General features: G+C 43.4%; 2 protein-coding genes across 4 annotated transcripts in view; both read right to left on the bottom strand.

The window, feature by feature from the left end:
* Nucleotides 1-26,475: 26,475 nt before the first annotated feature.
* On the bottom strand, nucleotides 26,476-96,076 carry gfod1 (glucose-fructose oxidoreductase domain containing 1). The gene is made up of 3 exons (XM_084326654.1): nucleotides 95,311-96,076; nucleotides 29,514-29,707; nucleotides 26,476-27,842 (listed from the first exon to the last, which is right to left on the bottom strand). Exons 1-3 carry the CDS (start codon nucleotides 95,561-95,563, stop codon nucleotides 27,108-27,110), a joined length of 1,182 nt encoding a protein of 393 aa, XP_084182780.1. The 5' UTR covers nucleotides 95,564-96,076; the 3' UTR covers nucleotides 26,476-27,107.
* A 40,446-nt stretch (nucleotides 96,077-136,522) lies between these two features.
* The window catches only part of slc12a7b (solute carrier family 12 member 7b), a 132,781-nt gene continuing 125,124 nt past the window's right edge, over nucleotides 136,523-144,179 (bottom strand). For all 3 annotated transcript variants that reach the window (XM_084326624.1, XM_084326623.1, XM_084326622.1), the window contains 2 exons: nucleotides 142,888-143,021; nucleotides 136,523-139,600 (listed from right to left, as the gene is read on the bottom strand). In XM_084326624.1, the coding sequence (XP_084182750.1) occupies nucleotides 139,509-139,600; nucleotides 142,888-143,021 (226 nt within the window). In that variant the 3' untranslated portion in view covers nucleotides 136,523-139,508. The remainder of the gene's footprint in view (nucleotides 139,601-142,887; nucleotides 143,022-144,179) is intronic.

Consider the following 144,179-nt stretch of genomic DNA (forward strand, 5'->3'; position numbering starts at 1 on the left):
AATAGCGCCGTGCAAGCTAAGTATCCTAGCAGCCTTGAGTCCTGAGCTGTGGTGCGTAAGGACGTCATCACGCAACGTTGGTTGTTAGTGAGTGAGCTGAGCCGAGGTTGAACGGAGCCAAACTTGGAAAATCGATATATCGAAACTTTGCGACCACGTTTCATGTTTATTTCGAGGAAATAATTTATCGCGATATTTATCGTTATCGTTTTAGCGCCCAGCCCTAATCTCATGACAATAAATATGACACTAAAATACTCTCTTCCGCCACAATATATTGAAACGAACTGTATACCCCACACTACTATAAACGTGGCCTCAGAATTCAAAACACACATACTCGGCACGTAAATATATAAAACATCGCCGTGCAAGCTAATTAGCCTAGCAAGCCTGTAGTATCTAAGCGGTGTATTCCATGGCAATGTGCTAAATATGACACTAAAATACTCTTTTCCGCCACAATATATTGAAACGACGTCCACTGTATACCCCCACTACTATAAACGTGGCCTCAGAATTCACGCCACACACATACTCGGCACGTAAATATATAAAACATCGCCGTGCAAGCTAATTAGCCTAGCAAGCCTTGTTGTTGAGTGAGTCCTACCTCCTTCCGGGTTTACTTCGCTCTCGGCAATCTCCTTCACTGATTGGTTGTTAGCTGTTGTGCGTAACCACGTCATCACGTAACGTTGGTTGTTGTTAGTGAGTGTGCTGAGCCGAGGCTGAACGGAGCCAAGCTTGGAAAATCGATATATCGAAACTAGGGATGCACAGATATGAAAATTGGCCGCCGATACCGATAGTTCAACTAACACTATCGGCCGATACCGATATTTGTATATTTGTATATAAGTATTTGTAAAAAAATATATATATATATTTTTTTTTTTTTTTACATTTTTTTTTTTTTTTAATGAAACTACTGTATATTTGTATGTGTATGTTTGTATTTGTAGGCCTCTTTACTTACTTAAAAAAAGGAAACATCAAGAAATATGTTTATGGTATCACTATCTCTCTCCCAGTATCGTCTTGCGGCCTGCAGAGGGATACTATTTTCTCAACCAGAGCTTTCAACCAATGCAATGGAACCATTCTTGCGGCCTGCAGCGGGATACTATTCTCTCAACCAGAGCTTTCAACCAATGCAATGGACCCATTTTGATTGACAGTCGATTCGGCCAATTACGCCACACCGCTACGCCACTCCTGCTGTCCTTACCACCAATCGGCAAGCGTTTATACATTTTTCTACTTCCGGGCATGCCGCCATTGTTCTGTTTGCGAATGCGAGAGCAGAACACACTTAACGTAGCTACGTTAGCTGCCCGGCCCGCCGACCGGCGCTCCACGCATGACCAAATGAGACATAATGATTTTACTGCAACAAATGTTATAATAAAACAAAGCCTTTCTATACATTTGTCTTGTTGAAAACTTTATTAACAGATTGCAGAATGTGTAGTTGGGTACGGAATGAGCAACGGAATGGAACCGAGCTATGAACGGGCTAACGGAGTAATGCCTTGTTTACTGCTATCTTCGGGTAAATAATATGCTTGTTATTGAACGTGTAACTAGGCCTGCCACGATAACACATTTTGCTGGGCGATTAATTGCCCCCGAAAATATCACGATAAGCGATATTATTGCGACCGGTTAGAGAATTTTTTTTTGAGAAATTTATTTCCCAAAACTTTTATTTTGAAGCCCACCGCTCCGTCTTTTCCGGTGTTTTAGACTTTTATTTTGAAGCCCACCGACCGGACCGGAAGTATTGTTGTGATTATCCTAGCTTGCTGATGCTGCTGGTGGACTGGGGCCAGCTAACGTTAGCTTGCTGATGCTACTACTACTTCGACATGCTGCTAATGGGCTGGGGCCAGATAACGTTAGCTTGCTGATGCTGCTGGTAGATCGACATGCTGCTAGTGGACTGGGGCCAGCTAACGTTAGCTTGCTGATGCTACTAGTAGATCGACATGAGCTAATGATAAAACAAATGTTGAGATTGTTGGTGAACAACTAACTTTAGGTTAGTTTTAACGTTAGCTACTAACGTTAAAACGCTAACGTTACACTACGAATAACGCTACTTGGTTAAAAGGAGCAACACTATTGAGAAATGTAGTTAAGCTATGTGGTGTTTCCCCACGGAGCTCCTGTGCTGTGCCCTCTGCTCTGTAGTAAAGCCAGCGGCCCGCCTCCCAACACGGACAGTGACTGACAAGGGGCACTGGTTCCGCCTCATTAAAACAAACGCGCAAATAGCAATTAATCGCGCCCGTCAAAATCATTGCATTAATTTTAATTATCGCGGCAATTAATCAATTTATTGCTTATCGCGGCAGGCCTAGTGTAACACTTCATTTTAACAGCAGATACTTTCTTAAATGCCATCTTCCCGAGAGAGGGTGTTGACGGGGAGTTGTGTTATTAATAGCATTGAACAGCTAACCGAAAGCTAGCGTTAACTATTGTTAAAGGTTTAGCCATAACGTTACCTTGGCTAAAGTTGGGGCTATTCTTAATGCAGCAATAATGACTGCAGACCTGCAAGCAAAGTACAGCAAGTTGACAGGAGTATTCCAACGCAAATCACATTTTCACCAGTAACGTTAGTCTTGCATCTAATAGCTAATAACGTAGCTACGTTAGCTGCCCGGCCCGCCGACCGGCGCTCCACGCATGACCAAATGAGACATAATGATTTTACTGCAACAAATGTTATAATAAAACAAAGCCTTTCTATACATTTGTCTGGTTGAAAACTTTATTAACAGATTGCAGAATGCGTAGTTGGGTACGGAATGAGCAACGGAATGGAACCGAGCTAATGAACGGACTCGGAGTAATGCCTTGCTGCTATGGGTAATAATAATATGCTGATGTTATTGTCCGTGTAACACTAACTATATAACGCTAATGCCACAAAACGAATGCCTTGTTAATCATAAGTAGTTACTTTGATGCAGTAGATTGTGTGTGTGTGTGGGGGACGGCAGGCGTTGTGTGTGTGTGTGTGAGTGAACTTTTTTTTTTTTGCCTTTTGACGCTACACAAATTGATGGGTATTTATCGGCGACTGCTATCGGCACATTTGAGCTTATCGGCCGATAGGCCGATAGCAGTCAACAAGGCACTTATCGGCCGATACCGATACCCGACCGATATATCGGTGCACCCCTAATCGAAACTTTGCGACCACGTTTCATGTTTATTTCGAGGAAATAATTTATCGCGATAGTTATTGTTATCGTTTTATCGCCCAGCCCTAATCTCAATAACGTCGTACAGCGTGGTCTGGCAGAATTAGCATGGCCAGCAAACACGTCGTAAGCCGTTTTTGGCGGTCAATGTGTTAACCAACTTCAAAAGAGTCGCCAATAGGGCTGACATTCGATTTTTTTTTTCGGAATTCGTTTTTTTTTTTTTTTAATGTTGTGGGACTTGTACAGCACTTTGTTCAACTTTGTCAGTGCTGTAAAGTTTAAACCTTTTTAAATCTTAGACAAACAAAACACTTGGCTTGTAAGCCGTCATTTGAGGCTTTATAAAAGCAGCACAATGAACACAAATCTGTCAGTGCCGAGTCCGACCTCATCTTAAGGCGAGACACTGCAGGTGAATAGTCAAATATACTTTTTTTATTGATTTTGAGATCGTTATATTTTGCTTCCTAAACATGTCTTCTATGAAACTAGTGACAATAAAACGTCAATAACACACATTTAGTTGTTTATTTTTAGAGTTGTTCCGATACCGATACTGGTATCGGAAAAGCCGCCGATACTGGCTAAAATGCTGGTATCGGTATCGGCGAGTACCCTCTAATGCTGCGCTCCGATACCATATGACGTAATTTATCAACAACACTGTGGTCTGTTGAGTAAGCATTATAAAACAAACGTGTGCTTAATCGATTAAAGTGTCAATGCCATTTGTCATTTTAACAGCAGATACTTTCTTAAATGTCATCGTCCCGACAGAGCGGTGTTGACGGCGAGCTCATGGGTTCGCTTGGTGGCTGGTGTTATTAGCATTGAACGGCTAACCGAAAGCTAGCTTTAACATTACGTTGGCTAAAGTTGGGGCTATTCATATAATCCAGCAATAATGGCTGCAGACCTGCAAGCAAAGTACAGCAAGTTGGCAAAGGAGTATTCCAAGTTAAATCACAATGTCACCAGTAACGTTACAGTCTTCTATGGTCTTCCCATATACCGGTAGCTCATGCTAGCTAACGGTAACGTCGTCATTGCACAATTGCACGTCGCGGTCGCGTACACAATTAATGACATGTTGCGGACAGCCATATCGGCGACAATGTTTAGCTTTTAGTGCCAAATGATAAGAGTCTGAAGCGGAGTCTCAAAAGAGAATGTTGAATATTTATTGTGCAAAAATCAAAACAGATCCGACTGCTACTGAACGGAGCCTTGTAGACAGACTGAGTAGGGTATATCTGCAGAGCCAGTGGGTAGCGAGTGCAGCAACGTATAATGTCCGTGTGGATCATTGGAGTAGGGTATATCTGCAGTGCTGAAGCCCCATACTCATTGATTAATGATACTAATACAAATCTATACAATCACCTGTTGTTGAATAAATACCATTACTTTCTAGTTATGACAAAAAAACAGTATATATAAAACAGTATTTGTTAAAAAAAAAATTATATTTATAAAATGTTTTATATAATATCGTTTTTTTTTTTTTTTATGTATGCACTGGTATCGGATAAGTATCGGTATCGGCCGATACCCAAAGCTTAGGTATCGGAATCGGATCGGAAAGGAAAAAATGGTATCGGAACATCTCTATTTATTTTACATCATTTTGCCTTATTGCATCCATAAATGTGCACATATTTAATGGGGAAGTGCCTCATTTGCATATATAAACATACATTTCAGAAAACTTGCAATATATTTTTTCTTAGTTTATATGTACATAACAAATTGGGAAAGTTTCATAGTGATATCTATTCAAATGCCTCATTTGCATATTTAAACATACAATTTCAGAAAACTTGTAATACAAAAAAGTCTCGTCTTAATATAAGTAATCAAATGGGGAAGTTTCATTGTGATATCTATTAGTTAATTTTTTTTACCCTATTCACCTGCAGTGTCTCCCCTTAAACAGAATTGCTTGTTGTAATTAACAAAGAGGCAGTTGATTTTGCACAAAAAAAAATATATATATATTTTTTTATTATCGAATTTTATTTTCATATTCGAATCACATGCCTATCGAACGAAGCTTCGAAGTATTTAAGACAGCCCTAGTCGTCGCCAAGCTTAACCAGTTTGTTAGGAGTTTGATTGATTGAAAACTTTATTAACAGATTGCAGAATGGGTACAGTACAGTACTTTCGTCTTGTTTACATCAGGGTCCCCCATTTTCAATTCATCGTAACATATGTGACATACATGACATACCGATAGACAGTACTGTCTGCTACATCTATACATTTATGACATACCAGATTTGCAATTACAGTACTGATTGTGATACAAAAAGAGTCCAGAAAGAAAAGAGTATATACATTAGACGTAGAAACTGTACATTGGACATAACTGTACATAACAATTGTGTGTATCGAGCCGTACTGTATTGTAACCATTCTGCAATCTGTATGGTGGGAGGGACACGTACTCCTGCTCTCCCCCCGTCGCTGACATGACTTGTATTCCAATGTACAGTGTCCCCACACCCCCACCACCTCCAATGTACAGCCCCACCCCACCTACCCAACCTCCAATGTACAGCTTCTATGTCAAATGTATATACACTCTCTGGATTTTTTTAGTATCACAAACAGTACTGTATTTGCAAATCTGGTATGTCATAAATGTATAGATGTAGCAGTACTGTCTGTGTGTGTCATATGATTAATTGAAAATGGGGGACCCTGATGTAAACAAGACGAAAGTCTCTCTGGTCTGCGTCCCCTTAACAATTGTATGTTTTGAGCTGTACTGTAGTGTACCCATTCTGCAATCCGTTAATAAACTTTTCAATAAATCAATCAAAACGCGATTGGCGCTGAAAAAAACGTCAGTGGCCAATGGCAATCAGATCGCGCAAACCGAACGCGGAAGTGCAACTCCGTTAGGGAAATATATACACGCGACCAGTTTATAAAGAATATTTCAAATGTTTATTAGCAACGCCGAGCGTTCAAACCCTAGCGTTTGTCTGTCCGAAACCCTCGCGCAACCGTGAGTACCTTTGGAATTTCTCTGAGATACTTGTACGAGAAGCGTTTTGATAGAGAAAAGCGAGACAGACTTAATTGTAGGGGTTTTACATGGTTGGACAAGGGACTGTGTATTCACTCGGCGCATCACAGTCACGAAACGGGCCGCTAGACAAACACTGCACTGTCGCAAAAAGTCCTGATGCAACACCAGTCTGATGGGACACCACGCCGTTTATGGAAACTTCTCAGATTATGTCTCGGATGGATGGTCTCATCAAGTCAAATCACATGATGTCATGCATGTCATAAATGTAACAGTACTGTATATCTGTATGTCATAAATGTCACTATGAATTGAAAATGGGGGACCCTGATTTAAACAAGACAAGTCGTTCGAGCCGTACTGTATTGTAACCATTTAAGTTCTCATTCATGGCGGGAGGGACACGTACTCCTGCTCTCCCCCCCGTCGCTGACATGACTTGTGCGTTTTTTATAGTCCATCTTTAGGTAAACTTTTATATTCTTTCATTTAGTTTAACAACACGACTATCTCGTTGGTAGAAAAGTGTCCTTCTTTGAGGCCATCTCCAATATCTCCAATCGTCAGCAGCACGTGTAGGACAGTTTGTAACACGGTACAAACATCACCGTTTAGGGCGTCACATAATGACAAGTGAAAACGCGCTCACCTCTCTTGATTTGTTGACACTGGGTGCTCCTGTAACCTCGGATGCTATACATAAAAAACAGGGAAACAACAAGTCCAGGTTTTTCAAATGTATTAGCAGACTGAAATCATGACGTTTCGGTGAAAATGGCTCGCATGAAGGGTAAGTCATAGGGTAAGTGACCACATTTATACAAATCAAACAGGAAGTGACAACATAGGAAGTGACAACATAGGAAGTGACAACACATTCCCACAAGACATCTGCACAACTTACAAGCATGACAATCTGAACTATTATATACAGAGTAGGACTATCTGAAACTACTGAAATATAAACAATCATGACCCATAGCAGCAGTCTTTAAATTATAAATATTTAAATATAATATATATATATGTACACACTGATTTCTGAGAAGGAATTTAAGTTTATGGTGAACCCAGTAAGACCTATTATTTACACTTTGCCCAAAATTCACAAGGATCTATTGACCTATTGCTATTGTGGCATGGTATCGGGTCACTTACAGAACGAAGGTTATCATATAACCCTAGTTATATGAATACTGGCTGAGCGTCTCGCTCTGCCTTTGGGAACTAATCCGTTGCCTATAGTACCTATTGTACTTGCTGAGGGCTTGAAAGCGAGACGCTCAGCCAATATTTATATAACTAGGGTTATAGGATAACCTTCGTTATATTTCATTACTGGCATTCGCGTCTTGCTCTGCCTTTGGGAACTAAAGGCGGAGCAGGGGCGCGTAGCCACTGATAGATGTACCCCCTGAGGTCCCTTACGACCATCAAGGCGGAGAGGAGGGTCATATCCCCACACTCGTCCTAACGAGGAGCGGGAAGATAGGACTCCGATCCACTATGCGTAATAGGGTACAGCTACCCTAGAACACACAACATCAGTGGAACAGTGCGTAATCACACACTCCTGCTAGCCCACCTGGTGGCGGGTTGCAAGAGAAGTCCCAGTGCTCAGGACTGCATGAGAAACAGCTCTGCATGAGATAGACCTTGAGAAAACGGCCCGGGAGGACCAAGAGACCGCAGTGCAAATGTCCTCCACCGAGACCCCTCCAAGCAGGGCAACAGAGGCTGCCACTCCACGGGTGGAGTGTGCTCTGACGCCCACGGGGGTAACCTGTCCAGCCAAGGTGTAACAGAGGGCAATGCCCTCGCACCACTAATGTGACAGGGGTTGTTTAGACACCCTAGTTAGGGCCACCGTAACAAACAAACAGTTGACTGGTAGCCCTGAGGTCCTGTGTGCGTTACCTGCTTATCAAGCGGGCAGAAAAGTGGCAATTTTTTTACTTGAACTTGAGGACTGCATACTTTTTTTGCAAACCAGAACAACATACTTTATCCTTATAGCACATGCATGAGCCTGGTCTCTTTTGAAAGATGACATTCTGAAGTTTCTGATTCCAGAAAAGAAAATCACTTTTAGTGCTAACGTAATAGAGTAACATAGGTCTGAACTTGAGTTGTAGAAAAACGTGTTACTCAAGTTTTTCTGTAGTAGTTAGTAGTCCAGAGGTAGTATTTCCCCAGAAGGTGGTATGGCTTACAAATCCAGACGGAGCCATAGCGCGAAGCCTTATGTAGTTATCCAAATTTCATAAAGATCCATTCAGAAATGAGTGATTAGGAGTGATTTTGGTAAACTGTGTACAAAGAAAAACGCAGTTTTCTCATAGACTTCAATTAATTCGGCTGTTTTTCCTTCCATTTTCGAGATCGGATCTAGATTGACGGAACTACTGCAGCCTGAGTCGGGAGTGGTATTTTGCACAATACCGTGTACTTTGCACAAGCCTCAAATACCGGCATGTAACTCGAGAACCGCTCAATGGATTTTGTCACCTGAAAGGGCTATCCACAGGCAACAAATGGGGCTTTAATTCGGCTTTATTGTATTACAAAATATGCACACCCGAGCCACTAGGGGTCGCCAAAGTGCCGTTGCAAAAAACTTCCCATATGTGGGACGTTGCATGCTAAGAGGTTTTAAGGTATACCGCATGCGCACGAATAGGACACAATAGGTGAAGGCTCCTCTCCACCTCACCTGTGTGAGGGGGAGGGTGAAAAGCCCTTAGCACAATATCCCTGGAGCGATAAGAACTCCAGATATTTTTTGGCACAAAGGCTGGATTGGGCCTCAGACTAACGCTGCTATTATCTCCCTGTATAGACAGACACTCGGACAGAACCGAAAGAGCACATAATTCACTGACGTGTTTAGCGGAGGTGATGGCCACAAGAAACGCCATCTTGAAAGACTTCCGATTCAACGGCGCATGCTCAAGAGGTTCAAACGGGGCACCCAAAAGTCTCACCAGGACTAGTTGGCGGTCCCAGCTTGGGGACAGAGTACGTTTAACAGGCTTGAGACGCTGTGCGCCCAGCAGGAAACGTTTCACGAGAGGGTGGCTGAATAATGGTTTGCCTTCAAAGCCTATGTGACATGAAGATATACCCACGGCATATACTTTTACTGTCGAGGCCGAGACCCTATCAAGGATAGACTGGAGGAAGGACAGAACCGAGTTCAGGGGACATGACACCGGGTCCAGACCCTCAGCCTCACACCACTCTCGAAACATACGCCACTTCCCTGCGTAAACCGTGGTAGTGGACGGAGCGCGCGTTCTGTATGGTGTTAATCACATTAGTGCTAAGACGCATCCTCTCCAAATTCAATCTCTCAGCAGCCAAGCCATCAGAGCCTGCCCCAGGACAGGCGGTTGAAACACAGAGCCGTGTGCTTGAGAGAGGGCCACCAGGAGTTGAATTAGGGCTGGGAACCACAAGGCTGCCTCCGGTCCGGCGCAACCAGGATCAGGGTCCTGCGCTCCTGACGTACCCGCTCCAACAGCTGGTTTATCAGATGTATGGGGGGAAACGCATATAGAATCCCGGGTGGCCACGAGTATGTCGAGAAGGCATCCACTCCCAGAGGAGGGTCTTCCTTCCGACTGACTGAGAACCACACGGGGCACTGACTGTTCGCAAACAGGTCCACGTCGGTGGCCTCCCCGAATCGGTTCCAGATCCGTCTGACTACTGTATGTCTGGGTCGAGTCCCCACTCGTCTGGGTGGGGACCTCCTTGTGACATCAAATCTGCACCCACATTCTCTTTGCCAGGGAATGTAGAGAGCCCTCAGGCTGCGCAGATTGTGGGATGCCCATAGCCAGAGTCTGACAGCCGCCTGGTGGAGACGGGGGGAGCGCACTCCTCCCTGTTTGTTGATATATGCTGCTGTGCTGTCTGTCCTGACCAGAACGTGCCTGCCCATCACATGAGGGCTGAGTGTGAGGACTAGAAGCACTGCCTCCAATTCCAACACATTGATATGTAGGGTAGGCAGAGCAGGCCAACTGCCTCCTACCGTGTTGGCCCGACATGTCCCCCCCCAGCCTGTGAGGGAGGCATCGGAGAAGACTGTCACGTGCGACACGCTGCTTCCCATGGGGACACCGCCAGTAAGGGTCCCCGGCTTCCTCCAGTGGTTGAGGTCCCCTACCACTGATGTGGGGACTTTCAGGCACCTCCACTTGCCTCTCACATGGTCTATTTTCTTTTTTTTTAAACTTTATTTTTTAGCGTTTATCGCTTTTCTGGTCAAGCATGACCGACAGATACAGGGTGAAACGGGATATAGAGCAGGGGAAGACATTCTGGCAAATGACGGCGGGTCCGGGAATCGAATTCGGAGTCCACCAGATCCGTGACGCAGCACGGTTTTCCCCGACGCAGAAATAGCGCCGAGATATGCGGTGAGCTACTGGAGCTCCCCCACAGGGTCTATTTTCATGCGGAAAAACCACCTTTGTATTTTCTTCATAAAGAGGAGACCAAGCGGGACCACGGAGTGGGCAGACGCCATCCTGCCGAGCAGGCGCATTACAGACCACGCCTTAACCGTCCTGCCAGGATGGAACTCCTTGAGCGCACCGAAAATATCCTCCCGACGTCGCTCTGAGAGAGTTGCCCTCATGGACCTTGAGCTTAGAATCAAGCCCAAGTACTCCACCTGCTGGCTGGGAAGAGGAGTACTCTTCTTCCAGTTCACAGCAAAACCGAGACTGGCAAGGTGTTCCACCAGTAGTGGCGAATCCTCCTGGGCCCATTAAAATATAAATATGAAATATGAAATATGAAAAATAAAAAATATTTTTTTTAATATATAGTTTACAATAATAATAATAAAAGAGCGGTCAGGTGGCGTAGCGGAGATTGCGTTCGTCACCAACAACGGAGACGCTGGATTCGCATGTTTGAATCCAGCTCACAGCTCCGGCGTTGTCACCAGCTTGGCTGGCCGTGGTGGGAAAGCTGGCGGGGTGGGTCTGAATTTTCTCCCTCTTCTCCTTCTCCCTCTCTCTAACACTGTCAGACTCACTGAGGCAGGCTGGCAGTCACTCCGTGCTCAGTCACTGCAGCTTCAGTCAGGCAGAATATAGAACGGAGGGCAGAGGGCAGGTGTCTTTTTCAAGCTTCCACCATGTAATTCATGGTTGTGGAGTCCAGAACCAATTATTAGCCAATAAGATTCGAGCTTAATAAAGCGGTTCCCACACCTTAAAACAGGGCCGTTTGACAGCGAAGCACTCTAGCGTCTTCAAATTTGCCACGTTTCCACCGATTGACCAATCAAATCACATTAAAAGCTAAACGTGACGACGTCATCGCCTCGGTGAAACTGCCACTGTGACACCACCCGCCTGGTCTGAGACCTGGCGACCTCCTCCGACCGGCTGAGGACCAGAATGTCGTCCAGGTAAAATAAAATCCTTATTCCCTGACGACGCAGAGGTCCCAGCACGGTCTCCAAGCACTTGGTGAAAGTGCGAGGGGCCAGAGATTAACCGAACGGCATTCTCTGGTATTCGTACGCTGTTCCCTGAAAAAGGAAGCGCAGGAATTTCCTGTGAGGAGGGAAAATCGGGATGTGAAAATACGCATCCTTCAGGTCTATGGAAGAACCAGTCTCCCACTCTGACTGCACGCAGCAGGTGTTTGACGGTCAACATCCTGAACCGTCTCACCGCAATCAATCGATTGAACGAGGACAGGTCCAGTATGGGTCTGATACCCCCGTTTTCTTGGGCACCAGAAAATATCGTAAATATATGGCTATGGATATGGAGTATGACTGTATGAGCACATACTCTAAGCCTTGTTACGATAAAAAAAAAAACTAGATGGCAATTACTGCATTTTACATTCTTGAAACGGGTCAGTTCGGAGTCCCTAAGGGGCCTTTTCGGGGTCGAATCAGCGGCGGGTCGAACCAGAAAAGGGTGTGTCCGTCTGAGTGAGAACACTCCCCCCCGTCCCGTCCCCCGCTGATTCGTCCCCGGGGGCGCTGAACCTGGACCGATGAAATAGGGCCAGTGGGAGCGGGGGGCGTGACACACACAACGTCGTTACTCTAATGCTTTCATGCTTGCTTGAATTTTGGGCAGATAAAACCACACAGCAACAACTGGACAATACCCACAAAAACTATATTTATGGGCAATTTGAGAGCTCAGACCTCAACCAAAAACAAGCATGTGGAGCCTCACAGCTCAGTGGATGAAAACATGAAGCCACGTTACAACGCACAGCACTTCCCTGGCTCGCATTAGGCCTGGCAATTTTGTTTGCCATTGCTATGTCTATACATTGGTTTCTTGTTCGAATGCATTTATTTCTATTAGACCAGTGGTGCCCAACCAGTCGGCCGTGGTCGACCAGTAGATCAATGACATGCAATATAATTGCCACGAGCGATGGGATAATGTTAGCTGCTGAACAGGCTAAGCTAACTAGCGTTAGCCGTTAGCTTAGCGTTTGCCATTGCTATGTCTACTATACTTCTTGTTCGAATACATTTAAGGGAAATACAGTACCATTATAGACTTGGTACTGTAGACATTATAGACATTATAGACATTATAAATTGATATTTATTGATAAAGGATTTGCACTACAACTCGTACACCTACTGTGAATTGTACCTAAATTGCACCTCGTCCCATTTCTCCATTTCTGCCTTGCACTATATAGTATTGTATATTAGTACACTGCACAGTATTGTATATTGTATGGTAACTACGTCTATTCTGCATCGAACATTGTACATATGTCTAAACTGAACACTGTGACCTCTTTTTTTCTACTTCTAATTTTACTATGTTTTTATTTCATACTTATCTTGTCTTGCACAGTCTCTGGAGCGCAACAGTAAGAAGCATTTTGTACAAAAGTATTCTGTACTTCTGTATGACAACTATTAAAGAAACTTGAAACTTGACTGCCAGGATAAAGATAAATGTGTAGGTTGTAAAGCAGCCACAAGGGGGCAGCAGAGGTCCTCAGAATGGCAAGCAGAGAGGTTGATGATGGCTGTTGTAAAGCAACTGAATTTGTATCAGTGCCGACAATCAATGGAAAGTAACTGTATATTTTTACTCAAGTATATTATACTATGTCACTTTTTATTTATGGAACACTGTTATAGGTGCAATCTTTTGGTAGACCATATAAAAACCTTGTAGAATTTGTATAAATGTTTTCCATATGGAGAGATTAACACTTGTTTCCACCGTGTTCCCTGATGGATGGGTGGGTTTTGTGTATGTGTATGTGTATGTGTGTGTGTGTGTGTGTGTGTTCAGACAACTGTATTCCGTGGTTGCCATAGTCACCCCTGACCTGATTTCATTAAACCAAGAGGACAGAGACTAGAGAGAGATAGAGGCTATTGTAATGGTGTCGTCTTGTGTAACGTTGGGGGTTCGCTCTAATGGGTTTGATTGATTGATTGAAAAGTTTATTAACAGATTGCAGAATGGGTACAGTACAGTACAGCTCAATACATACAATTGTTAAGGGGATGCAGACCAGAGAAAGACTTTCGTCTTGTTTACATCAGGGTCCCCCATTTTCAATTCATCATAACATATATGACATACATGACATACAGATAGACAGTACTGCTACATCTATACATTTATGACATATCAGATTTGCAAATACAGTACTGTTTGTGATACAAAAGTGTCTAGAAAAAGAGTGTATATACATTTGACGTAGAAACTGTACATTGGAGGAGGTTGGGTGGGTGGGGTGGGGTTGGGTGGGTGGATGGGGGCTGTACATTGGAGGTGGGGGGGGGGGGGGTTGGGTAGGGGGGACACTGTACACTGTACATTGGAATACTGACAAAGCCATACTTGGTCATTTACTGTGCAACTGGGTTAGGACATTTGTAGGGGCCAGTTTCGAATTGCAGTCTCACGTAGGTGTTTTTTGAGAGTGTTTTTGAAAGTGGGTAGTGATTCACATTCCTTTACAGCTTTGGGTAGGGCGTTCCATATTGATGTGGCATAATTGCTAAACGTGTCTAGGTGAGCGAGCCTCTGGCGTTGTGGGTATATCTATGTTTGTCTCTCTTACAGTAATTATTAACCGGTGTGTGTGTGGTTACTCAAAAGCCATTTTATATCTTCCCGTGTCTCACTTCCAAGTTCCTTGTGAGTTGTTCATCATTCGCTACAGGAGTTGCATGTATCGTGTAAGCCTTAGCGTTCCTCACCAGCACGGGAAGTTAAAGGAACACGGCAACTTTTTGGGAAATTCGCTTATTTGCCATCTACCCTGGAGTTAGACAAGCAGATACATACCCTTTTCTTCTCTGTGCATGCATTAGGCTTAGCGTCATTCACTGGAAGTAGGTGTGCCAGTGTAGCCTAGTTCCCAACAGTCACAAAATACACTCCAAATACAACTCCAAAACGTTCCTGTTTTTTGTTTTCTAAGCAGATACTCTGAACTATTTTTTGCCAAACCACTGCTGCCTAGTAGGCACAGTTATTTCTTCACCTCAAAAGCCCTGTTGTTTTTTGAAAAACTGGGCTTTTGAGGTGATGAAATCATTGCGCCCAGGCAGCAGTGCATTGGCAAAAAGTAGTTCAGAGTATATATTTGCTTAGTATATTTCTTTTACGTGGTAAATACACAGGTCACAACATGTTTACAGGAACGTTTTGGAGTTGTATTTGGAGTGTATTTCGTAACTGTTGGGAACTATTGTGAGAATTATACTTAAGTGAAAGTACCTTTTTATTTTAACTACACATTGCACCAGGTGAGTTAGTTGAAGAGGTGAGCCAATTAGTGAAATCATCAGCCGGTGTTTAGGCAAGGCTGGAATGAAACCAAGCATACACTCGGCCCACAATGGAATGTGTTCTGCCATAGACAATGCTGAAATTAAAGAACAGAGGAAATCTTTTTTGCATTAAAATAATTGAATGCACTTCTCCATCGATTTTGAAAAAACATGTCAAGGTAAACTAATATGGACGGCATTCACATCACAGCATCCAGTTGTAAGGTTGGCCAAACTACAGCCTTGGAAAAAATTAAGGGTTTAGTTCTTTTTAAAATATGTATTAAGCTGTTTCGTCCTCTTCATCACTCGTACTATCCTTTGTGGCCATCTTCTGTAGCTTGTCACTCTGACTGTCTATTCTTCTGATAGCAGCTGTTTAATCAGAGATCCCCGCTTTCTAGTCTTGCACAAGGACCAATCAGCATGGGTATGGGCGGGTTCATTTTCCCGAGTAAAAGTACAAGTATACAAACCTAATAATACTTGAGTAAAGTACAAATCCCCCAAAACAGTACTTAAGTAATGTAACGAAGTACAATTAATCAAGTACTTTACACCCCTGCCATCAAGTCCTCCAACGCCTTCTCCATCACCAGTTGTTTGTAAAAGTGGAGAAATGCGTCTTTCACACCGACACAGTCTCTTTTCTGGGGTTCATTGTAACACGGGGGGATTGATGGACCCGGCCAAGGTTAGCGCAATGTTGGACTGGCCCCGTCCATCCTCCCTGAAGCAATTACAGCGCTTTCTGGGGTTTGCTAATTTCTATAGGCACAATTTTAGCGCCCTAGCTGCCCCTCTGATTACCCTGTCTACATTCGTCTGGTCCTCACAGGCCTTCCTGAACCTCAAACGATGCTTCACCTCCGCCCCTGTCCTAGTCCACCCGGACTCGGAAACACCATTTCTGGTGGAGGTGGACCGGACGCCTCCGATGTAGCGGTGGGGGCGGTGCTCTCCCAGAGGTGCGTACAGGACTGGAAGTTGCACTCCTGCGCCTCTTTCTCACGCCGGCTGTCCTCGGCTGAACGCAACTATGACGTGGGGAATCGTGAGTTACTGGCCATCAAATTAGCGTTGGAGGAGTGGAGGCATTGGCTGGAGGGGGCCGCACAGCCTTTTGTAGTATGGACTGATCACAAGAACCTGGCATATATTCAGGGAGCTAAGTGGCTCAATGCACGTCAGGCCAGGTGGGCACTGTTTTTTAGGTGCTTTCGCTTCTCCATCTCCTTTCGACCGGGCTCCAAAAACACCAAGCCGGACGCCCTCTCCAGGCAGTTCGACCCGACGGACAGAGAGGAAAGACCCCACCCTATTGTCCCGGAGGCCCTCATTGCGGGCCCTGTCTCGTGGGGGATAGATTGGGTGGTGAGGTCGGTGCTTAGGCGAGAGCCTGATCCTGGGGGAGGCCCCCCGGGGAGGCTGTATGTCCCCAAGGCTGCACGCTCACGGCTGCTGCAATGGGCTCATGTGTCATCTCTCACCGGCCACCCCGGGGCTCCCAGGGCCCTGGACTTCATTCGCAGGAGGTTCAGGGGGATACGCGCACCTTTGTGGCAGCCTGTCCTGTGTGTGCGTGCAGCAAGACCTCCCGCCAACCTGCAGCTGGGCTTCTCCGGCCCCTCCCCATCCCCAAACGCCCTTGGTCCCACATCTCCCTGGACTTCATCTCAGGTCTCCCCCCTCCGATGGCTTCACTACCATCCTGGTGGTGGTGGACTGTTTTTCCAAGGCGTCCCACTTTGTTCCCCTTCCCAAGCTCCCTTCGGCCCGGGAGACTGCCGACCTGGTGGTGCAGCACGTATTTCAGCATGCATGGTCTCCCGCAGGACATGGTGTCTGATCGGGGTCCTCAGTTCGCCTCCAGGTTCTGGAAGTATTCGCTGCCAGCCTCTGTCCTCCGGCTTCCACCCACAGTCTAACAGACAGATGGAGCGCGCCAGGACCTGGATAGCGCACAAACTAAGGTATGTAGAAATAAACAGTTTTTCCCCTGTTGGAGTATAAATAGTGCCTGTCAAATGATGACAATACTATTGTCTCCATAGCTATAATATAGAATATACGATGGGTCTGCAAACATCGTGAAAATGGTCAATGGCGCCAGGGAGTAAAGATGGAAAAATAGCGTGGCAGACTGGCAGTCAATGAGTTAACACAGAAATACCACACAAACTATATTTATAATGAAAACAAGAAACCTGCAGACTCACAAAAAAGGAAATTCAGTCTAAAATGAGATAAACATCTTCAGAGTCCATATTCACAAAGTCAGATTAGTCAGACTAAATAAGGACATAAAGACAAGTGTTCCTCGTCACTGATCTAGAGTCAGATTCAGTCTGTTAGTTTGAATGAGGACGTGTTCTTGGGTCACTGACCTCAAATCAGCACTCCCACTCTGGGAAGCTTTGTCATAATGGAAGATCTGGGATACAAAGGGTTAAGCATTTTCAGATTTATTTTAATGTCACATTAAAACATACTGGTACTCTTCTAGATAACATTTATCTATTAGAAAGGTGCAGAATAAAAATATTGCCTACTTCTCATTTCCCCACATGGAATGCACCCGATTGGATAAATTACATGCTGGTGGTCTAGTGCGACATCTAGTGGCCGAATATGATCTATATCACCTTTAAAGGGTTACAAAATCTTCAGGTTGTGTTTAATTGGGCTTCAGATTTACTAACAGGTTTTTAGGATCTCATCTCTGAATGGAAATGGTATGAAACATCAGATTGTTTTGTCGAACCCTGTGAAATCTGTCTTTCACATCTGGAAGACAAGAAGCCCAACCATGACTGGACTAAACCATTTTAGGGGATTAAAGGGTGATCTATATGCCACAGAGTCTTCCTTCCTGATGGCACCTTGTAGATAATCTTCCAAGACTGTACCCTGGTGGCAGCCACGGCTAATATATTGGAGTCCATGTTAGCCAATGGGAGTTGGGGGTATGGCACATGCTCAGATTGCGCTGGTGGAGTGTTAGGGGACCCAATCGAATGGAAATGTGGACAGACTTTACCTGCACAATTACGATTAATTTAAAATGGGGGACCCTGATGTAAACAAGACGAAAGTCTTTCTCTGGTCTGCATCCCCTTAACAATTGTATGTTAATAAAGTTTTCAATCAATCAATCACATCAGCACATGTGTTACACCAACGTTTCAGAGGATATGACGCGATATGACAGCAGTAACATCTCCTCTATTGAGCCTCTTTGGTTGCAACTGAAAGAGTGGGTTTCAACTCTGGTCTCCTACCTCTGTAAGACATAGCCACAGGGAATCTCTCCTGGCTAACAGATATATTTAGGCTTACCAGGTCCCAGCCAGTGATGCTCTCCTACACTGTCACAGAGGAATACATTATGGAATATATCGCTGGTGAAGTCTAACATTGTCTACTTCAGCCATTTCTGTAGTTTTCGTTGTTAGATGTTGTAGTGTTGTAGACAACTGACAGTCTCTACCATGTGCAGAAACTGTTTCAGGATCCTGGAACCAAATTTACCAGGGGATGTTAATCTGTTCTAGCATGGGACCTGACCTGAGTCAGTTAGCTTAACTGGAATCACATTAAAACATATTGTTATCATACTGGTACTCTTATTAAGTAGAGAGACCCAGCCACATTATAACATACTAGTAGCTACTCTGATCAATTAGAGACCCAGTCACATTATAACATACTAGTACTCTTATTAATTAGAGACCCAGTCACATTATAACATACTAGTACTCTGATAAATTAGAGACCCAGTCACATTATAACATACTAGTATTCTTATCAATTAGAGACCCAGCAGACCATAACCCATTTTGGCCCATATAGTTAAAAAAGAAAACCTGTTAAAAAAGAAAACCTGTTAAAAGAAGTTAAAAAGAAAACCTGATTACAAATAGTAAAATGTCAAAAAAAAAAAAACATATATAGACGCTATATATTCAGCATTATATATCATCTATATATTTTAGATAAGGTAATCCAGTTCAAAGTTTCATATTTGTCTTATGTTTATGTGTTACGAGGTACCCCATATCTGACCAGGGGTAAAGTCTATATGCAGTTTTGATAAGGAGCTTATGACAATAGTGCTAACATGGGGAGAATATCTATTACTGGCTTTATCTCAAAGCTAGATAGGTTATCAGTGTTGGACTCAATCTAACAAAAACAGTGAACAGGAATGGTGTTCTTCTAATTTTGTTAGGAATAGCATGTGCCACCTCTGGGGCATTTACAGGTGTGTTACTTTTTACACATTAGCTAATATTCCAATTACGATGTTATAGCATCTTCACATCCTGCTTATGCATATTGCTGTTATTACAACCACAGCCAGGGCCTCTCTCTCTCCTGTCTGGCAGCAGGTCTCCACGCCCTTATATGGGCAGCTTCCTGTCTCTTCATCCCCACGCTGTCTACCTGGGTCAACCTACACACCTGAGACTCATCAGGTCATCACAGAGCCTGGATATGAGGCCTGCGCCCCTGCCACTCCCCGTCCGAGTGTTGCTTCAGTTAGCAGTTAACCTCTGGTATGCGTGCCATTAGCGTTAGCCACGCTTCTATGCCTCTTTTCTTTAAAAAATAAAAATAAAAAAAATAATATTATTATTATTTTATTTTTTTTATTATATTCGACTAAGAGGTTGGCCAGTCGACTACGGCCCCTTTCGACCGATTAGTCGACTAATCGATTAATAGGGGTCAGCCCTAGTAGGATCACATCCCCCCGGTCCCGTACTACTCCCCACCCGTGGACGTCTCCAGCCTGGACACTGCCTGGGGTCACATGGAGTGACCTTCCTCACCCTTGTTACACATTCCAGTAATTCAAGCCTCGTACCCATTAAATACCCTAAACCGCCTCATTCTCCTGTACCTTGTGTTCTGCTCTTGGGTTCAAACCTAGATGCCACCCTAACAGCTGTATGTTCAATAAAGAGAATATTCCAAATATTACCATACAAACTGATCTTACCAGATTGCAAAACACAACAGTGTTTACATACCTAAGTAGGCTGCCTGTAGGCTATGGAGCTGGTCAATTAATCATGTTTCAATTTCAATTATGATTTTGGCTTCCCACGATCATGAAAATCAACATCAAGATAATCGAGATGAAACGATTATTGTGCCACATGCCGTGTTGTTCTCATTTTGTCTTATGTTGTAAATGCAGCACACCCTTCCTTCACAGTGATGCACTCCGACCCTCCCCCAAACAATAGTTTCAGCTCGTGTTGAGAGGGAGGAGGGAGCCATGGCGCGTCTTTGGTAACTTGTAGAAGGTGACAGAAAGGCAGCCTTTGGTCGAGAAGAAAGGTAAAACAAATTGTCGTTGTCATATGATGTTCTCAAATCAATCAGTAGTCATGTTTAAAAATCGTGATTATGATTTTATAATTTAAAATTTTATAATCTAGCAGCCCTCGCTACCTGTATATATCCCAGGTAATCTGGTTTCCCATAATCTCAAAATCCACCCTTTTTCCCCTCATCCTCCAATGACAACAGTTGTGATTGGAGGATCAAGAAAAGAGGACAGGGTTTGAGAGAGATAGGTCAATTGAGATAAGGGATTATGTAGGATATGGTAAATTGGATATCATATTTTATAGTATATTTTTAACATGTCTTTTACATTCTACTAACTGAATCAAACCATAAACAAGGTGGCCTGTTGGGATGTTAGATCCTAATGTGAAAAACTGTGATTTTATATGTCTGCTCATTTTACCCTTGCTATTATTTAACTTATTTGTACTTTTATCTTTACGCCCCACTATCCGCTGGGTGCATACTATAACCTTTATCATGTTTTGTAACAGATTACAGAAGCCTATTGGAACGTGAGGTTCTGATATGGTACCTCATGGTACCAAAGCACCTCAAAGGCACTAAAAACAAGATTACAAACATCACAAAACAAACTGGTCAGACTACTGCTTAACCTCACTCCTAAAACCCACCTCACCCCTGCCCACTTTGACAACCTAGGATGGCTTAGAGTAGAGTAGACAACAGAGTACAGCAACTTGCAATGGGCCTGGTCTACAAGATACACTACACCACTAAGGTACCCATGTACATGTCAAAAGACTTCCCAAAGGTCAGTGAATACCACGACCACAACACCATTGTGCCACATCAATCACTATCCACCTTCAAAACCGCTCTCAAAGAGCACCTATGCAATTAGAAACTGGCCCCTGTAAATGTCCAAACCCAACCCCCTTTAATGTACAGTCCCCCCCCCACCTACCAACCCCCTCCAATGTACAATTCCCCCCCCCACCTACCCAACCTCCTCCAATGTACAGTTTCTTCCCCCTCAAATGTATATACTCTCTTTTTATAAACTCTGTCTATTAATCAGTTTCCAACGCCAGGGTCTATATGACAGGTGTTGTACTCAGTACTGTGTAGATCTGGTATGTCATAAATGTCTGGATGTAACAGTACTGTCTATCTGTATGTCATGTATGTCATATATGTTATGATGAATTGAAAATGGGGGACCCTGATGTAAACAAGACGAAAGTCTTTCTCTGGTCTGCATCCCCTTGTATTGTACCCATTCTGCATTCTGCAATCTGTTAATACAATTTTCAATCAATCAATCATATGATTTGATTAATATATCTGCATTATTTTATCCCACTTTATGCTTTGCTCTTGCTGCTTGTTTTACACTGATGTTATGTCTTATTTCTGCAATCCCCTGTATGAAAGGTGCTATACAAATAAAGTTATTATATTTACAAAATAATGTTTAATACTTAATACATCCTCAAAAACAATTGGATACTTGTGTGCATGTTGTTGGGATTGGGTGCAGCTAGTTACACCACAGTATGCATTGTAATCATAACAGGTCATAATAAAGCACACACACACACACCACTGAATATAGAATACTCTACTCATATAGGATGGTGGAGTTATGCACACATTATAATTGACAAAGAAAGGAAACCACAATGACAATTTATAATGTGTGAACATTTTTCATTTTTTTTTTAATATAGATTATTTATGATGAATCGATGCATGTACAGTACAGAGAGTACAAATAAAGCTTTTTATAAGTTATGTTTTAAAATGGGACAACTTTGTTCAAGAACTCACAGATTGGGAACTAATAAGGAGCTGAATGCTCCAAGGCCTCAATCTACTGTAAACCCATCCAAATACAGATCTGTTCATAAAACAAACAAATAAATACCCTTTTAACACACAACAGTGTATTTCTCAAAACATTTTCCAGTTTCTTGGTTTTCACAAATAAAATACATACATTACTTGTCTATTTATTGTATTATTATAGACAAACCCATAACATGTTTTGTATTGCCATTATGTACAACATCAGTAGTTTTAACATAGATGGTTTTCAGCACAGTTTTACGACTCAAGGGTAAATCAGTAGCTATAAAAAAAACAAAGGAAATCAATGTTTTGGCTTGTAGGTCAATATGCTACAATGTTCCTTCACCAGCACACATTACACTCCTGTTTGGAACGAGAACCATGTAGACTCAGACAATTTTTGTGTGAATAAGCATCATTTGATGTCAAAAATAGTCCTCACTATTAAGGACTGTAATGTGATTGTTTAGACTCTTGGGTAAAAAGTGCTTAAACAACCAAAAGTAGAGGTACTGAGTCTATGAGGGATGAAGCGTGACACTCTTATTCGTTACAAAAATATATATCTATGCATATTGTGTTGTATATTTTTCATTGTTTGTACACACAATCAGTGCAACACACAGTGCTGTATAGAGCCATGGTTGCACGGAACCCACTTCCAGAACAGATTGCCAACTAAAAACGAAGACAAACTTTAAAAGACACACACACACACACACACACACCTAGTTACTTTTATTTTCATTTCATTTGATAAGCATTTTAGTAATAGGAATAATAGCCTATACAAATAGATGGTAAGAGTTTACTGTGTATGTATATCCAGTGCCTATAAATTCAGGTAAAAGATTGTAGTATGTATGTATGTTTCTCACTGCTTGTGCATTTAGTGCATATTAATATATACTGTTTTATGTAATATATATATATATTGTACTATGTATGATTCCATATGAATAAGAATATGGTATGTATAGTAATATATATAGAGAAAGGATATTCTCACTCTATGATTTTAATGCCACTTGGTTGTTTGTAATATAAATCTATTGTCATGTCTATGTTATGTGTTTAACCCCAGAAGAGTAGCTGATGTTCTGCATCAGCTAATGAGGATCCTAATAAAATCATAAATCACTGGTACTTTATGTCAGATGACTAACTTGAATGAATGAATATATATATATAGTAACAAAGGAGTGTCGGGCTTCACTTCACGGAATCGTTCAGACTCGTTCAGACCATTAAATCACTTGGTTATTCCACAAAATTAAACTTGGTTTGAGTCTACAAGGTTCTCAAGTCAAACAAACAATCAAATATATACTGAACTGATATGACCTTTAAAACATATTTCACAAAATGCCTGGGAGTTAAGTTTGTGAATGTTACTGTGTAGCAAATCCGATTGACATTTGAATCACAAATCTCAGGTTTCGCTACATGAATTCGTGATGAGCTTGTCTTGGCCTTCATATTATCTGCTAATCTACACTTGACTTAAATTCTCTCTTTTCTTTACAGTCTTAAAACAACAACAACAAAAACAATTCCCTCTTCAGTGGTTCTGTTCATCCATATGATACTCTCACAATTAAACGGTTTTGCTAAAAACCAGGCATCCCACGTGGGGCGTGAGGTCCAATGAGGTTAAAGGGCCACTTCACCAAAAAACAATGCTGATTTATTTTACACATAATCTCACACACATCCAAAAACTCTAAACAGCTTTGCTTTAATTCAGTTGGACAGTTATTGAGAGTAATGAGTTTGAATATGGCCACCAGTGATGTCGGGGGAACTGAATCCCAGGCTGTGTGTCCAAAAAACTATGTGAAATAATGAAATAAGAAATAAGCAATAAGTTGTCTTATAGGGACTGCTACTTTATCATCTCATTCAACTATAATTAACACAACACAAGGATTCAATGTCCCAGATGACGTCACTGGTGGCCATATTCAAAATCGTCTCTCAATAACTGTCAAACTAAATGAATGTGCGCAAAACTGTTTTCTGAGTTTTTGGATGTGTGTGAGATTATATGCTAAATAAATCTGCATTGTTTTTTGACGAAGTACCCCTTTAAGGTTATAGGGGTCAATACATGAGATGGCTGGATTTTAGGGAGTCCCAACAGTAAAATCCCATTTGCTTCTAAAAGCACAAGGTACAACTGTAGCCATTGAACTTATAACAGGAATGATCCATAGGGTTATCCCTTCATAGACCAAGATTTGGTTCCTACTGTGGTTAGCCATGTTCAGCCTGGCTGGGGCTAGCCATGGTCTAGCATGGTATGGTATGGTTGGGTCTGTGTCTCCATTAGCCATGTTCAGCCTGGCTGGGGCTAGCCATAGTCTAGCATGGTATGGTATGGTTGGGTCTGTGTCTCCATTAGCCATGTTCAGCCTGGCCGGGGCTAGCCATGGTCTAGCATGGTATGGAATGGTTGAGTTTGTGTCTCCATTAGCCATGTTCAGCCTGGCCGGGGCTAGCCATGGTCTAGCATGGTATGGAATGGTTGGGTTTGCGTCTCCATTACGTTCCTTGTAAACTCTCCGAATGCCAGGCAAGTAGGCAGCCTTTCTGAATTCACACCAACTGTGGTACACGAGCTAAACCACGGTGATACAACAGCCCCAGCTGTCCAGTCAGGTCTGGCCCGGTTCTAAAGACCATGGAGATGCTCACTGTGTGCCACACAGGCCACAGCACGGCTAACCCCTGGCTAGTGGGACAATGGGGCAATTATTTGTTGCGTTTGAAGTTGTAGTTTGTTTTTTAATGTTTTTTTTTGTCATGTTCCATCAATTAATGAACATCGCTGGCATCAAAATGTTTTTGGTTGTTGAATAAGACTAAAACCAAAGAGCCATTTAGCATTTCTTCACTCATTTGTAGAACAACAACCACAATGTTTTGCCTTTTTATAGATGCTGATTAAATAGATTACCGGTATTTATACCGGTAGTCAATGAAATTCCAGTCAACTAAGACCTACCATGAGGACAGCCCTATTATTCTATTGCTGATGTATCTAATCTCAACATCTTTCACAGAAACAAACCTGTCCACTCATTTCTATTACATGCTCATCTGTGCCATGATCTCCTGTGTTGGGACTTTAATTGGACTTCAGCCACCCACCACGTTGGCTTGGTAATTGTGAGTGCGTACAGAATGCCTCATCATGTGTGCTGGCTAGCCTGCATAATTACCCATTGTTCCAGTCCACCTCGTCCCAGTGTGCATAAGAAGCTTTAAAGCGTGCCAACACTACCCTGGCAAAACGATGTTAGCTCCACCACAGAGATGGTCCTCTGGATTGAAAAAAAAGTCCACATGGCTAAGCTCTCACTCACAGCAAAGTGCAGGATTGCATTAATATCCACAGACTTAAGGCGCTGCAGCCTCACTATGCACACTAAGCACATCACACAGAAGCCATTGTGTTTGTCACAATACCACACAGCCATCTCGGTCGGCAGATTGCCGGTATTTCAAATCAAACGAGAGGCAGAGCCAACGATTGGTGTTTGTGGCTATGACTCACATCGGTAGAAAATATGTAAAACCATCATGATAATAGTATGATCATTACGCCGGCCATGCATGCGTTCTATGTAGTACACTAAGGGGGCATAAACATTGGTACACAGCCTAGTCTAATTGCATATAGCCATACCACTATATGGACCTCTTGTTAAAATGCAGAGCAGTAAAAGGCATCCATTCCGTTATCATAAGCAGGATGATATACAGTAATTCTTCTAAGATCAGTCTGAATTTATTGCATACATAAACTAGAGCCCCTCTAAAAGCCCCACTAGCCAAACTATTGATTTTTAATCTCTCTGGGTTTCACACACACACACACACAGATGCAGAACAGACTGTAGCAGTCAAAGCACACTCAATCGCAACATTCCCCTTTCCAGGGAAACAAGTAAACGTAGAAAAAGTAGTTCAGGGCATAGCGACAATATAGTGGCACACAGTTCTTTTTTTTGTTTAGTTTAGTTTTTTAGGAGCATTCATCCTTTTTCTTCTGCACCCTCTGTTGGACCACAGTGTGAGGTGCGCAGCATCATCCAGACTCGATCATTAGGGAGAGGAAGAAGAGAAGCACAGAGCAGAGGGTGAACTACTTTTACAGCCAAGCAGGATCTTCATGTACAGTAAGCAGAACCGGTGGGGGGGGGGGGGGGGGGGGGGGGGAATACATCTTTATCCAAGTCAATACCATCCGTTGTAAATTAAAATAATTAGAGGAACATCCTAGAGGAGGGCACTCATAAACGTTGAGCTTGAGAGATCCAGGATGCCTCCTATTGGTCAGCCAGCCAGCCAGCAAATAGCCAATGAAGTACCAGGAAGTGATTTTACTCCCTGACCCGCCTCTGTCAAAAGTAAGTAACTAAGTAAGACCGCCGCATTCGGCTCCATAGTACAAGAAACCTCTCAGTGTTTCTGTGTCGTGAGGCTGAGCGATGTACCTCTCTGGACCGGGACGCCAAGCCTCTCTCTCAGAGGGGAGCAGAAGTGCTGTTCCTCCACCACCCACACGGGGGTGCTGTGACAGTGGTCTTTGCCCTCTCACCACCGGGGCTGGGTATCAGATAAATCATACCGCTCTGTATTATAATGACATGTCAACTGTATCTGTAACACTATTGATACAGATTTATGGGTATTGAAAAATTGAATTTATGGAATTTAATGTATGTATGTGTGTAAAAAAATAATCCCGACGATACCCAGCCCTTTTCACCACCACCCCCCAGTCTAGCGCATGGGGGATCGGCCATCTTGGTGAGGTCAGCGCGCTAGCGGTGAGGTCAGGGGAGCGTGGCTAGCAGTAAAGGGACATCCTGCTGCGACGCATGGCCTCGCTGATCAGGTACGCCGGGCTGACCTCCGGTTCCTCCGTCATCACCACAATGTTCTGCCACTCTCCACACTGGTTGGACTTCTTGATGGTGTCCACCACGCAAAGAGCATAGAGACAGTCCTCGAAGGTGGCAGCCATCGTCAGTGGCCTCCCGTCCCACGTCCTGCGATCATCCTGGTCTTGAAAGGCCTGGCGCACCGCCTGGATCATACGAATCGTTCCGAGGAGATACGGCGTCGGGATGTCGCTGAAGGCCTTCTCCGGCAAAGAGGCCTTCTCCAGAGGCGTGGTGTCTTTGAGAAGCAGCTCCGGTCCGCCGCTCGCCCCCCCCCCGTTCTTCTGCCCGTACAGGTCGGTCCCGGTGACCGTCAGCCGGCCCACCGTCCCGACCACGATCACCTCCTGCCGGAACTCTCCGGGCACGTTGAAGTTAAGCGTGACGGTGCAGCAGGCGCCGCCCTCCAGCACCATCTGAAAGGTGCAGAAGTCGTCGCTGGTGATCTGGCGGATGCCCCGGATGTGGTCCGTCTGTTTGACGAAGGTCTTGAGGAAGCCGTGGACCTTGGCGGCGCGCTGGCCCGTCAGGAAGGTCAGCAGGTCGATGATGTAGCTCCCCACCGAGTGCAGGCCGCCGCCCCCCATCAGGTCGTCGCAGCTCCAGTTGTACTTCTTACCCAGCAGGCTGCCGCTGTGGACCTGTGGAGCAGAACCAAAACGCCTCGTCAATAGAGACACAAAAATGCGCTTTTCCTCTGTGTTAACAAAAACGATGACTAAATATAGTGCGACACTAACGTGACTAAATGATTCATGCAATGTCGTTGACTAAAAACTACGACACAAAATGCCGTTTACAAAATAAAATCTTGCCGAAATCTCTCGAGACAAAATAATTATAACCTTTAGAATAATTCATGTTATTATTATTGCAGCATTTCCGTTTGTGCAGCGCAAGCGCTTTGATTAATTTCCTCACCCCAATTATTTGTTCTTAGCCAGCATTCTAGATAGCAGTAACTGCACACGGCATGGGTTGAATGCCCACTCTTCCCCAAAACAAAACCCCAAGAGGGCATGCAACTCCACCTAATAACGTCAGCATCAATAATAACATAGTGTAGAGCCGAAGAATAGGAGTCAGAGGCGGGGCGTCGAAAGACAGTGCTAAACGTTTATTCGACATCAATTTCAACGTTTACTTGCTACTTGCTTGCTAGCTAACAGGAACTCGTTTGCAGACAGGAAAGTAACAAACATAATTGTCCGTGCGGAACCCTTATACCCAACACATAGTTCTGTGGGTGAATTATGTTGATCCACCACAATAGAACACATTAAATAGCTTACATAAATCTAACCAGCTAGCACTAACGTTAGCTTTTTTTGTTTAGAAAAAGCTCACGCCAACTTATGAGGCTGTAACTGAGTGGCGAGACTAAACAAAAAAGACTAAATCGAAACTAAACAAAAAAGACTAAAACTAAAATGCTCAGACCTGTAGTTGACTAAAACTTGACTAAACGAAAAATAGATAAAGGTGACTAAATATGAAAAAGAGCATTTGAGACATGACTAAGACTAAAACTAAAATAAAAAATAGCTGACGAAATGAACACTGCTAGGCGGCTGCATTTGTAATATTATTTAATAGGAAGTACCATTGAGATATGAGATCTCTTTTGCAAGGGAGACCTGGTCAAGATAACAGCAGCAATAAAATATACAGTACATCACACAGAACATAAAAACATAGAGTATACATAACAACAAAAGTGGATGGCTAAAAGCACTACAGAAGTAATCACCGGGGACCAAAATCACAGAAAGCAATGACACACTTCCTGCAAGGGGCTCTGCAATAAATATTTAAATCCACCAAGCGAGACCAGGGCATTCAGGTGGATGAGCTCCTGCAATTAATTCCATGTCAGAGGTGCAAAGTGGGAGAAGGCTGTCTTTCATAGTTCAGTGACTACTCTTGGAATTGTTAAAAGTAGCCATCTCGTAGACCCGGGCTGGTAGCTACTACAGGCAAATAAAAGCAAGAGGTATAGGGTGTAGAATAACTACTTTCCAAATAATGGATTGTCCAAATGTCGGGTTATAATACGAAAGTGTCCTTTATATAGAAGTTTACCGGTGCACGTTACATTACATTACTCTACTTCCCAAAACGCAATTAATACACAACACTATTGTGTTTTTAACACATTAAATGCTTATATTTTGATCAAAATGAATACATTATGTAAACATGATTATTGTATACATATATTCATTACTGTCCCGCAATTTCAACAAATGTCCCGCAAAATCGACTCACTGTCCTGCATTTGGATCATATGGATTTGGTCACCCTAGTCATACCTGTGCCTCACAGACCAGCAGCTCTCCGACGTAACCCTCCTGCAGCAGCTCCTTCATCCGAACGAAGGCCGGCAGGAAGCGCAGAACGTTACCCATGATGCTCAGCAGCTTGGGGTAGTACTGGGCTGCAGACATCATGCGGAAGGCGTCGAGGGGCGTGGCGGTCCGGTCGCAGATGACGTTCTTGCCAATGCCTGTAGAAGAGAGAGAGAGAGAGAATTATTAGTATTGTTTGAATATTTTGTTGCTGGGGGATCGTCTGTAAAAGAGAAATGTTTCTAATAAAGGCTGCTTTAAAAGTTTCTAGATAAGGCACTTGCGCTTTCCCGGCACTGGTGTTATACTGACATTATACATCAGCCTCCACATGGTGTTGGAGCCATTTAAATGCTATAGTATTTAAATGGTCAGACTGCAGGAGAGTTCAGACGTCAGGGTGTCAGGTTAGACACCGCTACCAGAAGCAGCCCTCAAAACACCCAGACGGGGAAAGAGGTATGAATGAATGAAGGAGGAGGAGAGGAATAAGAGAGATGGGAAGAGAAATCCAAAATACGGTGGCGCCAGATAATTATCATATTTGTACAATCATTTTAAGCTTCTGGGACGATAATTTAACATTTCCCATCTGGCAACACTGACTGGCATAATGTGATTATAATCATATTGTAACTAAGGGATACAGCTATAGCTAAAGGGAGAGAGAGAGAGACAGATTATTTAATTGTTTTGTTTGTTTTAACACTGGCTTTGGCAATGTACACGTATGTTTCCCATGTCAATAAAGCCCCAATTGAAATTAAATTGAATTGAATTGACAGAGAGAGAGAGAGAGAGAGAGAGAGAGAGAGACACAGATAAATCTGTAGTTTAATGATACTGAAGAGGACTGGTCTGACAACAAGCCTGTATTACATTCTCTGCTTCAACTATCTGGTCATTTCCCTAGTTGTCCCAACAGCATGTAATCCCTCACAGCCTCAGGCCAAAGAACCGTAGTAATATCACATGGAGAAACAAAGAGAAAAGGACAGATCCTCACGAGCCGAGCCACATGACCACCTTCCAGCCAGCCAGCCCTGGCACACCCAATGTTCTGCTGACCGCCCCAGTCACACAACAACAGAGGGGGAGTGGGGAAGAAATGGCCCTGAGTGCGCGTGACACACACACACACACACACACACACATGCACACGCACGCACACACACGAAAAGCGACATGCCACCTCGCCAGACAGCCTGAAACCTCCCAGGCTAATCTCCCATAGGTCCACATGGCTGGACCCAGCCAAGCCAAGAAATCAATCCCTCTGACCCAGTTCTGACCAAGTGCCATGGGAAACCCCTGTATCCCCGCCCCAAGACATACTAAACCAAGCCACAACAGAGCCCCCCCTCCTTCCCTACGCCCGCACGCATGCATGCATGCACGCACGCTGTTTTAGTTTTGAAACGACTTTTAGTCAGGGGAGTGCCATGGTTTCTCCATAGAGCCCTGTCTTTTGGCGCAGCAGGTCCGGGGTAACTTAGTCACGTGATTGGTATTGCTGATTGGCTCGAACGCGGTATGTTTGTAAACAGCGAACATGTCTATTAACCCTTTCACTACCACACTACAGAAGGTTAACCTTTCACTGTTAACCTTCTGTAGTGTGGTTGTGAAAGGGTCAATTCTTTGTCGTGTGGCAGTGAAAGGGTTAACCTTCTGTATTGCCGCAGTGAAAGGGTTAACCCTTTGGTAATGAAAGGGTTAAACAACTTGGCACTTGCACTGGAGTTTGGCTGCATGCTGCTAGCTAGCTATCTAGACCACTGCACTTCCACGTTACATTGATCTCATGGGAGAGAGATCGGGGGGATAAAATGAATGAATGTGGATGAGAGCCTTTCAAGTTTCTTTAATAGTTGTCATACAGAAGTACAGAATACTTTTATACAAAATGCTTCTTACTGTTACGCTCCAGAGACTGTGCTAGACAAGATAAGTATGAAATAAAATAAAGTAGCATGTAAAAAGTAAAAATAGAGGTCCCAGTGTTCAGTATAGATATGTACAATGTTCGATGCAGACTAGAAGTAACTGAGTTACCATACAATATACTATGCAATATACTAATATACAATACTATATAGTGCAAAGCAGAAATGGGATGAGGTACAATTTAGGTACAATTTACAGTAAGGTGTACGAGTTGTAGTGCAAATCCTTTACCAATAAATATAAAGTGTGTTTAGGTGATCTAAAGTGTGGAGAGTGGGTGCTGCAGTGTGTTGTTTGTTTAAAGTGAGTGTGTGCGTGTGGATGTGTGTGCTGTGTGCATTTGATGGTTGTTGCATAGTGTTTATTGTTCGTTGAGCAACCTGATGGCCTGGGGATAGAAGCTTCTTCTGAGTCTTTCTGTGCTCGCCTTGAGACTCCGGTATCGCTTGCCTGACCGCAGCAGTTCAAAGAGGCAGTTGTTCGGGTGGCTGGAGTCCTTGATGATTCTCTTAGCCTTACCCCTGCACCGCTTGTTGTAAATATTCTGGAGGGTGGGAAGCCCCCCTCCAATTGTGCGTTCCGCTGAACGTGTCACTCTTTGTAGTCTGCTTCGGTCTTGTGCAGTGCTATTCCCAAACCAGGAGGTGATGTTGCCAGTCAGGATGCTCTCTATTGTACATAAGTAGAAGTTCTTAAGGATCTTCTGACTGACTTGGAACTTCCTTAGGCGCCTGAGGAAGTAGAGGCGTTGTCGTGCCTTCTTCACAACACTGTCAATGTGTGTGGTCCATGTCAAGTCCTCGGATATGTGGGCTCCGAGGTACTTAAAACTGTTCACTCTCTCAACCGGTGCCCCGTCGATGCTGAGGGGGCTGTAGTCCTTGACCCCCGACCTCCTAAAGTCCACAATCATCTCCTTTGTTTTGCTGACGTTCAGGGAGAGTCTGTTCTCCTGGCACCATCCCGCCAGGACCTTGACCTCTTCCAGGTAGGCCCTCTCGTCGTTTGCAGAGATCAGGCCCACCACTACTGTGTCGTCAGCAAATTTGATGATTGTGTTGTTGCTCTGCTGAGCCACACAGTCATGTGTGTACAGGGAGTAGAGGAGGGGACTCAGAACACAGCCCTGTGGGGCCCCTATGTTGAGGGTGATGGATGAGGAGGTGCAGTTGCCTGCTCTCACCACCTGGGGTCCCACTGGCAGAGGTCATAGTTCAAGCCCAGGTCCCTGAGCTTGGCTATGAGTTTGGAGGGGACTATGGTATTGAATGCTGAGCTGTAGTCGATGAATAGCATTCTCACATAGTTCCCCTGCCTCTTGTCCAGGTGTGACGCTGCTGTGTGCAGCACATGGGCTATGGCGTCCTCCGTGGACCTGTTGGGGCGGTATGCAAATTGCAGGGGGTCCAGGTTGATGGGGAGGGAGGAACAGATGTAGCCCTTCACTAGCTTCTCAAAGCACTTCATGGCTATGGAGGTGAGAGCTACAGGGCGGTAGTCGTTGAGGCAAGTGGGCGTAGATTTTTTGGGTACAGGGATGATGGTGGCCTTGACATTAAGTGGTTGTAGCTACGGCTGTGGGGGTGCTGGAGACATGATCCAATAGACTATTATACACCTGAGTCTCCTGAATACGGAGAGACCAGTCCCAAGTCGATCGGCACTTTCTATAGTCACTTTCCCGCACCTACTCCCGAACTCTGCATGCGCAGATTGCCCACGGAGTCTCTCTGGATTGTCCAGAGATCTAGGTTTATCAATCTGCGCATTCCCTACCTATCTAGAGATCCAATGCAGTTCAGACCTTAGAATCATATTTTATTTAGCTGGTCGTCCGCACTAATACACATTGGCAGTATTAGGGGGAGGGAAACTGATGGGTGGGGATCGGGCGTTGTGGACAGCGACTCCTACAGGTCGGTTGGTGCGCCTGCACAGTAGAATCAGGAAGCGATGGGGGTGGGGCCCCTCCAAAGCCCAGACCCCTGACGCTGAAAGATCGAGCCGTGCAGGTGGAAAGATGTGACTGCTGTTACCTCGAGTATCGGAGGGGACTCGTGCTATGTATGACTTAGTCCACATTGCAGACGGCTTGTGGGAGGCATGAAACAGCGTTCAAAGACAGGGGAGGGTTGAATTGGATGATACGAAAATTGGGATGGGAGAAAAATAGAAAATGGGAGAAAAAGTGGATAAAAAAAAAGAATCATATTTTATTCGTATTACCCTGCCTGTACCCCCCTCTCTCATTGCTGCTTTGACGAATGTATAATAAATAATATGTACATAATAATAAAGATCCTGCTTTATTATTATCTGCTTTGAAATATGTAAAGAAAAAAAAAGAAAAGGCATTTTCATCTCACTCTTTCAGGTGTGTGATCTCACATGAGGACTGGCCATTCTAATGATGATTTAACAATATTTAACAATTTTTTTTATTGCTGATAGTTGTTAATGATTATTATCTTTTAGTGTTTTTTGGTTGATAACGAAGATCAACGATACATTTAAGATGATGCACTGGGTTAGGGCAACTTGTAATTTGATTTGTGTGTTGTTTTTTTGTACATGCTAAATGGCTAGAAATAAACTGAATGAATGAATGAATGAATGAATGAATGATTCATTCATTCATTCCACCGTGGCCTTCAGCCTCTCAAGTCAGGCTCGTCAGTGCGACCTTCACAGAGCTCACAACAGCTGCTGTCTTCCCTCAACACTTCCCTCTCTGTCTTCCTGAAAGGTCATAGGTGGTGTCAGCAGGTGGTCAGGTGAGTCAGCTACGGTGCCTTCTTAATAAGGACATGTCATTGTTGTCTGCAAGAACTTAAGAGAAACGTCTAGAACTATTGATGATGTCACCATGGCTGTGGGCCACTGGAAGCTTGAGTGTTAGGATTCGGAGTGTTAGGATTGATTGATTGATTGAATTGATTGATTGAAAATGTTATTAACAGATTGCAGAATGAGTACAATACAGTACGGCTCAATACAGACAATTGTTAAGGGGATGCAGACCAGATAAAGACTTTTGTCTTGTTTACACCAGGGTCCTCCATTTTCAATTCATAATGACATTTATGACATACAGATATACAGTACTGTTACATTTATGACATACAAGATATACAAATATACTTTCAAAGAGAGTGTGAGTGTGTATATGTAGAGTGAGTGTATATATGTAGAGTGAGTGAGTGTGTGTGTGGCTTTTCAGATCAACCATGAACTCCCTCACCTCTCTCTCTCTCTGAAAGGTCAAGTCAGGCTTTAGTCAGTCCAGTCTGTTGAGTCACAGCTACTCAGCAATTAGCCTCTACAGTACCTGAGAGATCGGAGTGTGTATGTGTGTGTGTGCATGTGTCAAGAACACTTTTAAGCTCTGCGTCGAGAGTTTTGCCCGCAAGAGCTTCTCTATGAATAATGCAGTGTGTGAACTTCACGTCAGGTGCCCTAGGGGCTTTCTCACTAACCATTCGGGGTCGAATCAGAGCCCGATCGCACCAGAAAAGGGTGTGTCAGTCCTACTGAGAACGCTCCCCCCCCAGTCCCCGGGGACGCTGATTCGCTCCAAACCTGGACCGCTGAAATAGGTGGTTCCGGGTGCGCGCCAGTGGGGGCGGGGGGCGAGCTTGTACCAAAACACGGGAGAGGCTTGCTGTATCAACTTGCTGTATCAACTTGCTGACACACACAACGTTATTACTGTAATGCTTTCATGCTTGCTTGAATTTTGGGCAGATAAAAACATACAGCAACAACTGGACAATACCCATGGCAATTTGGCGAGTTCATTAACACCACTGCCATCATCAAAAAGGCCCAGCAGCGCCTGTACTTCCTCAGACAACTGAGGAAGTACAGAGTCCAACAACACCTGCTGGTCCAATTTTACACTGCCATAATTCAAAGTATCCTCACCTCATCCATCACAGTCTGGTACGGTTCCACGGACAAACACACTAAACACAAACTCCAACGCATCATCAAGACAGCCTCCAAAATAATTGGCTGTCCCCTCCCCTCTCTGGACTCCATCTACACCTCACGCACAGTCACCCGCTCTGTTAAAATAGTCAACGACCCCTCTCACCCAGCACACCACTTATTCCAGCACATGCCCTCAGGTCGCTACAGGTCCATCCTAACCAGACACACACGTTTCACAAACAGTTTTTTCCCCACAGCAGTCCGAACACTGAACACCCTGGCCCGCCCCCCTTTGCACAAACGGGCAAGCATCTGTCACCGACCGACACTGTTATCGTGACTGTCCTATATGTATTTATGTATATATGTTTTGACGTTTTTGATGGTTGATGTCTGTTTCATGTTTGATATAACCAGTGCTCAACATCTGTACCGAAATCAATTACCACCAACCATCGTTGTGTGGCATTAAAGTATCTTGTATCTTGTATCTTGTTCAGACCTCAACCAAACAAGCATGTTGAGCCTCACCGCTGAAAACATGAAGCCACGTTACAAGCACAATACTTCCCTGGCTCGCATTAGGCCTGGCATTTTTTTTGCCATTGATATGTCTACTATACATTGGTTTCTTGTTCGAATGCATTTATTTCTATTAGACCAGTGGTGCCCAACCAGTCGGCCGTGATCGACCGGTAGATCAATGACATTCAATATAATTGCTGCGAGCAATGGGCTAATGTTAGCTGCTAACTAGTAATAAATAGGCTAAGCTAACCAGCGGTAGCGTTAGCTTAGTGTTAACCCTGGAAAACGCTCAAAGCGGACTCCACGACACCAGTTCCATTCGTGAGAAAAGGGGGGTGGGTTATATTGACAAGGCTTGACAACAGAACCGTTCAAATATAACTTCATATTTATTGGTTATTTGTTTCTTTATATCAGCATCCAGTTTCCACCACCGTATAGACCACTGCAACTCTTCCTGTGTTGACGTTCGATCGTGACATCATCGCCTACGGCAAGCTTACACGCTCAAAGCGCAAACCGTAAACAAAACCCAGTGCGCACCAAGACTGCTGTGTGTACGCAAACTAGAGGGGGGAGAGGGAGGGGGGAAGTTCGCACCCAAGGACGGAACGAGGACGGAGCGGAGCTGATTCGACCCCGAATGGCAGTGAGAAAGCCCCCTTGTTCTTGCTTTCAGTCCTTTCTTTTTCCCCAGCATCGCCCCAGCACCAACACACTCCTTCCAAGACAGTCCCTCTTCTTTTAGTTTCTCGTCAAGTTTTATGAAAATATCCTCGCCTGTACATGTTCCCTCCAGCGCAGTGCACATAAGCATGTCCTCCTCCAGTTTCCCATCAAATGTGTATCTCACAAATACAAGCAGCTGGGCACAGTGTCTGTTGATTTGTGTAGCTGCAAAGCATATTTTCCTTTCTTCACTCTGTCAATGTCCTGGGCTACATCACATCAGTGATGCGCCGGGCAATTGTGCCTTTCGAGAGCGGCACTGATTCTATGTCACAAGCCAGTTTATCCCCATCATGCATATTCCGACTTATAGCTATAGCAGCGGGTTTGATTAGCGTTTCCCAGATTGTGTGTGACTTTTTTTGCCTGTGCAATTAAGTATGCCACCTCATATGATGCCTTCTGCGCTTTAGCAGGGATTGTGTTTAGTTAGCACTTTTGGCCTAGCAACTCTTGCTCCTTTCGGCGAAAAAAATCGACTGGTTTCTCAGCGAGGGAGGAGTGCTTGGTTTTCAAATGCCGTAACATTTTTACAGGCTTTAGGCTTTCATGTGCAAGAATTTCAGCACACACACACGACACATTGAGGATGTTGTACCTCGTTGCATGTGAATCCATACTGCATATATTCGTCTCGATACTTTCGACTCTTGGACGAGGTAGGCTGGTCCAACTTCGGGTGGGTGCTTTTAACGCTACCCGGTCCCACATGGCTAATTTGGCCATCTCCTCCTCCCAACCCGTGTCCCCTTCAGTAGCAGTTGATGGCCTTTCTGACGGTGGAACTGCTTCTCCGCTCTCCTCCGCTGGCTTCTCTGCTTCTGGCCGGTATTAACCCTTTAATCGCCAAGGACGACTTTAGACGTCATTGCTCGCCATGCTTAATCTGCCAATGACGTCGTACAGCGTCTTTGAGATCAATATTTCAAAAATCTGTCATGGCAATCATATTTCACCCATGGAGACTTGAGACTTGCTGTTGATCTCCTCTCAACTCTCCAACGGTTCAAGACCGCCATCTGGTGGCCGATCGGCAAATCGCCAAAACCGGAAGTGAGCGGCCGGAAGTGGTGCTCACCCATATTTCGTCCGGCCACTCGCCATCGCTCGCGGGACTCCAGCTTGATACACTGGATAGCAATCCGTTGCCAATAACTCGATAAACAACATGATTTGGACGTATATAGTATTATACAACCTGGAAATGGATCGCATATATCAACATCCCATAATAGAGATCTTTCTGCTCCACGCTGATCACCCAACGGTCAGAGGAAGCTGCGGTGAGTTTCAGCGTGTTTGATTATTATTTTCGATACAAACTGCTCTGATCAATACATGACCCATACTACATAAATGATTTAACGTGGGCCACGGACTTATAAACCCCCCCCCCCCCGGTCACCAGCAGATGATGAGGCATGACGTTTAGGACCTTGTACAATTGACATTTTTTATCTGACGTCAATCGGTATCAAACTACATTTGATGATCTAATATATGTATTTATGGCTATAACTCACGTTCTGCAGAATGCTGCAGAAAACGATAAAAACATATTTATACTTTAGACCGTATTTTAGTATGAATATGTGAATGAAAAAGTAGAACGTTGCTACATCCTAAACGATAGATACTTGACGTTGAATGGGCCATAGTAATGTCAATTTAGCAATACAATTTAAAAAGTTATAGCCCTGCAAAGAAGGGGAACATCTCCATAGACAAATAGAGCTGGCAGAGGATGGTATAAGGATGGATATAAGCGTGGCAGAGAAAGGGTTAACCATCTTTTAATTTTAGATGCTTTTTCTTTACATTTTAGCTAGCTAGCAACATGCACATTTGCAATGCTCCTGTTAACAGATTTGGCAATGGGGCGACAATAATGTATACAAGAGGCATGGTATTCTATCTTGGCCTTGCTCTGCTGGCAGCGGTTTATTTATCATGTAGTCTCATAATACAGCAGCACATATGATCTCCTCTCTGGGAGGGGCAGAAGTGAGAAGAAGGAACAGTAGGAGGGAACCAAGGTTTATATAGTCCCAACCTGGTGTAGACAGTAGACGCTCCGCCTACAGCACCCTCCAGTGGACACAGATATACATGCAGTCATGAGGGCAGTAGAGAGCAATTACAGTCAGTTACAACCATACATACACCCTCTATATTCAACAGCTCCGTTATTAAAATAACCAGTGTGCGTCGCGCGCGCCGTAGCTATGACGTGCATTATGTAGGACAAAGGAAATCCATAGGCTGAATATTATCAGCATTTTAGGTCTATTATTTTACATTTCAAAAGCATTTCCTTTACCAGTTTAATTAATGTATTTAAAAATATATTTGAATTGTTTTTAATTATAGGCCTATTTCACACATTCTATGAAATCAATACATTCTGGAAATCATCTTGCGACCCCCCCCGCGGCTGCTCGCGACCCCTCTAGGGCGACCCACACTTTGGGAACCACTGATCTAGAGACTAGTGTTAGTGGTGCTGGGTGGGTAATACTGGTGGAGGCCAGTGAATAGACACAGTAGATCTGTCATAGCAAGGGTGCTGCTCAACTCACAGGTACTTCCTGCCTGCTGAGAGACCAGTAATGGAGCAGAAAAAGACTGCAGCTCAGTGCCTCAGCATCAATAATGCAGAGACCCTCCCAACCCAGAGACTTCAAAGAACTTCACTAGAGAGAGAGCGAGAGAAGAGAGAGAACTTCACCGAAACTTGGCTAACACCGGAGGTTCCAGATCACGCGATTCAACCAACGGATCATTTCTTTATCCATAGGAAGGATCGGACACAATCAGAGTCCGGTAAACAACGTGGTGGAGGTATTGCCTTCATGTTTAACAAAAATTGGAGTGATCCAACGAATGTGAAGGAATTATCCAACTACTGCTCCCCAGAACTGGAATATATAACCATCAAGTGTCGTCCTTTCTTCCTCCCGAGGGAGTTAACGGCGATCGTCCTGGTCGGAGTGTATATTCCACCGCAAGCCAACAACAACGCCGCGCTCTCCAGACTCCACGACGAGGTAAATAATATACAAGCGACGAACGTTAACGCCGCCATTTTAGTACTGGGAGATTTCAATAGCGCCAATCTGAGAAAGGTATTGCCTGATTTCTACCAGCATGTGACTTGCAACACCAGAGGCGGTAACATCCTAGATCACTGTTACACGCAATTTAAAGGTGGCTACAAGGCTCATTCTGATAGTGGCTTTGGCAAGTCAGATCACGCATCCATTTTCCTTACACCAAAGTACAGACAAAGAATTAAAAGTACTCCCGTAGTCTCGCGAGAGGTGCAGAAATGGGATGTGACGTCAGAGGACACGATCCGGTCAGTGTTCCACAACACAGACTGGATTGTATTCCGCGACACAGATAACATTAATGCCTACACGGAGACAGTGCTGGACTATGTCTGTACTAGGGTGAAAGAAACAATCCCCACTACCAAAATGAAAGTTTACCCAAATCAAAAACCCTGGGTAGACAAATCCGTCCGTGAAGCTCTGAGAGAGCGCACCAAAGCATACAATGACGGCCTAGTGGCAGGCAACATGAATGACCACAAGGTGGCGCAACACAACGTAAGGAGGACAGTGTCAGAGGCCAAACGGCGCTACAGGGATAAAATTGAACTCCAGTTTGAACAAGCTGACTCTAGAGCTATGTGGCAGGGGCTCAAAACGATGACAGACTACAAAGGCGCCTCCCTCAAACTGAACAATGACATCTCCTTAGCAAACGACCTCAATACCTTCTATGCGAGGTTTGATGCTGGTAATAACAACACCAGCTCACAAGCCTCGGCAATGGGGGGGGGGGGGTCGGCTGCTGATGGAGGCGCAGTGTTCAGGGTAACAGAGCATGAGGTGAGGCGGACCTTTAAAAAAGTGAATATCAGGAAGGCAGCAGGTCCGGACGGCATCCCCGGCCGCGTCCTAAAAGTCTGTGCCGACCAACTGGCCCCAGTATTCACTGACATATTTAACCTGTCCTTAGAACAGGCTGTCATCCCCACCTGCCTGAAGAAGTCCACTATTATCCCTGTACCCAAAAAATCCAAGCCTGCTTGCCTCAACGACTACCGCCCTGTAGCTCTCACCTCCATAGCCATGAAGTGCTTTGAGAAGCTAGTAAAGGGCTACATCTGCTCCTCCCTCCCCATCAACATGGACCCCCTGCAATTTGCATACCGCCCCAACAGGTCCACGGAGGACGCCATATCCCATGTGCTGCACACAGCAGCATCACACCTGGACAAGAGGCAGGGGAACTATGTGAGAATGCTATTCATCGACTACAGCTCGGCATTCAATACCATAGTCCCCTCCATACTCATAGCCAAGCTCAGGGACCTGGGCTTGGGCTATGACCTCTGCCAGTGGGTCTTGGACTTCCTGACTGGCAGACCCCAGGTGGTGAGAGCAGGCAACTGCACCTCCTCATCCATCACCCTCAACATAGGGGCCCCCCAGGGCTGTGTTCTGAGTCCCCTCCTCTACTCCCTGTACACACACGACTGTGTGGCTCAGCGGAGTAGCAATACAATCGTCAAATTTGCTGACGACACAGTGGTGGTGGGCCTGATCTCTGCCAACGACGAGAGGGCCTACCTGGAAGAGGTCAAGGTCCTGGCGGGATGGTGCCAGGAAAACAGCCTCTCCCTGAACGTCAGCAAAACAAAAGAGATGATTGTGGACTTCAGGAGGTCGGGGGTCAAGGACTACAGCCCCCTCAGCATCGACGGGGCACCGGTTGAGAGAGTCAACAGCTTCAAGTACCTCGGAGCCCACATATCCGAGGACTTGAAATGGACCATACACATTAACAGTGTGGTGAAGAAGGCACGACAACGCCTCTACTTCCTCAGGCGCCTAAGGAAGTTCCAAGTCAGCCAGAAGATCCTTAAGAACTTCTACTCATGTACAATAGAGAGCATCTTGACCGGCAACATCACCTCCTGGTTTGGGAATAGCACTGCAAAAGACCAAAGCAGACTACAAAGAGTGACACGTTCAGCCGAACGCACAATTGGAGGGGGGCTCCCCACTCTCCAGAACATTTACAACAAGCGTTGCAAGGGGAAGGCTAAGAGAATTATTAAGGACTCGAGCCACCCGAACAACTGCCTCTTTGAACTGCTGCCGTCAGGCAAGCGACACAGGAGTCTCAAGGCGAGCACAGAAAGACTCAGAAGTAGCTTCTATCCCCAGGCCATCAGGCTGCTAAACGAACAATGAATGAACACTACACAACAACAACCACCAAACACACATAGCACACACATCCACACGCACACACTCACTTTAAACAAACACACTGTAGCACCCACTACACACACTTTATAGCACACACCCACTTTAAACAAACACACTGTAGCACCCACTCCCCACACTTTATATTTATGGATGAAGGATTGCACTACAACTCGTACACCTTACTGTAAATTGTACCTAAAATTGTACCTCATCCCACTTCTGCTTTGCACTAGATAGTACTGTACATTAGTACACTGCATAGTATTGTGTATTGTATATTATATGGTAACTCAGAACATTGTACATATGTCTATACCGAACAACTGTGACCTCATTCTTCTTCTAAATTCATGCTATATTATGTTATTATGTTATTTGATACTATCTTGTCTAGCACAGTCTCTGGAGCGTAACAGTAAGAAGCATTTTGTATGAAAGTATTCTGTACTTCTGTATGACAACTATTAAAGAACTTGAACTTGAACTTGAACTTGAGAGCAAGAGAGAGAGAGAGAGAGAGAGAGAGAGAGAGCTTCACTAGAGAGATAGGGGGGGGGAGGAGGAGATAAGGAGAGAGAAAGATAGGGAGAGATAGAGAGAGATAGAGAGAAAGATGAGAGAGAGAGAAAGAGAGAAGATAGACGGAGAGAGATGTGAGAGAGGGAGGGAGCGAGATAGAGGAGAGAGAGCGAGAGAGGAGAAAGAGATGAGAGAGAGAGGGGAGAGTGAAAGAGAGAGAGGAGAAAGAGAGATGAGAGGGAGAAAGAGAGAGAGAGAGAAGTAGTAGTCATCATGTCTCTCTCCATATTTTTATTTTTTATCCACTTTTTCTCCCATTTTCAATTTTTCTCCCATCCCAATTTCGTATCATCCAATTCAACCCTCCCCTGTCTCGAACGCTGTTTCTTGCCTCCCACAAGCCGGCTGCAATGTGGACTAAGTCATAGATAGCACGAGTCTCCTCCGATACTCGAGGTAACAGCAGTCGCATCTTTTCACCTGCGCGGCGCGATCTTTCAGCGTCAGGGGTCTGCGCTTTGGAGGGGCGCCGCCCCCATCGCTTCCTGATTCTACTGCGCAGGCGCACCAACCGACCTGTAGGAGTCACTGTCCACAACGCCCGATCCCCACCCATCAGTTTCCCACACCCTAATACTGCCAATGTGTATTAGTACGGACGACCAGCTAAACTAAAAGCAATGTGGAGCGCTGGGCTCGAACCCAGCGTCTCCAGTATTCGTGGTGAGCGCCTTGCCCACTGCACCACATACACAAACACACCGTGTCTCTCTCCATATTTTATAAACATTTTTAAGCTTGGAGAAACTTTACATTCTTGCAATACTAATAACCCTGCTTTGGCTTCAGGTGTTGCTAAGGCTGCCCCTCATAGCCCATTTGTCCATTAAACCTGGTTTGGACCAGGGCTGCAGCTATTGATTGTTTTAGTAACCAAGTATTCTATCGATTATTCCATTGATTCATTGGATAAGAAATACTTTACATTTATTAAAGAGCAATAGTAAATATTAATAATTAATTAATTATTATTATTAAAAAGAGTTAATAAGACATGTCTCTTAGAAATGTCAGCTGTCCGCATGTTCTAAATTAATTTACTGTTGAGCATTGACCATAGTCAAGTATTTTTCCATTAGAATAGAATAGATCTTTATTGTCATTGTTACAGTTGTTACAACGAAATAAAAAAATGCAACCCTAGGTGCTAGTAAAAAAATAAAAACAGTCCTAAACACAGTATTAAATATAAAAACAGGGGTGGGGCATAAATAACATTAATAAAACAGGGGGGTATAAAATATAATTGCACTATCCCTTAATGCTGTGTGTGTGCGTGTGCGTGGGGGGGGGGTGTAAGGACTCAGGAGACTGTTGTTTTAAAATTTAGCTGAGTTTAGTGCACATATGGCCCTGGGATAAAAACTAAACTTCAGTCTGTTAGTCCGGGTGGGCATGACGCTGAAACGCCTGCCCGAGCGCAGCCGCACGAGGTGCTTGTTGCCCGGGTGGTGTGGGTCCTTCAGTATTTTTACTGCTTTTTTGAGGCAGCGGGAGTTGTATAGTCCCTCCAGTGAGGGGAGGGGGCAGCCGATGAGAAATGGCTATTGGGCCACTTATCAACAACTGTTTATTGGGCCATATTGTATAATGCTTCAGTGATGTTGAAATGGGAGCTGTCTTTAACTTATAGAGGTTGGTGTGTCGGCCCTTTAACGTTAGGTGCTTTGCAAAGTTTGTTGTGCTAGAACCCTTCCAAGTATTTCCTGTTGTTTTCTTTGTCAATTAAAAACGATTGCGAAGGCTCGACACTTGCAGTCTTTAGTAACAAAATGGCAAGAAATGGTAAATGGTGCATTTATATAGCAGCTTTTATCCAAAGCGCTTTACAATTTGTTCCTCACATTTTACCCATTCACTCACACATTCACACACCGAGGGCAGAGGCAACCATGCTAGGTGCCAACCTGCTCATCAGGAGTTAGGGGTGTCTTGCTCAAGGACACTTTGACACTCTGCCCGGGAACCTCCGGATTACCAGACGACTGCTCTACCTCCTGAGCCACTGTCGCCCTGTGACAACAAGACCAAAAGAAAGAACTGAGAGCAGCACTGAGTGAGAAGGAAGTGGGGCTGCTGCGTGTGTGTGTGTGTGTGTGTGTGTGTGTGTGTGTGTGTGTGTGTGTGTCCAGCCTCTGTGTTGCTCTCTGGCCTAGTACATGGTTATTTATTTGTATTTCATTTTATTCAAAACAAATCCCGTCCACACCAACAGTGTTTTAGAAAACCTCCCAGTCCTCACAACAACACAAAAACACTCACATGTAGGGAGGCTGCAGGGAGGAGTCTATACTTTCTACAACGGAGCTCGGTTTCCGGGTTCCTCCGATTGGCCACGACGCCCATGTGACCTCCGCTAGCACGCCCCCTTCCTGCCGCGCGCCGCGCTGCGCTCGCCAAGCTCCTGCCGCGCAGCGCTCCCAGCTTCCTCAATGAAACGGAAATCGCTACTTTACATCAGGGTGAACGCTGGCTGTTGGTAACACCACCCACTTCAATGACAGGCTCTCATATTTGCGAATGCATAAACTATTAAAAAAATATACCGTTAACTGGAATATGTTGTTTCTTTACACATATGTTGGATTATGTAATTGGTTTGTCATGACAAACCAATAAAATCGCTACTTTACATCAGGCTGAACGCTGTTATGCTGCCACCACCCAATTCAATGACAGAGCTCGGCGCATTACATCAGGCTGAACGCTGTTATGCTGCCACCACCCACTTCAATGACAGAGCTCGGCGCGGCAGGAGCTTGGCGCTTGGGAAGCTGGCGAGCGCGGCGCGCGGCAGGAAGGGGGCGTGCTAGCGGAGGTCACGTGGCCAATCGGAGGAACCCGGAAACCGAGCTCCGTTGTAGAAAGTATAGACGCTGCAGGGAGCTCTCCATGGTCCTGATTGCAGAGAAAATACTCCATATACACATGGACGGGGCCATTAGTCATGACATTAGCGTTTTCCATAAGCTCCAGTTTCACCCGTCCACACGAATACACCATGTTGGTTTGGTTGCCTTTCTCTCCATATCTCAGATCCCATCCTTGTCACGTGTCCACAGCATAAGCGCGTTAACAATCATCCATGCGAAACATAGTGTGTTGTATACAGTTATAAGGATTAAACAAAACCTTTTAGTAATCAAGTTTCTCAGCCCTAGACAGATCCCGTGCCGATGAGTTTTTTACGATTTGAAGCACAAGGGCACGTTTACACTGGAGAGTGCACTCTTTTAGTGTTCTACATCACTCAGGTGCTCGTGGTTTGCAGGTGCATCCTTGTGTGTGTAATGGCAGGGGGACCCTTTCTCCTACTGTGCTCTATATCTATAGCACAAAAATAAGCACAAGACAATAGACCGACACAGAGAACAGGAAACAAGGAACTCAAATACACAGGAACAAATGACAAACGAGAAACACCTGGGATGATTACAACTGGAGACACCCGGGAGGGGAAACAGACTGATAAGGAACTACAACTATGGAAGACAAGACTACAGAGAGACTACAACACTAAACAGAGAACCTAATACCAGACAGTGACACTAGACTAACAGGGGAACATGAAGAAGAGCAAGAGAGAGAAGGGGAGCGAGAGAGAGCAAGAGAGAGAGAGACAGGAAAGAACACTACGGGACAGAGATACAAGGAACACACATACAGGGAGAGGTAGAGCAGGGGAGAACAGTCCATGGACAGGTGACACATAATCATAATCAAGTTTATTTATATAGCACATTTACAGTTGTGACTGTACCAAAGTGCTTCACAGATAAGAGCATAGAGCAAGAAATACATATACAATACATTATACATATACTAAATATAATAGTGCAAAAAGTGCAAATACAAATAAGTGCAGGGATTCAGATAGAAATAAAAAAGAAAAGAAAAGAAAGCAAAGTGCAACAGATTACAAAAATAAGGCATAAAAGGGGCGGCTGGGTGGCGCAGCGGACATTGCGCTTGTCACCAACGCAAGAGACACCGGTATCGAATCCGGCTGTCAGCGTTGCCTCCGGCTATGTTATTTGATACTATCTTGTCTAGCACAGTCTCTGGAGCGTAACAGTAAGAAGCATTTTGTATGAAAGTATTCTGTACTTCTGTATGACAACTATTAAAGAAACTTGAACTTGGCTTGGGCCGGCCATCATACTGACTCAATTGGCAGAGTTAGCGGGAGGGGAGTCGATGGGTGGTAATCTGGACGTTGTAAACAGTGACTCCTACAGGTCGGTCAGGGCGCCTGCACAGAAAAGACAGGAAAATGGCGGGGGCAGTGTGAGCCTCCCACACGTTACGCCTCGCCAATGAGAGGAGGCAGGCTCTGCTCTGGTCAAAGGCCAGGGAGAATAGGTGAGTCTTTAGCCGGGACTTAAATACATCGAGGGTCTGGGCTGACCTGATGTGGAAGCAGGGTTTCCGCTAGAAAAAATTGTTGCCGGCCTCAGTGTCCAGTAGATTTCAATCTACCGGTCAAATGAGAGAAATTCCGGTCAGAGTTTATTGAGCTTAAAAACAATTGATAGGCAGGCTATATAAAGAATGACATCCTCAAGGCATGTAGATTTATAATATTTTAACTTAAAACTAGGCTACTTTTGCGTATAGTCATTATATTCCAAATAAAATAAGTCCCGAGACTCCGTGCTGCTGCTGACTTTAAATCAAATAGGTGTCTGTGGGCAGTCGGCCCGACATTAATAAACAGTCTGTTATAATCACATTTTTATGAGCTAACGAATTCCGTTATATTGGACATTTGTATTAATTATATCAAGCGAAGAACTGAGAAATTTGGCAGAGAGAGACGGCAACATTATCGTGGGTTTGCGTGATGAATCTCCACCTCCCAACGACTTATTTGCGAGAGTATGCCACTGCAGAGCCGCAGATTCAGCTGTTTTCAGGCCCTATCTGGGGACCGCTCAGCAGCGCCCCCCACCCAACAGCTGAATTGCCAATGGCTGAATTGGAGTATTGCACTGTGCCGGTACAGCTGGTGGGTTCTGTGGCTCTGCAGCTGCATGCACTCGCAAATCTAGCAGCAAGCTCCCGCTGACACATCGTTGTCATTATTAGACCTGCTTGGTGAAGCAACGATGAAACAAATGTAATGATTGTTTCGTTCATCGCATAGGCTATTTAATTTTAGCCTATTAATAATAAATCGCAAATGACTTTGGGTATGCAATCGTCAGGCGTGTTGTGCAAAACTAGCCCCATTTTTGCCCGATGCATATGTGCTTAATAAGCCTCAGTCTCATGGCAAAACTTACTGTATGACATTGGGTCTAAGAACTGACTGGATTGGATGGAGATGGAGAGGATAAATTAAACATTGCAGTCTACCTTTGAATTTATTTATGGAGCATTTTATGAAAATTGTGAACATTCATGCACCATTAAGGAAATTCACGGCTAAAGCAAAATGTGCGCCATGGATAGATATAGTACTGAAGAACTTGATGGCTCAAAGGGACGAGGCCAAAAAGGTTGCTGCTCTTTCTGGATCTTCTGTTGACAGAAAACTTTATTGTACGTTAAGAAATCAGGTAACCAAAATGAATAAAAATAAAAGAACCTATCAAAAGAGAATTTCTGAAAGCGGTAATGACAGTAAAGAATTAGGGAATGAAATGAAGGAAATCATGGGTAAAAAGATGACCTCCATTTCTTTTGTAGAATCAGATGGCGTCTACTTGACTAAGCCACTTCAGATCGCAAATTATTTTAATGATTATTTTGTCAACAAGGTCTCTAAACTTAGAGAGAATATGGACAGTACTGTCAATTCTAACTCTGATGTGCTTATAAAAAAGCACATCATGAATAATAAGATGTGCACTTTTGAATTCCGCCAGATTTATGCTGGAATGGTTGAAAGGTTGTTGAGCTCTCTACCTGTTGGCGGGCCTGCTGGTACTGACCTCCTTGACAGCAAGTTGTTAAGAATATCTGCGGCATATGTTTCGAAACCAATCTGTCATATTTTTAATAGATGTTTGATTAGTGGCGTGTGTCCAAAATTGTGGAAGGAGGGAAAGATCATCCCACTACCTAAAGACACAAAAGCAACTTTATGTGGTCCCAATAGCAGGCCTATCAGCATTTTGCCAGTACTTAGCAAACTGTTGGAAAAAATTGTGTATGAGCAAATACAAGTCTATTTCTCTGCTAATGGTTTAACTACTTTATTCCAACATGCGTATAGGCCTGGTCATTCCACCTGTACCGCCATCACTCAAATGTCTGATAGTTGGCTCACCTCTATGGACAACTCAAAGCTCAGTGGTACTGTATTACTTGATTTTAGCGCAGCCTTCGATGTAATCGACCACGACATTTTAACGTCTAAACTTGTGTGCTATGGTTTTAAATCCTCTGCAATCCAATGGGTTAGGAGTTATCTGTCAGCCAGGTCGCAGAGAGTTTATTTTAATGGGGCTCTATCGAGCAGTAGGGCCCTGGACTGCGGGGTCCCGCGAGGAAGTTGCCTAGGACCACTCTTATTCTCAATTTATACAAATGACATGCCGTTTGCAATTAGTAGAGCTAATTTGACAATGTATGCCGACGATTCCACTATTTATTATGCGGCTGCAACATGTACAGAGCTTAGTCAGGTTCTGTCTAGTGAGCTGAGCATTATATATAACTGGATAAAATCAAATAAACGTATACTTAATTTATCAAAAACAAAGTGCATAATATTCGGCTCTAATTATAGACTATCACACAATCCCAAATTGAATTTACAGATTGAGGGTCAAACCATTGAACAGGTAAAGACTGAAGCTTTTAGGACTCTGGCTTGATGGTGCATTGTCTTGGTCCGATCACATCAACAAGGTGGTTGCCAAAATGGGTAGAGCGGTTGCAGTCACACGGAAGTGCTCACCTTATCTTACATCAGTGCTGTTTCGTCAAGTTGTGTGCTCTATGGTTTTATGTCATTTAGACTACTGCTCTGTAGTATGGTCATCTGCATCCAATGGTCTACTCAGAAAACTACAAGTAGCTCAAAACAAGGCAGCTAGACTGGTCCTAGGCTGCTCACCTAGGGCTAGTGTAGTTGACATGCATGCACGTCTCTCTTGGCTCAGTGTTAAGGTAAGATTATCTGCTAACTTAATTACATATTTTCATAGAGTTACTCAAACTCAAACTCCAAAGTTCCTGTATAATTGCATTGTGTACAGCGCAAGTACTCACACACATTCAACCAGAGGGGCAAGAGGTGGATTGATTAATTTACCTCTACCTAAGTCTAATTTTATGAAAAGGGCAGTATTTTATAGGGCGATAGTATCCTGGAACAGTCTTCACAGAGATGTTAGGAACATCAAAGAAAAGGCTAGTTTTAAAAGAAATCTTAAACACTATTTACACTTGCACACACAATAACATTTTGTATTCAGCACAGCTGGAATACATGCACACCCTGATAAATTGTTTTATTTTGGTATAACTGGATTTTATCTCTTGTTTTTTCATCTCCTGTTTTACATTTCTTTTTTTCTATGATACATGTTTTTACTCTATTCTGATTAATTGTCTTTGTGATATATGCTAGGTGTATGTTATCTTGTGTATGTATGTTGTTGGACCCCAGGAAGACTAGCTGCCGCTAAGGCGTCAGCTAATGGGGATCCGTTTAAATTAAAAAAAAAAAAAAAAAAAAAAATGACATTATCCTGACTTGGTTTACCTCAGGGCCTAAAATAGATATGTCCAGGGTGTAGAGCTGGGTGTAGAGCTGGGTGTAGAGCTTCGATTTTGGAAAGTGGTGGGGACACAAATCCTCAGTGGGTGATGGGGTAGTACATAAACAACTTATTTGCTTGTTTTGCTCTCACTATTAACCATTGCATGACCCCCTCTCCTCTCCTCATACCCTCTCTCTTATCCTCTCCTCTCCTCATACCCTCTCTCTTCTCCTCTCCTCTCAAAGAAAACAAAGTATTCAAATAGTGATTCTCATTACCATAAATTACCATGGTAAAGAGTGAAGCTTGGAAGCATTTGAGCCAGCTCTAATGACCAGCATGGGCTATGCAGACAGAGTGCAGGTTACTGACAGAAGAACATGTCAGAAGGCCAAGTGGACTTGAAGTGGTACTATCTCCTCTCCTCCTACCCTCCCTCATCTCCTCCTACCCTCTCCTCTCCTCCTACCCTCTCTCCTCTCCTCTCCTCCTACCCTCCCTCATCTCCTCCTACCCTCTCCTCTCCTCCTACCCTCTCTCCCCCACTATCTCTCCTCCTACCCTCTCTCTTCTCTTCTCCTCCTACCATCTCTCTTCTCCTCTCCTCCTACCCTCTCTCTTCTCCTCTCCTCCTACCCTCTCCTCTCCTCCTACCCTCTCTCTTCTCTTCTCCTCCTACCCTCTCTCTTCTCTTCTCCTCCTACCCTCTCTTCTCTTCTCCTCCTACCCTCTCTCTTCTCTTCTCCTCCTACCATCTCTCTTCTCCTCTCCTCCTCCTACCCTCTCTCTTCTCCTCTCCTCCTACCCTCTCCTCTCCTCCTATCCTCTCTCCCCCACTATCTCTCCTCCTACCCTCTCTTCTCTTCTCCTCCTACCCTCTCTCTTCTCCTCTCCTCCTACCATCTCTTCTCCTCTCCTCCTACCCTCTCTCTTCTCCTCTCCTCCTACCCTATCTCTTCTCCTCTCCTCCCACCCTCTCTCTTCTCCTCTCCTCCCACCCTCTCTCTTCTCCTCTCCTCCCACCCTCTCTCTTCTCCTCTCCTCCCACCCTCTCTCATCATACCCTCTCTTCTCCTCTCCTCCTACCCTATCTCCTCTCCTCTCTCCCCCACTCTCTCTCCTCCTACCCTCTCTCTTCTCCTCTCCTCCTACCCTCTCTCTTCTCCTCTCCTCCTACCCACTCTCCTCCTACCCTCCTCTCCTCCCACCCTCTCTTCTCCTCTCCCACCCTCTCTCTTCTCCTCTCCTCCCACCCTCTCTCTTCTCCTCTCACCCTCTCTCTTCTCCTCTCCTCCCACACTCTCTCTTCTCCTCTCCTCCCACCCTCTCTCTTCTCCTCTCCTCCCACCCTCTCTCTTCTCCTCTCCTCCCACCCTCTCTCTTCTCCTCTCACCCTCTCTCTTCTCCTCTCCTCCCACCCTCTCTCATCATACCCTCTCTTCTCCTCCTACCCTATCTCCTCTCCTCTCTCCCCCACTCTCTCCTCCTACCCTCTCTTCTCCTCTCCTCCTACCCCCTCTCTTCTCCTCTCCTCCTACCCACTCTCCTCCTACCCTCTCTCTTCTCCTCTCCTCCTACCCTCTCTCTTCTCCTCTCCTCCTACCCTCTCTCTTCTCCTCTCCTCCTACCCACTCTCCTCCTACCCTCCTCTCCTCCCACCCTCTCTCTTCTCCTCTCCTCCTACCCTCCCTCTTCTCCCCCTACCATCTCTCTTCTCCTCTCCTCCTACCCACTCTCCTCCTACCCTCTCTCTTCTCCTCTCCCCCTACCATCTCTCCTCATACCCTCTCTTCTCCTCTCCTCCCACCCTCTCTCTTCTCCTCCTACCCTCTCTCTTCTCCTCTCCTCCTACCCTCTCTCATCCCCTTTCCTTCCCTCTCTCCTCCCCTCCCCTTTCCTTCCCTCATCTCTCCTCTCCTCTCCTCTACATAAATCATCTGGGCCTTGCTGCACGGTTACACAATATTCTAATGAGCAGCAATCTGCTCTCCAGCAGAAACACATCAGAGGCCATGAAGGGAGCTAGATAAGGCCTGAGGTATGTGTGTGTGGCAAGAGGGATGTATGCGTGTATATGCATGCACACAAAGAAACAACATGCAAAGGAGTTGTGCACATGTACACACACACACACACACACGCGCACACGCACACACGCACACACACTCTAACACTCTAACACTCAGGTCTAGTGATTATGAGGTCAAGCGATAATGCAGAGGAAGGAAGCAGAGGAAGGGCTTGCTGTAGCTGTAGCAGGGAGAGACTACCATACAGCACAGCAGGTAGCGGCTAAATGTTAGAGAAGTGAGCGTGGCGCCAGTTCAATTCCCTGTGTGTAGGTACCGGGGGGAGGAAGAATATGGGTGGGGAAGTGAATGAATAAAAAATTCTTAGTAGTAAATGTTCACTAATCGATGAATTAATTAATACATTTATTTGATGTGTCTTATAATGAGTGTAGCCTACAGGCATCGTGTCCAAGAGAGACTATAGGCTACATTTAGTCATGTAGCAGGCTACACTTGAACAGGGATAAATAAAAAAAAAATGGTCAAGGATGACAGACTACAGTGAATGCAACATATAATCTATATACACTAAAGACATTTGCAGTTTAAAAAATGGTAAATCTATTCAGTGTAACTCCTCTTTAAAGCAGGCCAGTGATAAACAGCTGGATCCACAGCAGAGAAAACCAGGTGGATTAACAATGCTGCTAAAGGCTTCAGTGTGACAGCCCAACACAATAGACCCACTCCACTCCAAGACGCCACAAATAGACCAACCAGGGTGGAAACGGGGTGGTTGTGATCTCCAGAAGATAGCCACCTGCGCCACTGTCACGACACGTGCACATGGTTCTCCAGGGCGAGGGTCACGAGGAGGAGACACATAAACATGCAGATATACAGTATATATTACAGATATACAGTATAAACCTGCAGATATACAGTATATATTACAGATATACAGTATATACTGCAGATATACAGTACATATTACAGATATACAGTATAAACCTGCAGATATACAGTATATATTACAGATATACATTATATATTACAGATATACAGTATATACAGTATAAACCTGCAGATATACAGTATATATTAGAGATATACAGTATAAACCTGCAGATACAGTATATATTACAGATATACAGTATAAACCTGCAGATATACAGTATATATTACAGTGCCAACCTTTATATTCAATGATCCCATTCCCAACCCAGGTTCATGCATGTCTGTTGCTTCTGATGCTTCTGATTTGGGAAATACACAGACTCAGAGAAGAAGAATGCTTTTCCTGTTGCGTGTCTTTGTGTGTGTGTGTGTGTGTGTCTGTTGATCAGACAGGAAGGAGTGATGATCAAAGAGACTCTACAACAGACCCTGATGAAAATTTGCTTTGTCTATTTAACATGAAGAGGATGGAACATTCCACCAATCACTCTCTCACACACACACACACACACACACACACACACACACACACACACACACACACACACACACACACACACACACACACACACACACACACACACACACACACACACACACACACACACACACACACACACACACACACACACACACACACACACACTTTAATCCTCCTAAGGGTGCAAACTGTGGCTGCTAGAGGGGGGGGGGGGGTCAGCTAAAAACATTTCCTCTGGAGGGCTGTCTATCAATCCAGATCGTTTCGGTGTGATTTGATGTGTGATTTGATGTGTGATTTCTGAAAAAGAGACATTGCTGTTGAGTTTTTCAAATGTATTTTGTGGTGCTTTGAGACACACACAAACCCAATGCTATTCAGCTCCATTGTATCGGTGTGACGGCAGAAAACTCTATGACAGATATCTCTACGGCTGATATCTCAGAAACTCTGCAAATCACACCACAGCGATCTGGATGGATAGATAGCAGCACTCAGGGTAAGGGGAAAAATATGTTTTTTTTGTGTGAACTGCCCCTTTAAGAGTAGAAGTGGCAGAATTGTCTTCTGTAATGTCTGTGGCAATATAATACACATTTTATATTCTGTTTTTTATAATTCCTTGTATTTGTATTTTCTATTTTATCTCTATATAGGATGGGATGTTTTGGTCCCTTATGAGTTTGGTGGTTTGCGGTCTCGGGCTGGTGGGGGACCCTGGTTCAGGGTCTCGGAGTATTAAAGAGGCATGATGCTCTGACTCAGGGTCCTCATAGGGTGGGGACCGTAGAGGTCGGGATGGGGGTGGTTGGGGGCTCTGGATATTTCACTGTTCTTAATTTTATATTATTTATACTGCTTTATTGATTAATTTAATTTGATTTAATTGAATTGTCTTGTCGTTATTGTAATTATTATTGTTGAAGTATTGTCCTGTGATGTCTTGTGTATTATGATTATTACTACTGTATTGTGTTGTGTTTTGTTACAATGCAATGTGTCCACAGTATTGTATTATTAGTCTGCTGTAGCTAAGGCTGCTGAATTACACAAACTAATAAAACCACTCTTTGCTTTAAGTATGTGCTTTTAGGATAGCGTGCAGCCAGATAGCTTTCTACTGAACGCACAGAGAGGAAACTGGTATCTATCTTATTGTCTCTCTGGAGAAGACGGTAAGCAAATTTCCCAAAATGTTGGTGTGTTCCTTTAAACCAATGTGTTTGTGTGTATGTGCATCTGCTATCTAGAGGCAACAAGGACACAACCGAGAGAAAAGCAGACGCCCTCAGCAACAAGCTCATCTGTCAGCTGATTATCCCAAATCGAATTCTGCTTAAAACAATTACAAAGCCAGAGGGAGGAGGAGGTAAATGCAACCTTTTGGAATACAAGACATTCTTGTGAGTCTGGCTTCCTTGTCTGGATGTGAATCAGAGAGAACAGCTTCCAACTGACTAATTAGCTGTTACAGCGGAGTCAAGACGCGTCTTCGGGTCTGAGATTAGCATGTAAATAGCAGCCTTGATAGCAGTGATGGATGAGTCTGTCTCCAGGGGGAACAATAACACTTGTCTTTCCTTGTGAGGAAACAAAAGAGGCCAGAGAAAAGGCACCGCTCCGAAAGGCACGGAGAAAGGTTGCCTTCGTGGCAAACAACTTTTTCCTGCGTGTAGTCTGACTCACAGGATGGTGACCAGGCTTAGAAGCCTACTGTTTTCGCCCTCTTCCTCCCGCTGTTTTGTACCATTTTCAAAATCCCCCGTCTCTAGGATCGACAACAACAACAACAACAACAACAACAACAACGAGTCTTCAAGCTAGTAAGCTACGGTACACTCTCATGACGGAAAACTCCACAAAGAAACATTTCTCTCCCAATTCTCTTTTTCAAGGTGTGTTTTGGGCTTAACGCCACCCTGGGCGATTGTGATTGGTTTGAGAAATAACCCAGTGAAAATCAGTTCTGATCAAAGAGTTTCTTTAGTCGAGGAAAGCCCTACTACAGGCCAACATACACTACTCCTATCGTAGAATAATGGCAATGGCATTCTGCATTTAGCTATTAATACTATATGAATTGAAAATGGGGGACCCTGATGGAAACAAGACAAACGTCTTTCTCAGGTCTGCATCCCCTTAACAATTGTATGTATTGAGCCGTACTGTATTGTACCCATTCTGCAATCTGTTAAATAAAGTTTTCATTCATTCATTCATTCAGCTACGTGTGTCTGGACTATAAGGGGCGCCATTAGCAGATGGTAGTTCATGTAAGTCCAAATGTTGGAGAGTATTAGCCTCACTTAGCCAGCGTCACTCCCCTTCAGCTAATGCCTTTGAGCTGCAGGCAGTGTAGCTTTCCCAGTGTTGAGTACAGCCATCAACGTCTGGCCACTTTAGTGATGGATACTGACCTTGTGGATGGATGGCTGTTAACATGCTTGGCCAGGCTACGCCTCTCTCCTAAAAGCACATACTTAAAAGCACATACTAAAAGCAAAGAGTGGTTTTATTAGTTTGTGTAATTCAGCAGCCTTAGCTACAGCAGACTAATAATACAACAATGTGGAGTGGACACATTGCAAATTAAAACACAGGGGGCTACAATACAGTACTGTGGATATACATTTTAAACACTAAGGGGATAATGGTTCCACATGCTATGTTTACTCTGTAATTGCTGAAACAAAAGTTAATAGGACTCACAAAAACATACTGTATATAACAAGCTTAAATGAAGATGCCAACGTTACGAGCTTACCGTCTTCTCCAGAGTCAGACAAGAAGATAGATACCAATTTCCTCTCTGTGCATTCAGTACAAGGCTATCTGGCTGCTAAGTGGATACAGACCACTAGCCTAACTCCGGGAGAGGTGTTTTTGGCCAACAGCTAGGCTAGCTGGTCCATATCCGCTTCCATTCATTTGTGTTAAGCTAGGCTAGCTTGTAGCCGGTTAGCTTTCTACTGAACGCAGAGAGAGGAAATTGGTATATATCTTCTTGTCTGACTCTGGAGAAGACAGTAAGCACTAAGCACATTTCCCATAATGTTCCTTTAACCATTCAGAGGCTGTAGCAGTGTCTATTAGTGTTGTCACGATACTGGAATTTTCGAACTTCGATACGATACCTTGAAAAGTATCGATATTCGATACCATTTTCGATACCACAGGGAAAAAGGTTCAATCGTAAAATGTTAAAAAAATATATATATTAAATTTCTTTATAAATTTTGCTTTTGTTGCTGGTTGATTCTCCTCAGCTTCTCTCTGGTACTATAAGAGAAGATAAATATAACACTTTTAAAACCCTTTGTTTATCTTTAGATAATTTTTATTGCAGAACATGGTATTTTCTCAAGCAGACAGATGTAAACACTGTAATCTGTGTTGCATGTACCTGACAAACTGAACAGTTTGTATTACAGTCATATTCCAACTTAACTGAATGCACATGTGTGTGTGGACTACTGTACTATTACAGGTATTGAAATTAACAATGCAACTTCCTTATACACATATTTTTTTATGAATAATTAAATATCGATATTTCGGGAAATGAGTATTGAAACCGTTTTAAATATTCAGAATCGATATGTATCGATTTTTCGATAATTTTGACAACACTAGTGTCTATGTGTTCAATATTTTCAAACACGTCATACACAAAGTCCATTGATTCTCAGTCCAAGTGCCTGTATGCCATCAGGTTTACACCTGCCCCCCCACCAGCCCTCATGGGACCAATTAGCTACTGCTACGTCCCCTCCTTCCTGATAGCACACACACACGCACGCATGCACACACAAACACAATCAGCAGACTTCCTCTCACATCCCCTCTGGGTTACACAGGCAGAAAGGGGGTCAATAAAACGTGCCTGCCAACGACACAAACGTCGGTCTAAACACATAAAAGGTTAAGAAAATCCGTTCACATAAGAATTGTGATTCTATCAATACTGATCGAATCGATTCACAAATTCCAAAAAACGATTTAGATGCTTCGTCATGCTTTGTTATTGCAGAAGACTGCCAGTAACATTGTGCTCAAATTATTGCATTTATGTTTCATATTGAGTGGACTAAACTGGAAAATAAATCCAGTTTATCGAGTGTAAAGGTTTACATTTGATTCAATGCGATTTTTCTTTGAGACCTATTAAAGTAACTCAAAACAGCAATCTAGAATCAAATCCATGCGTGCGTTGCGTCGAGAATAGATTGTTTTTTAATCAAATCAAATCATGACCCCAATAATCAAAATATTACAATAGAATTGTGAGATTTCTGAATTACTAGTAATTTACGTGTCGTATATAATATCAATAATTCAAGTTCAAGTTTCTTTAATAGTTGTCATACAGAAGTACAGAATACTTTTATACAAAATGCTTCTTACTGTTACGCTCCAGAGACTGTGCTAGACAAGATAAGTATGAAATAAAATAAAGTAGCATGTAAAAAGAAGTAAAAATAGAGGTCCCAGTGTTCAGTATAGACATATGTACAATGTTCGATGCAGACTAGAAGTAACTGAGTTACCATACAATATACAATACTATATAGTGCAAAGCAGAAATGGGATGAGGTACAATTTAGGTACAATTTACAGTAAGGTGCACGAGTTGTAGTGCAAATCCTTTACCAATAAATATAAAGTGTGTTTAGGTGATCTAAAGTGTGGAGAGTGGGTGCTGCAGTGTGTTGTTTGTTTAAAGTGAGTGTGTTGCGTGTGGATGTGTGTGCTGTGTGCATTTGATGGTTGTTGCATAGTGTTTATTGTTCGTTGAGCAGCCTGATGGCCTGGGGATAGAAGCTTCTTCTGAGTCTTTCTGTGCTCGCCTTGAGACTCCGGTATCGCTTGTCTGACCGTAGCAGTTCAAAGAGGCAGTTGTTCGGGTGGCTGGAGTCCTTGATGATTCTCTTAGCCTTACCCCTGCACCGCTTGTTGTAAATGTTCTGGAGGGTGGGAAGCCCCCCTCCAATTGTGCGTTCCGCTAAACGTGTCACTCTTTGTAGTCTGCTTCGGTCTTGTGCAGTGCTATTCCCAAACCAGGAGGTGATGTTGCCAGTCAGGATGCTCTCTATTTGCATTCAGTAATTCAGTAATTCAGAATCAGCGTAGCCTTTATTTGGCCACATACATAGGGAATTTGACTTTATTTTAGACTGGAGTAAATCACAGGACTATGTCCTCAGCAAGTAAAGGTGATTTAAGTAGTAATTCAGCCCAACACATGTATGATGGTGAGGGGCGATAAAGACTCGTCTTCTCATGTCCTTGTGCCCTCCTTGTTGTTAAACCTCCATTTTATGGTGTCCCCCCCTCCCCTCTCCTGGGTATAAAGGACGGCTCCTTCCTGGGGGTCGTCCTCTTCCTTCTTGGTTAGAAAGCCGGTCACTGGGACGGGGGCCATCCAAGACATTATTCTCTGACTTTGTAATTGATACTCTCATTCTGAGTTAATAAATTGTATTAACCGGATTCATCGACTGAGCAAGTTATTATATGTTTCTCACAATGGCTGTATGAATATTGTGTAAATGATCCCTGCTGATTGGCTGTGGACACACATTAATTAATGTGGATGCATAAATGTCAGAAACGTTATGGGACCACCCTTCGCGGCGGGGGGGGGGGGGGGGTTGTTATGGCCCACTCCAGTATAATTAGCCACAACACTGCTCACACGCCAGAGCAGGCCTTGCACATTACAGCCACTTCCACAAGAGGACAACTGGGGTTGCCAGCTGTCGTCGTCAACAAATTGGCCCTTTGTCCCATAGAGATGGTGCTGTCTGTGTGGCTGAGGGTGTGTTTGTGTTGGGTAATGTGTGAGTGTAATGGGTGGGTGGGGCGGTGGGGTGTAAAGGCTGGTAAGGATAAAAAAAAAGGGGGAAATGACAACAAAATATCACATTTAAAAGAAATATGAATGCAAAGCAAAGTGACATGCCACCACTAGGCGGAAAGTGGCTAACAGTGGACTGACTGACTGAATGAGTGACGGAGTGAGTTAGCAACATTGCCGATCTGTGAGGTGCTTCAGATACAAAAAAGTTATACCAAGTAGTTATATATATAATAATAATAATAATAATAATCACAATATATCGCAACATCACAATATTACAGTATTGTGACTCTAGTATCATGATAATATCGTATCGTGGGACCTCAACCATGGAGAGTCAGTCAGTCCGTTTAGCGGGACATTCACTATTGTAGGCCGGCCCTCCGGGTGGCTGAATAATTATGATTACACAGATAGACAATAAATTATAAACAATAGCATATTGCCCTGTTTCCATTTGCCCGAATAAAATAAATATGAATGCAAGAAAAGGAAAAACAAACCAAAAACAGGAAACGGGAGAAAAAGACAGCCTTCCCTCAGCCATACACGCCATCTCAGCCAGAGGTGGAGGCGTTTGGCGTTTGGGACAAGTCAGGCTTTGTGAAACACGAAGTGAACTCAAACCCCTCTTTTCTCAGGGCTTTTGTTGGGGCCATGAAGGGCACCTTTCAAGAGAGGCCGTGGAGAGGTGGATGAGGGGAGGAGGTGCAGGGAGGTGCTCTCTGAATACTAATGCTGGGGGCGCTGCTTCTCCCACGACCCCCAGATAGACACACACGTGACATTAGTACGGAAGCGTATTGCTGCCACACCAGAAACAGAAAAAAAACATCAGTATCACGTTATAACATGAAACGTTTATTGTTATAACAAGATGTTTTTCACCTTATAACAATATACTTTCACGTTATCACGACATACAAACTTATCACCTTATAACGTGAAACGTTTTATGTTTTTTAACGTGATAACTTATCGTTTTAACATAAAACGTTTCACATTATAACGTGATAACTTATTGTTTTAACATAAAACGTTTCACGTTATACGTTTGTATGCCGTAATAACGTGAAAATATATTGTTATAACGTGAAAAACATCTTGTTAATAGCAATAAAGGTTTCACGTTATAACGTGATACTGATCGTTTTTTTCTGTTTCTGGTGTGGCAGCAATACGCTTCCATACATTAGGCTACAGACCCCGTTTTGATAACTTATCTCATGGATCGTCATTCATATGCATAACAGGCATCTGAGACTGTTGGTACCTTAAAAAACGGACTTAAAATGTTCACACAGCTTTTGATATTTTCTAGGCCTTGTCCACACGAACGCTGGTATTTCTTTTTAACCGTAGCTTTTTCCATGTGTTTTGGCTTTTCGTCCACGACAACGCAAACTGTGGTTTTAGGTGACTGAAACCGGACCTTTTTGAAAACGGTCACTGTCCACACATCATAAAAAATATATTATAATAATAATTCTCTGCGATCAGGAACACGAAGAGCTCCCTGCAGCCTCCAGGTCATTTCATGGGAGTGTTTTTGTGTTATCGTGTGGAATGAGGGTTTTCTAAAACACTGTTGGTGTGGATGTTTTCGTTTGTTTATATGCACATGCTTCCTGTCTTTTTTCAATTTGATCCTTCCTCTTATGTTGTTGAAGCACATTGCATTGCATTATACAAAATGCGCTATATTAAGTGCAATTTAACATTTTAATGTATTTTATTTTAATGTATTAAATATGTATATATTTTTATGTCTAAAATCTGTGAGATGTCCTCTGTCGTCTACCATGTGTGTTGTCCAGTTAGAACCTTGGAGTTTTGTTCTTGTGCAGATAACCAAGTAAAATTCTACTGTATGACATACATTACTGAATACAGTGATTCTGGCACACATACATTTGAGTGCAGTGCACACACACACACACACACTTACTGTATTAAGACGTTATTAATCCCCACCTTTCCTAAAATAGACATTAGACACGTCCACTCGCCCTCTATCTCCCTTTATACACACTCACACACGTGTACAGACACACACAATTTAAATTTGATTCCCAAGACACACACACACACACACACACACACACTTTACAAAGGTCGCATGACTTGCTACACGTGACCATTGAGTTCTAATCTCATTATGTTCATACTATGTCTGTAGAGGGAAAGCCTCCGCTATTAAAAGAAACTAGTTCAGAGACAGTTCAGAGAGGGGGAAAAAAGAGAATAATTTATTTTCTATTTGCTAGATAATGCTATCTCGGGTTACTAATCCAAGTTGTCCTATCCTTAACTATAGTTTGCATGAGCTTTTATTGATAATTGAACTAATACATTTAATTTGTCAGAAGAAAATCTCACATCTCCAAAAAGTAAAAAATGTACAAATAAATAAATGAAAAAAGTTCAATAGATAAAATGTTTATGTAGAGTAATCATAAAAAAACATCCACAGAGTTTTTAGATAGGTGCAGAATAAACCCCCCCTCCAAAAAAATATTGCTTAATGAATTTATCATAAAAAATCTGTAGAGTTGTTTATGTATCTCCTCCCTACTTCCCATTTCCCCACGTGGAAGGCACCTGATTGGATAAATGACATGCTGGTGCTCTAGTGCTACTGTCTACCTCTACTATCTAGTGGCTGAATGTTATCTATAATTTGCACCTTTAAATTAACTCTTGAATTATTGACTTACGCTGTCCAGCCCACATGGACTATAGACCTTATCCCTCTCATCACTGCTCAAGGATAGTGGACTGGACTTTTCCACATGGAAACATCATTATTCTACTCATCATACAGTAGGCCTACAACCCAGAAGTCCTTGTGTGACAGAATATAGATTTAAGGTACAACAGCAGCCAGTCAAGGGTGTGTTCAACGCACCAAGAGCACATTTAGTAGAGTTGCACTAGAAGTAGTGACAGAGATTTGACTCCAAATTAGTCCATTCTTTCTTTTTTTGATCCACTTTTTCTCCTTATTTTTCAATTTTTCTCCCATCCCAATTTCGCCTCGCCAATTCTCCCTTCAATTCTCCCCTCCCCTGTCTCGAACGTTGCTAGACTATGCCTCCCACTGGTCGGTTGCAGTGAGGACCAAGCCTTGCATCACGTGTCCCCTCCGGTACACGAGGAGGCAGCCTGTCGCATCTTTTCACCTGTACAGCGCGATCTCTCAGTGGCGAGGAGTAATGTGTGGGAGGCTCACGCTGCCCCCGATACTTCCTGATTCTGCTGTACAGGCGCACCAACCGACCTGTAGGAGTCGCTGTCCACAACGTCCAATCCCCACCCACCGGCTTTCCCACCCTCTACCACTGCCAATTGTGGCAGTATGAACGACCAGCCAAGCCGGTAGCAACGCCGAGAGCTGGGCTCGATACCAGCATATCCTGCGTTAGTGGCGAGCGCCTTGCCCACTGCGCCACTCGGCCGCCCAAATTAGTCCATTCTTGAGTCCAGTCTAAAGAGTCGGACTCCTGGTTAGTGACTCTGAGAGTTGAAGTGCAGTAGATACTATCCTGGAGAAAATAAATGTGAACCTGGATACAGTGAGATCCCACTGCTGCCACCAATGAAAGTGGATTTCAACCTGGGACCATAGGATCCATAGGTTTCCACACATGTCCGACCCGTTAACAGGTGCTGGTTGACTGCGACCGACTCGTTAGTAGTTTACAGGTCATCCTCCCCCCGAGAAGTGCATCGTTCTTTCATCTGAGATCCCACCGCTGCCACCAATGTAACCAAGTAGATTTCAACCTAGGACCTTAGGATCCATAGGTGGCCACACTAACCAGCTGAGCTAAAGGGTCCGACAACAGGTGCTGGTTGACTGTGACCGACTCGTTAGTAGTTTACAATAGCACTGATATCAACATGATTACAGCCAAATGAAGAAATTAATACAAATAACGCTCATTAAAAATAAACATGTGTTTGCGCCATAATAAAATTACAGCAAACGCTCATCAACCCTTTCAGGTATAAGTTATTTGGAATGTTTTCTCAAAGCCGCCCTTCCTTCTTGATCCTCCCATCACAACTGTCGTTTCCTCGTGATCAGAGGATCAAGAAAGGAGGGTCAACTCTAGAATTCTACAGCTTCCAATGGCCAGAATCTGTTCTGTTCTCATCATCATTAGACTGTTCAGTTCTAAAACACTAATGTCACAAATTAGATTTTGCACCCCCGAAAGGGGTAATAACCATTAACGATGTTAAAACATTATATGACACGATAAAGGCGGTGAGTGCTCATTAATAATCATTAACGTTAACGTGGACAGCTGTATGACGTCAGGCGGGCACTAATGGATGTAGATGTCTTCATTGACTCATATCCGCCACAGAGCGCTAACAGTGTGCTAGAGCACGGCCATGCTATTACATACGCCTCACTGAAGAGGATGGCTACAAATGAACTTCTTGTCTTTATCCACTAGAGAGGAGGGAGAAAGAGCACGGATGCTTGGTTGAGCCAGGACTGTTGGCATGGTAACACCCTCCCCCGCTGTCATCTTCCAACCCAGGGGAAAGGAAGGGATGAAGGGAGAATAGAGGGAAGGGATTAAGAGGAGAGGAGGAATATAGAGTGTGAGAGGAGGAGGGGAAGAATGGATAGAACCGGGGAAGAGGAGAGGATAGATGGACAGGCGACGAAGGAGTTAGGGCAGAGTGGACAGGCTGAATGAATTTAGAGACAAGGACAGTTTGGAATAAGAGAGAGAGAGAATGGAGTGGTGAGGTGACGAGAGAGGAAGAGAAGAAATAAAGGAGAAGTAGCCTTTGATGTCACAGGAAGGAGTCCCTCGTCTATCTGAACCAACCGCTGCTGGAAACAACACATGCATAGGAACGGCTGGTGTGTCACAGACGGCAAACTAACTCTTTGTCAGCCAGTCAAAGTGGCAAGTAGAATTTCACCAGATGACTGAAAAAAAGACAAGATTGAACACAAGTTGACTACCTGCCAATTAGGCTTGACACACCTTCCAGTTGCCAGCACACATTTCTACACTAAGCAAGAGATAGCAGCACGAGAGAGGAGTCTGACATGCTTCCAGTCTGCATCTCTGAATTGGCGGCACAAGATGACGAGATCAACGTTTGACCTTGAGTAAACCACCCGAGATGAGCTCTGACAAACACATCGCTGCCCCTCGAACTGCCCCTATGTTCCTTTATAATTGCATTGTGTACAGCGCATGTACTCACACACATTCCACCAGAGGGGCAAGAGGTGGATTGATTACTTTACCTCTACCTAAGTCTAATTGTATGAAAAGGGCGGTATTTTATAGGGCGATAGTATCCTGGAACTGTCTTCCCAGCGATGTTCGGAACATCAAAGGAAAGGCTCGTTTTACAAGAAATCTTAAACACTATTTACACTCACAATACAATGTTAGTCTTCAGCACAGCTTGAATACATGCACACCCTGATAAATTGTTTTATTTTGTTCTAACTGGATTTTATCTCTTGTTTTTTCATCTCCTGTTTTATATTTCTTTTTATTCTATGATAAATGTTTTTTCCCTATTCTATGATAAATTTTCTTTGTGATATGTGCTTTTCTTATGTTCTATCGGTGTATGTTATCTTGTGTATGTATGTTGTTGGACCCCAGGAAGACTAGCTGCCACTTATGGGGATCTAATCGGATCTGATCCGTTTAAATAAAGGCGGAGGCGGAGGAGCAGAACTTGAACTGTTCTCTCTCGTCGGGTCCAGACCACTTGGTTGGCGCGGTGATTCGATTAGGAGGGCAGCCGGGGTCGTCTCCTGCTTGCTTTCGACGGAGCTCGTAATCTCATTGGATCAGCTTTGGCCTGGTCCCAGCTGATAGGACGGGGACACAATGAGCTGCTTGTGTGTGTGGCGCCTCAAGACGAGAGATAAACAAGGTGAAAACATCCGCAGTATGTCTGGAATGTCATCGCTGGGATGTGTACATCATAAACAAACAAAAACAAACCCAGAAGGGACAGAAAGTAACACTATTACTAGAGCATATATGGACCACTAGCCTAGCTTAAAACTCCGGGTGTGCTTTGGCCAACAGCAAGGTATCTGCTTCCACTCATTTGTGCTAAGCTAGGCTAGCTTGCAGCCGGATAGCTTTCTTCACTAGACGTTGGAACAATGAGAGAAAGTATAAGAATGACTACAGTCCCTGCTACAAAATATCATCAAATGGGGGATCGATGGCCTGATACCTAACAATTTGGGGGTCCGTCACATAAAACAGTTTGAGAACCACTGCTATAGATAGTATACAGTGTTGGGGGAGGGGAAACAAAGTAGGGATGACACACAGGATTCGAACCCACAACCTTGTGAGTAGAAGGTACGTGACCTTAACCCAATGACTGAACGGAATACCCTGTGTCAAGTCAAGTCAAATGTACTCGTATTGAATAATATCACAATACATGTCTCAACAGGCTTCACAAGCCCACAGTGGAACAACAACCCTCTCGCATAATATGTGTTCATCACAAATGTCAATCACAAATGTAACAGTACTGTATACCTGTATGTCATGTATTGTCATAAATACCTGTATGGCCCCCGTAAATGTCCAAACCCCCCCTCCCACCCCCTCCTAATGTACAGTTTCCTCCCCCTCGTATGTATATAGTTTCTGTTAGGATCACTGTTTAACAGTACTGTATATTTGCATATCTTGTATGTCACAAATGTAACAGTACTGTATACCTGTATGTCATGTATGTCAGAAATGTCATGATATATATCTGTATGTTGCGTATGTCATAAATGTCATTATGAATTGAAAATGGGGGACCCTGGTGTAAACAAGACAAACGTCTTTCTCTGGTCTGCATCCCCTTAACAATTGTGTGTATTGAGCCGTACTGCATTGTACCCATTCTGCAATCTGTTAATAAAGTTTTCAATCAATCAATCAATCAAACTCTGAACTTAACATTCAATGAAGTTGAGGGAAAACTCCCACAAAACCTTAATGAGATCAATGCAATTAAGAAGAAAACTCAATTCAAGGTTCAATAGAGGCCTTGCATTGGAATGTTTGTTGTTTTCCGTCTTCCAACATGGCTGCCTGTAACATATAGTAGCAATCGTTGTTTTGTACATGGCAATGGAAGAGACAACGGTTGCTATGTGTTGATATATGAATGAGAAATATATGTAAAAACTTTTAAGTCACAGTAAAACAGTAATATCATGCTTTTCCAATGTTTTACCTGCTCTACCACTGCACAGCCATTAGGCATTTCTTTTGTTTCTTTTATACTTACCTCTGTGATGTAGGCCTATGCATCGTCTGTGTCCAATAGTCTTATCTAAATTATAATTTTATTTTATATTTCTTTTTCTATTTTATAAAAAAAAACGTTTCTCCCCTTTTCCCCGTTACTCTTCAAAAGGTATTTGTGTCCTCTCACCAGGCTATCATTGTAAATATGAATTTGTTCTTAATTGATCTATCTGATTTAATAAAGGTTAAATAAAAAAAGATATATATATGTAAAGTGGTTACCAATAGTTATAGGCATATTAGAAGAAAGAGAACTACACAAACATTCCGTGCAAGCCCTCTATTCTGCGACATCTGCTTGTTCTAAATAAAGACAATATGAAACATCCAATTTCCAATTGAGGAGAAAACCACTGTGGATTGTATTGGACTTGTTATTATGGGCTGTATGTATTTGAATAACTGGAGACAAGCTTTACTGCATATGCAAAACCTCCTGTTTTCTGTTTGCATACTCTATAGACCTCATCCCTCTCATCATTGCTCAAGGATAGTGGACTTCAGACTTGTCGTGGCCACAGGGTTATGTTTGTATTTGTCTGTTTTTTATGTAGGATAGGTATTTTATATTACTGTTGTACAATTATAATAACTGTCAAAGTTGAAAAAGTATTAAAAATAATAAAATAAGATGAAAAATTATATATTTTTGCAGCACAAGGTTGTGTCCATAAGTGACTTCACAATAATGTCACTTTCCACAAACTACACCATGCAGACCTAGTGTTATATGTTGTTATGTTATGTTATATAGTATTGTTATTATATCACCAATACTCCTTCACATTCATAGTAGGGCTGGGAGGTGTACCCAATTATGAAGGTATACCGTCATCGATCCATGCAAAGGTATGTTTAACCTCTAGTCCTATAGCATGTTAATAATATGACCTCTACTCCTATAGCATGTTAATGACATGACCTCTACCCCTATAGCATGTTAATGACATGACCTCTAGTCATATAGCATGTTACTGACATGACCTCTACTCCTATAGCATGTTAATTACATGACCTCTACTCCTATAGCATGTTAATGACATGACCTCTACTCCTATAGCATGTTAATTTAGCATGTTTATTTTTATCATGCACATCTTATGTCTTACCTGTTTTTTTTCTTCTATGTCTATTTTATTATTGCACAATTGATGCAGGCATGACCACCCGCATTTCACTGTATGCCCTGGTATGTATGTGACAAATAAACCTTTTGATTCTTGATTCTTGATTCTTGATTCTTGATTCTTGAATGACATGACCTCTACTCCTATAGCATGTTAATGTCATGACTGACTTACCCACTGGCTTTGCATGGCTGACTAAGTGACTGACTGCCTGTAGAGTATTTATATCTTGGTTTAAGCTGCTTATATCTTAAGTTGTGGATGAAAAAGACCATTCATGTTCTCCATATGACAAGATATACGAGCCCTGAAAATGCATGACATTAAAGACAAGGAGGAGAAGTGTGCCCATTGCTTGTGTGTGGTGTAAGGCATGGATCAGATTCATAGGTAAGGGTGTGTGTGTTCACGTACGTGCACGTGTAAAGATGTTACGAGTCGGCAGAGAAAGAGAAAAGCCATACATACAAATTATATATAATATATATATATATATATATTTTTTAAATACCAAAATTCATAAATAATGCTTGGCAGAACTTTGATGTTTGTGGGTGATACAGTGGTATCTACGCACGACGTATACGTGCATGCAAGTGTTTGTGTGTGTGTGTGTGCGTGTGACATCAACAGAGGCGCCACTGTTTGCAGCATAAAAGAAGCATTGCGCTGCTGTCACCTTGTTGATGGCTATTGGCTGCCGATCAAGAGAGGCCTCCTCTTAGAGCTTCTAACATCCATAAGACACGTCACACACACAAGATCAGGCGAGTTCGTATAGAACTTCTAACATCCACAAGACACACACACAAGATCAGGAGAGTTCGTATAGAGCTTCTAACATCCACAAGACACACACAAGATCAGGCGAGTTCGTATAGAGCTTCTAACATCCATACGACACACACACAAGATCGGGAGAGTTCGTATAGAGCTTCTAACATCCATACGACACACACAAGATCGGGAGAGTTCGTATAGAGCTTCTAACATCCATAAGACACACACACAAGATCGGGAGAGTTCGTATAGAGCTTCTAACATCCATAAGACACACACAAGATCAGGCGAGTTCGTATAGAGCTTCCAACATCCATAAGACACACACACAAGATCAGGCGAGTTCGTATAAAGCTTCTAACATCCATAAGACACACACACAAGATCAGGCGAGTTCGTATAGAGCTTCTAACATCCATAAGACACACACACACACAAGATCGGGAGAGTTCGTATAGAGCTTCTAACATCCATAAGACACACACACAAGATCGGGAGAGTTCGTATAGAGCTTCTAACATCCATAAGACACACACACAAGATCAGGCAAGTTCGTATATAGCTTCTAACATCCATAAGACACACACACAAGATCAGGCAAGTTCGTATAGAGCTTCTAACATCCATAAGACACACACAAGATCAGGCGAGTTCGTATAGAGCTTCTAACATCCACAAGACACACACACAAGATCAGGAGAGTTTGTATAGAGCTTCTAACATCCACAAGACACACACACAAGATCAGGAGAGTTCGTATAGAGCTTCCAACATCCACAAGACACACACACACACAAGATCAGGAGAGTTCGTATATAGCTTCTAACATCCATAAGACACACACACAAGATCAGGCAAGTTCGTATAGAGCTTCTAACATCCATAAGACACACACACAAGATCAGGCGAGTTCGTATAGAGCTTCTAACATCCACAAGACACACACACACACAAGATCAGGAGAGTTTGTATAGAGCTTCTAACATCCACAAGACACACACACAAGATCAGGAGAGTTCGTATAGAGCTTCCAACATCCACAAGACACACACACAAGATCAGGAGAGTTCGTATAGAGCTTCCAACATCCACAAGACACACACACAAGATCAGGAGAGTTCGTATAGAGCTTCCAACATCCACAAGACACACACACACACACTACTGTTCTCCCGTAGGACAGTAACTGGGCGGGGTGATTTGGAACCATGCAGTGCTGTAGCAGGAACTGGAAGTCTGGTTCCAGGGTATGCACTGATACTAGGACTTGGTGATACACGGAACATTTACTGACCCACATTATGAATCACATACCGACCTCGTTCTAGCCATATCGGTATGTTATTGCGAGTGTGGAAAGTATGCAATTAGTGTCACTCGATAGCCACAGCTGAGGTACATGTCAGATGATCACAATAGTCTTGAAGAGCAGATAGAACAATGTAGGGCTAGGAAGTACAGTCTACCAAATATGAAGGTGTAACGTTATGGATCCATGCAGCATGGATTTCTCATCATAATGTGTATACTGTTTATTTTTAAGTGAATACATTTTCCCCCTCGGAGCAGTATTTTAAAAAAAGTTACAGAAAATAGACAATTTTCATGCATCATGACTATAAGATAGAAACATACATCAGGTGTCATATCACATTGTAATTTGTACTGGAGAACTAAATACCTATCAAATACCAAAGAAATACATAAAAAGATATATATATATATATATATATATATATATATATATATATATATATATATATATATATATATACATACAGTATACACCCTAGACCTAGACCAATGCACACTCCTCCCCATCCCTCTCTGAAACACACACACGCACTCTCTCTCACACGTAAACGCACAAGCAGGAAGTGAGACACACTTCACTGTGGTTCACCGAAATATCATTTCCTGTAGCAGTTCTGAGAAGTCTCTGAGCGACGAGGTAGACGTTGCTTTAGAAGCGCCCTCCAAGTTTGAACCTGTATTAAATAACAAGGAGTTGAATATGTTGTCTTATTGCAGAGGTAGCATGACAACTGTGAGATATGTGTAGCTGAGAGCAGGTCTCATGTCATAACCGGTGTGCTACTCTATATAGGTGCTCAAAAGGGCTGTGGAGAGTTTGGATGATGAATCAGACGACGCAGCTTGGTCAACTGAGCTGTGTGACTGAGGAGGCAGTTGAATTAAAAAACACACACACACACACACACACACACACACACACACACACACACACACACACACACACACACACACACACACACACACACACACACACACACACACACACACACACACACACACACACACACACACACACACACACACACACACACACACACACACACACACACACACACACACACACACACACACACACACACACACACACACACACACACACACACACACACACAAACCCAATAGAGGTCAGCCTATTCATAGTATTCTCATGACACATCATTCACTTCCTACCAAAATGCTATCCTGTCTCATTCGCTGCGGATGTCATTTAATTATAATCAATTTAAGTACCTCGGAGTCCACATATCCAAGGACTTGACATGGACCACACACATTGACAGTGTAATCAAGAAGGCAAGGCAACGCCTCTACTTCCTTAGGCGCCTAAGGAAGTTCAAAGTGAGTCCGAAGATCCTTAAGAACTTCTACTCATGCACAATAGAGAGCATCCTGACTGGCAATATTACCTCCTGGTTTGGGAATAGCACCGCACAAGACCATAGCAGACTACAGAGAGTGGCCCGTTCAGCCGAACGCACAATTGGAGGTGGGCTTCCCACTCTCCAAGACATTTACTTTGAACTGCTGCGGTCAGGCAAGCGATACCGGAGTCTCATGGCAAGCACAGAGAGACTCAGAAGGAGCTTCTATCCCCAGGCCATCAGGATGCTCAACGACAATAACACTATGTAACAAACCATCAAATACACTCACAGCACACACATCCACACGCACACACTCACTTTAAATAAACAACTCACTGTAGCACCCACTTTAGACACTTTGACACAATTTATATTTATATTTATTGGTAAAAAGATTTGCACTACAACTCATACCTCATTGCACCTTACCCTAAGTTGTACCTCATCCCATTCTGCATTGTACTTTATATTGTAACTCAGTTTAAAAAAGAAAATGTCTACTCTGTATTGTATATTGTATATATGTCTATTGAACACTTTTGTTTTGAACACTTTTGTTTACACTTGTTACATACTTTTGACTTATCTATTTTATTTTTATCTAGCACACTCTCAGGAGCAGAACAGGAACAAGCATTTCATATAAAAGTATTCTGTATTTTTGTATGACAACTAATAAAGAAACTTGAAACTTGAAACCCATCGTTTGCCTACCAAGATGTCTGTGGTCGTGATGTAATGGAAGACTGTGAATAAGAGATAGTAATTCAGAGCAGCTGATAATGAAACAGCAGTTTACGGCAGGTTCTTAGTAGAGATGGCAGGCAGAGGCAGGACTGTTTCAGGCAACACAACAAGGAGCACTGTTCATTTAAAGGGATTATATTTTGTCCCGTTCTGATATCGTGGTGGGCAGCCAGGAAAAGTATATGGATGGTAATCACTGGAAAGTATTTACTAACATTTATTTTTTCTAAGTCTGCCTAAGTACCCTTGCGCAAGGCACCGAATCCCCAAACCACTCCAGGGGCTGGAATTATAAGAAGAGGACAGGTCAGTGTTATCGTTCCAACGTTCCGTCCCTCGTTACCGGCAGGAGACAAATCACGCGGTAAGAAGCAGAGCCTCGTCTCCCGGTGCTGAATGATCGACCCCTGACCTCTGACCTTTCTGATGAAACGAACAACATCTAGTGTATCTGGGAGGGAAACGTGAAATTGCCTAATGTGAAATTGACAATAAATGTATCTTCTTCTACTTCCACAGATAATGAACTGAGAGAACGATGGCAGAGAGAAGTCTTTAATTTATTCATTAATTCAAACTTTATTTCAACTCAGGTCAATTAATTGAGGACAAGCCCTCATTTCCAAGGACATCGAGCATACAAACATAATAATAAATTCATGATAAATACTATAAATATACAATATACAATACGTGCAATTATTATCGAGTATGTACAACATGTAAAAGCAGATTTCCCCAAGGTCAGTACAGACTCAAGGTGCTTTAAGTGTGAGCCAATCATTGGAACGTGTACCATAGTATGGATGTCCACTCCAAGTGAGATGATTTGGACAATCTCCAATTATGGCTTTACATAGAAACAGATGTCAATGCAGCTCTCGCCTCTCTGCCAGGGAGGACCATCCAGCCCTACTATACAGGACACAATGGTGAGCTCCATCACCATCACCAGTGATAAATTAACCCCAGGAGAAGAACAACACCAGCTGTCATGTTGATAGGAAGCCCCGGAAAAACTGACTGTAATACCGTTTTCCACAGTCTGAGTCTTGTGTGTGTGTGGGGGTGCCTCCCGTCGACTTCTCCCCAGTGACCACTTTAGGAAACACAGGCAAGCCTGGCCCTCGACACACGTGCACATAAAGGACGTCTGAGCGACTCCATTATCGGAACAGGTTCACCTTGGGAATACGCAGGAGAAAAGTCAGCCCAGGAGGACAAAAGAAATGGGCAGGGATGGATCAAGTTTACGACACGAGCACCAGCCACACCTGATAGCATCACAGAGACAATAGTACTACGGTGATGTAATTTATAGGCATTGCTGCTGCCTCAACCCGTAAATCCCTGGACTCCGTCTATCACTCTGCCCTCAGATTCACCACTAATGATACACTCAAGTCATCACTGTGTCCTTCATGAGAAGGTTGGTTGGTTCCTCTCTGACAGAGAGGCGCAACAAACACTGGTATTTGTTCATTTTGAACGCCCTTATTGGTAAGCTACCTCCTTATACTGCATCATTATTGGAATGGAATTTTGAGACCTATGGAACCCGTTCTAGTGACTGACTGGTCCTTAACGGTCCTCAGAGTTTGCTCAGAACAGGGTAAATCTGCATTTCGCTATGATGCTCCTCATAGAATGAACTCCAGCAGTCCTTAAAGCTTGAGATTCCCCCCTCTGTTGCAGTTTAGAGCTTTGATCTCCAACTTTTGTCAATCAAGTTGTACATGTTTTAATTGATTTGTTATCCTTGCTCGTCTTATTGTTGTGATTTTATATGCTGTTACTGTATAATTGTATATGCTTTTTCTTTGCTTATTTCTGTATGTACACTTGATGTGACTGTAAATGTGGGAAACCTCAGTTGCCTTTCAAGTTTAAATAAAGGTTTGAAATTAAATGAAATAGAGCAGGGCAATATGAAAGCAAGTATTTATTATTATCATTATTATAATTATTTAAATTCAAGGATGTCTGTAGAATCAATGTGAACGCAATCACCAATGATTTCTCACAAATGAAGCCCTTAAGAACACGGACGCACACCAATCTGGCCTATCTATTAGGCTTGGGCGGTATGGCGGTATTACGGTATACCACAGTATTTAGAAATACCGACGGTATTGAAAATCAATACAGTCAAAATCACAGTTGGGTTTCAGTTTCTATTACACTGAAACGGAGTTTCGACAGGGACGGCATTGGTTGTAGTGCACACACACAGCACGCACCAGCAGAGGGCAGGGGAGGCAGTCCGTATTTCCCGCACAGAGCTGAGCTGAGCAAGATGGCGGCAGCACGTACTGCTAAACTTTTCTGCACACACTGTCGCATTTGGACAATTAAAGGACTCTGTTCGGATTTAAGCAAAACCCTCGCCACAAGTGGACTCGCCAGTGACTTCATCCAGCACAACGAGAGACAGAGGCACTTCTTTGGGAATGTAATATAAAACGGGGTGAGTGAGTGTTGACATTTTTTAATCCTAATGCAACTGGCTCACGTTGATACCTGGATGGTGCCGGCTAACTAGCTACCGTTAGCTCACGTTGATACCTGGATGGTGCCGGCTAACTAGCTACCGTTAGCTCACGTTGATACCTGGATGGTGCCGGCTAACTAGCTACCGTTAGCTCACGTTGATACCTGGATGGTGCCGGCTAACTAGCTACCGTTAGCTCACGTTGATACCTGGATGATGCCGGCAGTGGCTACCGTTCTGTGATTCGTTTACTTCGAGGTTGAAGAAAGTGCACTTTCAGGTTGAAAGAACGGCCCTAATCTCAACGTGTTTCAATATAAGCGAGCGTTATGTATGGTGATAGAGAGTATATTGTTAGCTCCGCCCCCCCCCCCCCCCCCCCCCCCCCGATGAAAATGAAAGTCATACCGTCATATATCGTATACCGGGGTATTATGTCAGCAAAGTATGACGGTATGAAAAAAATTATACCGACCAAGCCTACTATCTATGACTGTTTTTTTGCATTCTTAGATCCTGTTCTTAGCGAAGAACGAATCCCAGATAAGAAACCATTCAGGAATGCCAGAATTGTCCCGGGAACTTCGTAAGTGGAGTTAGGAAGAGATTTCTCCGTAACCTTTTCATAACTGCGTTCGAGAATGAGGTCCATTGATAGCAAATACTTATGTTGCATGATTGACAATACAGGGAAAACAACAGCAAAAAGCTTGAGTCTAGTCTTAGTTTGAGTGTCTCGAGGCTATGTGAAGAGAAATGATTTCATCACCGATTTCCCAACAACCAACGTGAGCATGCAAGTTGTCTTAGTTTTGTGGTGACATGCCCAAGTTAACCACGGTGATGCACAACACACCCATGCACATTTCTGGCCAAAGAAGCAAGAGTCAGTAGTTAGTGGGCGTGCGTGGGAGCGGCAACTGTCAATATTTGTCATCTTTTCAAATGGGAGACATTGCGCTGTATGTCTAGCTGGCATATCCAACATGGATGATAACAAAGTAACTTAGCTTCTGTGCAGCAACGCTACATATGTGGGTAGGACGTGAGACTGAAGTTGACACACAGGATTTAAACACGTTGTAGACCTAGTTATCTTCTCAATCAACTTTTCAGAAGCTTTCTCTGAGCACTTGATTGTTAGAATTATTGTCAGTGACAGCCATTTAGCTGTTTAATTTAATTCATTTAATTAAAATAATTGAAGAAACATTGTAAAGTGTTTCCACCCAGAATGCCAATCTAGTTGTCCAATGTATTTTTTCTAAATGATGCTATTGGTTTCAAGGGATCCACAAATGATTGAGATGAATGAAAACTACCAGCGTACTGCTTGTCCCAAGTCTGTTTGAATTGTCAGCCAACATATCAGTGGAAGACTGTCATAAGGGCTCGCAACATTGGAGCACTGGACCTTATCATACTCACTCTGGTGATTGGTTTACCCTTACGCTTCAGAGAATTTGTATTGAATCAGGAAAATCTGTTTTTAGCTTTTGTGCCACATGGAATGTTTTGCAATGCACTTCCATTCATTAGTATCTATTGGTCAGTTGAAATATTTAATAGAAAACCACTTCACCACAGTCTGCAGTTGTTTTTAATTATTTAAAATGTTTAATTGATTGACTTTCTGTTTCTATAGTTTTCTTTTTTGTATTTATTTGTGTTGCATTTCTCAACGTCATTGTAAATGAGAGCTTGCTCTCAAATGATCCTTCCAGATTAAATAAAGATTGAATGAATTCTCAAGATTTGTGAACCTTTTTTTCTCCAATGCACCTGCAATCAATCAAATGCAAATTTTTACTGACAAAATAATGAAAAGCAGAAACTCTATGAAACTCTATTCAAAACAGCTCCTTATTAAAAGGCCATAAAATGTTTATCAGTTGACTGTGGGAGTGCAGCATTTTGACTGACAGAAGAATGAAAACAGAAATTATATTAAACTCCAAACAGATCCTTAGTAGACGCCCACCCCCACCCTACTCCCCCTAAGTTTAATAACAGAAACGCCTTCGTCATTTCATACAGAGGAAGACGGCGCTGTGAGAGTATCTACTCCCCTCCTCTTCAGGAATGTCCAGGAGGCGGACTGAAAGAACTCCCTCCGTTCACCCATTCATTTGATACACAAAGACAATTTCACACGACTCCTCAGACAGACGGTCTCTCTCTCTGAAGCAGAGGCAGATTGTTTATCACATGCAGTGTAATAAACTGTTTGCAGGCCAGCAGAGACAACGGTCTTTTGTTAACATGATCGATCCTTCACTTGGTTCACTGGATAAAAATTGAGCGCACTATTAATTATTTACCTGTTCTGGACAACTCACTGGAAACTGTATCACACAAACCACAAACTAGGGTTTACTTATTTGTAAGCGATAGTGACGTTTTGGGATAGCCGGGGACAGGATGAAACTACGCCGCGTCAGATGACCTGTCCCCCGCAATCGCTTTCATCAAGAATGTCCCTAGAGTCTGTCCACACTACAGGATGTTTGGTTTGGTTTGGTTCTGGAAGTAGAGTTTTGCCTCCAAGGCATGATGATCTATTTATTCATTCATACCTCATTTGCACCTTGCCTTAAAAGTTTTTTTTGTACCTCATTGTCTGCATTTGTACCTCATCGTCTGCATTTTTACTACTTAGATTGTACTTAGATTGTACTTTAGTTTGTATATTGTATTGTATATTGAATAGTGTTATTCCTCTTTTACTGTATGAAGCACATTCTCAGGGGCTCATAGAGAACCAAGCATTTCACTGTAAAGTACATGTACCTTATATGTGACAAATAAAAAACAAACTTGAAACTTGAAACTTGAAGGTAACGTTCACAGCTTTGCACAGAATGTTTGTGTCATTCTCTTTCTCCCAACTTTGCTGCCTGCAAACCACCGGTAACCAATTCAGAGAGTTTCTGTTGGGAAGGCATGATATTATTGTTCCACTGTGACTGTTTACAAGATCCCAATTCATAAATTTTTTGTTACATTTCTCATATATTGGCACATAGCAACCGTTGTCTCTTCCTCCATGTTGGAAGAGATGACAGTTGCTATGTGCAAAACAGCGCTATGTGCTGAGATATATGAGAAAGTGTAGCAGCAACAGTGGTGTCAGTGGTGCTAACATACGCTAAATTAATGATGATGACATCAATGTGTCCTTTGGACTAAGGTCATAAATAGCATTGTGACATAGGTGGCTTCACTGAATGGGCGTCTGACAGCTTCACTGGCTGTTTCTATTCATAGGTCGGACACACACAAACGAAGAGCCAATACTGCCATGCTTTCAGGGAGAGCCTATGAGGAAAAACTGAATCACTCATACATGTGCATGGGGTAGATTAGTCATGTAGTTGAGGTCTGTAATTGTGGGGTGTGTGGATGTGTAGTTGTGTAGTTGCAGCTTGGCCAACTCAACCCAGCTCAACCCGGATAAAAAATATGTTTTAATCATAGGCCCAAAGCATGTCTGATCTCATTCAGTCCAATCTAGGCTCTCTTGCCCTAAATATAAATTCTGTGTCTAGAAATCTGAATAAAAAATTAAAGAAATTCGCCAGGCTGTTAACACATCCCACGCCGGAAACGGCTTACGACGTGTTTTAAGTTCATGCGAATTCTGCCAATCCACGGCGTACGACGTTATTGAGATCATATTTAATTTTTTCGCCATGTTATTCATAATTCCCTCACGGAGCCTCGTCTGATGCAGTGGGAGCATGCACAACTCTGCAACACTTCAATACTGCCACCTGGTGGATGATCGGCGAGTTGCCAAACCGGAAATGGACGAGACGATCTCGGTGCGTCTGGTAAATGCGTCCGGCACTCGCATATTGTTGCGGGACTGTATACACATGTCCGTGTGTAGCGATCGCTGCCATAACGCAATAATCTATACGATTTGGCCGTGTATTATGATTATACAAACCGGAAATGGATTTAGGAGATTGCCGTCAAATAAGTGGGATCTTTTTCCTCCAGTCTCATCGTCGAACGGTAAGAGGACACCGACGTCATTTTCAGCGCGTTTGTTTATTATTATCCATGCAAACTGCTCTGATCAATATATCACCCATACTACATAAAGCATTTACCGACGATCACGGAATTATAAACGTCCCCCCCCCCTGTTCATCCGCGCATGATCAGTCATAACGTTTAGGATCATGTACAGTTGAAATTTTTAATATAGCGTGTATCGCCAACAAACGGCATTTGATAATCTATATATGCGTTTATGCCTATATCTCACGTTCTAGGAATTACTGCAGAAAACGATAAAAACATATTTATATTCTAGACGGTATTTTCGTATGAATCTATGAATGAAAAAGTAAAACGTTCCTACATCCTGAACGATAGATAATCGATGTTGAATGGGCCATAGTAATGTCAATTTAGCAATACAAATTAACAAGTTATAGCCCTGCAAAGAAGGTGAACATCGCCATAGGCTTACAGTGCTGGCAGAGAGTGGTATAAGATGCTCAAATTGCGTGGCAGGGAATGTGTTAACGGGGACAAATAGGAGAGTACATACCTGTTCTAGCATCCTGGCATTGGCTCCCAGTTGCTCCGAGTTGATTTTTAAAATGTTACCAATTACTTTTAGCACCTGCCTAATAAGTTGAGCTTCTCACCCCTTATTTACTGGACCAGACACGCAGATCCTCAAATCAGAATGTGTTGGTTGTTCCAACAGGCTTAAGAAGGAAGGTGACAGTCTCTTTTCAGATTCTAGACTAAAGATGAAAGGTGACCGCGTCTATTCAGATTTCTAGACTAAAGATGAAAGGTGGCTGTGTCTTTTCAGTGGTAAAATCTACACTCTAGAACAGCCTCCCACGCAACTTAACAACTGAAAACTCAGTCTCCACTTTCAAAAAGAACCCGAAAACTCGCCTTTTACAGACTAGCTTTTACTTGTTTTTTCTTCTTCTTTTTATATTATCTTGTATTTCTGTATATTTATTGTTCTTGTTCCTGTTTTATATTGTTTTGTATTCACATATTATTTCACATTCATATACCATTTATTTGCATTACCCTTATTTTCCTTGCATGTTGTATCCTTGTATTAGAAAGGTGCTATACAAATAAAAGCCTGATTTTAGTCTGCATGGACCCCAGCAGAATCCAGTCTTGTTATGCTATATCTGGACTATGAAACAGTCTTAAGGAGAATTTTGGGGGAGGGTGGCCTTGACTCTATCCAATCTCACTGGCAAGATGATCCCCAAGGAACCGATTATTCTATTGCTAAATGATGACTCTAATATGGAGCGGACAAGTAAAGAGCGGAAATTATGGTTAGCTAGACTGACGGCAGCAAAGAAATTAATAATAATACATCCATTTTTCCAGGTGCTCAAAGACGCTTTACATGGGTAGAAGGGACAAAACTATGGCAAAACAAAAGCAGAACAAAATAATACATGACAAAATAAAATAAAACTGACAGAATTAAAAGGTCAAAAGCAAGTTGGTGTACAGTTTGACAGGGGAATATATTATTTCTTGATGTTTATTATTATGTGAAATGAATATGAAAAGAAAGGAAATTGATTGTATGCTATGCCAACCTGCAATAAAAAATTGATGATAAAAACATTATTTATAATAAGCAGCAACATCTTGAGACAGTGTAGGTTATATTAGTACTACCTTCATAGGGGAAGGTGAATGGATTGGTGAACGAGACTAAGTCAACTTGCACGACTTGTTGGACCAAAGATGGACAAAGCATTACAAAAAGTCATAATGGATCAACACGGTTGGCCATCTATTTGCATTTGTTGTCGTTTATTAACCCTTTTAGGGGAATTGTGTTTTCATATTTACTTAAGCATTACATCACACGCAGGAGTGGTTTGTGACCAATAAACCATGCCTAGGGGTGGTTGTTAGGCCCGAGGCGCAGCCGAGGGTCGTTAGACCCCCCTAGGCATGGTTTATTGGTCACAAATCACGACTGCACGTGGTGTAAAGCTTTTATACAACTGCCAGATTCATCCAACCTTATTTCTATACAATAAACACACATTAATCGAAGATTTATTGAAAAAACCATCCGCCAGAAAAAGTAGTTCCCACAACTCCATGTGGAAGCAGCTTGAAGTGCATCCAACCAAACTAACACATCCAACTGTGTATTATTGGAATGATTGAGAGAAGTTGCCTCATGTGGAAGCAGCTTGAAGTGCATCCAACCAACTAACACATCCAACTGTGTATTATTGGAATGATTGATTGAAAATTTTATTACCAGATGCAAAGTAGGTAAAACAAATTAAAACGTTTTCTTTGCCCTATAGGAAAAAAACGTTTTCTTCGCCCTATTTTTTTATTTATTTCTTTTAGCCTAAACTTAACCAGTTGGAAACCAGGGGTACAGTAATAAAATTAGCAATCAATCAATTCAATAGACCATGCTCACTTAAAACAGCGCTGCTTCTCTCTCAGTCTGACTCCCCCGCTGTTGCAGACAGGAGTGTATGTGTGTGTGTGCGTGTGTGTGTGTGTGTGTGTGTGTCACAGTGTGTGTGTGTGTGTGTGTATGTGTGTGTGTGTGTTTGTGGGTACGCCAGCGACAGTGTGAGAGAGAACGCTGCAGTCAGTAGAAAGTAGGAAGGAAGAAATTTAAATCAATCAATTAATCTATCAATCAATCCGCGATTTTTCTTTTGTTCTAGATTGAGTCAAGACCCATCAATTACATCATCCAACATTGTTTAAAATACTAACACATTCCCCTTGACAGAATCGCTTCATATTTAGTCGTTATGGTGCTTTCAACATAACCATTTGTTGTCCGCGATCCTGTTTTCTCCCGGAGTGAGCCGGGGAGGTTTATGTGATTCGGTTGTGGGCGGGTCCTGAGCCCAGGACCGTGGATTGTTGCCAATAAAGACGTGTGAATGGCCAATCAGAATCGAGAAATTTGCATGCCGTTGTATAATCTGAAATACATTACACCCTTGGAGTGGTTAGGGGTTCAGGCGGGTCTTGCTCAAAGTTCAAGAGGCTTGTAGGCTGCAGTGAAGATCAGAACGGTGACCTTCCCGTAATAAATGGCCACCCTACTGCTTCCTACATGGCTTCCAAATCTTGCCTGTGTATCATCATCATGGCCCTTAGGTTCTATTCTTAGATGATCCGTCTGGTCAGCAGGCATGAGGAAGCGTCTGGCTGGGCACTGATCTGTTACCTGATAGACTCATGATGCCAGAGAGAGAGAGAGAGAGAGAGAGACTCATGATGCCAGAGAGAGAGAGAGAGAGAGAGAGAGAGAGAGAGAGAGAGAGAGAGAGAGAGAGAGGATGGAGACAGACACGCATACAAACCAGTATGAGAGAGCGAGAGAGAGAGAGAGAGAGAGACAAACAGGCCAGGAGGAGAGAAAGAGAGATAATAGAGACAGACAGACAGACAGAGGAGGAGAGAGTGAGGGAGAGAGAGTGAGAGAGAGTGAGAATAGAGACAGACAGACAAGCCAGGAGGAGAGAAAGAGAGAGAATAGACAGATAGACAGGCCAGGAGGAGAGAAAGAGAGAGAATAGAGACAGACAGACAGGCTAGGAGGAGAGAAAGAGAGATAATAGAGACAAGACAGACAGACAGACTTCCCTTTCCTTCTCACAAAGCTGCAAAAGTCAAATGCACCTCAGCATCTCAATAGTCTGATGTAGCTTTCATTCTTGACTCCATGTGTGTGTTTTCATTGGAAAGCCATCACCAAAGTGTCGACAGGAAAAGAAAATTAATGTATCTATTTATCGAGAGTGTCTGTATATCAAGTTAAGTTTAGTTTTAGTTTAGTTTATTTATTTAGCACATTATTTAAAATAAAATAAAAGCAGTGCTAGGAGGGAACGAAGCCCAATGGGCTTGTACAAAGTTCCACTCCCATCCCATCAATGTCCATAATGATATATGAACAAAAATTAGAGGTGGGCATAGATTTTTTTTTAATCTAGATTAATCTATCTGCAATCCTGGAGTTAATCTAGATTAAAATGGCTCATTTGAAGTCTGCCGAAGGCATTCAAAATATGTGTGTTCTACCCAAATAATGACCAGAAGTAAGTCCTTACTTTTTCTTTCCTCCTTACGTTTCTCAGGCCAGGTGGCCCATTACACCATGAGCCCATCTCTCGTTTCCAAAATGCATTAGACTGTTTGAAAAAGCTGTTTTGCTATGATAATTGTTAATGAAATATCAAAATAATGTTCAATAAGATGTACTTGTGTTTAATAAATTGTTTTACAATTTAAATCCTCTAATATTGGACGGGTCTTGTATTTACCTCAGCTGCAAAGAGCACCCGGCCTTTATTAGAGAGGCTTATATAAGAGGCAGGTCTTAATTTAAAAAAATGACACTCATGGACATAATCCATTCTATTTTTTAATACGTACATTGTCTGTCTACATTTATTTAGACTAACATTGGTATTTAAATATTTAGTGCAGTTGAGTAATTGTGAAACTGTGGTGGATTAACGTAATTCACACATTGAAGTTGGAACTGTCTATACTAGGTACCTTCTCAACTCTACCTGAGTCGAATCGAGTTGATAACAATAACATGCAGGCAATAGCTTTAGCTAACGCTATCATAGCATCATGATCTGTAATGTCAACTCGACAACGCCAGCCCCGCCTGCCAACGCCATATAGATAGCGAACGGTTGCAAACGAAGCCAACGTCATCCAGCCGACACCACAGATCTAGCTATGACAACGTTAGCTAATGCTAACGCTAACGCCAACGAGAGGGAAACGTTAATGTAGTCAGTGTAGCGGGAACGGTAGAGAAAGGCAGCACTTAATTTGCATTGGCAAGAGTTTCTCATTCTATATCACGGCACGAAAAATTAATAATATTATAAGAGGCCCGTCCTCTATTTGAATAACCTCCACTATGAGAATAGATTAACGGCGGTAATTTTTTTATCGCGCGATAAGAGTCCGCCGTTAACTTAGCCCGGTAATGCCGTTAACGGCCCGGCCTTACGAAATACATGTCAACATGGTCTAGAAAATAAACTATAAACTAGATCAGAGATATAAGGCAAACACTATAGCGAAAAAATGGAAGATAGACACGGATAGATGTCATGTTCAAAACACAGCAACAAGAGCCAATAACAAGATTTTTTTTTTGAAAAGGTACAAGAAGGCAAAGGAGAGGAGAATAACAAAGTATATAATGATGAAGAAGAACAAAATAAGCAACCATATATGTAACACTGATGCACAGGAGTAACTTAATATGTTGATCATTTATGATGAAATTAAATGAGATTAATTGTTTTTTTTAAATATAGATAAGGAGGTTGTTGACCTCAATGACCTCTATTACTATGGTTTGTTGGATATGAGTGCATTTTCTTTTTTATCTACTTTTTTCTCCCATTTTTCTCCCATCCCAATTTCGTATCGTCCAATTCTACCCTCCCCTGTCTCGAATGCTGTAGGCCAGGGGTCGGCAATTAGGTTTGGCCACGGGCCAGATTTTCCCCAAGCCATTGCTTGGCTAATTTAATATAGTGAAAAAAGACAAACGTTTTTTTCTGGTCTGCATCCCCTTAACAATTGTGTGTATTGCGCCGTACTGTATTGTACCCATTCTGCAATCTGTTAAATAAAGTTTTCATTCATTCATTCATTCATGAACAGCAGATCAGCTGTTGCAGATCACCGCGGCGCGTGATGAACAGATCAGAAGACAGAATGCATGAAAACACGACTCACCATAACTTGTTTGTTGTTAAGTCCTCCAAAATCCCTGCTAATGTTTGAAACATGTCACATATCCACTCGCCGCCCTCCAATTCCAGATTGGCGTTGAATGCAGCTACTTTATCTGCCAACTTGAACACAGTTGTCATCATTTCCTCGTTGTTGTTGTTGTCGCCACATATTATGCAGAGAGGACGTCGGCTCGGCACGCAAGAATCACCGACCTGTTGCGATAAACCCGTATTTTAAGTATGGCTCCTGTTTATTAAAAGCAGCGTTATATTTCCCCGTTGCAAAAAAGTTATCCAAAGATGTTTGTTTTGTTTTTTTAACACATTTTGTTACTCGCTCCATCTCGAACGCGGAAGTGAAAGTGCGTTAGGGAAATATACACGCGGCCCGGTGGGACTATTCCATTGGTTCTCCCAGTCCACGTGACCATTTCTAGCATTTCAATTGGCTATAGTGACAGACATGCTTTTGATGACTACCGGTAGATAGATACAGCTTCACAATAAAAGACACCCTGGCATCCCGAGTGAATATTTCCTGCGCGTAAAATAAATATCATATTCTCAAAATAATCTGACGGGCCAGAAATTATTGCTGGCGGGCCAATGTCGGCCCGCGGGCCGCCTATTGCCGATCCCTGCTGTAGGCCATGCCTCCCACAAGCCGGCTGCAATGTGGACGAAGCCTTACATCACGTGTCCCCTCCGGTACTTGAGGAAGCAGCCGTCGCATCTTTTCACCTGCACAGGCTACAGCGCAATCTCTCAGTGGCGGGGGTCTGCGTGGGAGGGACACGCCGCCCCCGTCGCTTCCTGATTCTGCTGCGCAGGCGCACCAACCGACCTGTAGGAGTCGCTGTCCACAACGTCCGATCCCCACCCATCAGCTTTCCCACCCCTAACACTGCCAATTGTGTTAGTATGAACGACCAGCCAAGCTGATAGCAATGCGGAGAGCTGGGCTCGAACCCAGCGTCTCCTGCATTGGTGGCGAGCGCCTTGCCCACTACACCACCTAGCCGCCCGGATATGAGTGTATTTCTGATGAAAAAATTAAGAAACTATGGAAGGTGTCTGGAAGATCTTGCCTATTGTTTATGAACTTGTATATGAATGAGCATGTTTGAAAAGTATTTAGTTTGTCAATTGTTAGTAGGGAATATTTGACGAACAGGGGTGCAGATGGTTCATATCTGGTAGAGTGAGAAATCATCCTGAGGAACCTCTTCTGGATTAAGACTAATTTGTTTAGATATATGGAAGCACAAGTTATCCGTGCTGCGTCTATACTTTCGCTTTTAATAAGGTATGAGCAGGTTAAACACCTTTTTTTGTTGGTAAATCTATTCCATCATTTCCGACCTACAAACAACTCTTATATGTTGTGTGCTCAGTGCTCAGTATGTATGTGATGACGACACGACACACAAGAGTAATAATTATTTGTGTCGTGTCATCATCACTGAGCACACTGAGCACACAAATGTAACGTTAGCGGCCACCACATCTACACGAACGTCTACACAACATATAAGAGTTGTTTGTAGGTCGGAAATGATGGAATAGATTTACCAATAAACGAGGGACATTTCATGTATGCACGAGGAAGGACAATAATGATGATCTAGCGTTGATTTCAGGAAGATTCGATAATCAGCCGAAAAATTACAACGTGTTTTGTGTATTCCACTAAAATTCACATAATGGTCCTCATGGAAGACATTATAGTATGGTATGCAGTGAGAGTATATCAGATCAGAATATCAGGGTTGGGGTTTGAATGCATTTTATCAAACATGATTCCAGTATTGAATCTGCTTATTGAATCCAAATCCATTTAAATCCCTTATCAAATCTATTTTAGGAAAATATTTCTAAAAGAATATATATATTTGACAAGACGATTTGTAACACTCGCAAGTTCGTTTGCTTTGTTCCGTTTCAATGACATATTCACCCAACAATTTCTCTTCCAAAGACGCATCGGGTAAGCTCGGTTAGGTGATATTTAAGCCTAGGCATGTTTATAATAAGCTATTTTTCACAAGCCATAGGACAATTCCAACTAACATCAGCCTAACATTAGCTAGATAGCTTTGCATAGCATGTCTGTGTGTGTGTCTTCCTTTTGTCATGTTGTGGTTATTTGTTATTTTATTTGTAGCCTATAAAATGTCTCATCGTGCAATGCGTATACAGTACAGTACCCCTCCATGCTCTGTCTCAGCGGTTTTCACTGTTGCCTTCTGGCCGCCGTTATGACGTCCCACCAAGTAGGACCAACCGCTACGCCAAATCTTTTGTCCCCTCGGCTATCAGACTTTTAAACACAGACAGTAGTCATTTTAAGTAGCCTTTTGCACTTGGTTGTCTGTTTTTACTTTTACTTTTATTGCTGGATTGTATCACATGGAGTGTTTCTCTTTTTATTTTCCGTGCTGTCGTTGAGATGTTTTGTTGTTTGTTTGTCTTTGTTGCTTGTGGTGAAGCTGCAAATATGAATTGCCCCACGGGGATCAATAAAGTTGTCTGAATCTGAATCTGAAGTACAGCAAGTGAGTTGTTTCGGTTTGTTGAGTCGATTGCATTCTCACTGCAAACTAACCGCTCCAGGGTTCGATTGGAAATGTGCCGAGACCACCCTCTCTAGGCGATCTCGGCCCGCTTGTTTGTTCCGCACCCGAGTGCGATTGCTGTGTTCACATATGCTCAAAGAAACCGATCTTGGGTGGTAAACGCTCCAGGTTTCGAAACAACAGCTGCAAATGAGCTAGGTGTGAAACCACCCTCAAACCTCAACAAATCCGGGTACTTTGCCAACTTGAAACCGTGCTTCCATTTTTTTTGGTACATGGAATATGTCTTCAATACATATAGTTCACTTAATATGATATAAATTCCATGGCCGAAAGGAACAGGAAGAAGAAAACTCGTATTGTACCTTCCCCTACACACATACAGTACACCGATAGACTATTCATAGCGCAATGTTTACCAAACCAAATATACATACTTATTTTGCAGAACACAACACAATTCAATTAACATAAATAAATAAATGTTGTGTATCTATCAGTTAATTGCATATTTACAGAGGTTCATTCATTTATACACACACATTTATCTATATATTTATAGTACACTGTTCTATTATATCATGTATTATTTTATATTATACTTCTATATACTATACTATATAATCGTATTCTTTTTTATTTTATTATACTATAACTAAATCATACTATATATACTATAGCATACTATTATATACTATATATTATACTACACTATTATATTGGTATACAGTATTATACAATATTATTTTATATAATATACTGTTAATTAAAATTTCTTTTATTATTCTATGTTAAGCTGCTATTATATTACTATACTCCTACTAGTCTATACTGTAATGCTATGCTATATTATCCTGCTAAACTGCAATACTATACTAAACTGTGCTATACTGTCTATTTATCTTTTCTTTGTACAATTTTCTGAAGTGAAATATATTAGTAGAACTCTTTAATTCATTCTGCAAAGAGTTCCATAGTTTGATACCTATATAACTGAGGTGCACCTTTGCTTCAAGGTGGTTCGTGCAAATTGGTGCTTAAAACTTCCAAAATGGAACCGGCTGACAGAACGCAAATTGTGTAAAGAGTAAAAACAATGAATGAACATAGAACATAATGGGCTGACCCCTATTAATCGATTAGTCGACTAATCGGTCGAAAGGAGCCATAGTCGACTGGCCAACCTCTTGGTCGAATATAAAATTAAATTAAATAAAAAAAAATATATATATATATATATATATTTTTGTATCATTCTTTCCAAAAGAAAAGAGGCCTAGAAGTGTGGCTAACGCTAATGGCATGCATACCAGAGGCTAACTGCCTACGAAAACAGGCACAGAGGCACTGAAAGAGGATTGCACCCATCTAATGAACACACTAGACTAGACAAATATCAAGATGTATCCATCAGTGGACCAATTGCATGCTTTTGCAGAGGACAAGAAGCCTTCAGTCGACTCCTTCAGACATTAAGCACCCCCCACAGCCCAAATGGAATGATACAAAATTTAAAATTTAAAAATTTAAAAAAAATATTATACTTTTTTTTTGTCGACCAATAGTCGACTAACGGCAAATTTTGGCCAATCCTAGTCGACCATCCAAATCCTTAGTCGGGGACAGCCCTATATACAACACATTAAACTAAAAACATTGACACCTTCAGTCACGGATGATGGTTTCCACTTCGTACGTCAGACCCATGGAAGGCTAAGCATAGACAGACGGGTCCTTATTCCTGGCCCGTTTAACGGTGATATTTCAAAACGTTCTTAGTTGGTGCACTGAGGATGATATTATGCCAGATGAGCTTTTTGGACACCGTTTTTTGACTCAACCGCTTGTCCATTACAGCCTGAGGCCGTCATTTAACGCACATGGCCTATTTAACTACAGGGTCACTTGTCTGCTGGGGACGCAGTCACAGGGGAAAGGCTCATCACTGCAGCAGACATTTAAAACACAAGGCGTACGGTATTTAACCAGGGTCACATTTCTGTGAGCAATGAAGTCACAAGGAAATGTTTAACATGGCAGCACACAGCGACCGACACGTGAAACACCCTTTTCCACTTCCACTTTGTTGTTGATTTTAGTAACAGCAGAATCTTCTCGTTTTCAATCATGATAAAAATACAACGAACCATACGGAAATTATATTTTTCATGCAAACACTACTGCAGAAGTACAGGTTGGTAAAGGTAGGTAACAAAGACTAGCTTTCACACTTAAAGTACAGATGGAGGTTTAATGGCTTGGTGCACTTAGAAAATACTGTATGGAATCTCACTCCTGCACTGTGTGTGTGTGTGTGTGTGTGTGTGCGTGTGTGCGCGCGTGTGTGTGTGTGTATGTGTGCCTGAAGCCAGACTTGAATATCGCTTCCCCCCCCCCCCCCCTGCCCATGTCTTCCCCCGCCCATTCAGAAAACAAAACAGTACTACAAAGGAGAGAAAGTGTACCTTTTGCTCACCTTACATTTCACTTGTGCTCTCAGATTCCTTCTCAGAATCTGCCCCACATACCGTACAAATTTAGACTGGCTACATTCTAATCTACATTCTCCATGACCGGCATACACCAACGAACAAGAACATTTCACTTAACATTAACCCTCTCAAGGTGTACAGTATGTTTTTATTTTATTTTTATGTTTTGTTCTATGACTTCTATCTACAGTACTCAGTAGTATCAACCACCAGTAGCATCATCACTAGAATGTGACATCATCACTAGAATGTTGGGTTCTCAAAATTCTAACCTCATACGTGAGATTGCACACCTGAAAGGGTTAAATCTGTTAGACTGATAATGACTATATGAGTCCATAATTGAAAGACTTCAACATTACAAATCTAAATCGTGTACATCCCTCTGTACATGTATATTTCCTGCAACAACCCCCCCCCCCCCACCCCCACCCCGGCCGGTGGAAGTCCTCTAGGCTTCAGGAGAGCATGCTAATGCTAATGTGTTCCTAGTGAGTCTAGCTAGAGCTTCCAATCCGCACTGGCTTTAGGAAAGAGGCATGCTTTCACAAGCCGTCACCCAAGAAACACCCAGAGGGCTTCTCTCACGCGAGTCTGTCTTTGACAGCAGAGTGGGGTGTGCGTGCCTATTGGAAAGTTAGCGTGTGTATGCGTGTGTGTCAGTGTGTGTAAGTGCAACACGCACACCCACAGAGAGTGTCACTTTTTCCCTGGTCCCTGCAGCCACAATATTCCCTGAGAAAACCAGTGTGACATCAGATGCCAGAGGAATGCTACAGCAGCAGAAGGATCTGGAAGAAGAATGGAAGAAATCCTCCTATTGAAGGAGAGATGCGAGTGACCCAGCTGGACGGACTGGTTTCATGTAACGTGACGAGGTCTGTATGATGAGTCTAACTTACTACTCAGGGAAAACCTGAAGAACAATGGCTTGTGTGGATCCCCTCTCGTGACTGGTGCCAAGCTTGCCTCCCAGTGTAGAACGGTTTAACACGGTTCAATGTCTCATTGGACACTGCATTTCAAGGACCCATTACTGCCTTTATAATAATAATAATAATAATAATAATAATAATACTAAATTCAATTTGTAACACACTTTATATTTGTGACAATCTCAAAGTGCTACATGAAAGGAGATAAAGATAAAAAAAGATGAATAAAAACAATTAAAATGAATAAAACAACCAATGAAATGGAAGAAACATTCAGATCAAAATAAAAAATAAAATAAAATAAAAGAATAATAAAAAACACAAGGCAACGGTCGGTCCATTTAGGCGAATGCCTTGTTAAAAAGAAATGTTTTTATACATCTAGAATAGATCATGTTTTCCCCCAAGTCAGGGCACCAAATGTGTTTTTCCCCCTACTCCTTGTCATGTGACCGAGGCTCATTGAAACATTATCACAAACATATTACTGTCATCATGTGACCCAGGCTCATTGAAACATATCACAAACATATTACTGTTATCATGTGACCAAATCTCATTGAAACATTATCACAAACATACTGTCATCATGTGACCAAGGCTCATTGAAGCATTATCACAAACATATTACTGTTATTGATTGATTGAAAACTTTAATTAACAGATTGCAGAATGGGTACAGTACAGCTCAATACACACAATTGCAGACCAGAGAAAGACTTTCATCTTGTTTACATCAGGGTCCCCCATTTTCAATTCATAATGACATTTATGACATACACAATATACAGATATACAGATATAAAAGTCGAATATAATCATTGAATCTAAACTAATCAGGACATTTATGACATACATCATATACAGATAGTACCGTTACATTTGTGACATACAAGATATGCAAATATACAGTACTGTTAAACAGAGATCCTAACAGTCAATATATACATACGAGGGGGAGGAAACTGTACATTAGGAGGGGGTGGGTGGGAGGGAGGTTCAGACATTTACGGGGGCCAGTTTCGAATTGCAGCCTCCCGTAGGTGCTCTTTGAGAGCGGTTTTGAAGGTGGGTAGGGTTCCACATTGATGTGGCATAATTGCGAAACGTGTTTAGACCCTTGTTTGTGCCGAATCTGGGTTGAACATGATTTGTGGAACTCCCTCTGGTGTTGTGGTCGTGGTATTCACTGACCTTTGGGAAGTATTTTGACATGTACATGGGTACCTTCGTGGTGTAGTGTATCTTGTAGACCAGGCCCATTGCAAGTTGTCTCTTTGCATACAACAAAATGTGCATTAAAGTCAAGTGCATTTTCTTTTCTCTGTAGGATAACTACAACAAAGTGCATTCAGAACAAAGCCAAGGTGCTTTAAAACTGCATACCGTTTCAATAACCTTCTCTCCTGTGTCTCCCTCTCAGCCTTCCTACTGTTTCAATAAAGAACCTTCTCTCCTGTGTCTCCCTCTCATCCATCCTACTGTTTCAATAAAGAACCTTCTCTCCTATGTCTCCATCTCAGCCTTCCTACTGTTTCAATAAAGAACCCTCTCTCCTGTGTCTCCATCTCAGCCTTCCTACTGTCTCAATAAAGAACCTTCTCTCCTGTGTCTCCATCTCAGCCTTCGTTCCTACCGTCTCAATAAAGAACCTTCTCTCCTGTGTCTCCATCTCAGCCTTCCTACTGTTTCAATAAAGAACCTTATCTCCCGTGTCTCCATCTCAGCCTTCCTACTGTTTCAATAAAGAACCTTCTCTCCTGTGTCTGCCCTACTCAGTCTCCCTCTCAGCCTTTCTACTGTCTCAATAAGGTATATGGACAGAAGCACAAGTAATTCAGGGCTCTTGATATTAAAACAAACGTTTGGGAATCCCCAGCACAGATAATAATGAGTAATCCCATCCCTCTGACCCAATAGTGGAAAGTTCAGTGGTGTCACTGGGGCAGGCAGTGGGCGGGGAGGAACAGGGAGACTTGAAACAATGAGACCACAATGAGGAAATGGGTTGTGAGAGGAAAGGGATGACAGCATGGCCAGTGACAAGTGACCCAGGCAGGCCGTCTGGGCAGCGCGGCTACTGCCGCTGGGCACAGGTTGAGCCGAGTTCACCGTGACATCAGCAGCAGCAGGTCTGGATCTCACTTATGCAGCCTCACTGCTGAATCACTGTGGCAGCTGTCAGTAGTATTGATGTGTGCAGCAACATGGGAAAGTTCATTATGATTTATAGGAGATCTTGTTCATGTGTTCAATGAGTCATAAAGACATCTGCTAAAGTTGAATACAAAACAAACATGGGAGGGGAGTGCATATGTGATCGATATATATATATATACACATGTATATATAGAGAGAGAGAGAAGAGAAAGAGAGAAATTGTACACAACCACACAACAATATGTGAGCGTGTGTGTGTGTGTGTGTGTGTGTGTGTGTGTGTGTGTGTGTGTGTGTGTGTAAATATGTGTGTGTGCATGTGCGTGTGGTGTACTGCAATGGATGTATATTGACATTAGTGTAGTAGTCTTGGTGTAAACAAACATGGCTACTGTTAACTTTATTTAACAGATTGCAGAATGGGTACAATACAGTACGGCTCAATACATACAATTGTTAAGGGGATGCAGACCAGAGAAAGACGTTTGTCTTGTTTCCATCAGGGTCCCCCATTTTCAATTGCTGAGTTTGTTATTTGAACCGAAGAGAATGGACTCTGTTTTGCCCATGTGTAATGATAGTTTGTTATCAGCGAGGCCATATGCAGATTTTGCCTAGTTCCGAGCTGAGGGTTTTTTCAACCTGCAACTTGTTCTTGTCAGAGACCAGCAGGGCTGAGTCGTCCGCAAACAGGAACAAGTTGCAGTCACAGGCTGACGACATGTCATTTGCATAAATTAGGAAGAGTAGCGGTCCTAGTATGCTTCCTTGTGGAACACCACAGCTCACTGTGAGGGGGCTGAAGCAGAAGATGTAACATGACAAGTTCACACTGAAGCAGAAGATGTAACATGACAAGTTCACGCTGAAGCAGAAGATGTAACATGACAAGTTCACGCTGAAGCAGAAGATGTAACATGACGCTGGAGCAGAAGATGTAACATGACAAGTTCACGCTGTGTGTCGTATAGGGGGTACAGTATACTGGATATAAAGGTATACCGTTATGGATCCATGCAAAGGCGTGGATGATCTTTATGATACACAACGCATATTATTGTCAATAAATTGTGCTTTGTAGCAGTTTTTTTTATGTAAAGGAGAAATAGACCATATTACAATATAAATAAATATGTCAGATAACATGGTAATTTGTACTGGAAAACGAAATACATCAAAACAAAGAAAAACATATTGAAATTATACTTGACCCAGCCCATAGCGTGTTGTCATGAAGCTTATTGGACCATCTCTCTCTCTCTCTCTCTCTCTCTCTCTCTCTCTCTCTCTCTCTCTCTCTCTCTCTCTCTCTCTCTCTCTCTCTCTCTCTCTCTCTCTCTCTCTCTCTCTCTCTCTCTCTCTCTTCTCTCTTCTCTCTTCTCTCTCCTCTCTCCTCTCTCCTCTCTTCTCTCTCCTCTCTCCTCTCTCCTCTCTCCTCTCTCTCCCTCTCTCCTCTCTCTCTTCTCTCTCTCTTCTCCTTCTCCCTCTCTCTCCCTCTTCTCTCTCTCTCTCTGCTAATATTATTTGTGGTTCCTGTCAAGGCCAGGGTTCACAAACTGTATTGCAGTTTCATAATAGTTCCAAGTTCAAAGTTGATGTTGATGTTCAATTGCAGTGTCTACTTTACTAAAAACCTGTAAAAATCCCATTCCGATTTTTGTTTTTCTTGTCTAATAACAGTTTGATACACACTCAAAACATACAGTAACTTAAAACAATAACAGATATTGAAAGCTGAAGTAGTTCTGAGAAAAGGGTGAAAAGCACTTACTCACAGCTCATTCTCTGACACAGCAATAACAACTATATTATACCCAGGACTGTTTCAGGCTTAGGTTTAAAAGGGTGGCTAGTGTTAACATAGTGGAACATGCTAGTGGAACATGGGAGGCTATATTAAACGTCATTATGTCCCTCTGAAATGTAGCCTTGCATCATCACACGATATTGCAGTATTAACTGCAATATCATGCGATGATGCAAGGCTACATTTCAGATGGACATAATAGCGTTAATTCTAGCCAAGCCTCCCATGTTCCATATCATATATGTGCATGCCACGGGATCTGTTTGTATTCTATCATCTCCAAGTAGTTTATACGGATTATATATCAAATTAAATGTGTCACTTTTGTGGGGATCATGGGGATGGTATGGTAGGCTAAGAGGCTTCACTAAATAATGGCCTCAATACTCAACATTTCAGTAGTAGCCTATCTATAGCGTCACCTAGAAATTAGTATATCGATATTATTATCAGTCTATTGACATGCATGAGAGAGACGGGGCAACCAGCCTGCATAATCATCATCCCTAGCCCAATGGCACCTGCGTTCACCACTTTCTCATTGATTGAAAGTTTTATTAACAGATTGCAGAATGGGTACAATACAGTACAGATCAATACACACAATTGTTAAGGGGATGCAGACCAGAGAAAGACTTTAGTCTTGTTTACATCAGGGTCCCCCATTTTCAATTAATCAGGACTCAATGCAGCTTACATATACATCCTTTATAATAGGCACGCCAGGCTACTACTAACCATTATACGAAGGCAGTAGGCCTGCGAGTCCAAGGCATCATCAGATGATTATGCCACAATAAACAACAACCAGCACCACCACAACAGGACTCACCCAGTGTTTTGACAGCGATCTGACGCGTCAGAGGCGGCGGCAGGTTGATGCACACCAGGTCCACGTCCTGGTGCAGCAACACGTCGTCTATTCGGTTGGTGTAAAACGGCACGTCCATCTCCTCCGCCAGCTCCTCGGCTTCCTCCTGGGTCCGTCCCCACAGCGCTTTGACGGCGAAGCCCTCGTTCTTCAGCAGCGGGATGATCACCCTGGTGGTCAAGCTGGTGCCGAACACGCCGACCCCGGGAAGCATGGCTCAAAGTCCCGGTGTTTATTCAGAAGAACGCGGCGGCCGCGGCGGTGGAAGCTGAGCGACAGAGAGGCGCGTCAGGTTGGCCATCCTCCACCTGCGCCCATCGACCCGGCGTTAATGTGCATCCTTGCGTCGGTTCAGCTCGACGATCGCGCATGTAGCAGCCTATACAACACCGCTGTCATTCCAAGAATACGCGCAAAAAAAGAAAAGAAAGACCCCCGTGAAAGGCTTATTGTAGAAATTATATGTTCAAATACACCATTCCCGTTCTTCCAGCCGCGTCTTCTGGCAACGATCCGCTCACTGCGCTACTACTAGCCGACGAAGGGCATCACCTTCTGGGGAGATTTCCCTGCTGCTGCAACGCCCTCTCCGCCTTTCAGATAAAGCATGGGAGGAAAAACGAGTCAGAAATTAATAATCCCGGTTGACGAAGAGCTGTCAAAAACACATCCGTCGCATTCTTTCGGTGTCCCTTGAGGATCCCCCCCAGCAGCAGGCAGCAGGTGATGATCCAGCGGCAAGGTGTTACGCTCGGTTGTGTTATTGATGTTGCAACAACCCAGTTCTGCACTGTGCTGCTGCTGGATGCGTGACGTCAGCCTCCCAGCGCGCTCTCCTCCCCATTTAACCCGTTGGCTGCCGGGCAGAATCGGCCGAATGAATGAATGAATACTTTATTTAAACAGATACAATACACACAATTGTTTTTTTAATCTTTATTTACCCAGGGTAGGTTCGCTGAGCACAGATTATCTTTTTCAGATACGCCCTGCTTCACATATATTAATTGAAAATGGGGGACCCTGATGTAAACAAGACAAACGTCTTTCTCAGGTCTGCATCCCTTTAACAATTGTGTGTATTGAGCTGTACTGTATTGTACCCATTCTGCAATCTGTTAAATAAAGTTTTCATTCATCCATTCATTCATTCATTCATTCATTCATTCATTCATTCATTCACACAGTTCCATTCATACCTGGGAGCTGCCCGGTACAACCACAGTCTGACACCATTACACATTGGCCACTGAGCAACTCCACTGGAGCAGTTGGGGGTTGGGTGCCTTGCTCAGGGACACTTCAGTAGCAGATTTTTCCTGCTGGTCCCGGGGATCGAACCAGTGACCTTCCGGTCACAAACCCGCTTCTCGGCCACCGCTGCCCCCAATTGTTAAGGGGATGCAGACCAGAGAAAGACGTTTGTCTTGTTTACATTAGGGTCCCCCATTTTCAATTCATAGTGACATTTATGACATAGGGACATACATGACATACAGGTATTTAGTACTGTTACATTTGTGACGATATGCAAATATACAGTACTGTTACCCATAGATCCTGACAGAGTATGATGGGGAGGGGACTGTACATTAGGAGGAATAGGAATGCTTTTCTTAGTTTAGGACCCACACACACAGAATATATTTTCTCATGTCTCAGAAAAGATTGTGCAGGATATTATTTAGGCGTATCTGATTAAATGTACCCTGTGATAAGTTGACTACCTGGCTCTCTGGTAACATTACATGACCACTATTGATATAATTTAGTGCTGAATAATTTGTTATTATTTGAAATGTTTTTAGCAATTTGCACAAAAAAATTTCGGGAGGCGTCTATGCTTTAAGCAAGTGGCTTGTCCTTCCGCGTTCCCGTTTTGCGCTCTGATTGGCCACGCGGAAGGACAAGCCACTTGCTTAAAGTATAGAAGCGTTCGGGAGGGGACAGGAGGAAGTCAAAACGCATCTAGTCCTGCCCCTTCCTTACAATATATTACATGTAAAAAATATAGCCTTCTATTTTAACACCACAGTTATTCCTCAACCCAGTCTGAAAAACACAGAACCAGAACATAGTCTATAGTTAGGCCTACTTAGTCATTAAAAGGAACATTTTATTTCCATGGCCTATGACAGTTCACACAGGCTACTCTTTCCCAAAGCCAGAAACCAGAGAAGTAAGAATCAAACTAGTGATGTCATTAAGTATAGAGTCTAGAGCTGCTCCATTGACAATGAATGGGAAACAGATTTAGCCACAGAAAGTTTGTTTAATTTTTTTTATCTCCACATTTGCTTTATTCTATAGTATTGTTTTTGTTACGGTCGAACAAAGTGGTCAAATGTGGCAGTACCCCAGAACAGACAGACACAGGAGACAGATGTATAAATAAACCAGATTTAATCAAATAGAATACAAGAGGAATAAAAAAAACTAACGGGACTAAGTGGGGGGAGTTTGTGGATGCCAGCGGTGAAAATGTAAATGGGGTGTGTAAGACCGTTTATCGTATGCGTGTGTCTAGCCTGTAAAACTAATGTGGTGTAATATGTAGATGTGCAGGGCTGTTGTTCGTTTGCGTGTACTAACCAGTCCAGTAACAGAGGGAGGGGGATTTATCCAGGGAGTTTGTCCATCCGTGAGGAACGGGGGATAAGTCCAGAGACGCAAGTGGGAGAGAGAGAGCATGCGGGGAGTGACACGGTCATTGCCGGGGGTGGCGGTATCCTTGAAGGAGAGAGGAGAAGACAACGCCGGTTAGAAAAACAAAAGAACAAAACAGTTGGAAAACAAAGTAACGAAGCCGGGTTAGTCTACAACACGAGAGAAATACAGTATGCTACGACTTGAATATACCGTAGGTAAGACTAACGTACGGTTATGTATATAACCATAGTTATATGAGCATAGTGACGCTCTGCGTCATACTGGAATACTTCCATATCAGTCTATATACTGAATAAATCTTCACATGCACCTTTACATACATCATCTGTCTGGCCACACCCCCATCCGCTCCCTACATAAGCAGGGGCCATACCATCAGCTCCTTCCCAAGTCTTTCACCACAAAGGCAAGACCGCTGGGTCCTCAGCGAGTCCGACGCAGAGCGTCACTATGCTCATATAACTATGGTTATATACATAACCGTACATTATATATCGCATAGCTCTGCTCTGTGTCATACTGGAATACAGGAGCTAAGCAGAGCGAGAGCTCGACAAATGCACCCGCTGAGGCCCCCCCACGACCATCAGAACTGGGGAGGACCCGAGCCCCCGGACCCCCCTAGCGGAGGACGGGAGGGTGTCGGATCCGACTGCGCGAAGAGGAGACTTCAGCAACTCAACGCACAGGGTGAGCAGACCGTGGGGCGTACCCACGACTACACAAACGCGCAACCCGCATGCCACTAGGGAACGAACGGAAAGGAACAAACCCCCGTTACCACCCCTAACATCACAGGGTCAAGAGCAAAAGCCCAACCCCGTGGCAAGGCCGTAGCAGCGGAGCGCGAAGGAGGACCCAGACCTAGGAAGGGACTGGACCCCCCCGGAAGAGGGGGGCCTGGAGAGGCCAAAGACGCCACAGCATCGAGACCTCACCAGGCGGTCACTAGTGACACCGCCCCCCACATCGCCAGTGTATTCGGACAGGGCCCATCCAAGAGCAGGCCCTTCCCCCCTATAGCACGCCGCCTAGCTCACTGAACCTGGTATACCCAGGCAGTCACCCATCCAAGTACAAACCAGGCCTGAACCTACACAGCTTCCGAAATCGAACAAGATCGGGCGTGTTCAGGTTGGTATGGCTGTAAGCTCGAAGCACTCAATAGGCTACACCCACAGCGCACCGGGGAGACGACCCCCAAAAAAGGTCAATCCCTCAATCCAGGCAACAGGCCACTCGACCAGAGCCTGGAGCACTGCGGACTAGACAGGCGCCAAAGGGGTCTGCTGAAACAGCACCCCGGCGGAAGGGGCGTATGCTGGCATTGTTGTGCACCATGTCTGTCACAGCCTCCACAAAAAAACCCAGACTCTCTAGAGGGGCCGAGGCAGAGAAGACTGACACGATTGGCAGACGTCATGAAACGTGCGGGGGCACACTCACCGGCCTACCCCGAGAGTTGACTCCGCTACCAACACACCAGGGAACCAACCACCCCCTTGGTTCTAACATGAGGTGGTTGTTCCTATAACCCCTCAAAAAAAACTCCAAAACACAACTGCGGGTATACACTGGCTATACCGCAGTACAAGTGTTTCAGTTTTCAAAAAGGGGTTATCCCAGGCCTACGGGTCGACGAAACAATTTCGGACCGGGACGTACACAGGGATGCCAGAGGAGTTCTATAAAAATCACCTCAACAGCCCCCTCCCAGCCATGCTTAAGCAGGAGAAGAGAGGGGCGAAAAGAATGGAGAAGGACCAGGCTCCCTTAGCGCAGCGCAAGGTACAACACAACATGGACCAAGCAACAGTGAGGGGTAATACGTAGTAACACAACCACGACCATCTCCATAACGTCAAACTCTGCAACACCCGGGCTGACCCGGCATTTCCCCCCCCGAAAAAAGCACAAGTCCCTCAGGGTACAGCAGATCTGCGTCCCCAGCGAACAACGGGTTAACTGACCTGGACCGGCGCTACCAGAATCAGTCCCGTGCCCTAATCACGCCGCCATCCCCAACCCTAGGAGGGGGGTAGGTACGCGTGTCGATCCAAAACATTATAGAGGGCGCCACCCAGACGGTCCCCTTCGTACCGCGCTCGGTGGCCCACCCCAAGGGCGTGAGACCCCTCTACCTATGCTTTGATCTATTCCGTTAACATCCCCCAGATATGAATGAGAATTCGTAGAGACAAACCTAGTAAACTGGCGCTCAGAAGAGACAAACTCCATCCCAGTTGCCCCATAAAAACGCTGTTTCAATGATGAGCAACCAAGGCGCGCAAGCCCATGCGTGGTTCCTAACAGGAGCACCCAGGGCCAGCACTATGTACACGTCGAGACCCAAAACACATCAATGGATAGTCTAACAAGACACCAGATACCGTTCCTCCAAGTCGCCTGGGAGAACGACAAGAAGCCGCTTTTTTCACAGAAAAAAATACGGACATGGGTCCCATACGACGCGGCTGAGGGAAAACAACACCCCTATATACAAGATGGCGCCGCTACGACCGGCTGCCTGTCTGTGCGCTCCGTCGAGACTGTGCTTACTTTTGTTAATATTTATAGTTTTAAGAGTTTTGTCTGTACCAACAGTAGGTGCATTTAATGTGTATGACCGTCAGTCACTTATAGACATTGGATTACGGGAAACTTACCGACTGGATTACTCTCTGGATCAGCTCTCTGAACCAAAACAATGGCCTGTTGAGATCTTGAGGACATCAGGACCGGATCTCGCCCCCAGAGACAAAGGAATCAGACGGCGAGGGAAGAGAGCTGGAGTCCGTAATAGATTGAGAACCAGGCGGCATAGGACACCACTACCCAGTATATTGCTAGCCAATGTACAATCAATAGACAATAAACTAGACGACATCCAAGCAAGGATTCAATTCCAGAGAGACGTTAGAGACTGCAATGTTCTCTGCTTCATTGAGACGTGGCTGTCGCCAGAAGTCCCAGATCACGCCATCCAACCGGCCGATCACTTCTTCATTCACCGCAAGGATAGAACAGCAGAATCCGGCAAACAGCGTGGAGGTGGAATAGCCTTCATGTTGAACAACAATTGGAGCGATCCAGCCAACGTGAAGGAACTATCGAACCACTGCTGCCCCAACCTGGAATATATAACCATCAAGTGTCGACCTTTCTTCCTCCCGAGGGAGCTAACGGCGATCATCCTGGTCGGAGTGTACATTCCACCGCAAGCCAACACTGGTGTCGCGCTCTCGAAGCTCCACAACGAAGTAAATAGACTCCAAGCAGCGAACGTTGATGCTGCTATTGTGGTTGTGGGTGATTTCAACAGCGCCAACCTGAGAAAGGTTTTGCCTGACTTCTATCAGCATGTGACTTGTAACACCAGAGGCGGTAACATTTTAGACTACTGTTACACGCAATTCAAGGGTGGATACAAGTCTCAGGCTGCTAGTGGCTTCGGAAAATCAGATCATGCGGCCATCTTTCTTTCACCAAAATATAAACAAAGAATCAAGAGTACTCCGGTAGTCTCACGAGAGGTGCAGAAATGGTCTGTGGAGTCAGAGGAGACGCTCCAAGCTGCACTTGAATGCACAGACTGGAGCGTGTTCCGCAACACAGATAACATTAATGTCTACACGGAGACAGTGCTGGACTTTGTTCGTACTTTGGTGGAAGAAACAATCCCCACTACCACAATTAAAGTTTACCCAAATCAAAAACCCTGGGTAGACAAATCCGTCCGTGAAGCCCTGAAAGCGCGCACCACAGCATACAACGACGGCCTGGTGGCAGGCAACATGAATGACCACAAGGTGGCGTGATACAACGTAAGGAGGACAGTAATAGAGGCAAAACGGCGCTACAGGGATAAAATTGAACTCCAGTTTGAACAGGCTGACTCCAGAGCTATGTGGCAGGGCCTCAAAACGATGACAGACTACAAAGGCACCTCCCTCAAACTGAACAGTGACATCTCCTTAGCAAATGACCTCAATACCTTCTATGCAAGGTTTGAGGCTGGTAATAACAACACCAGCCCACAAGCCACGGCAATGGGGGGGGGGGGGGGGTCTGCTGATGGAGACTCAGTGTTCAGGGTAACAGAGCATGAGGTGAGGCGGACCTTTAAAAAAGTGAATATCAGGAAGGCAGCAGGACCGGACGGCATCCCCGGCCGCTCCTAAAAGTCTGTGCCGACCAACTGGCCCCGGTATTCACTGACATATTTAACCTGTCCTTAGAACAGGCTGTCATCCCCACCTGTCTGAAGAAGTCCACTATTATCCCTGTACCCAAGAAATCCAAGCCTGCTTGCCTCAACGACTACCGCCCTGTAGCTCTCACCTCCATAGCCATGAAGTGCTTTGAGAAGCTAGTAAAGGGCTACATCTGCTCCTCCCTCCCCATCAACCTGGACCCCCTGCAATTTGCATACCGCCCCAACAGGTCCACGGAGAACGCCATAGCCCATGTGCTGCACACAGCAGCATCACACCTGGACAAGAGGAAGGGGAACTATGTGAGAATGCTATTCATCGACTACAGCTCGGCATTCAATACCATAGTCCCCTCCAAACTCATAGCCAAGCTCAGGGACCTGGGCTTGAACTATGACCTCTGCCAGTGGGTCTTGAACTTCCTGACGGGCAGACCCCAGGTGGTGAGAGCAGGCAACTGCACCTCCTCATCCATCACCCTCAACATAGGGGCCCCCCAGGGCTGTGTTCTGAGTCCCCTCCTCTACTCCCTGTACACACACGACTGTGTGGCTCAGCGGAGTAACAACACAATCATCAAATTTGCTGACGACACAGTAGTGGTGGGCCTGATCTCTGCAAACGACGAGAGGGCCTACCTGGAAGAGGTCAAGGTCCTGGCGGGATGGTGCCAGGAAAACAGCCTCTCCCTGAACGTCAGCAAAACAAAGGAGATGATTGTGGACTTCAGGAGGTCGGGGGTCAAGGACTACAGCCCCCTCAGCATCGACGGGGCACCGGTTGAGAGAGTGAACAGCTTTAAGTACCTCGGAGCCCACATATCCGAGGACTTGACATGGACCACACACATTGACAGTGTTGTGAAGAAGGCACGACAACGCCTCTACTTCCTCAGGCGCCTAAGGAAGTTCCAAGTTAGTCAGAAGATCCTTAAGAACTTCTACTCATGTACAATAGAGAGCATCCTGACTGGCAACATCACCTCCTGGTTTGGGAATAGCACTGCACAAGACCGAAGCAGACTACAAAGAGTGACACGTTCAGCCGAACGCACAATTGGAGGGGGGCTCCCCACCCTCCAGAACATTTACAACAAGCGGTGCAGGGGAAAGGCTAAGAGAATCATTAAGGACTCCAGCCACCCGAACAACTGCCTCTTTGAACTGCTGCGGTCAGGCAAGCGATACCGGAGTCTCAAGGCGAGCACAGAAAGACTCAGAAGAAGCTTCTATCCCCAGGCCATCAGGCTGCTCAACGAACAATAAACACTACACAACAACCATCAATTGCACATAGCACACACATCCACACGCACACACTCACTTTAAACAAACACACTGCAGCACCCACTCTCCACACTTTATATTTATTGATAAAGGATTTGCACTACAACTCGTACACCTTACTGTAAATTGTACCTAAATTGTACCTCATCCCATTTCTGCTTTGCACTATATAGTATTGTATATTAGTACACTGCATAGTATATGTAAGGGATAATGTATAGCTACGAGGTCATTGTCGCAAAATAATTGACCGACACAGAGTTTAAAATACCGAGCCGCCTCGGCGAGGTGTTTTAAACGTCAGTGAAGGTCAATTATTTTGCGACAATGATCGAGTATAGCTATACATTATCCCGCTTATTACATGGCTAACTTACTAACAATATACCTAATTCATTTTACATCGACTCGCAACACTGGTTCTGGCTGCGTTCTGGCTCCGCTCGTCGCTCCGCCCCCTGTCATCGCCGGCAGCAGAACACCGGCAGTGTCTAATTGCACTGAAACAGTGTGTGTCAGTGGGGCTTGATTGCATTATTGTCTGATAATGACCGCTGTCGGGGGGCTATTGACCAATCACAAGCAAGCATTTCGGCGAATGTGAAAACGCCATGTAATAATGTATATTATATGGTAACTCAGTTACGTCTATTCTGCATCGAACATTGTACATATGTCTATACTGAACACTGTGACCAAATTTTTTACTTCTAATTTACATGCTATACTATGTTATTTCATACTTATCTTGTCTAGCACAGTCTCTGGAGCGTAACAGTAAGAAGCATTTTGTATAAAAGTATTCTGTACTTCTGTATGACAACTATTAAAGAAACTTGAAACTTGAAACCATGCTCCATAAAAGAGGGGACAGGGAGCAACGTACCCTATGACGGGGGGAACCCATGACTCAACAGACCATTACCGGCGAGGAGTCAGGGAACTCCCTAAACAATACCCCGTCAACCTGCTCCATAAAGGAGTGGACGGGAACCCCCAGAGAGACTTCCCACGTGAGCAATAGATTGAAAAGACATATTGCAACATTGAGCTATGTAACAATTGGACTAGGACTCTCCGAGGAGGAGGCTCTGAAACTCTGAGGAGGCTCCCTCACTGAGAGGGAGGCTCTGAACTCACAGAGGAGGCTCTGAACTCCCTGAGGAGGAGACTCTGAAAACTCCCTGAGGAGGAGGCTCTGACCCAATACACACACTACCAGTAGGGAGCAGAGCAGAAGAACAAAACGTCTCTACTGCGTTGCATCACCCACCAAGCTCAATACACATACAACAGAGCAGAACTTCTTTTTAAGTTCTACTCACCTTGACAATCTGAGGAGGAGGCTCTGAAACTCTGAGGAGGCTCCCTCACTGGGAGGGAGGGTCTGAACTCACAGGAGGCTCTGAAACTCCCTGTAACAGAGGTCCACAACATGGAGCCTGAATAACCCACGGAAGTCTTACCAATAGAAACGCGCCCAGTGACATACTCTATGGCGGGGGAATTTCCGTGGTCCACCGCTCAATATGGCGTGGGACCAGGAAACTCCCCCCCCCCTACCCTGTGACGCGCTGATCCAGCAACGTGACAGGAAGCCCGAAGGACAGGGGGTTTTAACCCCTGACCAATCAGAAAAAGGGGAGGAAGGTTTTACCAGTTCACCCCCTTATGACCCCTCACCCCTGATACGATGTAATGACAAAGCAGAGCCATGACACCAGTCATAGCATGCTACATGAAGCGTTAACAGCTTCATATAGACTCATGTGCGAACCTGCCATCTGAATTTTTCAAAGGAAGAAAAGACAGACCCAGAGAGGGCCCCTTTAAGAGCTCCGGTACCAGAGCTTACACATGTGACTTCTGTAGGCCAACACCTAACCCAGTTGTGGATCTTTTTTTTAAGATTTATTTTTTAGCGTTTATCGCTTTATTCTACTGGGCAGTCCAGTAGAGAAAGAGAGAGAGAGAGAGGAGGAATGGGAGACAGAGTGGGGGGGAACAAAAAAGGCAAAAGTACACTCTCACTACCGTAAGAGAAACGCCGTTTTTCATAACGAGAGAAGACACAAGTCCTCGATTAAGTACTGGCCACAGGCCTTGCTAAGTCCACATGATAGCGACCAAACAATATTTTCCCTAGGAAATTTTTTTTCTCCAAGCAGGAGCACAACCCCAGCAGAAGCTGAGGGATTACACCGTATCCCCACAAACATAGTGAAACAATATATTGTAAACAAAACATGTTTGAGAGGAGGGGGGGCCCCAGGGAAACCGGGGGAATCACCCCTCTCACCACCTTACCCCTGATACGACTAGGTTGAACAGGTACCGCCCTGTTAATGTGAACACACCACCTGTTTATTGTCATCACAGGCTGAGAGAAGGACTCACCCCTGGATCATATGTCACTAAGCATAGCTTTGCAGGATTATTAACCCAGCTAGTTGTGAGCTCAACTACGTTATCTAACGTTACATGAACACACAAGTTCTCATCACAACCAAACCAGTTCATTTTTACTCACGTAAAAAAACAACGCCAATTTTCTAGGTAGAGAGAAACTATACCAGCGACAAGACAATTCACACACAACACATGTCGTATCCCCAATGTAGTGAAGCAACATACGTTTAGGAAAAAAAACATCGTTATTACAAAACATTTAGAAGGGAAGGAAGGAAGAGGCGTTAAGTGTCCAAAGGACCCTTACCTATACCATGAACGCAGGCTGAGAGGACCACAACACTGGTCTCCACGTTGACGAAGGTCCTCGCTGGCGGGGCAAAGAAGCTAAGACGCCCCCCTCCAACAGCCGATCATGGTGTAGGGCCGACTACATCCTCTGTCAAAGATGAATGAAAATGAATGAATGAAAAAGTTTATTTTTGGACATGTTATTCTCCATATTTCTCCAAACAACTCACGATATCTTGTTCCGTCGAACCAAACAATCATAGCAACAAATTAAAAAAACATTATAAGAAAAACATTAAAAAAAGAAAAAAAGAAGGAATTATAAACAAAAGGTCAAGAGCAATGTGTTTGGTTAGCAGACATGTCCAAAAAAGGAGTAGAGGGAAGCTAAGCTTATTGATCCCTTATTGATGACGTCGTAGTCAGAGTGTTATGGCCTGCTATTCTCACGGCTAATGTTAAGCTAACAGCCAACTCAGGCCGACTGGTAGCAACAAGCTAACGTTCCTAGCCTAGCGAACGCAACAAGCTAGCGCCGCAGCTAACAGCTAACTGGCTAACAGGTAGCTCACGCAGCCAGAACGTAAGCTAAGCAGCTATCACCGAACTGCACACGAGAGAACACAATAAGCCAACACTTCAGACAGCCGCCGTCTGACTCCCTCCTCATCCTAAGAGAGAAGAGAAGAAAAAAATTAACACAGTTTCCAGAACGGTGATTAACAGATATACAGCGGTATCGGCACAATTCCCTCATGGGCTGCAGCCGATTTGGGCCTGGAGTTTCCGATAACGAAACACCAAACCCATTTTTCCTCGTGCTGGGTAACGTTCACCTTGAAAGATGGGGCCTTCACGTGACAGAGAGGAATCCGCTCGTCCAAAGATCCGGGGTTTTAACCACAGATCTTGGTCACGGCCCACTAGTTTGACTACCATGGGCTTCAAACCAGGACCCTCCCTCTGCCGTCTAAGAGGCAGAAAAAGGGTACTAGTCTGGGGCCGGCTTTCGTAAATCGTGCAGCTAACCCCCTCATAGCAACACAACTGGCGCTCGCGTAGCAAAATCATCACTCACCCTGAGGTAGCTAGCTTCTCACAACAGCCCTCGCCCCTCCTGCACAGTCCAGCTGTAGAACCGGAGGTAATACCTGTCCAGCTGCAGCTTGGAGGACTGCAGGTGGGGATTAGACCAGCGACGTGAGCCCCTAATACGAAAATACCGGTGGAGGTCAGAATGATCATCATCTTCCAGACACCCCAGTGGCGAAGACATTATCGCTGTATTTCCTCGAAAATAGTGAGAGAGAAAACAAAGATATAATGTCAACGTAGCTCCTTCATCTCCTATTCTCCTCTTCAATATTTCATTAATCTCAAAGTGGTGTATACAGGCACTTGACGTGGTGAAAACTTAGGAAGGAGCTGATGGTATGGCCACACCCCTGCTTATGTAGGGAGCAGATGGGGGTGTGGCCAGACAGATGATGGTATGTAAAGGTGCATGTGAAGATTTATTCAGTATATAGACTGATATGGAAGTATTCCAGTATGACGCAGAGCAGAGCTATGCGATATATAACCAGTAACCACAAGTGATCAATACGAGCAAGCACTGAGAGATGGGCTGTCAGGCTTCGGGGCAGGTGTCTCTATCTCTGTGTCTGCCCAGCTGTTTCCGATTGCGTCTGATTAGGCTTGACGAGTTGTGACGAGGTGGGAGTCAGTTTTCAGTTATGAAACAGACAATGTACCTATGAACTCAGAACTCTCAGTGACTTCTATAAAATCTTTCCCAATTCATTGTCTATGGACCAGCTTCAAACCTTATACTTGATGACATCACACATGTGAGTTTTAACACTGTCATTTTTGTATTGGTGAGAGAGGATAGGATAGGATACAGTGTAAGAATTGTAACAGTCTCATAATTTTGTGCCTCGGCTGTTTTCATGCTGATCTGAACTCATGAAGGGTTACTTTTATAGGGCTCTGCATCAGTCAATATACACACACTGTATAATATACTATGTATAACATAGTGATTTAATGACTGTACAGGTTTTGGTTCAAAGCCGAAAGCACTAGGCCTGTCTGAACATTTTCAGCCTATTGTAATGACCCTGCTGTGTTACAAATACATCATTCATTCATGGTTTTGTTTCAGGGACACCTGTAGTAAGGGGGATGGGAGGAGGGGAGAAACAGCCCAGTGCAGAGTGTGCATTGTTAATTTGTTCTGTCGGCTTGTCATCATGCCTTAACGTTTTATTCATCATCTAAATGTGGCAATACAAGCTTGATATTCAACGTTAAATGAATGACCTTCTGTGTTAAGACTGTTAGTAAGCCAGTGTAAAGTAAAGTAAAGATATTGAGCATACATTTGTAAAACGTGCAACACTAGTTTCACCTAGTGTCGTATGAGACGTATTCGGCTGGATGTACCGAACCGTGACGTCTGTACCGTGAAGTCGCGGGGCGAATACACGTAACGTTACACCCCTAATACACACACCTGTATACACACACCTGTATAGACACACCTGTATGCAGGGGTGTAGCTCCAGATTCTGGGCCCCATGAAAGAATGTATTTGTAGGCCCCCAGTGAATGCGAGCGCGCGTAAGCGGAATTATTTTTGGCCATTTTTTTATTGATGAAAACGCATAATATGGTTTTTACCTATACATTCGGATCAGCAGTTCAGCACCTGCACTGTTGGTGGGTGAGCCTAGTAAAGGATGTCGCATTGCGTTCATCTTCAATGAATGGACCAATGCAATAGTCTACCAAAGCCCCCCCTCTCTCTCTATATATCTCACACACACACACACACACACACACACACACACACACACACACACACACACACACACACACACACACACACACACACACACACACACACACACACACACACACACACACACACACACACACACACACACACACACACACACACACACACACACACACACACACACACACACACACACACACTTCAGAAACAAACATAGTATCAATGAGAGCATCAATAATACACCTGAGTGATGTCTAGTAAAAAAAGAAAAAAAAGATAAAAAAAATTGGGCCCCCCCCCCCAGTGCTGGGCCCTTGGAATCATCCTAAGCTACCCCCCCCCAGCTACGCCCCTGCCTGTATGTATAGACACACATGTATAGACACACATGTACAGTATATACACACACCTGTATAGACACACCTGTATAGAGACACCTGTTTATGTATAGACACACCTGTATAGACACACCTGTATAGACACACCTGTATACACACCTGTATAGACACACCTGTATAGACACACCTGTATGTATACACACCTGTATGTATAGACACACCTGTATAGACACATCTGTATAGAGACACATGTACAGTATAGACACACCTGTATAGACACACCTGTATGTAAAGACACACCTGTCTATTTTCCTTTCCTTTCTAATGTTTAATGTTTTAAAAGGTGTTGTGGATAGGTGTTGTGGACGGGTGTTGGGGACAGGTGTTACATTAACAAAACACTAAATACATGCTTGTGATTGTATGTTGCTGTTCCAATGCTGTTGTGATAATAATAATAATATTAAGTTAATAAAATAAGATAATCAACTTAACTTAACAGCCTGTGAATTCTTAAATTGAGTGGCATTGCCCTTTAAGTAGCTAAAACAGGCCTCTTTATTTAGGGTAATGTCTGACCTACTCTTGGAACTAAAAATATTTTAGGATATCTTCCCCTCTCCAATAAAATAGGCCAATAGGCTCATAGATTCACAAGATATAGGCCTAGTTATTATTGTTTATAGGGGGGGAGGGGAGAATTGGCTATATGAAATCGGGATGGGAGAAAAATAGAAAAATAAGGAGAAAAAGTGGATAAAAAAATATATATTTTGCTGTCAGACCGCCATAATATTCATAGGGTACATAGGTAATATCCATACATAATGTTAGGAATGCAGTGATACAACTTTTCAACAGTATGACTCAGATCCTTTCAGTTTACTGAACAGTGTAGAATTAGACCATTCGTTTCGCTGAACAGTGTAGATTTAGACCATTCGTTTCGCTGAACAGTGTAGATTTAGACCATCAGTTTGACTAAACAGTGTAGATTTAGATCATTTGTTTTTGTTACAGCCACAGCCAGGGCTTTTCTCTCCCCTGTCTGTTAGCAGGTTCCCAGGCCCATACACGGTCCCGTTCCTGTTCCTGTCTCACCATCAACCTACTCACCTGTGCCAGACGACGGTCACTTTAAAAATAGTATAGTATAACTGGAGATTGTATAAATTAGCATGTACAGGAAGACACTACCAAAGGACCTAGTATGTCCTCCATGCTCTGTAAATAACTTATGTACATATACCGATATGCCCTAACATGTTACTTGTTTATTGCACAATGTTACTTGTTTATTGCACAATGTTGATTCTATTATATGTTATTTGCACATCGTTGCGGGCAAGACCACCCGCATTTCATTGTATACTTGTATGCCGTGACAAATAAATCTCTTGACTTGACTTGACTTGACACAATTTAAACACACAGACTTTCGGCATAGATGAACATTGTAACAACAAATGTGCTTTGTTTGTATAATTTAGGGTTGTGCCATTATTAGGAAAGGGAGAGGGAAGATGGGCCCGGCTGTTGCTCTTGAAGACGCCATTAGGAAAGCACAGGTAAATAAGGAGTCAGTTATTGCGGTGTTTTTTGATATTGAAAAGGCTTATGATATGGTTTGGAGACAGGGCCTTATTATTAAGCTTCATCAAATGGGAATTAAAGGTAGAATGCTTAAATGGATAAATAACTTCCTTTCTGATAGGAACATAGTGGTAAGAGTTAATGGTGTTTTTAGTAAGGAATATGCATTAGAGTGTTGAGATAAGAGACTCTGTATGGGATTGTTAGTAACTGTCCAACTGTTTATGACTGTTTACACTAGTAACTGTTTATCTGTGTAGACAATTGTCTCCATCAGTGGTTGTTTTGGTGCATGTATATCTGTCCCCACTGGAGGGCGCTCTGGGTGTAGCCACTCAGGTATTCTACCTTAGAGGAACTATAAAAGAGGTGGTGCCCGCCCCTATCGCTCTCTTCTGTACAACTACTGCGTATGTGTGAATAAAAGAAGCCAAGCCAGTTCAGGCACAATAGAGAATCCATGCCTCTTGACCACATTATTGACGCCCTAAAGCGAGTTCTGTTAACATAGAGAATGGAACTCCACAAGGAAGTATTATTAGCCAAGTGATATTTTTGATTATGATTAATGATGTATTTAATTAAGAACTTGGAAGGATCCATTAAGGTAGCACTGTTTGCAGACGATGGGGCTATATGGAAAAGGGGGAGGAATCTCAACTTTATTGTAAGTAAAATGCAAGAAGCAGTGAATGAAGTTAAAAGATGGTCTCTAGAGTGGGGTTTTAGTCAATTGACAAAACAAAAACAACATTTTATTTCAAGACCATAGCTTTCCTGAAATTAAGTGTGTGTGCTCAGTGACTTTGCTCTATACTAACTCTTGTTCTCCGATACGCAGGACGCTTATAGCTTATCCGCAACAGTAAGTGACTTCCGGGGTAGGCCTGATTGGCCCCGACAGGCACGTGACGCGCAACTTTCTCTGCCGCGCGGCACGCTCCGCTCCGCGGAGCGGCAGAGCTTGCGGAATGATGTAACCGTCCAAATCCGCTATGACTTTCATTCGGCGCTTCAGCTCACCTCGCAGAGCAGCGGTCCTGCGATCCTGCGGTCCGTTGTTGTTGAGTTCGAATCCCATCAAATTTTTTTTTTTTAACGTGATTTTTTTTTTAACATGTATTCTTTCGCCGGTTAAGGTTAGGCATGGTTAAGGTTAAGGTTAAGGTTAGGCATTGTTTCGGAGTTGGTTAAGGTTAGAACGGTTAAGTTTAGGCGCTGTTAAGGAGCTGGTTAAGGTTAGAGTTTGTGTTAGAGAATGGCAATATTCTTTCTATGGTTAAGGTTAGGCATGGTTAAGGTTAAGGTTAAGGTTAGGCATTGTTTCGGAGTTGGTTAAGGTTAGAACGGTTAAGTTTAGGCGCTGTTAAGGAGCTGGTTAAGGTTAGAGTTTGTGTTAGAGAATGGCAATAGACAGCCTATTTCCGCGCGACAGCTCTCAGCAGCCTCGTTGCGCGTCCTGAGTTTGCCGCGTCACGTGCCTGTCGGGGCCAATCAGGCCTACCCCGGAAGTCACTTACTGTTGCGGAACAGTTACACGCGTCCAGGACCTCACCTCTCCAGCCTACACCTCGACCACAGATCCTCACCAGCCTGCAGCCTTAATGGCGGCTCCGGTAAAGGCGAAAGAAAATTGAGGGCAAAAGGAAGTCATGCAGCCCAAAATCCTATCCAGCCAAAAAGCAAATGCTGTATGGTGAAAAGAGAGGCTGTAAGTACATTTACATTATCCAGGCTGCTTAAACGACAGGATGACAAGGAGAAAGAGCTGGCCAGGCTGCGTGAACACTTAAGGTAACTAACTTGCGTTCAGCGTTTCGTTCAGCGTTTCTCTGATTGGCCACACGCCCACGTGACCGCGCTAGCACGCCCCCTTATACGCGCCCTGCCGCTCTGTGTGTTGCAGCGCGTTGCAGTGCGCGGCAGAGCGGCAGAGGCGCTCGCCTTCGTCAATACGATGTTTAAAAAATATAATTTAATATATAATATAATATAATAATTTGTGCTTCACCTAAAAATTTTGTCAGCAGCCTCCACTGATGTACAGTGATTCAAACCCCCTCAATGTGCAGTTTCTGACAGCTGTGCTGACTGTGTTGTCACGCGAAATGACGTTATGAATAAAAACGCGAAATAACATTATATACCGTTGCGTTATATAACGTTACAATGTACAGTTTCTAGTTAATCAGTCAGCAGCCTCCACTGATGTACAGTGATTCAAACCCCCTCAATGTGCAGTTTCTGACAGCTGTGCTGACTGTGTTGTCACGCGAAATGACGTTATGAATAAAAACGCGAAATAACATTATATAACGTTGCGTTATATAACGTTACAATGTACAGTTTCTAGTTAATCAGTCAGCAGCCTCCACTGATGTACAGTGATTCAAACCCCCTCAATGTGCAGTTTCTGACAGCTGTGCTGTGTTGTCACGCGAAATAACGTTATGAATGAAAATGCGAAATAACATTATATAACGTTGCGTTATATAACGTTACAATGTACAGTTTCTGACAGCTGGGCTGTGTTGTCACGCGAAATAACGTTATGGGTGAATCTGGTAGTTGTTTTGATAAATATGTTGTGTATTCTAGAGATTCGAACATAACATTACATTTCCGCGAGGGACCTCTGCCGCTCTGCCGCGCTGCAACACAGAGCGGCAGGCGGCGATAAGGGGGCGTGCTAGCGCACGGTCACGTGGGCGTCGTGGCCAATCAGAGAAACGCTGAACGCAAGTTAGTTACCTTAAGTGTTCACGCGGCCAGGCTGCTTAAACAACAGGATGACAAGGAGAAAGAGCTGGCCAGGCTGCTTAAACGACAGGATGACAAGGAGAAAGAGCTGGCCAGGCTGCTTAAACAACAGGATGACAAGGAGAAAGAGCTGGCCAGGCTGCTTAAACAACAGGATGACAAGGAGAAAGAGCTGGCCAGGCTGCTTAAACAACAGGATGACAAGGAGAAAGAGCTGGCCAGGCTGCTTAAACGACAGGATGACAAGGAGAAAGAGCTGGCCAGGCTGCTTAAACAACAGGATGACAAGGAGAAAGAGCTGGCCAGGCTACGGGACCAAGGCGTCTGCTGTGACTGCCGTTGTCCAACACCGAGGCTGGCCACACCCTCCTCTGCCCAGCCTGCCAGACATGTCGGCGCTCAGACTTCAAATCGCCAGATTTTCACACCGTCAAGAAGAGATGAAAGAAATGAGGATGGAGACACACTTTACACAAGTCGTCTCTTTTAAAACAAATAAAGCATAAACATTGGCATGGTGTACCTTTCTGTGTGTATTCATCCACAATCTATAGCTCAACATGAAACAATTTGCAATTAATCATAAAATAAATGGGCTAATGTTATAGTTCGTCACCTAGCTAGCATAACCCACTGCTATATTCATGCTCTGTCTTCATTACATAATAATAATAATAATAATATCTTAAATATATATAGCCCCTTTCAGGAGACCCAAGGTGCTTAACAGCTAAGGGAGGGGCACATGGAACAACGTAACAACAAAATAATAATCAAAAGGAAAGAGAGAAAGAAAAAAGGGGAAATCAAATTAGGTGAAAAGGTGGGTTTTGAGTTGGGATTTGAAGGAGTGCAGGGATGTAGCACTGCGGATGTTTGGAGGGAGTGAGTTCCAGAGGGTGGGTGCGGCCACAGAGAAGACTCTGGGACCAACAGTCCGCATGTTGGTGGTGGGGATGGAGAGGAGACCGGAGTCAGAGGACCGCAGCCTCCGGGGCGGGATGGAGGAGGTCCGCTAGGTACCGGGGGACAAGGGAGTGAAGGGCTTTGTAGGTGATGAGGAGGATCTTGAAATTGATGCAGGACTAGACTGGAAGACAGTGGAGGTGGATGAGGGTGGAGGTGATGTGGTGCCAGGACTTGGTGCGGGTGAGAACCCTGGCAGCAGAATTTTGCACATATTGTAGCCTGTTCAGGGCATTACTGGGTAGCCCTATGAGGACAGAGTTTGCGTAGTCCAGACGGGAGGTGACGAAAGCGTGGATGAAAGTCTCTGCTACGGAGTAGGGGAGAGATGGGCGGAGTCGGGAAATGTTCCTGAGATGGAAAAAAGCTGATTTGGTTATTGTTTTTATGTGGGAATGAAAGGAGAGGGTGGAGTCCAGTATGACGCCCAGGTTGCGAACTTCTGGGGAAGGGTGAATTAGGCAGCCATCCACTTCAAGGAGATCTCCAACCTTCCGGAGCAGTGACTGCTTGGCCACAACCATGAGCTCAGTCTTCTTGCTATTTAGCTTCAGGAAATTGGATGACATCCAGGCCTTGATGTCAAGGAGACAGTTGACGAGGTGCTGTGGGGGGAGTGGAGGGTGAGGTGCTGATGTAGAGCTGAATTTTTCTCCAGTGTGGAGATCTAACATGATTCTATGTGCCATGAATACATTCTCTGATACCGTACAATACTGTATATTGGTATGGGCGGCTAAGTGGCGCAGTGGGCAAGGCGCTCGCCACTAACGCAGGAGATGCTGGGTTTGAGCCCAGTTCTCTGTGTTACTACCAGCTTGGCTGGTCGTTCATACTAATACAATTGGCAGTATTAGGGGGTGGGAAGCTGGTGGGTGGGGATCGGACGTTGTGGACAGCGACTCCTACAGGTCGGTTGGTGCGCCTGTACAGCAGAATCCAGCAGAAGACCCTCCCACGCAGACCCTCGCCGCTGAGAGATCACGCTGTGCAGGTGAAAAGATGCGACGGCTGCCTCTTCGTGTACCAGAGGGGACACGTGATGCAAGGCTTCGTCCACATTGCAGCCGACCAGTGGGAGTTATATATCCGGATCACACCATCATCACCTTCATCACCCCCCACACTGACCGCTTGCCTGGAGGAGACTAAGGCGTGGATGAACCACAGGTTTCTCCAGGTCAACAGTTCCAAAACACAAGCCATGCTGATCGGTACCCCACACCAGGTCCGGTCAACCACCATCACCACCATCTCCTTCTCCAGTCACGACATTCCCCTTTCCACCCTTGTCACCAACTTGGGCGTGAAAATGGACCCCCACCTCACATATGATACACACATCAAACACCTCTGCAAGACCTCTTTCTTTCACCTCCGAAACATCACTAAACTCCGCCCCTCACTCACCCTGGCAGATTCCGAGAAACTCGTCCACGCTTTTGTTTCCTCCAGGCTGGACTATTGCAATGCACTCCTCATCGGGATCCCTAGTAAAAGCATTAAAAAACTGCAAACGATCCAGAATAGCGGCACGGTGGTGTAGTGGTTAACACTGTCGCCTCACAGCAAGAAGGTCCAGGGTTCGATTCCCGCTTGGGGACCAGGTTTCCATGATGCCAGTTACCCAGGTGGGGTATCTCCCAGGCCTTTCTATGTGGAGTTTGCATGTTCTCCCCGTGCTCGCAAGGGTTTCCCCCCGATAAGATAAACCCAATGAAAAAACATGCACAACAATAGATCGCTAACGCTGTGGCGTCCTTGACGAAGGCGGACAGGAGCACTTGGATTGGTCCCCTGGCGCAGCTCACGTTGACGCCTGTCTGCTCCCGGCTGCCCTTGGGGGGGAAGGACGACGGGATGGGTTAATCGCAGATACGAATTGCATGCATGCATCGCATGTGTGCCGATTGATGACCTCTGAGCAGGTCCTAAATTATATTATAAATTATGAATGTCGCTGCTAGGATCCTGATGAGGGTGCGCAAATATGATCACATCACCCCCACCCTCAGATCCCTTCACTGGCTCCCCGTGGAACACAGAATTGAGTACAAGGTGTCCCTCCTCACTCACCAGTGCGTACACGGTGGTGCCCCTGCCTATCTCAAGGAACTCCTCACCCCCCAGTCCTCCTCACGTTCCCTCCGCTCCGGCACAGCCTACCTCCTCAAAGCCCCCAGGACTAAGCTGCACTCCATGAGCGATCGCGCCTTCTGCTCTGCCGCACCCAGACTTTGGAATGCTCTCCCCATCCACCTGAGAGCACCACAATCCGTAGAGGTTTTTAAAAGGGGCCTAAAAACATTTCTTTTTAACAAGGCTTTTGCCTGAATTTTCTTTTACTTTTATTTTTACTTCTATTCATTTTACTATTATTTTTATTTTATTTTACTCTTAGGTTTTTCCATTTCACTGGTTGTTAGTCTTTTTAATTGTTTTTATTCATTTTAAATTGTTTTCATTTAACTTTTGTCTATATCTCCTGTAGCACTCTGAGATTCTCACGAATGGAGAGCGCGGTACAAATTGAGTCCATTATTAGGCATGGCCTAACAACGTTCGAGACAGGGGAGGGTAGAATTGGACAATACGAAATTGGGGATGGGAGAAAAATAGAAAATGGGGAGAAAAAGTAGATAAAAAAAATACTGTATATTAGTCCCATATCCATTACCAGTATCAAAATCATTGCATTCCTACATAGTATGTATTGTATATGTTGACAGAGTCACTTATGGGACGACAATAACTTGGTCATGACGACAAGGTCCTCTCACTTCAGCCTTTAATCGGCGTGGTTTATTATCACATTGAGCATTAGTACATGAGACCTTCTCTCTGTGAGAGGTAGATGGGAAGAGACAGAGAGGGAGGGAACATTCCCTTAAATACCCTCTTACCTGGCGCCAGCGTCAATAGCTCCGCCTATAGCGCCCTCTTGTGGAAACAGTTAGACAGTTACATGCAATCGTATACATCACATAACTTTAACACTCCCACTTACGGCTGTCTTGTATATTGTACAACTTTTCAAAAACAATCTTCAAAGAAAATAATACAGTTCAGAGCATCAAAAAGGATATGGCAGTCAATACTACATAACAGGCAATATTTACACACCAAACATGACCTCTGCAAATCTTCTCAATTTCAGTTTGGAAACAGGCTTCGTCATAGCGTCTGCAACCATGTCGTCTGTAGGACAACAAACAAGTGTCATCCTTTCTTCCCTGATGACAGATCTGATGAAATGATATTTTATATCCACATGTTTACACCTCTGTCGGCACACAGGGTTTCTAGCAATCGCAATGGTTCCCTGGTTGTCTTCATAAACAAGTTTTCTTATATACAAAGGTATCCATTCCTTCGAGCAGTTGTTCTAGATAAATACATTCCTGTATTGTCATAGCTAGAGCCATGTATTCGGCTTCACAAGTTGATAGTGCCACTGTGGGCTGCTTCTTTGTTTTCCACGAAACCAGTGAGCTGTTTGTGTTCAAACTCACACAATACCCTGTGGTACTTCTTCTGTCTGTGGTGTCTGCCGCCCAATCTGCATCACTGTAGGCTTTAAGCCCTCGCTGCTCTTTCTGAAACAAAGCTGTTTATCTGCTGTACCTTTGAGATAACGAAAAACATGTTTTGCTGTAATCCAGTGCTCCTCTGTGGGGTCAGCAAAATGCTGTGACAATTTACTCACTACAAAACATAGGTCAGGGCGAGTACATGTTGTCAAATAAATGAGGCTATCTACAGCTTCTCTGTACGTTTTTACAGCTGTCAATTTCTGAGCATCCTCTTGGTAGTCTAGCTTTTGATCACATGGTGTTTCCCTTGTTCTACATTCTTGCATGTCAAAACGTTTCAGGATCTTTTTTCCACATATCTCTTCTGGGATATTTTTACACAACTGGCAGACTGTTCGAAGTCCATGCCTAGAAAATGTTTTAACCTGCCTAGGTCTTTCATTTTGAATCTGGTGGAGAGCATACTTTTCACCTGCTCTAGGTTTCTAGTGTTGTCCGCTGCGATGATCAAATCATCCACTTCTGTATTTAAACTAGAGGTGGGCATAGATAAATTTTTTAATCTAGATTAATCTATCTGCAATCCTGGATTTAATCTAGATTAAAATGGCTCAAAAAATATGTGTGTTCTACCCAAATAATGACCAGAAGTAAGTCCTTACTTTTTCTTTCCTCCTTACGTTTCTCAGTCCAGGTTGCCCATTACACCATGAGCCCATCTCCCGTTTCCAAAATGCATTACAGACTGTTTGAAAAAGCTGTTTTGCTATGATAATTGGTAATGAAATATCAAAATAATGTTCAATAAGATGTACTTGTGTTTAATAAATTGTTTTATTCAGAAGTTAACACAAATAAATAATATTACCAGTACAGAACAGTACAGTATCTAGCACACTCTCAGGAGCAAAACAGAAAGAAGCATTTCAAACTATGTGACATGGCTTGACTCAATCAGTCCAATCTCTATTTCTCCTTCTTCCACCAGTCACTCAGGCAGACCAGCTTGTTTTATGTAGCGGTGTCTACTTATAGTGCCTATAATATTTTTCCCGTTGGGTGCCAGACAGGGCCAAACCCTGCCAATGCAAATCAAATTACCTTTTTAATTGGTTAATTAGGCCTATAGCTCCGGCATAAGACTGTACCACATAAAGGTAGACAAATAATTTTATTAATAGTAGGCCCCTAGACTACTGAGCAAGCTAAATCATATATTAGTTTGCTAAAATGTAACAATCAATTACCTTTTCATAAATTCAAAAACCACTCAAGAGTCATGCTCAATTCAAAATCAAAATGTCCATGTATTGGATTCAATTCAAATCATAAGCAAACATTTCATAAAACAAACAATTCATTTTCAGTCAAGCATGTGTGTTAAACTCCCATAAACAAGTCAGGTCACTCAATTCAGTTCAGTCCGTGGGGCAGCGGTGGCCTAAAGGTTAGAGAAGCAGGTTTGTGACCGGAAGGTTGCCGGTTCGATCCCCGGGACTGGCAGGAACACCAACCGCTGAAGTGCCCTTGAGCAAGGCACTTAACCCCCAACTGCTCCAGTGGAGTTGCTCAGTGGCCAATGGTGTCAACTGTGGTTGTACTGGGCAGCTCCCAGGTGTGAATGTAACTGTGTGAATGTGAAGCAGGGCGTTCCTGAAAAAAAGCATCTGTGCTCAGCGAACCTATCCTGGGTAAATAAAGGTTAAAAAAAAATATATATATATAAAAACAAAATATATATATATATTTTTTTTTATAGATTAATGGCGTCAATTATATTATCGCGCAATACTAGTCTTGCGTTAACGCAGCACGTTAACGCCGTTAACGGCCCAGCTCTAATTTAAACATAGAATCCACTTCTGTATTTAAACATGGAATCCACTCGTGTATTTAAACATGGAATCCACTCCTTCTGTATTTAAACATGGAGTACCCTCCTTCTGTATTTAAACATATAGTACCCTCCTTCTGTATTTAAACATGTAGCTACCCTCCTTCTGTATTTAAACATGGAGTACCCTCCTTCTGTATTTAACCATTTAGCTACGAACCTGGCTTTGTACTTGTTGTGGCCTTCAATACCCTCCTTGATTGAGTACACCCATTTTCCTCCCACTGTCTGTCTGCCCTCTGGTAACTTGGTTAGAGTAAAGGTGTGGTTGTCCTCTAGGGACCTCATCTCCTCATCCATTGCTCTCTCCCATTTACTTGATTCAGGGGACACTATGGCCTCTTTAAAGGTCTGAGGTACTCCACTCACTACTCTGTAGCAGTAATCAATGCTGGTGAGTGTACTGTCATCCTCGTCACTTTCTCTCCGGGCATAGTCTTTCAGATACTTTGGGGGTTTGCTGACTGTCTGTCTGCACGACTGTGCTAAGTACACTAGGCTGAGGTGTCTCTGTTTCTTCACACCTTTCTCTGGAGTCCAGCTCTGGCTTCTCTGTCTTTGTCTCGTTCTCACATGTTGTCTTTGTGACAAATTTGACTAGCCTGTGTTTTTGCACTTTCCCTTTACCGGGATAATAGACTAGGAAAGCGGGGCTTCCTTTGTCGTGCCCTACAAAGAGTCCTTTTTCACATCTGGACTCGAGCTTTCCTCTGTCCTGCTGGTAAGCATAACACACTGATCCAAATTCTCACACTATAGAATGAATCAGGGACCATAGAATGGATCAGGGCCGAAGACAGACGCAGGGTAGATCGGATGAACAGGAGGAAGATTGTTTATTTCACACAAAGGTCAAAACCAAAAGTCCTAACATGTCATAGTATTGAAGCATATTTATAGTCTTCTTCCTTGGCATGTTTCAATAAAGGCAGGTCACTTTCTAATTGGTTAAGTTTTTGGTACAAGATAGATGTGTCTAATAATTCTGTTATGGCCAAATCTTTTCCTAACTGCGTGGTTTTCTGGCTTGTTCATCGTTTTTCACAAAACCGGTCTGCACTGGAGTTTTGCGAGCTCCTCTCAGTGTAAGTTCATCTGAGGCCACAGGCTGAGGTCAGACTTATTCTTTCACAATCTTTCTGGTGTTTATGTGTGAATAAAGGAATATTAGAATATCCCTTGCACGCCTTCTGGTCCACTCTGACACAGTTTGCTCAGAGGATATCAATGTCTGTGACCTGGGATGTGTTTTGTAATGACCTGCAACCATAAAGGTGTAATCTATTTTATATAGGATGTGCATTATATGGCATTCTGCCACCACACGATCAGTAAAGCAAAGAACAGTAAGTCACCGGGTAGCGACGGATTCCCTTCTGAATTCTACAAAACATTTAGACAGGAACTGAGCCCCATATTAGAAGCAGCATTCAGACACACGATGAAAGAAGGCGCAATGCCACCCTCATGGAAGGAAGCCATAATTACTACAATTCCAAAAGAAGGGAAAGATAGAGAACTATGTAGCAGTTTCAGACCAGTGTCCATACTTAATGTAGATTACAAGATGTATACATCAATAATATCCAAAAGATTTGAGACATTTATGCCAGATATTATAGACGAAGACCAGACCGGATTCATTAAAGGAAGACAGACACAGAATAACATAAGGAAGACAGTGCAGATAGTAGAGGAGATACAAAAGGAAGGAGGAAGTGCAGTATTAGTTAGCCTAGACGCAGAAAAGGCATTCGACAGTGTGAGCTGGATATTTTTATATAAAGTATTGGAGAAATTTGGTTTAGACAAAAACGCTATGAAAACAATTAGGGCATTATATCAAGAACCGACTGTGAGGGCTGGAGAGGACTGCATGCTGCCCAACGAGGGGGCGTGCCGCTTTTCTGCTTCACGCACCTGAGAGGAGTTTTCAATCAGCTCAGATGAGAGTACAAGTATTGCAGACTCCCTTCCACTACTTGCCGGGTCATCTTGTTACTACCATCTACTGCCGCGTCTCCGGCGTGAGACGTCGTGCCACATACATCCTACCCCCGACTGCCGCGTCCCCTGTGTGAGACGGCGGCGGTGTTTTCCTGCTCCTGTGGATGTTCCCTGTGTCCTACTGCCGCGTCCCCTGTGTGAGACGGCGGTGGCGTTTTCCTGCTCCTGTGGAGATTCCCTGTGCCATATACTCCCGTGTCTCCTGTGTGAGAGGTTGCATCGCTCCCCACCGTCCCATGGATGTTTTCCCTGGGCGCTCGCTCTTTTTCCTGGGATCCGTGTTTTTGAATTGCCCGTTCGGCAGTTGCCCCCTGGTGAGTCCTTACTGACGGCACTCCGAACCGTGACAGTATTACGTTGACTGTTTTTGCCTTGAGATGACTCGTTTTTCTTCACGTAAATTTAACCTTAAAGGAACAGTGTTGCCTTTTTCTGTTGTTTAATATATACGCCCTTGGTTTTGGCCAACTCTGAATACCTGTCTGTGTCGTGCAATTGGGGTCGCATATACAAACCAGAACAGTATGACCCGGCCAGTCGACGACCCCAGCCGGCACAGACAGTGTATGAGAGAGCCCCTGCAGCTTGCCAGGCCTCTACTACCAGCATGGCCCAGGCAGCTAACATTGTCCCTCTGCTAGCCCCACTAGACGTGTAGCTTTCCCAGCTAGCATGGCCTCCACTTTATGTGTAGCTTCCCCACAGCTAGGACTGTCCTTTCAGCTACAGTAGCTTGTTCTCCTCTGCTTGTCCAGCCTGTCTGCTAGCTTAGCCCCTGCAGCTAACCGGCCTCCTCAGCTAGTCCAGCCATCTGCTAGCTTAGCCCCTGCAGCTAACCCCATGTGTTCTCATGCTAGTCCAGCCCTGTCTGCTAGCCTAGCTCCGGCAGCTAGCGCAGCCTCTATGCTAATATAGCATTACAGCTAGCATAGGCCCTGTACCTAGCACGGTACCCTATCCCCCCCCCTCACAGTGAGCTGTGGTGTTCCACAAGGAAGCATACTAGGACCGCTACTATTCCTAATTTATGCAAATGACATGTCGTCAGCTTGTGACTGCAACTTGTTCCTGTTTGCGGACGACTCAGCCCTGCTGGTCTCTGACAAGAACAAGTTACAGGTTGAAAAAGCCCTCAGCTCGGAACTAGGCAAAATCTGCATATGGCTCGCCGACAACAAACTATCATTACACATGGGCAAAACAGAGTCCATTCTCTTCGGTTCAAATAACAAACTCAGCAAGACTGACGGCTTCTCGGTTACAGTGGGTGACAATATTGTCACAAGGAAAGATGAAATTACCTACCTGGGTTCCATCCTAGAGGCTAATCTTTCCTGTGACAAAATGGCATCCAATGTAATAAAAAAAGTCAACCAACGAACGCGATTCTTGTACCGGATCTCCTCTCTGGTAAACAAGAATACCCTGAAGACTCTAGCAGGAGCACTCATTCAAGGGTACTACGACTATGCTTGCACCTCATGGTACCAAAGCACCTCAAAGGCACTAAAAAACAAATTACAAACATCTCAAAACAAGCTAGTCAGACTACTACTTGACCTGACTCCTAGAACCCACCTCACCCCTGCCCACTTTGACAACCTAGGATGGCTTAGAGTAGACGACAGAGTACAGCAACTTGCAATGGGCCTGGTCTACAAGATACACTACGCGACCAAGGTACCCATGTACATGTCAAAATACTTCCCAAAGGTCAGTGAATACCACGATCACAACACCAGAGGGAGCTCCACAAATCATGTAAAACCCAGATTCGGCTCAAACAAGGGACTAAACACGTTTCGCAATTAAGCCACATCAATGTGGAACGCCCTGCCTAAAGCTGTAAAGGAATGTGAATCACTACCCACCTTCAAAAACACTCTCAAAAAACACCTACGTGAGACTGCAATTCGAAACTGGCCCCTACAAATGTCCTAACCTAGTTGTACAGTAAATGACCAAGTAAGGCTTTGTCAACATTCCAATGTACAGTGTAAAATGTGTGTGTGTCCCCTACCCAACCCCCCCCCCCCACCTCCAATGTACAGCCCTCACCCAACCCCACCCCACCAACCTCCTCCAATGTACAGTTTCTACGCCAAATGTATATACACTCCTTTTCTGGACACTTTTGTATCACAAACAGTACTGTATTTGCAAATCTGATATGTCATAAATGTATAGATGTAGCAGTACTGTCTATCTGTATGTCATGTATGTCATATATGTTATGATGAATTGAAAATGGGGGACCCTGGTGGAAACAAGACGAAAGTCTTTCTCTGGTCTGCATCCCCTTAACAATTGTATGTATTGAGATGTACTGTACTGTACCCATTCTGCAATCTGTTAATAAACTTTTCAATCAATCAATCAAGCAATGCCCAGATAGCTACCCTGTTCCCCACTGCTAGGACTGCCCCTTCAGCTAGCAAGGTCAGTTTCCCTGGTGCCTCTCTGAATATTTTTTCCGGCGTTCCCGCCCCTGCGGGCCTGGTTGGTCGCCGGGTGGCTCCCGTGGAGGGGGGGGGGGGGGTACTGTGAGGGCTGGAGAGGACTGCATGCTGCCCAACAAGGGGGCGTGCCGCTTTTCTGCTTCACGCACCTGAGAGGAGTTTGCAATCAGCTCGGATGAGAGTACAAGTATTGCAGACTCCCTTCCACTCCTTGCCGGGTCATCTTGTTACCACCATCTACTGCCGCGTCTCCGGCGTGAGACGTCGTGCCACCTACATCCTACCCCCGACTGCCGCGTCCCCTGTGTGAGACGGTGGCGGTGTTTTCCTGCTCCTGTGGATGTTCCCTGTGTCCTACTGCCGCGTCCCCTGTGTGAGACGGCGGCGGCGTTTTCCTGCTCCTGTGGAGATTCCCTGTGCCGTATACTCCTGTGTCTCCTGTGTAAGACGTTGCATCGCTCCCCACCGTCCCATGGATGTTTTCCCTTGGCGCTCGCTCTTTTTCCTGGGATCTGTGTTTTTGAATTGCCCGTTCGGCAGTTGCCCCCTGGTGAGTCCTTACTGACGGCACTCCGAACCGTGACAGTATTACGTTGACTGTTTTTGCCTTGAGAGGACTCGTTTTTCTTCACGTCAATTTTTTCCTTAAAGGAACAGTGCTGCATTTTTTGTTGTTCATGATTCCTGGACTCTAGTGAAATTTAACCTTAAAGGAACAGTGTTGCCTTTTTCTGTTTAATAAATACGCCCTTGGTGTGGGCGGCTAGGTGGTGTAGTGGGCAAGGCACTCGCCACCAGTGTGGAGACGCTAGGATTCGCGTGTTCGAATCCAGCTCTCCACATTGTTTTCAGTTTAGCTGGTCGTCCGCAGTAATACACATTGGCCGTATTACGGGGAGGGAAAACTGAAGGGTGGGGATCGAACGTTGTGAACAAGCGACTCCTACAAGTCGGTTGGTGCGCCTGCGCAGTAGAATCAGGAAGTGTCGGGGGCAGCGTGAGCCTCCCACGCGTTACTCCTCGACACTGAGAGATCGAGCTGCGCAGGTGAAAAGATGCGACTGCTGTTACCTCAAGTACCGGAGGGGACTTGTGCTATGTATGACTTAGTCCACATTGCAGCCGGCTTGTGGGAGGCAAGAAACAGCGTTCGTGACAGGGGAGGGTTGAATTGGATGATACGAAATTGGGATGGGAGAAAAATAGAAAAATGGGAGAAAAAGTGGATAAAAAAAAAAAAAATACGCCCTTGGTTTTGGCTAACTCTGAATACCTGTCTGTGTCGTGCAATTGGGGTCGCATATACAAACCATAACACCGACGGCAAGGATTAAGGTAAATGGTAGTCTGACGGACCGGATTAAACTAGAGAGAGCTACCAAACAGGGTTGTTGTCTTTCGCCGACACTCTTCGATGTATTCATCGAACCACTGGCTCAACTAATTAGACAGACATCAAAGGGGTGGAGATAAGGGGAACAGAACATAAATTGGGACTGTTCGCAGACGACGTGATAGTATATATGAGACAACCAGACACAAGCTTCCCGATACTGATGGATTTACTGACAGAATTTGGATATTACTCAGGGTATAGACTTAATGTGACGAAGACACAGACTTTAGCATTGAACTACACTCCAACGATAGAGATCAAAGAAAAATACAAAATTAAATGGGACATGGACAGGATCAAGTACCTAGGGGTGAACATTACAAGAGGGGTGGAGGGGTTATACGATGCAAACTATACACAGATTAATCAGAAAATCAAGAGAGACCTAGAAACATGGACAGTAATGCCCCTAGATTTCAGCTCAAGGATCGAAATCATTAAGATGAACATATTACCAAGGTTATTATTATACCTATTTCAGTCTTTACCTATATTAATACCACAAAAACTATTCAGAGAATGGGATAGACAGATATCAAGATTCATTTGGGGGGGGGGAAGACCAAGGATCAGATATGTGACTCTACAACTAACAAAGGACAAAGGAGGAATGGCAGTACCCAGTTTAGAAGACTATTATGCAGCACAGCTTAGAACAGTAGCATGCTGGTGGAATGTGAATTATGAAGCCAAATGGAAAGACATATAAACCAAAAGAGAGGGATTCAAAGTGCAGGCACTAATAGGAGATAGGGAGCTGTTCAGAAGACAGGAACAACTACTAGACCCAATTACCAAATTCACTATAAATATATGGAACACAATAGTAAAGAAATACAAACTAGAAAAATAATTCAAGATACTGAGATGGATAACACGCAACAACAAATTCAAGACAGGGATAGATGACCATGGGTTCAAAAGATGGGAATGGGGGGTATAACAGCAATACGTACAATGATAGAAGGAGGGGAGATGCAGACTCTACAAAAATTGAAAGAAAGATTCGGACTAGAGAATAGAGACTACTTTAGATATTTACAGATTAGAGATTACTATAACAAAGAAATAAAACAAGACAGAGACAAAGAACAGAATGGGATAATTAAGATAATGGTAAAAACATATGAAGGAAGGAAGGGGAGGGTTATATCAGCACTATATCAGGCAATAATGGACAGCAAGGAAATTACAACCTTGTATATAAAAGAAAAGTGGGAGAATGAATTAGAAACAGAGATAACAGAGGAAGAATGGTATAACACATGTAAGATACAACAATCAACCACAGGATCAAGGATATGGAGGGAGTTTGGGTGGAAAAACATAATTAGATTCTTTATAACACCAGAAATACAGGGCAATTACATACCAACACAGAAGCCATGTTGGAGAAAACGTGGGCAAGAAGTAGCGAACCACACACACATATTCTGGGAATGTCAGAAAATAAGAATATATTGGGAAGAGATAGGAGGGATAATAAATGAAATAGTAGGATATGAAATACCCCAGACAGGTCAAGTACTATACCTAGGGAACTTGACACAGAAAGAAATTCAGGGAGAAGACAAATATATGATTAAGATACTATTAGTAGCAGCAAGGAAACAAGGAAAAATGACGAAGGAAAAATGGATAGAGAAAGAGGGGATACAGGAAATGGAGAGAATCACACATATGCTGAGGCTACAAGAGGAGAAATTTGAGTCAAAATGGGAAAAGTGGGAGGAATATAGGAAGAAAGGAAACGACATCACAGAAGAATGAAAAGGAAACAAGAAAATAAATTGAAATGTAAATAAACAATGTATGGACCAATGAACCCATGTCACTCCTTTTTATTTATTTTTGTCCCCCTTTTATTTGTTTTTTGATATTATGTCTTTATAATTTTGTCTGTAACTGTATTGTCTTTGATGTTTAACACTATGGCGTCCGTTCACGAGTATATACGTGTTTCGATTCCATGCGTTGTGGTCCAGAGCCACGAGTATACTCGTGATGAGTTGTTATTGTTTTATTCCATATTTATAACGCTTATTAGGTCCCCGATCCACTAGCAGGATCTTTCCACATATTTGATTTTCGAAACATGCAGTACCGGCCAGATCCGCTTAGGGGCGCCATCGCTCCACTGCAGTATCATTGAGGGGATTTAAAAAAAAATGCTTTTACAGTCCTGTGGGCGGATCATAGAGCCTTGATTCCAAACGAAGACCCTCCATCTTTGATCAGCTTGCCGAAAGTTTTTTTCAGTGTGGAATAATGGGATTTATGATTAGCCAATGTGCATATCGATCTACCAGAATCCGATGACTGGTGAGGAAATGCTGCCGGCGATCACATGGCCTGACGGTAGGATAATATTACCCCAAATTACAGCTGGATTGGACATTGTTTTATAACGTGATAGACTACTGACATTGGCTACCGGAACGCACACTCTATTGCTAATCAATAATACTGATCGGCGTTCCCCGCCGCCCCCATTTCATCCATAGATGCTCTGTAATAGTCCGGATGCTACGCAGTTTGTTTTATTTCATTTGTATATATACAGCAGAAATGGCGTTTGATATAACGGCGCCAACGTTTAGCCTTTTTTGCAGCCTCCTGCAGAAAAGCCTAGACGAAAAGCGCGATATACCTTATATTCACGACGCTATAAAATGACAACCAACCGATGGATTTTTATTTTCTTTAAGCCATTATGAAGACACGGTTTATGCACTCAAGTGACAATGAGAATGGACAGATAGCAATACTATAAAATGATATATAAAGCTCTTAGAAAGTACATCAGTTTGTTTACAATCCTCTGTCCTCTGAAGCCTAAATCGCCGCGGGGCTCCGGTCGTCATTTAAAAACTGCAAATAAAGATTTAAGTTCAAAAAAAATATCCAATCTGGTGACAGCTCATAACACCCCCGCATCTGTCACAATAAATATGATGGATGTAATAGAAAAACATGATGTGTTAGGATGAATTTATATGATTAATTTCACATTATTCCTGACTACAGCCATTTTGACTTGATAAACAAATGGGTAACCACATAAATAGAATATCCATTATTCTGTAACCATAGATATAGAATATCCATTATTCTTTATCTATGGTTTACACCTTTGTTTACCCATCTATGTCAAAATGGCTGCTCTGAAAGGGGCCTATTGCAGTGGCCATGTGTCCCACCACTGGTGATGACTGACACAGCTATTTATTACCAATATAAAGTAATAAATGGCTTTGGACTGACACACATAATCAACAACATCGCAGTGAATGGAAAAAGCTTGGACGTCCTCCAGTTTCAGCCCAGTGGGAGAGAGCTAACCGCAGTGGATCTGGTGGTCAGGAGGGGAAGAGGACGTTGTCAGACATGGTACACATAGTGATCTGCCATGTCGTGCATATCCCTCACACACAAACAACAAGAACACACGTGCACGTGCACGCGCACGCACACGCACACACACACACACAGACACACATGTTGACCTACTTCTGTGCAGTTTCATCAGAGATGTGAGAGCACAGTGTCGACCAGTGGTCAACATCCAGTCTCTATTTTCCTTCAGTTGGTCTCTGTGATCGATCAGGTCAACAATGTACCGAACAAACGGAGGACGGAGAGTACTTTGGACTGATAGATTGTGCTCATTATTATCAAGGGAGTTAAAGGTCACCTTGTGTCATGAAATGTCAGTCCAGGCCAAGGTTACATGGCAATGATGTCTGTTGTCAGAGGTTATGGAGGAATGCTGTCTGGATCCTGTGAGCTTGTATTTGAATTGTCAAAATCAAAAGAGACTTTGATTTGTTTGTCCTTAACATCCCATGACAAAGTATAAAAATAAAATACATGTTTTTGGACCATGTGAATGCCTCCTATAAACAGGGTTTTAATTACCAATCGGGAGCGAGTCAGTGTGAATGAGTGAGTGATGTTAACTGAGTGAGTGAGTGAGTGAATGAAGGAGTCACAGTTTAATGAGTGAGTGAGTGAATGAAGGAGTCAGTCAGTGTAATGAGTGAGTGAGTGAATGAAGGAGTGAGTGAGTGAGTGAGTGAGTGAATGAAGGAGTCAATGTAATGTAACTGATAAAAAGTATGTATCAGTGTGTATGTCCATCAGTGTGTATGTTTATCAGTGTGTATGTTTATCAGTGTATGTTCATCAGTGTGTATGTCCATCAGTGTATGTTCATCAGTGTGTATGTTTATCAGTGTGTATGTCCATCAGTGTATGTTTATCAGTGTGTATGTTCATCAGTGTGTATATTCATGTTTATCAGTGTGTATGTCCATCAGTGTGTATGTTTATCAGTGTGTATGTTCATCAGTGTGTATATTTGTGTATGTCCATCAGTGTGTATGTTTATCAGTGTGTATGTTCATCAGTGTGTATATTCATGTTTATCAGTGTGTATGTCCATCAGTGTGTATGTTTATCAGTGTGTATGTTCATCAGTGTGTATGTTCATCAGTGTGTATGTTCATCAGTGTGTGTGTTTATCAGTGTGTATGATGATGATGATGAATAGTTTTATTTTCGGTCTTTGTTTACAGATAAATCAAAAACACACATTTTGTGTGGACTTTCAAAAGGAAAAGAAAAAAAGAAAAAATCACAAATGTACATATTCAAAGTAAGCTCACACACAAAATCCAAACTCAATGACCGAAAAAAGGAATAGGCTGAAGCACATGCTTATTTTTGCCTATCCTTTACAATTCTTAAAACTAAAAACTAAAGAAAGAAACATTTAAAATATGCTGCAAGATATAATTTTTTTCTTTTTCTTTAAGAGAAAAAAGAAAAGAGAAAATAAATGTTTGATATTTTACTCAAAACTGTACTCCTGAATTATTTTATCCTTCAGGGCCTTTTTAAATCTCCCCTGAGAGGTACACAACTTCAACCCGTCACTAAGACTATTCCACATTTTAACTCCCAAAATTGTAACACATCTAGCTTTTACATTAGTTCTTACACAACCCCCTTAAATTATACTTTCCTTCTCTTGGTTGAAAGAGACATTGAATACAAGCTGGTAGGTTCTTACTCTTAGCACGAAAAATGATCTCCAAGGTTTTTATGTAAACCATATCTACACATTTTAATGTGCAGGACTTTATGAATAATGCATTTTTCGATTCAAGATAACTAGCTTTATTTATTATTCTAATAGCTCTTTTCTGTAGTTTAATAATAGGATCTATATTTGTTTTATAAACATTCCCTCAGACCTCAACACAATATGACATGTATGGCATCATGTATGTTCATCAGTGTGTATGTTTATCAGTGTGTATGTCCATCAGTGTGTATGTTCATCAGTGTGTATGTTTATCAGTGTGTATGCACATGTTTATGTTCATCTATGTGAGTTCTTTGTTCGTCTGGATGCTGTCTTATTAGCATCTCTCTCTCTCTCTCACTCTCACTCTCACTCACTCTCTCACGCACGCACGCACGCAGTGTGTTTGTGTGACACAGAGACCATGTGACTAGCATGGGATGGTCAGCCATGGGCTGGCGGCTGGGGGGGGGGGGGGGGGGGGCAACTTAATTGATAAATAGGAAATAGGCCTAGTTGTGCAAAATTCTGAACTTACTACCGGTATTTAAACCACTGCAAGAGAAAGTTAAATAATTGAATCAGCTGTTCCAAATGTGTCTCCACTATCTATATATAAATCTTTGATAAATAATAAATTCCAAAGAGAGGACTTGGACTGTGAAGATTCGATGTCAAGCCAAATTGAAGACGGATCTGATTTAAGCCAGCCAGCAAGCACCCTAAGGTGCGCTGCTAGCTAATAGTGCCGGCGGCACGGTGGTGTAGTGGTTAACACTGTCGCCTCACAGCAAGAAGGTCCAGGGTTCGATTCCCGCTTGGGGACCAGGTTTCCGTGTTGCCAGGTACCCAGGTGGGCGATCTCCCATGCCTTTCTGTGTGGAGTTTGCATGTTCTCCCCGGGCTTGCAAGGGTTTCCCCCCGATAAGATAAACCCAATGGAAAAACATGCATACAACAGATCGCTGACGAGTCCTTGACGAAGACGGGCAGGAGCACTTGGATTGGTCCCCGGGCACGGACCGCACGGTACCTCGCCGACGCCCTGTCTGTTCCCGGCTGCCCTTGGGGGGAAGGATGCCGGGATGGGTTAAGCGCAGAGCTCAATCGCATCGGCGTTCCCACGTTGGAGGGGAAAGGTCTTCCAGTTTAGAAGATCCTTCTCCCTTAAAGGTCTATCAATTGCAATAAATCACATGTTTATTCCCTCAATGATGAATAGGGCCTTTGATACCTGGGTTAGAAGAGGTGTGATCTCGCTGTCTGATCTATATATTGACAACAGTTTTGCCTCCTTTGAGCAGTTGGTGCAGAAATGCAATATTCCCAGGACACACTTTCATCAGTATTTGCAGCTCCGGAACTTTGTAGCCTCGAACTCAGATTGCTTCCCTGTTGTACCCTCCTGCCTCTCTGTTAGACTACATTTTGAACAGTAAATCGGTCCAGAAACAGGTTATAAGTAGCAATTTGACACCTCTAGACCTCTAGAGTTAAGGATAAATGGGAAACAGACTTAGAAGAACCAATTACAGAAGACACTTGGGCAAAAATAATACATTATTCAATTCCATAATAATTCCATTTGTCTTAAGCATGCTGTTATCCAGTTTAAGATTGTACACCATCTGCACTGGTCTAAAGACAGACTCTCTATGATATATGCAGACATAGATCCTACGTGTGATCGATGCAGACAGGCTCCAGCCACTCTGCTTCACATGTTTTGGACATGTCCAAAGCTTTATACATTCTGGCAAACCATCTTCGAGACCTTCTCTGGGATACGTGGAAAGGCAGTGGAGCCATCTCCATTTATTGCATTATTTGGGGTAGCCCCAGTGGACACCCCTCTTAGATGGTGGGAAATTAGAATGTTGGCCTTCTGCTCACTCCTGGCCAGGAGACTGATATTATTTAAATAGAAGGACCCAAATCCACCTACATAAAGTCACTGGATACATTTGAATGATATGCCGTTTGCAATTAGTAGAGCTAATTTGACAATGTATGCCGACGATTCCACTATTTATTATGCGGCTCAGGCTGCCACATACAGAGCTTAGTCAGGTTATGTCTAGTGAGCTTAGCATTATATACAAATGGATCAAATCAAATAAACTTAATTTATCAAAAACAATGTGCATAATTCTCGGCTCTCGACTATCACACAATCCCAAATTGAATTTACAGATTGAGGGTCAAACCATACAATAAGTAAAGACTGTGAAGCTTTTAGGACTCTGGCTTGATGGTGCATTGTCTTGGTCCGATCACATCAACAAGGTGTTGCCAAAATGGGCAGAGCGGTTGCAGTCACACGGAAGTGCTCACCTTATCTCACATCATTGCGGTTTCGTCTTGTTTGCTCTATGGTTTTATGTCATTTAGACTACTGCTCTGTAGTATGGTCATCTGCATCCAATGGTCTACTCAGAAAGCTACAAGTAGCTCAAAACAAAGCAGCTAGACTGGTCCTAGGCTACTCAGCTAGGTCTAGTGTGGTTGACATGCATGCACGTCTCTCATGGCTCAGTGTTAAGGTAAGATTATCTGCTAACTTAATTACATATCTTCATAGAGTTACTCAAACTCAAACTCCTAAGTTCCTTTATAATTTCATTGTGTACAGGGCAAGTACTCACAGTCTCACACACATTCCACCAGAGGGGCAAGAGGTGGATTGATTACCTTACCTCTACCTCTATACATTTTATGAAAAGGGCGGTATTTTATAAGGCGATAGTATCCTGGAACTGTGTTCCCAGCGATGTTCGGAACATCAAAGGAAAGGCTAGTTTTAAAAGAAATCTTAAACACTATTTACACTGACACACAATAACAATTTTGTCTTCAGCACAGCTTGAATACATGAACACCCTGATAAATTGTTTTATTTTGTTCTAACTGGATTTTATCTCTTGTTTTTTCATCTCCTGTTTTATATTTCTTTTTATTCTATGATAGATGTTTTTTCTCTATTCTATGATTAATTCTTTTTGTGATATATGCTTTTCTTATGTTCTATAGGTGTTATCTTGTGTATGCATGTTGTTGGACCCCAGGAAGATAGCTGCCGCTTAGGTGTCAGCTAATGGGGATCCGTTTAAATAAACAAAATAAACTGGATCAGAGAAGTCATGTATCATTTATTCAACTGGAAAATATCAGATATACTGTCAAGAGGATGTACGAGAAAATTGCATATTTTGCAACCTTTCTTAACCTTTTTTGAAGATATGGAAGCTGACAGCATGACAATGTAACCCGTTTTTATCATTTCATTGTTTTTTATTTGTAATATGTATCTTCTTTCTCCTAGTGTCTGGCTATTTAAAAAAAAATCTGGTATTGGGGATGGGTGGTTCTGACTTTATTTTCTTTCTCTTGGTCCTTTTTGGACCCATGTTTATAATGTGAAACTTGAAATAAAAAGACATTGAAAAAATAAAATAAAAATAAAAAGACAAAAAACATGCAATGTCTATCAATAAAATATTAATGTATTACATTTTGAGTGGATTGCATTGAAAGGGAGTTGACCTCAGCTCTGAAAGATACAGTATCCTACTCCTGCTGCCTAAACCCAACCCGTATTATCAAGGCAAGGCAGCCCCCTAGTGGACAAAATAAAATAAAATAGATCTAGTATAATGGCCTCATTCAGTTTCATTGTATTCAGATTTAGACTGAATAAATAAATCAAGTTTTGGAATGAACAAGGAGACAGTAGTTGTTGGGTTTATTTAAGCATGTTTATTAATTACTCAGAGGCACAGATATCATTTACAGGACTACCCTCCTCTATATGTGCACCAACAAGTAACCTCCTGCTACAGTCTGAGGCCTGGTACTGAACTGGACAGCAGCAGAAACACACACACACACACACACACACACACACACACCATGCATGCACACACACACCCAAGCAAGCACACCACGCCCCCACACACACACACGCCCAAGCATGCACTCCATGCACACCAAGGACACATGCAGACCACGCACACCTTTGTTCCTCAAAGGAATAATGCATATGAACCCACACACACACTTTTCCTTAAAGGACACACACACACACACACACACATGTACATTCATACATACACAGACGCAAACACACCTTCACTCATCAATGATATGTGCATAAACACACAGAGGAAGCAACTCCTTGAGTGTGCATGCACACACACACACACACACACACACACACACACACACACACAATTCTGCTGGTCCTAGCACAGAGGCTTGTTGAACTAATTTCCAACATGGGAACATATACAGATTCTACCAAGCCTCAGTGACACCTTGAGGTAGATAACTTTCTCCAGTCACTCCAAACTACCAGGGGTTTGGGGTCAGTTTACCGTCAATTCACTCCATTTGGGAAACAGGGGCGTAGCGTGCGTGTGCAGGGGGGGGGGGACCCTCAGAGGGTCTAGACTAAAGCGTGTTTATGTGTATGGTGTGTATGCTGTGAGGTGTGTACGAGTCATGGATGGTGTGAGGTGTGTATGAGTCATGGATGGTGTGAGGTGTGTACGAGTCATGGATGGTGTGAGGTGTGTACGAGTCATGGATGGTGTGAGGTGTGTACGAGTCATGGATGGTGTGAGGTATGTACGAGTCATGGATGGTGTGAGGTGTGTACGAGTCATGGATGGTGTGAGGTGTACGAGTCATGGATGGTGTGAGGTGTGTACGAGTCATGGATGGTGTGAGGTGTGTACGAGTCATGGATGGGGGCCCAGCGACACACCCGTCAGGAAGTGTATTTTCTTCAAAAGGGAAACTTACTAAAATTACAGTTAACAGATTGTTATATCTGGTATATACTAACTGAAAATAGAGTTTCCATCATAAGTGAATCAAGTGTATTTTGAATTAAATTGACTGAATTTACCCCAAACCCTGCTCAACTACACAGCGGTGCAACACAGTGCAGACCGACATCTCCTATTCACCTCCAGTAGCATCTTCTTTAATTGCTTAGAAGAATTGTCTATTCAAGTTTTATTTTATTTGTATTATTAATTATGTGCTGCTGCTGCTACTATTCAGCTCAGGAACCAAGCCTAAATAAAAAATTAAAAAACATATTTATAACATAACTGTTTAAACATTGGTTTAAACTTCTTAAAACTAGACAACATTTGTTTTTTGTTTTTTTATTACACAGACTCAAAGATTTTATCTTTGGTGGGCTAAAATACAAAAACAAAAAAACATTTCAAATATTTTCAATTAACAATAGTCAATGACAAAGTGATATATAACCCATACATTTTTTTTTTAGTTCAGTCAAATCATCTTGACATTCTCAGCCCTTGTGTGGCTCTTCTGTACGATCACAGCTGTTATGTTGTGTTTCTGATGGGTTTAAAAAAAATATTAACACAAACAAAAGAGGTCTGCAAACAACTTCACTACCATCCACACCTGCCTCCTTCAAACACTCCCCCCCCCCCCCCCCCCCTCCTTCCATAAAATCACAAGACTCCCCATCCTGAAAAGTAACACTTACAGAGTAACAGAGGATCAGTTATGACATCGCGGTTAAGTCCAGATATATACCACACGACCATGACTAGTTACACAGGTGTACGTCAGGGACAGAATAAAACACGATAAACCCAGACAATTACACGTACTAACGGACGAAAATACTCTACAACAGAAGTTCTTTTTTTTTCTCCCCACAAACGTAGACTGTAGAACGACATTCTGTTTTACTTAATACTGTACAGCTAAGAAAAGGTTCAAGAGAAACTGTGGAGGTACAGGCGTAACAGGGGAGAGGGTCCTTTCTTCCTTCCTGCCGAACCAAACTTTTCCCTTGGTGCTGAGACAGTATGCAGCCCGTGTAGAACAGTGGGATTCAAAATACCCTAGAAATCACGCATTATTCTTTCTTCTTCATCGTTCATGCAAAGCCTTTTGAGACCCGCAGTGAACGAAAACAATATACATAAGAAATTAGGGGGAAATGGGGGATTTGTAATAAATGTTAATCACTTTAATTGTTATTAAATATGAACAATTAATAATTGGAACAATTTTGAGTTTTAATTTTCTTCTTTTGGGTTCGATAAAAAACCACTATGGCCGCGTAGCTGATGAACTATGGCGACAACAGACAAAATTATACTTCCACAGTTTCTCTTTTTGGCACGATTTCTCCTATACATGGTCATACTTCCTGACCAGGACTTAAACCCTAAAGAAATGATGGTGAGTTTGATCAAAATAATATCCAAACAAAACAAAAAAACAACAGAACATGTTAGTTGTTTTTTGACTGTCCCGTGACCTCATGTGGGCTGTGAGCCTGGAGCTCACTTATTTATCAATAAGTTAGACTTCTGATGTATGTATGCATGTCGTGGTGGACAGTTTAGCAAAGGTTTTGTCGTATCAGTGCAGTATGCATGGTGAAGGTCAGTGCTGTAGTGCTACTTTTGGGAGCGGACCTACCGTCTATTGTCTGGCTGTGAGTGTAGACAGTGAGCATTAAATGACCATTACAATGAATTGGTCGGGGCACTGGCCCCCCGTGCACTCCCCGCCTCCCCACATCCCTGGTGGAGGTAGGATGACGTGTTGAGTACCCGCTGAGTGAACAGAGTGCTAAACGATAGCTATAGTGCAAAGACGACAGCTCTGGAACTAAACCAGCCGACCCAACATCAAATAATTACAATTCTTATTGTTTTGATTCTAGTTGTAGCGATGGACAGAGTTATATTCAACAAAAAGGTCAATTCCCCCACACACACAACTTCTTAAAAATGGATGCATCGGCTCCTACCAGAGCTAATGACTTTTGCTGAAATGGAACGGGAGGGACTGAAAATGGCCGCCAGAAAATGGCCACGGAGGGGGCGCACTGTGACATCGCGTGATGACAAAGGATAGTATCCCCAAGTTGTCAAACAGAACAGGAAAAAAACCACATGTTGATTCCCAATTCTGCTTCATACAATTGAATATAAACCCTAAACAAAACACATACATATGTAGGTGCGTTTATGTCACACACCATAGTTCACAAAGGGCTGGATTATAGAATACTCACTATGGCTATTTTCCCTAAAGCAACGATAGCTCTCCTTGTGGGTAGGGAACACTGATCACTCGTTCAGCATCGACGCCACAGAATGGATTATTGTAGATCCCTACTGTCCTAACATGAGGTCCACCATCATCCGGGTCTCTACGGGACTACGGTGTATAGAAAGACAGTATCTATTGCACATGAAGAATCCCTCTGTCTCTGTTCCTCACAACATCACCCCTCAGCTACCAACCTGTACAGTACATATGCGTATGCTACACACACACACACACCTGGTTGACCTGCATGAGAAGCACCAATGAGAAAGCAACACCATTAGTGACATCACAAGCGCCGCTTCAACAAATCCCTCTTGACAAAAGCCACGAATCAAACCAAATCTCCCCAATAAACAAGACCTTTAATAATGCTGATTTCTTCAGAACCTGACCACATCATATAGAAATATTCCCCAAACAGACAAGTGTGCCCTTTCAGCAGTTTATATAGAAATCTACTCAGTTCAAATTGAATGAACGTTTTCTGAGGGATGGTTTCTAAATGGTTTCTGCGGAATGACTAAGTACTGAATACAAGTCCTATCAGATCACTAAAGGCCACTCTACTGCACATTGAAACCAAAAGACTATGGCTGTTGAGGGTTGCCTGGAGGGAACTTTCTGCCTCCCCTCCATTTTATGTAAGCTTTATTCTCAACTCCAGCGCCAAACACAAGCCATTCTAGGCAACGGCCTTATCGATTTTAGAAACAGGAGGAGAGAGATATAGAAGTAGGATATATCAATGTGCATTCCCCCCCTGTTTGAGACAAGGTAGAGATCGAGTTCAAACTCAAATAGACAGTAGCCAATAGTAGTCGGGCAGCAAGTTGCCATCTACTGTATGTGTGTATGTGTGCGAGTTCTTTCAGGTTCGACATGCTTCATCGCACCCTGTGAGCAGAGGACAGACAACAACAAAAGACAACAAGGTTTGCATCAACAGCACAGTCACCTCTTTGCTATAACAAGTGTCAATAGCTTGACAAAACCAACACAAGCAGAGGGAGAAGATATGAAAATATAACATGTAGTACAACAAAAGTAAATGAAAAGTATAAAGTGTCTATATGCTCCCAGTCAACAGGGGTGTACGGTGGCCTGGCGTGGACACACAGCGTTTTCTCTCTCTCTCTCTCTCTCTTGATTATAGTCAGGTGACTAATCGGCAACTGGGTTCTTCCATTGTGAGGTCATTAAGACACTGTCCAATCACAAGTAGCCCCCCCCCCCCCCCCCCCTAAAACTTGAATTAGGTTTCTCCCCTGAAAATGCCCGCTAACTGGTATCCATGGCAACGGCCCGCGTGTGCAGGGTGGGGCACGAGTGTCTTTAGGAGTAAATGGTGATGACCTCACGTCCGCCGCCACGCACCAGGAGGACGCGGTTCAGACCTTCCAACAGCACCTCCAGGAACTCCATGTCTGAGAGGACAGTGGTCAAGGAGGACACACACAGAGAAACCGTACAGGACAGTAGGGCTGGCCTCGGCTAAAGACATTCTCAGTCGACTGATCGTGGAATTTACAGATTAGTTGATTTTAGGGATGTCCCGATCACGTTTTTTGGCTCCCGATCTGATCCCGATCATGTGATTTTGAGTATCTACCGATACCGATCTTTCCCGATCCGATCATTTTTAATTTTTTTTAATAATAATAATAATTCTTATTTTTTTATCACAATTTCTCACATTACATTCACCCTGAATGTTGATGTTATCCAGGTGAAAAGTTAACTTCTTTCAAGCGAGGCATTGCAATCCTTGACATAAATCATTTGATGTATAATTAAATCAAAGGAAATGCGTTTGGGTCTGAGAGTGTGGCTGGTCTGCCGTTCTGCAGCTGGAGCCGTTTGTTTTGGCAAAATTCTTCTGCTCTGTGTGACAATAAATAAATGAATGATGATATGCAATTTAAAACCAAAACTAAGGCCTCAGTATGAGTTTAAGACGTGAACATGGGCATGTTTGTTAAAAAAAAAAAAAAAAAAAAATCCCATTTTTTTTTTTGGTCCCGATCTTCGGAAAATCACGTGATCGGATCGGGACATCCCTAGTTGATTTCATTGACAAAATCGGTAACACATACTTGTTTTCCACATGCGATAATACAGGACCTCTTTGGATCTAGTGACTAACAGAGATGTGCTTATTATTTTTCAGCAAATAATAAAATGAGCAAATCAATTAACAAAATCTTGTTAGACTAAGACCAAACTGACAGTTTAATTTACTACATGAGCTGTGAGGGAGGAGCCTTACAGGAAAGAATACAGAACGCAGTATAGCAATGTTCCCCAGAAAGCCTTAGCATATTGGCGGTGGTGACAGGCCAGACACACAGATCTAATTTAGGCAGCGTGTCCACAGGACTGAGGGAAGCGTCAGGGGCGCTGGCTTTGGCTGCTGTTGTTCAGCAGGCTACTAGGGCTGGGAAGAAATATCTAATCAGTGCTTAACATCCTAAGATCGATCTAGTAATTCATGCCTTTTTTCAGTGGATGTGTGAAGAGTTTTGCTAAATGTTATTTCTAGCACACCTCCATGTCTCTAGTTTGCCTTGTGCTGAGTTTCTGCTGAGCTACTATGGAAACTCTGTTCACTAGATTTATTGACAACAATGGCAGGTGCTGCTAGTTCCCTGACACCAGCTAGTCTCCTGAAACCAGCTAGTCTCCTGAAACCAGCTAGTTTCTTGAAACCAGCTTGTCGCCTGAAACCAGCTAGTCTCCTGAAACCAGCTAGTCTCCTGAAACCAGCTAGTCTCCTGAAACCAGCTAGTCGCCTGAAACCAGCTAGTCTCCTGAAACCAGCTAGTCTCCTGAAACCAGCTAGTCTCTTGAAACCAGCTAGTCTCTTGAAACCAGCTAGTCTCTTGAAACCAGCTAGTCTCCTGAAACCAGCTAGTCTCTTGAAACCAGCTAGTCTCTTGAAACCAGCTAGTCTCCTGAAACCAGCTAGTCTCTTGAAACCAGCTAGTCTCCTGAAACCAGCTACAGACGCAGCGCTCAAAAATCAAACCAATTCTGCTGCTTGTCTGCTGCTTGTTGCTGCTTGTGTGCCACTTAAGTCTACTCAGGTGTTAATTTTCCGGGGGTGTTGGCTGGGGGAACAAAGGGAGGGTAGTTAACTTAAGTGCTTCCCCAGGGAGGGGGTCGGGGGCTACTGCCCTCAGACCCCCAAAATAATTTTTATATGGGCAGTCTGACTTGGGGTACTGACCATATATTAGTGTTGCAATGCATGATAAGTAAACAGTGAAAAAAGCTAAGAAATCTGATGGGGCTGGGACATTTGGGACGAATAAAAATTTAAGATGAAAATCTGCCCAGCCTGTGGGAGGAAGTGGAGGTGTGAAATCTGGCCCGGTCAAGAACAATAGAGGAGTGGTAGAGAGTGGTAGAGAGGCATGAGAGGTTTGAGTTTTGAGTGCTGTATCTGTAGTCTCCTGAAACCAGCTAGTTCCCTGAAACTACCGGTAGCTAGTACCCTGTGTTCTGTTGTTTATTTTCTTATTACAATAAATCGTTTTGAAATACAAGTTACAATTTCTGTGTCTATTATTTTATATTCACTGCCGTTATTCATGTAAACCAGTAGTCTGAGACATAGTTTATAGCTTAAAAGGGAGTTAAATCTAATTTGGTGATGATCAATGGTTTTTGTGTTAATGTAAGAGCAGTTCAAACAGGCCGGTAAAATTTTACTGGGAGCACCAAAGTAAGGGGGGAGAAACGAACACGACACAAAGCTTAAAAACATGATCCTCTCTCAGTGCTGTTGGGAACGTGCAACAGCACAGTTGAAATGTGTGAGAAAAAGAGGCCGACGCTGTAGAGACATGTGGACACGCCGTCTTCGGTGGTTTAGTGTCTAGTTATTATGCCGCCATGTTTTTATAATGCAGTGAGATGCTCTGTTGCTGCCATTGTGACCCTGATCCACATTACGGACCACAAAAGAAATATGTTCGTTAGCTTTATCACGGAATCCTTGATCATAATAATAATAATATTATTGATGGGGCGGCTACGTGGCGTAGTGGGCAAGGCGCTCGCCACGAATGACGGAGACGCTGGGCTTGCCTGTTCGAGCCCAGCGCTCCACATTGCTTTCAGTTTAGCTGGTCGTTCATACTAATACACATTGGCCGTATTAGGGGGTGGGAAACTGATGGGTGGGGATCGGGCGTTGTGGACAGCGACTCCTACAGGTCGGTTGGTGCGCCTGCGCAGTAGAATCAGGAAGTGTCGGGGGCAGCGTGAGCCTCCCATGCGTTACTCCTCGCCACTGAGAGATCGAGCTGCGCAGGTGAAAAGATGCGACTGCTGTTACCTCAAGTACCGAAGGGGACTTGTGCTATGTATGACTTAGTCCACATTGCAGCCGGCTTGTGGGAGGCAAGAAACAGCGTTCGTGACAGGGGAGGGTTGAATTGGATGATACGAAATTGGGATGGGAGAAAATATAGAAAATGGGAGAAAAAGTGGATAAAAAAAAATATTATAACATTATTGATAATGATAATAATAATGTAAAAATATACTATATTATGAATACATAATAATACGTGTGATATGGTCTCTGCATTTGATTAGTTTCCTTATAATGATCAGATGAAGTTAATTAAATTAATCAAAGTCAATTAATCAATCAATCAATCAATCAACCAACCAACCAACTAATGAATGAATAAGTAAAAGATACAGTTCTCGTCGCCTCCTCTGTTCCTGGGGGGTCCAGGCATGTTGAGCAGGACCAGGTGAGCCCCCTGCGACTTGTTCACCACCACTTCATTCAGTTTGACTGCTGTGTGCATCCGACGCACGTTGGACTGGTTCCTGTTGTTACGATACAAAGTTGACAGCAATAAACAAGACTGGACTGGGATGAAATGTTTAATAAATCAACTGGCTTGATTTATAGGGGAATTCCTCCTAAATTCACTCTTATTATGTAATTCTGAAAAAGAAAAAAAATTAAAAGATTTTTTGTTTGCTAAAGTTTGCAGAATTGTCCTTCCTTTTCTACCAATATTAAATGTCTGGCATTATTTGAAAAAACATGTATATGTTTAATATAGAGACAGGCACACAGCTTGGTTTAATTTACCAATGTTCTAGATGCCATTCACATCCCATTCAACTCCAAACTATATAAAAAATCAATGTCCACGGAGGAGATTTGTGTATCTGGGAAATCTTTACATGGCCTTATGAAGCATTAAAGGAACACATCAACATTATGAGAAACGCACTTTCCGTCTTCTCCAGAGTCAGACAAGAAGATAGATACCAATTCCCTCTCTGTGAGTTCAGTAGAAAGCTGTCCGGCTGCAAGCTAGCTTACCTTAGCACAAATTAATGGAAGTGGATATGGACCACTAGTCTAGTTCAAAACTCCGGGAGAGGTGTTTTTGGCTAACAGCTAGGTTAGCTGGTCCATATCCACTTCCATTCATTTGTGCTGAGCTAGGCTAGCTTGGGCCAACCAGCTTGGGCTAAATTGGTATCCATCTTCTTGTCTGACTCTGGAAAAGATGGTAAGTAAGCGCATTTCCCATAATGTTGGCATCTTCCTTTAAATAGCTAATTGTCTCGTCCTCACCTGATAATCAGACTGAATTGCATTCCATTTAGGCTGGACTTACGATTGGTGATTTAAGATCAGACAGCCTTCAGCCAAGTCAGGAAGCATTGATTTGAAAAGGCTCAACTCTCTCAAGACTATTTTTCATTCAAAGAAATACAAAAATATAAGGCAAGGCCATGCAAAGGTTTTTCTGACGCACAGCAAACATGTGCAATGTTGCTAATACACAGGTTTAGAATCTCTGAGGATGGATATTGAAAGGCTTCTAGAAACAAATAAATGAATCACATGTTTAATCACATCAACAGTTTTGATGATAGTGCTGCACATGAGGGGGAAAGATGACTGGATGATGGACAGAACTTCATAATATACTTTAAACTATGCTTGAGTTTGCCTCTTTTCAG

This window comes from Notolepis coatsorum (assembly GCF_963971535.1).
Source record: "Notolepis coatsorum genome assembly, chromosome: 12".
Classification (NCBI taxonomy): Eukaryota; Metazoa; Chordata; class Actinopteri; order Aulopiformes; family Paralepididae; genus Notolepis; species Notolepis coatsorum.

Excerpts from the sequence above, each read along its gene's own strand:
- gfod1 (XM_084326654.1), bottom strand. The coding sequence starts at position 95,563 with ATGCTTCCCGGGGTCGGCGTGTTCGGCACCAGCTTGACCACCAGGGTG. Across the intron at positions 29,708-95,310 it reads GATCGCTGTCAAAACACTGG|GCATTGGCAAGAACGTCATC; the intron begins GTGAGTCCTGTT and ends TCTCTTCTACAG. Across the intron at positions 27,843-29,513 it reads TGCTGGTCTGTGAGGCACAG|GTCCACAGCGGCAGCCTGCT; the intron begins GTATGACTAGGG and ends TCTGCTCCACAG.